Raw genomic sequence first — 138,755 nt, 5'->3', positions numbered from 1 at the left:
CTACAGCCCCTAATGAATCTATCCCTGCATTCTTTAGAGGCAAAATGTGATTTCTCAATGAAAGTGAAACAATATGTTGGGGGCCTTGGTTCAAATTAAACCAGAAAAAACAAACAAACAAATGAAAAACAACATTTTTTTTTAATCAAATAGCCTGGAAGATTTCAGCTTGAATCAGGCAGTGATTTATTTGGTGAGGTTAAGGAAAAAGATACGAAGAAAGGGAAGGACAGCCACATCTGCTATACCTGACAAATTAGTTCAGTTTAGTATGGCTTATACCTGTCACAGCTCGACCAAGTATCTGTGAGAGCTCTTTGGGAACCTTCTGCAATCCCTCTAGAACAAACCTTATTCCCTGTTTATGATTAAAAGCTTTTTCTGCAGTTTTAAAAGACCTAAATTCTGCTTCTCTGATTCTTCACAGAGGAGCTGTGATCGGCGCCTCAAAAGGACTGTTGGCCTTGGCTGGTGCACATGGCAGCAAATACATGGCCCGAAAGTAGAGATTTACTCTAAATCTGCAGGACACCTGGACCCAGCTGAGATTTGCTCACTGCACTTGCGAGAATCCGTGATTTACAGAGATAATCCTCAGACGTTTCAAGCTGGGCTGAAGATAGACACATTTCCAGCCCATGCCATCAACTCCATTCATCTGGAACAGGTGCCAAGCTTATGAAATCCTCCTGCTGCGTGGTAGACTCCACAGCATGCTTCATTAGCGACCAGCCGAGCAGCTCGCCACCTCCAGCTCGCAGGCATTGCAAACAGTCTGGAGATCAGAGACCCAAACCTGGGAAGCAAAGGAGGCGAGGTTTCAAAGGCAGAGGGGGATTTAGGCAGACAATGCCGGACTCTGTAAAACCTGCTCCCAGCCCCTCTCATCCTCACTCGTTTGAGTGAATGCAGCTGTCTGTCTTTTCTAATTCAGGGGTACAATGCTGTGGCTGGAAGTGCTAGACATGGCCATGGCAGTCTTATTAAAAACAACATCTAATAAATTGCCAAATGCCATTTACCCCAGATAACCTCCTTAGCTGAAACTCTCTGTATCTACTGCATGCTGCTTTGATGTGTCCTTCTGCTCTTTCAGCCCAGATGTTGTCATAGATTCGCTGACAATGACTGCAAACCAGCTTTGAAACATGCTCTGGCAAGAAATACTTTCCCATCCTGTCTCAGATAGGGTCTGCTTTTTTCCCCCTCTCACATTTTTCTTACTGAGGCCATTGGGATGAATAAAGACTCATTGTTCATTTAGCCATTTCTCTGCTTGCTGATGCTTTTTTTATTTTTTAAAAGCTAAGTTGAAATTACAGCGGCACCAGTTTGATAGATGGAATAGGTCTCAAATACCACAGTGACGGCCAGCGCTTGGACCACTTTCAGCTGTAAACATGGACAGTGGAAAGGCGCAGGAGCCTTAAGAGCCCCAGAAATACTTTCTCCCTCTCACTTAAGCCCCAGGAAAAAAGTAAAAAAATGCTACTGAGTAAGGAAATCTTCAAATTTTCTCTTGAATACTATGGTAAGACACTCTCTTTCAGAGGAGCTGGCACCTTAATCTAGAAATAGAGGATGCTCATTTATAGGACGAGGGAAAATGGCCTCGAGTTGCGCCAGGGGAGGTTTAGACTGGATATTAGGAAAACTGCTTCACCGAAAGGGCTGTCGGACGTTGGAACGGGCGGCCCAGGGGGTGGGGGAGTCACCATCCCCGGGGGTGTTTAACAGACGGGTGGATGAGGCGCTCAGGGACATGGTTTGGTGGTGGGCTTGGCAGTGCTAGATGATCTTAAAGGTCTTTTCCCACCTAAATGCTTCTGTGGTTCTGTGGCTCCGTGGTATAGACACCGCAGCCCGTGAGCCCCTTAGGGTACCTCTGCTGATGCTCTGGGCTGGAAGCAACCTGCCCGTCTGGTGACGGATGCAAAACGTAATCTCCGCCCTCATTTTGAGAGGGGAGGGTGGGAAATGGAGGTTTCTGAGCACACGTGTTATTCCTCTGACACAGCACACAGCCCGGACAGACGGCTCCCGCACCGACCCCGCGCCGTAATGCGTCAGCTCCCCGGAGAGACCTGCGCAGGGCCCTGCAGGGGGCGCCCTCCCGCCCGCAGCCGCCGCGCGGCAGTACGCATGCGCACAACTCCCTGCCGCAGTTCCCGCGCCCCAGCCTGGCGGGCGCCGCGAGGGGGCGCCCGAGCGGTACGGCGGAGGGAGGGGCCGGCGCCCGGCGCGTGACGCGGTACGGCGGCCGAGCGGGTGGGGCGGCGGCGGGGCGCGATGGAGCGGTGCGGCCGCTGGCTGCGGGCCGGGCTGGCCACCGGGCAGGTGCGCCGCCGGCTGCCCTGGCTGCTGCTCGCCATCGTCCTCCTCGGGTCCGCCCTCAAGGACGGCGACCTGGTGCCCGAGACGCCCATGCGGAACAAGCGCAACCCGCTCAACGTGTGAGGAGAGCCGGGGGCCCGGCGGGGAGGGAGCGGAGCGCTGAAGGGAACGCGGGCCCCGTGGGGCGGGTGGGGGGCCCGTAACGGTCGTAACGGGAGCGGGGGCAGCGCGGCGCTGCTGCGGCCCCGTGTGCTCTCCTGGGGCGGAGGGGGCTGCCCCGAGCGGCCTCGGGGGGCCTTTGGTATGGCAGCGCGGGGGGGGAGAGAGGGCCGGGGGCACCCGCCTGCTCCGGTTGTGGGGCCCGAGGGCGGGTGGGGCGGGCAGGCACCGGAGCTCGGCTGAGGGTGGCTTTGCAGTAGCTCTGTGTGAGGCGGGGGGGAGGGAGAGGCGGGGGGTCCCTGCGCTGGGGAGCAGTTAGGAAGCGCGGCGTGTGCCGGGCTGCGGGGGGCGAAACAACGGGTTCTGTTGGATTTCCTGCTCTTAACGTCTGCCGTGGTCTGCAGGACTGTAAGATTTCAGAACAACTGGGGTTTCTTGCTCGGTTTTTATTGGAAGAGGAAAAGAAGGAATTTTTTTCCTTCTTTAGCTCCGGATAATTCCTCATATTCGAGTAAACTGACAGTTACTGAGCTGATCTAAAAGCAAGCTGAAGAAAAGAAGTCTTTTAGCGTCTTTCATAAAAGAGTTACTGCCATCTTTTTCTAATACTTAGGCGATGATTTAACTGGCTTAGTCATTCCTTAAAACTACATGTGAACATTTTGAAGGGCATGAGGAAGGCGATGTGCACATGTGCTTTACGTGCTACAGATCAGAAAGCAAAGATAAAATTGCCGTTTTCCCCTGTGACTTGGGGAACTTTGTACTTTATTGATACAAATTTGTCACTTTGTGATGTGTGGGAGAGGAGCTGCTTTTAGTGTGATTGAAGAGCAGGATTGTCAGGAACACAGTGAAATTGATCTTACAGTAAAAACATACTACAGTTCAATTCTCCCTTTTTAAATAGAGGAAGGTTATCTGTACTGACAGTTCCTGAAGCATTGGGTTTACCCACAAATTACTTGCCTGCTGGTCTGCCGGCAGCAATTATGTTAGCAGCCTTTTTTACTTTTAACTGTCTCAGTAAAATGAGGATTTTATTTTCAATTACTATTCCATGGTAGCAGCTGTAGTTGCCACACAGATGCCACTTCTACTGTAAAATTAGGAGTAAAGGAGGTGCTCCTCAAAATCCTGGGCAAGGCCCTGACAGTTTTTGTTATGGTCTTAATGAAGATACAGAACTCTATTCCTACTTGTTGTCTTCAATGCTGAGGTCATGACTAAATGATGACTGTGTGTGTCTAGCTATAGCTCAGCCACAGATCAGAATTCTGCTGTCTCTGTTTTTCAAACTGGGATGTGGGTAACGAGGGGGCTGCACAGTTCTGCTCTCCCACCAGCTGATAGGAAGTAAGCTGCATTGGAAGGTGCTAATGGGAGAAAGAAGATCGTAGACTATGGTCTCCTTAACTCATTAATAAATTCACTTGCACGTGCTCCACTTTAAGACTTGAAAAGAAGACTAGTTACACAATACTGTCTCCTGCGAAACAGGGTATCAGCACATCATCAGCTGTTTTTTCAAGATTTTATAGGCATCAAAGCAAAAAATTTCAAGGCAGAGAGCAAATTTAAAGATGGAAGGATTTGTGTATGCCAAAGGAAAGCTCTCATCAACTGGAGGGACAGCAAAGGAACAAACTCATTGTGCTTAATTTATTTTATAAGGTGCTGTTGGAGGAAAAGCTTCATGGGCTGATTAGGGAAGAGAGTCAACCCTTCTGGCTATCTTATTCAATATTAACAGGTTGAGGTTGTGAAGGGCTTTGAAAGCAAAGACAATTGAGGTGGAGGAAGAGAGTCAGAGAAAGGGTTACTATGGTCAGGGTGGCAAGCTAAAAATACATTCTTTGCAGCTGCATTTTGTGTAGGGCAGAGTTGAGCGGGTTTGTAGGGTAAAGGCGATTGCAAAACTGAACTGCAAGTCTGAATGAGGGCTCTAGGTCTGAGGGAACGCTGCCTGGGAAACAGTTGAAGTACCTGGTTGAGGAAGTATTCAGGTTTTGGGCCTGAGAGAAATAGTGGGGAGAGAGTTAAGATTTTAGCTATGCTTTACTTTGAGGGGAGGGCACAAGTGTCTAATTTAGATGGTTCTGAACACTGACCTTGAAAACCTACCTTCTTGAAAAACTACTTACCCCAGCTCCTGTGAAGTTTCACACATGCGTGTTTCTCTTTTGGCTTTTCTCTGGCAGATATTTTGTGAAGGTGGCTTGGGCTTGGACGTTCTGGCTTCTGCTGCCCTTCATCGCAGTCACCACCTACCAGTTTGCCGAGAGCAAGTTCCTCTATGGTCCCACGAAGAGCATTTTGATGGTGCTGCGTCGTCTCAGTGCGCTGCTAGTGGGCACTGCCATCTGGTACGTCTGCACCGGACTCTTCATGTATATCGAGAATCTCACCGGCATGTGCTCTACCTCGGGTAAACTCGGCGAGCCGCGACGGCTGTATGCCACCAAGCAGGAGTGCCACCAGGACAACGGGATCTGGAATGGTTTTGATATCTCAGGGCACTGTTTTCTGCTCTCGTACTGTGCTCTGATGATTGTGGAGGAAGTGGCTGTGCTGGAAGGCTTTTCCATAGACCAGAACTCTAAGCTGCATGTTGTGATCAACGGCCTGTTTGTTTCCTTGTGTTTTCTCACCATGATCTGGGTGTTCATGTTTCTCTGTACTGCCGTGTATTTCCATGACTTCAGTCAAAAGCTTCTCGGTGTGCTGATAGGTCTGTCAGCTTGGTATGGGACATACAGATTTTGGTACTTGAAACCCTTTTCTCCTGGACTACCTCTTCCAAATATACCTTTGAGTTCAAAGAAATACAGTTATAGCAGATAAAATAAGTTTTAAAATTTTTGGATTTTGCTTTCAATACTGGAGTAGTTGAATGTAGGAATGATTACTGGTTTTCCACTGTAAGGAAGAAGGTGATGGGCAGGAGGAAACCAAATCTGTACTAGCTGATGGCTCGCAGGTGGCAATGAGCTTCTTCCTTGGGAGGGAAAAAAAATTGGAATTGGAAGAGGACTGCTCTTGTTTAGGAGCTGCTGACTGGCATTCTCAGCAAAGAAATCAGAAGTTGGATCTGTTTCTCTTACTGATAAATGATGAGCAGGTCCAAGGCTGACAGAGGCCTTTGCTCTTTAAGAGCTTGACTGATCTGAAATTAATTCTCCCTTTTTCTTTTTGATTTATTGATGTCAAAATATCGTGGATGATCCAAACCTCATACTTTTTTTTAATACTCCTATTTGTATTGCCTTATGGGAAAGCTCTAATAACGACAGTGCTGCTAAGTGTTGCAAAAATATCAATACAGTATATAAAGCAGCGAAACCAGAACATCTCATGTTACCAAGTGTTTAATACACTAACTTGCCACAAATGCTTGTTAGCTGTCTGCACCTTCTGCAACAAAAAGAGTAAATCTGAGATCTAATGTCTTAAGCAGACTGTGACTTTAAATTCATGCCTGCCTTTGAAAAGGAAACTCTTGAAAAACAAGCCTTAACTTTCTCCTTAGGTGAAGTAACTGTAATAATATTTTGTCATTTTATTCTTGACAGGAAAAAACAAACTCCTTCCAATTTTGCTAAAAAGTCTAATTGAGAATTGAGGTTTTAATTTTTTAAAAATCTTATGAGTTGCACACTTTGCAACAAGTACTTTGTGGTATGTTTCTTCTAGAAGAACAATGAAATTCTGGTGTTATAAACAAGTTAGCTCAACCTGCTATTTCCTGAATAGTCTGCTTGGTAATGAGTGAAACACATTGTTTATCCTAAGAGCTGCAAAGCAAAAGCAGTGTGCTTGAAGCAATATTTATTCTTGCTTATGCAGCAATATCAATAAGCTACTTAATTTTGATTGCACATAAAGCTGTGGCCACTTTTGATGTGGCTGGAAACCCACTACTGAATAAAACACTATAATTAATAGGCATGAGGTGGGATGGGTTTACTCATCATATCAATCAGACATTTAGCATAGTTTTTATCTTGAAAAGCTTTTTATTATTTCATAAAGGCTTATTCATTATGCAATTGCACAAAATTTGTTTGACGGTTGTAGTGATGAGCAAGACAGCCAAAAAGGTCTGTGGGTGAGGCTGTAGATAGAGTCCGCTAATCTGAGAGTAGGCTTGATCTGCCTGTAGCGTTTGACTCCAGGGTGATTATTTTTCTGAATATAGGGTATGATGCACTGTAGTCTAATCTCAGCACACTTCTTTTTGTCATCTCAAGAGCTCTCTTCCAGCAAGAGAGCAGTAGCATTTGCAATAAATACAGCAGCGTTAATTCCACACTTGTGGTCTGCCTCTGAGGAGAGCTGAATTCACCTGAATTTCCTCTGAATTCAGTGGCAAGTGGGAGCTGTTGTGTGTCCTTAGAAAATACAAATCACCTCGCAGAAAGAAGCTGTTTCAGGAGGTTGTGTATTTTCTGTCAAGCTCCTTTTCTTTTTGCATTAAATTGCCTTTTAAGCTGATTCTGTGGAAAATTTGCACTGATTAACTCATATTGGGTTTAACTAAATTTGTTTAAAAGATGCAAATTCATTTGCAGACATTCTTTTGATGTAGTGTAAGCCTGCTCCCAATAGAGTTAAGCTAGACTGCAAGCCACTTTCACCATGAAAAAGGATTATATACCCAGAAGGTTTTCTGATTAATTTCGTTAGATTTAAATTTCTGGTTTAGGTTATCTTTGTGTAACTTTGCTATATAGACAAAGCCTTGGAATAGGAAATGCTATTTATTTAAACCAACTGACTTGCTGAAACTATCTTCAGTTCCAGAAATGTTTTGTGCAATCACTATATGGATATTTCTGTCCATTTCTAACCAGTGTCATACAAACGTTTTATTATGGAAATAATGTGGGATATGGTTATTCTCAAAACTTGTATTTAAACAATGAAAGAAAAATACTTAAACTTTATCGGTGTTTGTGTCTTTGAGAATCTTTTTCCGATGTCTGTAAAGATACTGCTGTTACTCTTAATTTCCTTGAATGATCCAGCCTCACGGTGTTTTTGTGACTACTAGATGCATGATCAAACTGACGTTGATAATTCTGCAGTTTTTGAATGGGTTAATATAGCACAGGTTCTCAAAAGTACAAGGTATAAAAAGAAACAAAACAACAAAAAGCCATGTCTGACAAAAGCAAGTTTCCTAATGTGTGCCTGTTACACCAGACAGTTGATTTCGTAGACATGGACGGTTGCTTATTATAGCAAAGTGAAAGCCTAATCCATTGAAATATATGGAAAAATTCTTGCAGGCTGTAATACCGCTTCTGAGTTTGGAAATCTCGGCGTACATGTCTTTCTCAGTACCCACAGACCATGTGCCAATTGTTGGCTTAGAAGGTTCCCTTGTGCTCCAGACCTTTATTTGAGCTTTTTAACTCTATTTCAGAGGAAATCTTTGCTTCCCTGCACTTTAACTGGAAACTAAAGGTTGCAAATTTTCTGTTCACGTATTTGCCACCACCTTTATCTGACTTCCTTCCCTCCCCCAAATACACTTTTATCATTAAAATAAAAATGCAGCCTCTCTACGACAGATTTGCAGCCAAAGAGAAACAGTGCTGTGAGTAGCTGGATTTGATGTCCTGTGCCAAAGGCACAAATCAGCTGTCAATAGGTATTACTAATTTGTTTCAAGTTTTTTAATGAAGTGTAACATTTTAAAGATAAATTTTCATATTTTGTAGTAAATTCCAAAAGACAGCAATTGTAATCACAAGAAACACTTGGTCTTTTTCCTTTTTTTTTTTTCTTTCCTGCATTAAAGTATTCCTCTTGTTCCTGCAGATCTGTCTTTCTATGTCCGTAGAATTGCCTAGGGAATTTTTGTCTCCAACTTCTTGCTCGCATATTACTTATTTCAACATGTTTGCTAATTTTTCATTGCCTGTGTTTGTCTAGCCTGTTTTGTGGGCTCTGTATCACAGTACTTTCATGGAAGCCACGTTTGGCCTGACTGATGCGGCTGAGGCAGGTCTTGGTCTTGGTGCCTTAAACATTCTCCTCTGCTGGGGCCAGCAAGGAAGGGAGTCTCAGCTAGAACACAGTGGGAAGATTACTCGATTAGGATTCATTTCACTCTTCACTCAGCTGGGACTCTTTCAAATGTTTGCGTCACTGGAGGCAAGATCAGGCAAACAGGAAAGTTTAGATCTTTCGTAAGAGCCATCTGAACAGTTCAGACTTTAAACATCTGAAACATCTTCCTCAAAGTCTTTATTCAAAGCATACTTGTCCTGTGAATGCTTCACTGGTGCTAAATGGTATTCTTGGTTTGCCAATTTATTTGTGTGTACTGAAACTTAGATTGTGGAGCAGCTGCAAAAAAAGAATCCTGGTTTTCTGTTTTGATGCTTCGCAATTCTTGACAAAGTGAGAAACACCTTGTTATGCCGTATGGTGCACTTTAATGGAAAAACTGTAGGGGCTGCTGTGATATATTAAATGTTTTGGAAAATCAGGCTTCAGTTGTGAACACAAGTCTATATTCGCTTCTCTTAGTGAGATAGTGTCTGTTTTTACCACTGTAGCTTAAAGCAGATCCCTGCAGCTTCTCGGCAATCAGCCTTTTCCAGCTCTTTCCCTTTGATCAGCCCGTGTTTATCTCTGTTCGCTCAGAAACCTGCTTCCTGGGATTATTTCTTTTCATAGCTTCGTCTCGCCTCCTGGAGCGCAGATTAGTAATAAATGCTCTTCACCCCTGCTAGATGCATGCTTTATTTTGTTTTCCCTTCTTTTAAGTATTTTGCCAAAGCTTAAGACAAAAGTAATTAAGACTAGCAAAAAAGGCCGTTGTGACTCAAAATTAACTGTTGTTAAAAGGAGTTGATCTGTCACTGTAGTGGTGTTTACCTGGAAAAAAGCACGTGCTTAATTTATTGAAGCAGAACTATGCCTGATGTGTTTGAACTCCCATGGAAGGGAAGAGAAGGTAACGTGATAGTGCCACTTGGTGCCTTGGTAGAGTTAGCTCTGACTTTTTCTCAGGGAGCACACACTGCGTTTCTGTAGTTTCACCCAGGTGTTTAATAGGAAATTATTAATTTGAATGTGGGAAGGGTACCTTAGTGCTTAGACAAAATATACAATGAGAACATAAGAGTTTACAAGTTGGGACAGCAGAAGTGGAAATGACTATCAAGATTGAGTGCAGTCCCTGAAATTTCAGGCAATTATGTAGTAACATTTAGTCTGAAAGATTTATTTTTTTTTTCTATTTTTTTTTTAAACCACCCTCTGGCTATCACAAATCACAAGCAATGCCATGTGCCTTGTAACAAGCTGAATAACTCCTCTGTAAAGGTTTGGAACTATAATACGGCACAGAAAAAAAAATAAGCAGTAGGTGAAGAGCTTTACCAGTCTTTCAGGAGAGTTGAGTATCAAGGGAAAGAAATATTCAGAAAAATGCCTTTTCTCAATCCTGCTTTTCTTGACAATGTGTCCAGTGGTCGGAGATCTGCAGTTGTACTGTTTATCTCCCCAGTGGTGTAAGGCTGAAGAAAGAAAAGCATGGAACAAAAGTAAATACAAATGATGATTATTTTTCTTCTCATATCTCTGAAGCCTTTTTCCATGTCCGGTCTAGGCTCATTCTGCAGTTTTAGGTTGTGTGTTCTCTCAGTCGTGCAATTTAATGCATTTAATCTGTGGGAAGCGTTGTTGATGTCAGAGCAATAAATAGCCATATCCTTAATGTAAATGTCAGTTCTCTTCTGAAATCTCTTCCCTGAATCCTGCGCTGCCTCTGCTCTGCGGAGCCTTCCCTGTCTCATGGGAACTAGGGAGAAGAGCAGTGCTGAGATGCCGAGAAGTTACACGCAGTGTGACTGTATCAGTGACAGGCTTAACATCATGACTCAGTGCTGGAGAAAATTCAGCTAAATAGGTTGTGGCTCAAAATAGTTGACAGTGAAGGAGAAAGACGGGCAAAATTAATTGAAAATAAAGATGATACTACGCCCTCAAAACCTGTTAGCCTTATATCCAAATGTGTGAATGGTTGCACCCAAACCCAGCACGGTTGTGCTGGTTTGGAATGGCACTCAGGGTCTGCCCTCTGTGTTTTGCAGGTGATGGAAGTGAGCACAGATTTAATATGTACTTGGTAGTGTCATTCCAGACCACAGCTCTTCCCAGTACTGTGCACTGTTGCTCCAGCTTTGCCATAGCCTGACCTGACTGATGGGATTTTTAGAAGAATGGGAGTGATAGAGGTTTGAGGTTTTTAAGACTATATTATTATTATTTTCTGTTAATTGTTATGACTTGGAAGTTAAGAGACAGGAAAAATTATGCCCGGGTGGTTTTTCTTTTATGGGCATTTTTAGGGGGGGTTGGGTTGTTTTTTCTTGCTTGTGGCCAAGAATCCTCCCTACTGCTGTTCTGTAGTGGTTGGCGCCGAGGGCATGGAATGGAAAGAAATTGCTTTTGGTAAGCAAAAGTAGAAGAGTGTTTCAGGAGGCTTGCAGTCGAGTGACATGGCCTTGTGATGTAAAGAGCATGTACAAAACAGTGCTTAACTGTGCAGAATACTTAGTTCTATGTCAAGAAGTGCCTGCACCATTATAAAGCACCCTCAAACCTGGTTACACTCTGTTCTGATTGCAAAGTAGCTTTATTTGGGTAACTCTCCCGGAGCTAAAAAGGATTTAGGTCGCGGGAGAGATGAGGTGCTGGTAGGAAAGGGCTGAGAGAGGAGGCAATGAAAGTAGGGGTTGGACAGTGTTATTTTTAAAGAAAGGCTTCCTAAGTTGTCACTGATCCGTGCTGTTAGTTAAGAGTTTTTTAGCAAGACTAGCTCTCCCTCATTTCTTAGCAGTTCTTTCTCAGAAGGTGGAAATGGGAGGTGCTGTGTCCACGGATGCAGAGCTTCACAACCTGTGGGCTCCTGACAACAGAAACATCTCTGAAAATGGTCACGCGTCCCCGGCTGTCTGCGGCAGGAGGGTGAAATCGGGGGAGTCCAGGCAAGAGGAAAGGGGTAGGATGGTAGAGAAGGGTAAAGAAAAAAGAGCTGAAAGTAGATCATTATGCAGAGGAGAAAGACAAAAAGGAAGAAAAAACTATTGTGCGCTCCCGGGGAGTGGGTGGAGGTTGACACTTTGCTCATCGATGCTCTTCAGCATCAAAGTCTCATGGAAATAGGAATAATCCGCATTGGCAATGGCAGCTGCAGTCTGCAGGTAGAGCCTTGGGCTGCAGCACGCGGGTTACTGCAGTCCGCAGCCTCTGCTTGCCGTCGCTGCAGCTCCAGTGATAGACATCTGTGTTCTGACAAAGCAATTGTTCCTCTAAATTATTTATGGCATATGTGGTATTCTTTCTTTCACTGTGAGGCATTTAAAGCAGACTGTTTTCTCTCTGTTTAATCCTTCAGAGGAAAGCGTGTAAAATGGAGAGTGAAAGACAATGATAGCAAAGATGTCATTTGGGCACATTTGGAAATAATCATGAGGGGTAAAAATAGGAAATTTGTTTGTCATGAATGCACTTTATCTGATAATACAAGTTCCAGTGTTTTTTTGCTACTGTTTAAAACCTTAGATTCAATATTAGAAATGTCTTGGTCTGAAACCTGTCTGATTTATCACTGAGGCCATGCTTTAGGAAATCCTTTAGGGATACAAAATCTGTCCCTGATCACAGAATACTTACGCAGATGTTTTCATTCCCATTCATACCTCTGGGTTTGAACTTTTGCCTGGGTGCAGCCTGCTGAGCATGGGCTGGGGACTTTATTCTGTCCTACCAAGGCAGAAGTAGCTTTTCTACAGACTTGTGGAGTAAGAGCAGCTTTGCTGATAGCGTGAACAGATGTGAAATTACCCTCTTCTCTTCTGCTATTCCACAGATAACTGCAGGTGTGGAATTACAGTAGTTAGCTCTCAGGTTGTACAATGTTTCCTGGTTCTTTGGTTATTTAGTTTTTAATCCCATGCTATCGTTTTTTATGTTATCCCTGGCCCTTTCAAAATACTGTTATCATATTATACCATATTATTTTAATCCCATGTATCTCTCAGGAACCTGAGAGATTTGTTGCTGTCGTTGCCTGCATTGTGGATCCAGTCTGGGTGGTTTTGGTTTTGATCTTGATGATGGCAGTGAATGCCACCAAATGCAACCTGATGTTAAATATTTTCACAAGCTTTAATGTTTTCTGTTTGCTGTTCCCAGGTGGGGAAGTCCTTCATTTACTTTCACAGCAGAAAGGAAGTTTCCCCTTGCTTGAAGGAGCGGCTCTTACACCATCCTCCTTTCCTCCTTAGCCAAGATACTGAAATTGCAGCTGGGTGGTAAGGATGTTTTTTCATGCAGAAACAAAGCAAAACTCGACCATTAATTTCTGAGAGGGCCATAAGATGGTCACTAGGTATTCTTAGGCAGCCCTTGATCTCGATTTCTTTGGCAGCCTGTGACAGACGGGCTCTGTGGTGTGTTCCCTGTCCTCTGGCAAGCCTGGTTTTGAAATCCTTTATTCTGCATGGAGAGGTCTTCTCCATCCCTTCACAAGCAAAGGAGAAGGCTGCCAGCCAGCTGCAAGACTGACACGTGCATTTTCAGTTTTCATAATTGAATCTTTTGAGCAAAACCCGTAGGAGTAAAAAGATTTCAGAAGCTGTAGTTGTACAAATCTGACCATTGGGAGCCTATTAAACAGGAGGCTTGGGAGGAAGGAGGGAGTGACCCCTCCTTGCGTGACGGGGACCCACAGCTCGCACCGTGTCATGAAGCTCCATCTCAGAGGTGCTCGGACAGGCTTGGACTTGACAAGTATCCCCTGATTTTCTCCCCTCTGATGATTACAAATTCAGCATTTCAGCACAGATACAGGCCCTGAGGTGCCTAAAAGCACATTTTCCTCTAAAACCCAGAGGTTTTGAAGACTAAAAATTTGCTTGGGTAAATAAGGACATATAGGGTAAAGCCTAAATAGGAGCCTAACTGGGGTCGGATCAGGTACACAAATACAAAGTATTTGGTGCAAGATACAGCACAAGCCGTTCCCTCTGTTGTCTACAGCAGCCAAGCCAGTGCTTCAGTGATAGCAGTTTGCTACAGAATTGCTCAGCAGCAAATTATAATGTGTCCCAGAGCAGACGTTTAATCCAAATAGTAGGTCTGAGGTGCCTCACCTTCCAGCCTTACCCCTTGGGTGCTGTTGTTAGCCCACACCTTGCTGAGAGCAAAGCGTGAAGTCCTGGAGTGAGAAAACAGATTTTTGCTATCATTTTCATATTTCTGTGTGCAGAAAGCGCCTTGGGCAGCGAACATCCATCCAGTGCCCAGCTTGTGGCAGTGTAGTGCAATGGTCTTCCCTTTTAAATGGAACTAGAGCAGAAAAAGTCTGATTAGGCTCAGATCAGCTAGAACAAAAGCAACTTTTTATGATGACAGCCTGTAATCACCGCAGGGCTGCTTATAGTAACTCGCTAATCTGGGTTGATCAGGGCAGTGACATTCATCTCCTGGTTCGTTTCAGCATAGTCTTGAACATCAATCCAGCCTCTGCCTGTCACAGTAATTGTCTTTTCTCGCTCTCGCAGATTGCTTTTCTCTGGAGCAAAGTCCTGGTATTTTTTCATTACCAAGGCAGGGAAACAAGGCTCAGCGACAGGGAGTAGCACTGTCTTCACTGATTTTTGCTTTTTTTTTTAATTTGGTCCAAAACAAAGGCTTGCTAGTGAATAGTCCTAGCTGAGAACCTGTACAAAACTCATCACTACAGCATCTGTGGCCTCACAGCAGCCCACGAAGCGACGTGGCTGATAGCTCTCACGTGTTGGTCTGAATTGACCCGCGCCTTGTTCCAGCTGCTGGCTCTCTCTGGCTTCTTTATAATAGTTGCATTATAACAGTGTGCTCCAAAACAAACCAAACACCTATTTTCTCCAGTGTTTAGAGTTCTGATTTGCTCCATGATTTTAAATTTATTCTTTGGTTTAAAAAAAAAAAAACAACCAAGGAGAAAAGTAACAAACAGCAGTCTGGCCAAGCAGCTTCCTTCTGCCTCATTCTTGGGCTGAAATCCTGGGAACTGAACGAGCGTTTGCTCTTGTTCTCTCTGGGTTTCCTGGCCTTGTGCTGCCATTAACATTCCTTTCTACAGAAAAGAAAGGAATCAACAGCTTTTGGAGATCACCAGGGAATGTGTGTGTAGGACAACGGACAAAGGTAAAAGGATGAAATCCTGGTAAGGGTTTCACGTCAGTGTGCCTTTATAAATTCTTTTCGGGAGTTTAATATCAGCTAACAGACCAGATGAACTATGGGTCATCATGTACATTCTTAGGTCTTTCAGGTTCAGCAAAAGGGATGACCTCAAAGGACCGTCTTTCTTCCCTCTTCAAAAAGAAGCAAAATAACTATTTTTTCCTAAGTCATTGATACTGTGAAGCAAATATGTAAGTGTATTTGGGAGAGTGTGTGTCTGTAATGCTTCACTCGGCAGCCTCAGCTGCAGGTGCCTGGTCTGCATGGGCAGGTGGTGGATGGGGGTTCTCACACGCCAGTTTTAAGTGTGGCCCTAATCGCTGGGGGGTAACACGCATAACACAGCACCTTTGCAGCTACACAGGTCAGTGTATTCCAGAAGTATGTCAGACCAGCCTACGCAATTGTGACAAGCACAGCATAAATTTGTGCATTGTCTAATCTCTGTGTGCTCACCCCTTGGAATTCCTGCTAAATATTCACAATTCCATGGCTGCCAGGTTGTATCAAGAACCAAAGCTCCTGGGAAATGCTGCTGCTTTCAAATACATAAAGCTAATTTTTGAGTCGGAGGCAAACGCAATTCATATTGCTTGGCATACGTTCCCAAGCCTAGAGATACAGCATGACTCGCTAGGGATTACCGGAGCGCTCCAAAAACCAGCCAGAGGAGATCCCAGCAGGCTGAGCTTTACAGAAATGAGTGCCTTGAAAGAGGAATATCTATTTTTTCCATGCGCGTTTTATACCAATGCAGTACATGAGAAGAAGCACAAACCACCTGCACATCCCGCTGCCCATGGGCATGCTTTGAAATAAGGCTAGAAGGATGTGGAACACATTTAGAAATGTGAAGCTGTTAGTCCTCCCATATGGTTTATTGAGGATCTCAGTTTTCAAAGCATGAGTAGCAGTGAGGCCTGTTATTCTTTCCAACATGCAAAAGGCACAAGAAAGTCATCAATGTGATTCTGTGCAAAGTGTCTCTAAGAAAACACACAGCGAGGAAATGACAGAAAAGAGCCCCCGATAGAAGAGAAAGCCAAGGGGCCTTCAGGAAAGTGCTGAAAAGTTCTGAAAGTGGTCGTACTTTTTCAGAGTCCAGATATGCTCAGTCGGTGAAAGATGCTTTGCAAATCCGTGAAGGAAAACTCAAGAGACAGAGCCAAAAGTCTTAAAACAATAATCTCCTTCATATGCCAAAATTCAGGATGGAAGTCAAAATGATTTATCTCAGGAAAAAAGTGCAGCAGTTAAAGACAGACATTAAATTCTTTAAAAAAAAGCCCACCAAAACCAGACGTAGAAAGTGGATACATTCTAAGAGCAGCTCAATAAAAAATATTCCTTTTAATGAAAATAATTTAAAAAATGGATACTTGAAGAATGCAAATCCACCTTGACTGTGACCAGCTACTGCCCCCTGCTCCCAGGAAAGCCTTCGAGCACGACAACACAACGCCTTCTAGAAGAAGAAAGTCCCCACTACCTGCATGTGTGAAATGTGGCCGGTGAACAATTTGGAAACACAAACGTACAGGACCGAGTATCCGAGTCCCATTAGTTAACTTGGGCATCGGGAAACTTCCCGGGGTTCCCGTCTTTTCCGCTGGAGCCGGCCGGTGCCGGAGGCGACGTCGCTTCCTGGTGGGCACAGCTGAGCCCGTGAACCCCTGAGCCTCTCGCTGGAGTTGAATACTTAAACCTAAAAAAGGCATTTACAAGTTGATGCATTTTTGTTGTTGTTGTTGTTGTCTTATTTCCTTGCAGTATACGTTTCTACTTCTAGACTATGGAATGTTACATTAAACAATATAATTATTCATTACCTTGCTTCAAATTTCATTACAGTTACTGAGGCTTCATCATAATTTCACACAGCACAGAGACACCAAACTAAACACCAAGCAGCCAGCACTAGATGTATTTTTTCTTTAAGTACCAATAAGCAAAATATCCCATTCCCCCCAGAGATCCCATCAGGAAGGAGGCTCCGAAGAAGGAGGGAGGTTTCCGCTTGACCAGCCTGAAGGCATTGGGTACCACTGCGGAGAGGAGTGTGGTATGTATGTCTCCCAAAACTTTCCTGAAGGCGAAGCGTTTTTGTATCCTGTCGAAGAAGGACTGTAGGTTAGGTCTGCTGCCATCTTCCCAGTATTTCTTAGAGAGTCCCAAAAACTTGAGGCGGTGCAGGGTGGCTCCTAACAAGATATCAGCCAAAGTAAAGACGCATCCGCAGAGCCAAAGTTCACACTTCTGCCCTGAAGAGAGAAGTGACAGAGCAGGTAGGGTAAGAAGAAACCCTTGGGTGGGTACCTAAAGGCTTGCTTAAAAGATCCATGAAGGCAGGAGCATTTGCGTTAATCCTGGGGTGTTTTTTTCCCAGCTCTCCGATATCCCAAGAGTTCAGACCCCACCTACCAGGCTACGTGATGGAGGATACGTGGGGCCACAAAGCTGGGAATACAAGATGGTCATTTATAGCCCACGTGAAGATACAAATCAGTGTCTGCAAAATGGCTCTGGTGCCCTTCTCCCAAGAGCAGCAGGAGATGGCATCCTCCTGTACCCAGGAGGGCCCTGGAAAAGGGCTCTTGACCCCCTTGAAGGAAGATGCGGTGCAATGACCCCTTCTGCTGTGCTAGTGCTCGGGGAGAGCAGCAGTGTTTGTCCTTGGCTGTACCAGGAGCTGTTTTAGGAGTGTCATATTAACTTGTTCTATTTTAGGGATGTGAGAAATCCTCAGGAATCAAAAACATTTGCTGGCCTGGCCTGGCTGCTCTCCCTGTGCGCTGTCGGGGCGATCCTGCCTCTGTCCTCTCTCCTGCGCCGGGGACCTTGCTCCAGGACACCAAAACTGGCGGCAGATCCAAGCCAGGTTTTTGGGGGAGGCAGAGCTCGGTGTGAATGCTGGCCATGAGGAGAGGCACCAAAGCATCGATGGCCCCTGATAAGGGGTGACCCTGGAAATAACCTCACCAGAGGGATGTCCAGGAATAAACCAAGCTCTTGTTAGTCTGAAAGAAACCGTCTCGGGCCGGGATAGTGTTTAACACTCCCCTGATGCCCTTTCAATGCTAAGGAGCAGGGCTGGGATGGAGCTAAGGCAGATGAAGGGAGGTGCAGGTAAGGAGGAACAGCAGAAGGGGCACAAAACCTGGCCCCATTCAGCCTGAGCCCCCAGCTTTGCACCAAATCCTTAGTTTTGGGGCTCTTCCACTGTCCTGTGGCTGTTATATCCAGGAGGGAGAGAGCGGCACCTTTATTGCACCCCTGTGCAGGCACTGGTGCTGCTGGGCTGCCTGCAGGGCCAGGCCAGGGGAATTACTGGTAATTAGCAGCCCTCATTTGTAGCTGCTTGGCAGCCTGCCTAATCCTGCTAGAGGCACAGCCCAAGTGGACAGATTGCCTCTGCCTAATTAGTCAATAAATGTTTTCAATGACTAATGAATTGTGGGGGTGCTGCAGCCGGAGCCTCCTGGGTGCTCTGGGGACCCTGCAGATGCTCTGGCTTAGAGGTAAGGGAAGCGGGGCTGAGGTGCCTGCCTCGCTCCTGGGCACCGCTGAGGGTGAAGGAGAAAGCATATGTGAGGATGGTGACTTCAGGAGAGAGCCGTGATCCGGCCCTACCCCTCCTGGCTCTGGGCTTGCACCCACTGCTGAGGTCTGGACCTGGCTGTGGGGTGCCCCAGGGCAGAAGCGTGGGCAAGGGCAACTTGTCCCCTTTGCATCCGCAGCGGTCCCAGCTCAGATCAGCCTGTCCCAGCTGAGCAGGGAGCCTGTGGCAGGGGGTCACCCTGTGCTCCTGCAGCATCTCCCACCCTCCTCCTGCCTGCCCTGCCCTGCCTGCATCGCTGCACGTCGGGACGGCAGCCTGGGCTGTGTGGGAGGAGAGCTGCTGCACTGCGGCTCCTGGGAAGCTGCCAAAGGGCTGGTGCTTCTGCCCGCTGCTGAGATGCTGCCCTGGCAGTGGGCATAGCAGGGGGAGCCTGGGGGCCCGGAGCAGAGGGCAGGAGCAGCACGCAAGGACTGAAGGCAGCGGAGTGCCCGGGTGCTGGCAGCAGCAGCAGCCACCCCTCTGCTCCAGGCACCCGGGATGTCCTCCGAGGGCACCTCATTAGGCTGAATTCTGCTGAGCTATCCCAGCTCCCAGATCAGTTAATGAGCACGTTTGTTGGAGGCAATTAGGGCAACGCAGGGTGCCGCTGTGAATGCATCAGGGCTCTCAGCAAATCCCTGACCTGGTGCCTTGCAGGGCCTGACCTTGGCACCTCTGAGGGCCCTTCGGTGCATGACGCACGGCTCCCCACGGCCAAGGCCAGCCCCGAGGGCAGGGGCAGCTGTGGGGCTGTCCCCTGATTAACTGCATCTAGGCTCTGCTCTGGACCTGGCATCGTGGTGCTGGCAGCCACCAGCCCTCCCAGGGCTGGGGTTTCAAACCCTGCTGGCAGCGGGGACAAGAGGATGATGGCGTCATCCTGGGGTGATGGCAGGACAAGCGATGCCCAGCTGTGCCCATGCATCCCTGTCTGCCAGGGTGCCGGGGTGGCTCTCGGCAGGCACCCAGCAGCATGTATTTGATGTTGGGGATGGCTGGTGTTGCTCTCTCCCACCCACTGGCATTTGACGCAGGTCCTGTAAAGGCTCCCACCCCTCTAGGGCCCCTCAAATTCCCATCGGGTTTCCCTGCCTGCGCTCTGCTGGGATGTGCCACAGCGCCGTGGCCGGGGGGTCTTGGCTGTGGGACACGTCCTCAGCCCTGCGCTTTCGGCAGTCTGTGCTCCTCGTGGTGCAAGAGTCCGGGGCCAGCCTGCTCCTTCCTGAATCAGCCAGGACATCAGTCACTGGTGGCCCCTTGCTGGGGCAGAGGGGACCTGCCACCACGCTGTGACTACTTTGGAGCTCCCACAGAGCAGTGTGAGGACAGGAGTCCTGCTGTGGCAAGGGGTGTGGGGGCTCCCCAGAGCAGGGGTGATTTGCTGGAGGTTAGTAAGACCACGGCTGCAATGACATCAATGCACCCAAAACCAGGAGAGCCCAGCGGCAGCCCTGGCCCCACTAGTGGTTGCCCCGTGGGGGATGTTCATCAGGTGCAAAGCTATTGGGTCGTTCCTGGTGTTGCACCTCAGCCTCATGAGGAAAAACACCCATAAACGCAGCCCAGCGCCTACCTTGGTACTCCAGTTTCCTCTTCTCCAGCTCAGCCTCGATCTGGTCTAGCACCATCCCCAGTTCACCAAGGATCTTCTTCAAGTAGTTCACGTTGTCGTGCTCCAGGATCTTGGCCTGGGTGGAGAGCGGGGTTAGGATGGATGGATGGATGGATGGACACGTGTCTCTGCAACCATGCAGGGACTTGAGGCACCAGATGCCCATGGTAGGTCCATGGGTCATGTCCCCCCACCACCAGAGATGTGTGTGGCTTTGACCCACTTACCATGAGCTTCTTCTGCTTGGACAGGTAGGGCTCTGATAGCTGTGGCTCCTCTTCGTGGTCCAGCTTCATCAGCTCCGTGCTGGCGTTAGCTAAATGTCCTGCGGGGAGACAGAGAGAGGAGCTGGGGGGGCTGTGTTTGGCAGGGGTTGGGATGACCTTGTGCCTGGTAGCAAAGCACCTCATCCTGCATGCAAAATAGTGTTGTGGCACCAAGAAAAGCACCTCAGAGAACAAAAATGGGGCAAATCCATGGATTTGTCCCCACCATGCTGCCATAGAGGCAGGCGGTCAGGGCATCGCATGTCCTCCCGAGGGCACGTGGCTTCTTCAGCCCTCCCATCCACTCACGACAGGGTAGCACTGGCTGTGGGGTACGGCAGATCCCCCTCCCTGGCCATGGCGCGTCCCAGCTCTGTGGGTTTCAGCTCTTCATTTCCTCTGCTGCATTCATATTAGAGCTGCTAGCAGATCTCAGTCTCTTACTGTTTTAAGAACTCCCTGAGCTTCCCCATAACCTGGTTGCTGCAGCTCCAGCCCCAGCAAGTTGATCCTTTGGGATGTCCGAGCCGGCTGCCCATGTGTGGTTGTGCGTGCAGAGCAGCGCGGCAGGGAGTGGCACGGGAGGTGATCCTCCCTCCCGAATGAAGCTGTCCCGCCCTGGCTCAGTGTCCAGGCATGCAATGCGGTAGCTTGCAGCCTGTCGCAAGCACGGAAGAGACACTCACCCTCCTCCCTCCCAGGGCATGGGGAGGATGCAAAGGGCTTTGTGCAAGGGAGCTAACAGAGGGAAAGGAGCAGAGTAAATGGAAGAAGAGAACACGAGATGCAGAGTAACACCTTAGGAACAACATAAATTACCCAAAGCTGGGCTAATCTCTTTCTGCCAGGGACCATCTGTCTCTCCTTCCTTGTTCCCTCCAACGAGGGCCTGGCTCTGCTGACATGCAGGAGGTGCCAGGGCTGGCCGGGGTGGCAGCCAGCAATGGGCTGTATGCTGCCACAAAATGGTGAATCTCCCTGTTTTCCACCACAAGCCCTGAAGCTCCTGCTCGCTAAGGCTCCCTGGGGCTGTAACTTGGAGAGAAGCCTGGATATCACCCTGGTTTTGTTCCCCTTGGGAGAGCCTGGCCCTCGGTTCACCCTCTCCTTGGGACACAACTACATGAATTTGCCTCAGCACCCACCGCAACGGGACAGCCAAGCCATCGTCTGGGCGTAGGGGATGTGCTGGGGAGGAAGGGCACCACCAGCACTGGGGCATTCCATGGACCTGCCCACAGCCCCTCCATTGCAATAGCTTGGGAAAAATGCCACCAGCGAGGAGGTTTGGAGGGGGAGATGTTTTTAAAGACCTCAGCAGTGTGCTGGTGAGGTGATGCAAGGCAGACGGGGTCTGAAGCCACCACAGCAGCACCCTTTAGGGAGGGGATGGGCTCTGCACCCTGCATCTGCCCAAGGTCTAGGGGTGGAGGTGACACTTGGTGACATGGGGAAAGCCACGTGTGCAGGGTGCCAGCAGAGGCAGGGCAGACCATGACATACACCTCAGGAACAACCTATTTCTCTTTGTGGCTGAGTGCATCCCATTTCAGAGGGACCATCTGTCACCCAGAAGGCTGAAGGGACAGTGGGAGGGGAACAGTGTTTGCTATGGGTGCCGTTTGGGTCCGGAGCCTAAAGGAGGGCAGAGACATGGGGCACACTGGTGCCCTTCTAACAAGGTCACTTTTCTGGCGAGGGATTCTCTCCAGGAGCGATCCTTACTGTTGAGTTATATTAAGCATCGTCAATGTTTCATGAGTGCTTGAAGGTCAGGTACAGCATCTTATGCCGATTCATCCACTATCTGCAACTCGATCTGGCTGTAGTCACCCCCTTTTGCCCTTAGAGCTATTGGAGGAAAGGGGGATGTGTGGGAGAGGGAGAAAATTCATGTGCCCTAGAAAGAGCTGGGCGAGAAGCATGCATGGCCCGTGGGAGCCTGGACACCCCCGCGGCTAGGAAGCCTCTGCAGGGTGCCCGCAGCTCCCAAATTAGCTGTGCTTTGCTGTTTCCCAGCTCTGCCCCTGCCTGCATTGGTGGAAAGGGGAGATGAGCAAGAGCAGGGTGGCTGGCTGGGCTGTGGAACCAAACCGAGCCTAAAGGAAGGGCTGGAAGAGACGTCCCACTGGCACCGGCCCTGGGCAGCCTTGCTGGAGAGGCAACTTACTGCGGATCTCAGCAGTCGCGTACTTTGGGATCATGGAGTCGGTGGTGAGCTCGGGGTGCAGGATGCAGCCATGCGTGTAGGCGTCCATGGGGAGCGAGTCCAGCAGCTCCCGGTACTGCAGCACCCGCGAGTGCAGCAGGCTGCCCGGCTCGGGGATCAGCTGGGTGACGTTTTCTGTGAGGGCAAAGGGAAAGCTGTTAGCGGGACCTGGGGGGGCTCAGGCACTCATTAGTGGCTCATTAACCTGCGCTGGACACCAGTGTGCAATCCTGCTTGAGCTACCTCTGAGCAGGGCTGGCTGTGGCAGTGCATTAACTCAAAGCATACCCCACACTCTGCCCTCTCCCCAATGCCTGTCCCAGTCAGGAGCACATCCAGCCTGTGCCCTGAGGTGGGCAAACCCGCAGGACCACAGGGACCTGTGTGCATGCTGTTGCCCAGCCCCGCAGCCCCTGCGTCCCCAGGAGCTCAGCATAGCAAACTCTTCGCCTCTGCAGCCCCTGAATTTGTACACTGTGGTTTCACATCTCTCAGAAGGGGAACAAAATCTTCCTGCTCTGCAGAAAAGAGCTACAACACAGGGATTTGCATTTGGGATCTCCTGAGTTACGCACTTACTACACCAGTGGCAATGAGGCACCTAATTCTCTTGGGCTTCCTTGAAAAACCCATTTGAAATGGGTAATCAGGGAGCTGACGACCAAAGGAGCCCGGCACATCTTCCCTGGGTGCTCAGCTGGTGCCTCAGCTGCAGGACCATCCCTCACCCCGGCCAGCTCTGCTCCTCCTTACCTTGTTGGGTTTTATTCATCATCTGCGGATGGCAGTTTGTATCCTGCTCTTTTTATTACGCTTTCAGCTCAAAATACAATGGCAGATGACACCACAAGGAGCGAAATGTTGCTCGTCTTCCCCAAGAATATCAGGTCCATTTTTTTATGGGATCATAAATGTTTATGGCATTTGCAGACAGCAGTTAATAGGTAGTGAGTAAATTTACCACCAGGACTCGGTACACCCAGTTGCCCACATGCCATCCGCAGTGCAGGGCTCAACGCATGCTGGCGTCTTGGGCTGAGTTAAGGCACATCGGCAGAAGGACTTTGGCAGACGTGGCCAGTGTGGCTCCTTAATTAAAAGCCTGAAATGACAGTTCTGCCCAGCCCTGCTGCCGGTGGCAGGAGGAAGGCTGCGGGCACAGCCTGACGATGCCCTCCCAGCAGAGATGCATAGCTCGCCCTGCCCTGGGCCAGGCAGCGTCGCGCCAGCCAGCATCTACGGCTGGACAGGAGCCAGGGAAATTTTGGCAGCTCCTGTATTGCAAACCTCCTAGCAGCTCTGATTCGGGGCTGTCTCTGCTGGTAGGCTCCGTAAAGTTGTTCTGACCGATGGGCATCAGCATTACTGTCCCCTGAGCAAGGGGAGGTTTTGGTAGCTCCTCCCTGCCCGCGGGCTGCTCACTGCCTGCACTGCCTGAACTCCAGCTCTCCAAGCAGGGATTTTCCATCCGAGAAAAGCAACTCGCTGAATGAAATAATAATAATCGACCTATAGCCCGCGTGGTCCTTCCACAGGGCTCCCAGCCAGCACCCGATGGGCTGGTGCTGAGGCTGGAAACCAGCACATCCAGAGCGACTGCCCTGTCCGGCATCGAGACGAAGAGACCACAATGAAATAGCGGCATGTTGGCCACCGGCCCGTGTCCTTCAGCATGTCCCAGGAAGGTTTTTTGGTGGGACAGTGCTCGCTCTGCTGTTGCATGCCAACATGCAGGCAGACCTGCACGCATGGGCTGCTGTTGCATGTGGCCAGCAAGTGATGGGCTGTGTAAAGGTGGGATGGGGGCTGCAGCCCTTGGAGGAGCCCCTCTCGCCCAGGCTCTGAGAGGCATTACCACCAGCCAACCCATCAGTGTTTTTTTGGCACTGCTGGGCCGTGCCCTAGTGAGAAGCACCCTCAAAGGTGGCTTATTGGCACTATTCACTACTTTTTTGGGGGAAAAAAACCATTGCTCATCACACCACCCTTTACTGATAGCTGAGCCTCAGGGTGTGTGTAAGCAGCTGAAAAAGGCCATGCTCCCAGCCCAGGGGAAAATAAAACTCACTGACTACATCTTCTTATCAAGGCATTTTCAAGCTCCGCATATTTCTGCCAGGTGGGTGATTCCCCCTTGGACCAACGCCGCGGCATCCTGGTAACGCTTTTGCCAGCTGGCGTTGGTGGTGATGGCTCGGGGCAGAGCACACAGCAGGGAGTGATGCTCCGAGCCTTCCTCCCTCTGCCCCAGACCTTCCCTCTCCATTTCTCAGCGAAAAGGTAAAAAATTGCACCTGGCTAGAAAATCTCAACGACAGGAGTTTCCCAGCACATGGGCAGCACTGTGTCCCCCTCCCGCTGAGGACAGACTGTTGTCACATATGCTGGACCACCTGCCCTGGGTGAAGCGGTGCAGGGACCGCAGCCCCATGGATCGACTCTCCCCACTGTCCCTTGGCCCTGGGGCTGCTGCCGGGCAGGAAAGTGGCTGCCATTCCTCAGGAGCCACTGCCAGTGCGGGCTGCTCCTGACTGATCCTGTCCCCGCTGCCCCGCCAGCAAGCGAGCACCATGCCTCTGCCGAGCAGCACCACCGTGGTGGGGCCGGGAGAGGACAGCAGCTGAGCTGGCAAAACATCCTTGCTTCAGGAGCTATTTTGAGATGTTTTTGATGTCTCTGTTGCAAGGAGGATGGATGCTGGGGCGAACGTCGTGATGGCAGAGCCTAAGCTCCCTGCTCAGCTTTGAAGCCTCCCCGGCGGAGCGTCCCAGCCTGACAGCTCGCAGGTTTGGGGAAATGAGGGCGAAGGGACATGAGATGCTGGGGAGAGGCTGCTTGCCACAGCAGCCATGCAGACAGCTACCTTTGAGCACTGTCTCAGCATCCCGGTGCGCTGGGCTCGGCTGGCTACTGACTGCAGCCCTGCTCCGGGGGGAATACAAGCTTCCCTCTCCCAGCTATCCCTTCCTCTGGGTTTGTGTCACATCATCCTCCCATGGTCCCCAACACCACTGGCTTTCTTTGACTTTAAAGAGGCAGTTTTCTCGGGGGCACAGTGGCAGGGGGGACAGCAGGGTCCCCTGCCCATGGCCGGTGGCACAGGGCTCATCGAGGAAGGGGACAGGGGCAGCAGCATGCGGTTCAAACCCACCCTCTCTCAGCGGGGCCACTTATGGGGAGTTACTGGGGTTTTTATGCCATTACCTGAGGCCAAAGGACAAAGGTGGCCAAACCCAGAAGTATTTCCACAGGCCGTGCCCCAGCTGTGGCTCTGGTGAAATGCCACCACGCACCATGGGGACGGGGGGAAATGGTCCGGTTTGGGAGCATGGCCTCCAAGGCAGAAAGAGAGGGGACACAGCTACAACTCCCCAGAGCCCCCACAGCAGCACTTCTGAGGGACATTTTGGGATTTCTGCTGGAAGTCCTTCATTTTCATGGGAAAACGTAGAAGTTTGAGGAGGGCTGGTGGCTTGCTGCTCTTCCAAGGTAAAGCTGAAACTTTAAAGGACAAAGTGGGTGCATTTGGCCAACAGCGTCTGGACTAGACCTGAGTTTCCTCCAAGACACAGCCCACCTTCCCTTACCTCCCGTGAAGTTCTTCTCCATGTAGTCGATGATCTGGTTGTAATCGCTGATGATGTTGTCCTTGTGGATGATGACGGGCACCTCCTCCCCCAGGTTGAGCCGCATGAACCAGGGCTCCTTGTGCTCCATCAGGGGCATGCTGACGTCCCGCTCCTCGCAGGGCAGCCCCTTCTCTGCGATGACCAGCCGCACCTGGGGCAAGAATCCGGGGAGAAAGGGCTCAGCCCCACGCACCGAGCCGGCCCTGAGAGCCCTCGAAGCACCCTGAGAGCCCCACCGCCACCCCATCGCACCTCCCTGACCCTCTCCTACTGCTTAAGCACAGCGATGTGCCAGGACACACCTCGTCCTGCAAGAAGCCAAGCAGCTCTTGGCATGGGGCAGCTGCAAAATCCAGGCAGCCAAGCAAGGATTTGCCTTCCCAAACCCATCCTAACTTTGCAGGATCATGGACCATCCTCCCTCTCGTCACTGGTGGCCCATGGGACAGGCAGAGAGGGTAGAGGGGCTGGTGGGCTGAGAGCCCATCCCTTGGCAGCAGGTGGAGGGAGCTGGCAGCTCCCCAGCTGGGGGGGATCAGTGATGCTGCTGTGGGTCCCAGCATAGCCCAGCACACACCTGAGGAGGAAGAGGAGGAAGCAGAGGCTGCAGCAATGCTACACCTCGCACCCAGTGAGTGCTACCGCCCGGCTGAAGGAGGCCTGGATGCTGACTCAGGTATGCCCTGCTCTCGGGGGTGGGCTCTAGCTTTGCGGGGCATGTTTTCAGTAGGGAAAATGTTCTATTTCGGGGAGGGTTTCAAGCAGCCCCCGCACAGCATCCCTCCTCCTCCACACTGCCACCGACCCGGGGGCATCACCCACCGCCTTTGCACCTCTTGTGGCAAACCCACTGCCTTCCCCTTCCCCTGCCGCTGCCCTCTTCTAGCCCAGGGCCAGTGAGCGGCACCTCTGGGGTGGCACCCACCCGTCCCATGGGTGGGAAAGCCGAGTCCAGCGTTGTGGAGGGGCAGGAGGAGGCAGGAGTGGGTCTGGATGCGGGGCATCGTCCCCATCCCCATTGCACATGGCTGGCCCTCGGGGCTGCGCCTGCTGCTTTGCCCTGGCTTGAGATGGTGTTGAATATGCACTCGGGGATGGCATTTTAGGCTTCTGAGATCTAAAAACCTGACTGTTATGAACTAAGTATGTCAAACAGGCAAAAAAGAAACCCTCAGGGGATATGAGATAGCCACGTTTTACAGAACCACTGAATGAGGGAAAAGCACTTATTTTCCTCCAACTATCAGCAGCTAAAATACAGCTTAACAAATATAAGCATTTCTATGAGCACTTCAGAGTTCCTGGGGAATTAGTAATTAATTATTTACAGGGCTGGCAAATTAATTTTTTCTTTTAAAGTCAAACAAGGAAAAGCTTGGGTCCCTCAACTGCAACTTGCTCTTGGCCTTTTCCTCCCAGCTGATGGATAAACCCTGGCCAGGAGCAGCCGGGGCACCCGTCCCCAAACTCCACGTGCTTCCCTGTTCTGCTGTCAAGAGCCGAGGCCGAAGGCCTGGCGGGAGGCAGCTGCCGGGCATGAGGCAGCGTGGGCAGGAGGGTCGGCTCCGGGGGTAACCCAGCGCCTGCGGGCGGGGGAGCCCCTGCCAGCGCCCCAAGGAGGGGTCCCAGCCAGGGGTGATGAAACATGCCCAGACCGCCCAGCCAGTCCCTCCATGCAACAAGGCATCCTGTGTAAAAACCCAGTGCTGGCAGTAGAAGTCAAAAAATCCCTTTGCAGGCGGGGCCAGGTCCTGGTGGGGGCTCAGGATCCTTCCCACAAACAGCCCAGCACCGTGGAGGGTGGTTCTGAGCAGCTCCTGGGGCAGAACAGGAAAAGCTTCACCCGCAGCCGGCTCCGAGCAAAACTCCTCTGCAGGGGGTTCCCGTGCAGCCCCCGCTGCTCCCCGCCCTGCGATGTCCATCACGCCAGCTTGGGCTCGGCCACCTTCCAAAATACGCTCTTTCCTTGCAAGTGACCTCAAAACCGAAGCTCAAAGCAGTGCCAGCGGATGCGGTGGCTCTAGGTGTGCCCTGCTCCGTCCCCAGCGTCCCCAGCCCAGCAGTGGTGAGGCCAGTTGTAGGAAACCCCGTACAAGAAGCGCCTTAACCGCTGCCTCCCTGCTGCTGGTGGCCAAATGAGCAAGACAAAAAATTGCAGCAAGGCCAGGGAGCCGGGTGTAAGCATCCCTTGCCAGTGCGGATCAGAAGCCCGTTAGTCACCCGCCACCGGTGGCGGCGAAGCCGACCATGTGCAGCCACTCTGCTGCACTGGGCATCCTCCCCTTCCTTTGTGCCTGCAAGTAGGACGAGCCTCTCTGCCCCTGGCCTCCCCGCCGGGCTGCGGGGCTCGAGGGGGCCCTTGCACAGGGGGAACTCTGTGTTCCCCCCACCCCTCTGAATAGCCCATTCCCCATGTAACGTATATGGTGTGGGAATGACAGGGAGTTTGGAGCCGGGAGGAGAAGGTCAGATTTGCTACACAGCTGCTGTGCTGCAAAATGAGCATTTACTATTGCCTGGAAAATGTGATTTCTTGCTGGGACACCCTGGGAATAGGATTTCCAGGGTGCTGCTGCAATGTCGGGGGCATATCGCTGCGTGCCAGGGGCTGCTCCCTGGAAGGACCCCAGCCTGGGGGCTGCCTCCCCCTCTCGCAGCAGCAGGGTGGTCCCGGGGCCCGGCTCTGCCTTTGTCTGCGCTCCTGCCCACGCCGGAGTGGGGCTGTGAGCGAGCACAAAGCCGAGTCAGCTCCGGGTACAAGCTGCAATCCCAAAGCAAAAGCAGGATTTGGCTGAGCACCCCCCCCATCCCCATCCCCTCCCCGGGTAGATGCTGTTAAAATGCAGAACCACAGGTACAAAAGAGCTGCATGGCCACATGCTGTTGCCCTCGCCAGCCCTGGGGATGAGCCCCTTGCTCTCCCTGCCAGTGCATCCATCCTCCCCAGGCAAGGGGATGCCCTGGGGACTGGAGGTGATTCTTCCCCGGGAACCCGGCCGAGCGATTATTTTTTTACCTTTTGTGAGCTGAAGGACTGGGTCCAGTGGTACAAAACCAGTCTATCCTGGCATTTGAGAGCGGGGTCTGTCGGGTCCTGATTTTCCTCCCCCTCCGTGGATTTCCCTGCGTCGTTCTCCAGCGCCGAGATGGGCCACCAGCTGCAGTTGGTGGGAGTAACATTATTGGGAGTCGCCATGACAGACTGCGAGCGAGCGGGGAGAGGGACGAGGGAGCGAGCGGCGCTAGCCCAGCATCACATGGGCTCCTGCCAGCAGCATCACTCCCGGGGCAGCTCCATCTCCCCGGCTGGGGTGGGCAGCGTGGGGCAGTGGGCCGGGGGTCACAGGAGAGGATGGTGGCAGCGGCGTGGGTGAAATCGCAGCCCGTCCCCGCGCGTGGCGGGGCTCCCACGGAAACGTGCCGCGCTTGCAGGCATCGCTTCAATAGGCGAGTCAGCAGCGGAGGCTCCTGCTGCCTGCCTGCCTGCCAGCTCGGCAATCTGGGGCAGCTCCAGCCCCTGCGCCTCCTTAGGAATATTTTGCAGCAGAGATTAAGATTTTTTTGAGAGGTTTAGCTATGGCAGATATGTAATAAATAGCTACATTGACGGATACTGGCTTTAAAATGTCTCGCAGGTGTCTTGCCTGCCTTGCAACCTTCATGGAAGGAAGCAGCAACTGATCTTTAAAGGTATTCAGTGATTTTTGGAGAGCACAGATTAATTACTGCCTAATGGGTGTTACGTGGCCTGTACCAGGGTAGAGCCAGGAGCCCCCGCTGTGTACCAGAGCCCTGCGGTGCCCGGCCAAACCAGACAAGCCCTCCTGCACCAAAGCAGGCACGGCTGGGGGGTCATTTCCAGAATTAGCAACGTGTGCTGCGATTGCAAACCGGCCAGGTTTCCGCTGCTCGGAGCGCATTAGGGCTTCTGGAGCTGCTGCTCTCTGGCACTACAAGCATCACCTTGAGGTTTGCAGGCAAAGGCGCATAGGCAGTTGACACCTTTCTGGGCACGGCGACCTGGACATCTGGGCCTGTGTTTTATGACACTTGGCTTTGGCACGCTCTGGCAGCCTGGAGATAATTGGCACACATGGGACTAAGCTGCCAGTGCCAGGTGGAGGGTAAAACCAGCCCGGTTATAAGGGTGGTAGGGGCAGGTTCTGGAGGGGATGGAGGAGAGGGTCCTGCAGACACAGGGAGCCAGCCTGTGTCTCTGGGCTGCGCGAGGGCTCTGGGTGCAAACGCGGCTCCTCCATGTGTTGCTCCCATCTCCACTCACACTGGAGCTGGTGAGGTTGCCTCGTGTGGAGGGAAACAGGGGAAGGCTTGGGAGACCTGGTTCAAGTGGGGAAACTGAGGCACGCTTCGCCCAAGAGCACTGGGAGACAGCGGGGCCGAACTGGTACCCGGCTGCACAAACATAAAGAAAGGAGCAATTTTCTGAGGATTGGGAGGTGAAAATGAATCCTTTAGTGTCGTGATGTCCTGCTCCCGAGGATGCGCAGGAGGGTGATGGTGGAGGGACGAGGCTGAGAAGCGCTATGCCCTGCCCTGCCTCCTCCCTGCCACCCTCCCCTGAGGCAGCAGCCCCCAAAACCGTCCTCCCTCCCCAGCCCAGGGCTTCCCAAGTGCTGCCGGAGACCCCACGCTGGCCTCCGGGACACCCACAGGGAAAGGCTCTTGCTTGGCCCCTGCTTTGGGGCTGCAAAGTCAGAGGGGTGCCCTGCGCTGCTGCAAACTGGGAGAAAACTGAGCTTTAAGGAGCGGGCCCCATGGTGCCATACCTTCCTGCCCTCTGTGCTGCAGCCTCCCCTCCCGCCTGCTCCGTGCAGGAGAGCCCTCGCTGCCCGGGAAGCATCTTTTGGGGCACCTTTCACGGGAAGGGGATGCCTTTGGGTTTAGGAAAAGAAAGGAGCAGCTTGACCAAGCAGAAGCGGTTCTCTCTTGCCGATTGCTGTCCAGAAAGCCCCATCTAGTGGCATATTTTTGTGATGAATTAATGCTGCGCTGTTGTGTATAAAAAATGACAAGTCACTTCATCCCTCTGGGTCCTGCGGGTACGCGGCACCTCCGGAGGCACTTATTTATTTAGCTGCGTTTTGGCTTGCTAAACTGAGCAAGGCCTGAGGGGCAGGATGGGTGCCAGCCCCCTTCAGGGGTGCCCTGACCTTGTGTGACCTTGAGATCATCCCCAGCTCTTGTCCCCAGCCTCCCTGCCTGCGAAAGTGGACGATGCTGGGCTGCCCCACGGGATGCTGTGTGGCCGGACCCAGTGGCATCAGCAGAGCCCCGGCAGCAGGTGCCATCGGGGCAGGATTGTGGGTGCTGGTGGTTCGGAAATACACAATCCAGGGGTGTCTCGTCTCAGAGCTGATGCAAATGTTACAGAGGGGAGAGCAGGCGGCCGGAGTCAGTCATGGGACTTTGCAGGCACAGACGCACCTTCCCTGTTTTAGAAGGAGGCGGTGGAAATCGGGCTGTAGAATCAGCTCCATTGATTTTTTTAATTTTTTTTTCCAGATTCAGCATCTGCCAATGTAAAGCTTAGCTAGGACTCGGTTTGGCTTCTGTAAGGTGAGAAATAAATTTCACTGATCCAGGGTGCCCTTCTGCATCCTGCTTTGGTTAAACTAGTCCTGAAATTAGACAGGCAAGTAACTTGTAAAGTGCTGGGGGTGGGGGGAGCCACTGAAAAAAAACCCCAGCCTGGATCTGCTGAGATAGGAAGTAGAGAGGTGGGGTCTGCTCCAAGGAAAGTCCTGGGAGCTCTGCAAGCCCACCAGTGCTTTCTCAGAATATTTCAGACTTTTTTTTTGTGCGTGTGTGTAGATTGACTGGGGACACACCCTAGAGCATCCCTGGACAGAAAAAAAAAATCCCCAGGTTTGTTGCGGCAGGTACAGTGACAGGCAGGGAGCAGGGAGGCTGGCAGGGCTGCGCTCAGCACTGCTTGTACCTGGCCACGTCGAGGCCAAGCGCTAGTGCTCATCAATCAAGCCAATTGTGCTGCACAGGCATTCCCAGAGAAGATGCCATTTACTAGTAAAGCTTTGAGGTTTTGGGCAGGCAGCAAGCAGGAGTCACTGAGTTGTTATCAGAGGAGTGAAGTGGGTGAGCTGAACTGGGAAGGCTGTGAAGGAAATGCTACGTTTGGGATTGGGTCCTCTCTTAGAGCTCATCATTTCACTAAAATGAGATGGTATGACCAATGCGAATGTCAGCAGCAATGTTTCAGTATATTTGCTACGAGCCTGATAGTTGCAGTCAAGAATGCAAAACATCTGCCCTTCCTCTGCTGCAGGCAGCACTGGACATGCTTAAAGACTAACAGAAATGGTAATTCAGGCAGAATATCAAAACACTGAGTTTTTGTCTTTTTCCTCCTTTCCTTCCCCCCTCATCACTACTTACCTCTGTCTTGCATGGGACGCTATGGAAATTTCCCTGGGGAAGCCACTGTCACTCTTCCCCCCCCATCCCAACTTGTGGCAATTTGAATTCACTTTTCAGCCCTAAACTTCAGGATGTATCTTGGATTAGTTTAACTTCCATGATCTCCATAGTTCCCCCACTCTCCTCGGACACAGCAGACCCGCTGCACGCTGTCTGGCTCCAGAGCTGAAACTTGTGCTCTTCCAACATTGCTGGTCACTGCGTTTTATGTAACACCAGCTTGAAGGTCTAGACACTTCCAGGGGTTTGCGCACAGCTTATTTCAGAGAAGCAGGACTGTGCTCCGCAGCAGAAGAAACAACTGCTCCGAGGTGACCTTAAGCCAGGCTGCCACACATTTGTCGGGGGGGAAAAGCCTCACTATGCCTCTTCGTAGGGCTCCAGCTGCAGAAGGGAGCGGGGACAACCAAAACCGGTTTCAAATAATGGTATTTGCGCATGTTAAAATGCCATGCCCCAGCTTCGTACGCACTGACTCCAGGTTAACGCTCGCCGAGAGGCAGGGGAATCATTAAAGAGGCTAAAAGGGAGAAATACTGCGTCTAGCAACAATACCTTCCAAAGATTTTAAAGAGGGCACAAAACCAAAACATGAACAGAAACATAAGCAGACACCCTCTGTGGAAGCAAAAATAGCCTTTGAAAAACAGCAGCAGCGAAGATAACTAGTACTAAATATTTATGTTTAAATTAAACAAAGTACACATTATACCAGATTTACTGTAGGGAGAAAGAAGGGAAAGTGAAGAAAACCAAAACTCTGTGTGTGGATCTGGAGGACAGTGCTGGAAGAGGAAGGTGAAGGGAAAGGGACAGTAGAGTACTAATCTGAGAAAATTTAGATACCAGTTAAATTTGAGAGTACGAGCCAATATTGCATGCTAAATTACTGCAAGACACTTAAGAGCAAAATAACAGTTTTAGTTGTACTCTTATGTTAACTTATTTAAACTTTAAATCTGAACTTCCTGGATCCATAATGTAAATTTTAGGGATGATTAGAATAAAATCCCCAGACAGCGATTATCATCTAGAATGTCTGAGGCTTCTCTAGCACAGAACACCAGGCCAAATATCTACGTCTGCTATAATCTATTTTTATACAAATGCTTGTGAATCCTTGGCTTGCTGACTACTAATTTTTAGGCACGTAAGTAAAAATCATGGTATTTTACTCAAACACAGTTGTTTAGCCTGTGCGTACTGCTGACACTGAAAGCAGACTTTTTTAAAAAAACAAAAAAAGTCTTGAGGGGAGATGAGGGAAAGTCAAATTATTCAGTCTTTAACTTGCTGGGTTTTGACAAACATTTATTAATGCAAGTCTCAGCAACAAAATTTTATGCTCTACAAAATGTTATAGCTCTACACCACAAAGCCTGTATGATACACACTTCTTGTTTACCCTATCTCCACGCTGCTTTGTGTATCAAACATACTCAGAAACAATCTGTATAGATGGGTCCACTATCTCCACTTCTGAGACAGCATGGCCCAAAACAACTGTTAGCCTGCTTCATTCCCCCTTAAATTATTCCATCTGTAAAGCACAAGTAACAAAATATATTTTTGCTTCTAAGAGCTTCAATTATCTGCAGAAAAATAGAACTGCTTAAGAGTGAGCTGGTTAGATTATGCAAGGGTCCAAGCACACACCCGCACACTCTGGACCTCCCAACAAATTTGTCTGGAGGAAGCATTAACAATTCGATCCAACTAAAAAGGAGCCAGATGAGTGTTCAAGGAAAGGAGATCCATCCTATCCAAAATACTGAACGTCGTCTCATTCTTCTCTCTTGAGCAGGATGAGGAGGATAGATCTGTAGCTATGGAACAGTTCTCTAATTACTGGGACACATTAAGAATGAACCTTTCAAAAACTGCAAAATTTCAGAACAAAACCTAAAAGGCTTTTTTTTTTGCCAAACCATAGTGAAAACAACATACAGAATCTGAATATCCACAGCACAAACCGAAAAACAAAGGGAGTTCATTTCATCTACAGTGCTTTTGTTAAGGTATTCAGAGACTTTAGTGCATTCTTTTTAGAACTAAGCTTGGAAACTATATTCCATTTTTCGTTTTATTAGAAAACTAAACTGTATGAGGCAAAGGAACATTAGATCAAAGACACAACAGTGAAAACATGGCACTGACAAGGCATTTAACCCAACTATTATCACAAACTCTGACTCAGGATTCTCTATTGCTTTCAGTCAAGTATACATCATTTCTGCCATGTGAGACATTTTCTTGGGAATATATAAGTAGTATTCCATGTATCCTGAAAGATCTTCAATAGTCACGTCATCCACAAAGGCTCGAGCTTGCTCAGAACAAGATCTAGGAGAACCTGATGAGGCTGTCCCACAAGGGGATCTATTCTGAAGAGAGTGGGCATGGACCCCTAGGACTGCCTTTTCGCATTCTGACAGGACGCTCCGTAAGCCAGAGAAAGAGTACACTTCCATGGTTCGCCACTGTTTGCACTGGCATTTCTTGTCCGTACAAGGGCACTGCCTGCCATTGCTAAGCATGGATAAGGACTGGAAATCTGAGGTTTGGCTAGAATGCAAGCTAGTTTCAAAGGATGAAGAGAGAGCAGGGTAATTCTCTCTTGATTTCTCCAAAGGCTCTTCGGCGGTGAAAGCTTCCAACGGTTCAGTTCTGTCATCACTGGCCTCAAAGTGAGAATCGTGCCTGTCCTTCGTACCGTGTTCTGCTGTAACAAAAATGTCTGAGCTGATACTACCCTTTGATGTGTCTGCCTGGGTTTTGTGTTTCAGCTGGTTGTTGGCTTTCATATTGCAATATGTGAACTTGGGAGGATGCAGGACAGGAGACTTGGAGCGTCTGCGACGTGGGACTCTCGCTGATCCTCTGGAAGGCTTTTTCACACACCTGCAGGGTTATAACAGGTGAGCAAGTAGGCAACTCCAGAATCTACACCATAGCTCAATAAGCTCTAAAATGCGGCTAAAAATGTTTTAGAAGATTTTTTTTTTTTTTTTGCTTAGAAAAATGAGGTGACTGGTCACTTACAATCTCTGACAGGAACAGTGGAGGAGTCTGAAGAAACTGGGGATCCCCCAAAGGAAAGACACATACAAACAGCCCTTATTTAAAGGTACTTCCCCCCAAATCTTTTGTGTTAAGCAAATGATACTTTGTCATCCCAAACTGAACTGTAGTGCAGAACCTGGGTATCAGTTGGAGCTGCTGGCAGAACTGCACTGAATATCCAGGTACTTCAATACAGAAATAAAATAACCCAAGAAAGAGGTGAGAGGGGGTTGAAAACTATAAGACTTGAAGAAAAGGACTTCTGAGGAAATCAATGGAAAATAAAGTTTTAGGTATCCTCCCTAAGAGAAGAGGCAATATTGTTTTTAAAGTCTTTGATGAAAGCCCCTTAAAAAACATCATACCAAAAAGTTACGGTAAAGTTTTGTAATAGAAAGGACAGAAAAGATATGTTGAAGCAATTAATTAACAACAACTTTCACTGGCAACGGTATGCAAGTGTTAATTGTCTCAAACTAGAAACACGTGCACAGCGCGGCAAATGGCGTGTTTTACCCATGCCATGCTTCCTTTGAGCTGACAGTCTGTTGCTTGGCTCCATCCATGGCTGCTCTTGTCGGTGTTCTGAGAATTGTCCCGTCACCCACAGACAGAGCTGCAATACATCTGAGTAAAAAGGGAAATGCCACGTTACAGTACTGCCTGAACATACTGCTTCAGAGGTCTGGATTCAGCCTATGCGCTTCAGATGCTTAGCTAAAACATTTAAGTTTGCAGCCTTGACTTTCTTTATAGTCAGTGGTTAGAAACAGGATATGACAGAGATTTATCTAACCGCTGTTACTAGACTGACCTCAGTGAAGCGTCTAAAGATAGGTGAGATGAAATAAAAGGAGGCCAAAAGGCCCAGAGGCTGATGTCATGCCCTATTTGTACCAAAATGACACATTAAAGGAATGTAAACTCAGGTTCCAAATGCTCTCATCAGACAATAGCTGTTACAGGTAGACTCCTACTCATCTAAAATACAAAGTCAGGAACCCATAGCAGCAGGCTGAAGAAGAGTCAGTAAAGCAGTGGAGGAGGTACAACAACAGACAAGGACAGATTACTAAGTTATTTCTCATTAAATTTCCCAGATAAACATGGAATGAAAAAAACGTCTGGCTCTGGAGGTCCAGACAACAAACATAAATGCCTCAGCAGGCAAACCTGTATTTATGATGGCTGTATGTGTGATTTGGAACACGGGCTAGGAAATCGTAAGAAATGAGGCTGAAATTCTAGCTGAAGAGCCCAAGTACTCTGCCCAAAGTTGATCTTAAGGGATTAGTCACAAGACTTGAGCTGTTCAAAACACATGCCTGCAAAACAAGATCTTTTTATGCCTAAGAAGAGATCATCAGGCATCAACCAGTATTCCACAGTCTGTCACTGGTAATAAATACATCAAAAGTGGTATGCTTAATAAGCATGGTTCCTTGTCAGAGAGAGGCTATTTTTTTCCACATTTAACAGAAGACCTCCTGAAGTAGAGGAAACGAGTAGCAAAGCAAAATATATTTTAACACGAAGAGGAAGTCATGAGTTCGCAATTTTGATGGCTATGGAGATGAATTCACAAGGTAACGTGAATTATCAATACAAAGCTTTCTCTTGTGTCTGTGAATTCCCAAAAGACTTCCAAGTGAACTACCTCACAAAGTATTTTATTAATTCCTACTTTTAAGGAAGATGCTTGTACTACGTATTATCAGTATACCTAGTGTGTTACAGAATAAGTTTTTAGTATCAGAATGTCTGCAGATATTTTACTCTGTAAAATCCCCTGAAATCAGTAACTATCAGTGCTCACATTTAGCCTGACGATTCCCAGTGAGATTGGGCTCCTCTGCACACTATGACTGGTGCTGTCCTTCAGAGGCTTTACAAGCAAATGTTCATGCACTATAATAAAGGCTGATAACATGGCTGAAGATGCCAGCATTCACAGGAACGGACAAACAAGTTCTGTATCACACAAGGTGACTTTGGCTACCACAACAGTTAAGAGTGGGTTCACTGCTTTGGGCGAGTCATTTCATGTTTTCATACAGTCATTCTGTAATTCCAGTTGGATATTGTGTCAAAATTAGTCAGTAATAAAGTACTGCTTTACCTATGAGACAGTTATAATGACTGCATTTCATCTGAAGTGATGTGGTTGTCTCCTCTTGGAGAGTAAGGAACCTTTCACCAAATAACATTTGTTTCGAGATTCAAAATAATAGAAAACAAATGCAAATATGTAATAAGAAACTGACAAATTACACGGTCCTTTTTGTTGCTCACTTACCCTGTGGCATCCACTCTCAGCTTTTTGAAAGCTGTTTGCAGACTCTCTTCCTCTTCATCTTTAGCTTTCAAGTCCATTGATGGGCTTTCAGCGCGTAACCAGCTGTGCCATATAGAATAAACTAGAATACAGAAATTAGGATTTGATGTTGAGGTCTGAACACACTGAGTCTCTACAAAACCAAAATGACACGTGTAATGGATGCTTGTTCTTCTGCGGGCAATCTCACTGCCTGCTGACCAGACCTCCCCAGTACTCTTCGCTGTAAACTCCAAACTCTGCGTTTCTCAGAACAGGCACAGCCTGTGTCAAAAATAACAAAGTGCCTTTTTTTCACTGGGTGAACAAACGATATATATTGTCAACTGGTGTAACTTCAACCCGAGTTATGAGCACGACACCGCCAGAAGAGCCAGGGACAGCGGGGCGCTGCCGCCGCTGTGGACGGCCCGTCCCTGCGGTCCGTCCCCTAGTGACAAGTGAACAGCGCACCAGCGAGGGGACGGGAACCGGCGCCAGACCTGAAGCAGGGCCAGGCTACCGTCGCATCCCCCGCGGGCCCGTGCCTACCGGGAGGCTCTGAAGCCCCCGGCAGCGCAACGCTTGATCTCCCAGGGCTGCGGTTGGCTCCGCCAGCTCCCCCGGGGCCTCCCCTCACCGGCTCGACGGAAAGGCCCGCGGAGGCCCCTCTCGCCCGCCCACCCGCCCGGCCCCGGTGCCTCCCCAGAGCCGTCCCCCGCCCACCCACCCGGCCCCAGTCCCTCCCCGCTCCCCAGAGCCGCCCCCCGGCACCCGCACGGCCGTTGAGCGGCTCTCCCGGTGGGGCGGGTGGCCCGGGCCGCCCCGGGGGCGTCACTCACCGCCGCCTCCAGACTCGCGCTCGGGGGGTACGCGAAGCACAACAGGAAGTGAGGTCAGCGCCCCGCGGGGACGCGCATGCGCGGGCGCGCTGCCCGCCGCGCCTCAGTTTCCCCGCCCTGCCGAGCTCGCGTGCGCCAGTGGCGCTGGCGCCGCCCCCACCCGGCCGCCGTCGCTTCCGGCGGAGGGAGGGAAGGAGGGAGGGAGGGCGTCTCATCCGGGCGGCGCGGCCCGGCGGGAGGCGGAGAGGGCCGGGCTGGGCCCTCGGGCGAGCGCGGTGAGTGTGAGCGGTGCGGCGCCCTCCCCTGCGCGGGTCCCTCCTCGCTCCACCGGCGGCTGGTGCCGGAGGGGCCGTCGTGTCCCCCCGGCGGGGCCCTCCCTCGCGGGTCTCCGGAGCCGCCGGCGGTCCCCCTGTGGGGGTAGAGAGCTCTGGGGAAGCCCCGGCGGGGCGCGGGGGTTGTGCTGAGTCACCCCCGCCGCTGGTTGGGCTTCCCCCGCCGAGGGTCGGGACCGAGCGCCGGTGCCAGGGCTCACCCGGAGTTGCGGGACCGGGGTGTCCGCTGGGCCCCGCCTCAGGGTTGGGGGGTGAAGAGCAGGTGCTGCTGGGCCTCGGGGCTCCCCGGGGCTGAGGGCGGGCAAGCACGGGGGGCGTGAAAGCCCGTGAAGCTCCCGGAGGGCGGTTCCGAGCGGCAGCCGACTGTGGGCGGCCAGGGAGCGGCCGCTGCCGCTTGTCCCTGCGCCCGTGTGCTGCCCGCCGGCAGCGCGGCAGGCGGTGTCCCTGCTCGGTGTGGTTCTGGTGCTGCTGGGGGCCTTGGCCCTGAACCTCTTGGGGCTTTTAATGCCTTTATGTGCCCGTCTTTAAAACCAAAAGCACGTGTTTGTGCGTCGCACCGTCATAACTTTATGAGTAGCGGTGGATGTCTTGCAGCGCACCGAACTAGGTTTGCAGTCCCGTACGGCTGGAAACAGCTGAAAATAAAATGGGACAGGATGGATGTGTATTTTCCTAGGAGATAAAGAACATAAATTTCACTGTGTTTTTTCACACAACGTTAAACTTTTTGGTTGTTTTTCACAGTAATTCATTTATGCTTGATAGCGGCGCTAGTTGGCTGGTGCATCTAAAATGGTTATACTTAGTTATCACAGAGTGAGTGGGTTTTTATCTGAATAAATTCTGCATCATTTTGAGGATTTACTGTGTAGTGATGAAAGACAGCATGATAAAATATTTAGATTAAAGACTGGTAGTATGTTTTGAGTAATGTACAGCGGTTTAAAAATGTTTTACTATAATTTTCTTGCTAAGGTTATATAATACGGGGGGGGTATTTTGGTATTTTAAAAAAAAAGTTGTAGACTGAATTTTTAATTGTAAAGAACATTCTGTTTGGGTTAAGGAAAAAAAACGTTCTGAAGTAGGGAACATATGTTTTACCAGAGCAGTAGTAGTTAACTAAGAGAGCATCTAAAATAATAACTTGCTCAGATGAGCATCATGTTGTCAGTCTCTGTGTTAGCTTCCTCCTCTCGTGTTTGTTTGCTGTCTGACTCACTGGACAATGTGTGCCTTGAAGTTGTTATGATACATTATCCTTCTGTGTGTGTCATAATAGCTGTCTGCAATACAGGGCGTGCAGATGAAATCATAGCAGAGTGAGCAGCTGGAACAACAGCAGGGAGAGCTGCCACCTCCAACTGGAATGAGGTTGTGAGGGAACAGAAATTACCACTCTGTATCTGCATAAGTAACTGAGCTGCAGAGGTTCAGATTATTTCTCTCTTCCCTGAGACCTTTTCTTTTCCATGCTACAAAAAAGCTGGTGCTTAGTTGGCAAAAATAAAACTAATGTAGGCATTATTGCTATTATCATTAGGTAGAGTTAGTGCTTCGTATAAGTGTGTTCTTGTTACAGGAGCTGTTATCGTTTGCTGGGTTTGGATAGTGACCTTCGTAATGGATTCTTAGAGCTTCAGGAGAATACAGAATCACAGAATGGTTGAGGTTGGCAGGGATCCCTGGAGGTCCAAACCCCCTGCTCAAGGAGGGCCACCCCAAGGCAGTTGCCCAGGACCATGTCCAGATAGCTTTTGAATATCTCCAAGGAGGAAGACTTCACAGCCTCCCTGGGCAGCCTGTGCCAGTGCTTGGTCACACTTACAGCAAAGAAGTGTTTCCTTATGCTCAGACAGCACCTCCTGCATTTCAGTCTGTGACTGTGGCCTCTGGTCCTGTCACTGGGCACCACTGAGAAGAGCCTGGCTCTGTCCTCTTTGTACCCACCCTTCAGGTATTTATGTACATTGATGAGATCCTTCCTGAGCCTTTTCTTCTGTTGGCTGAACAGTCCCAGCTCTCTCAGCCTTTCCTCATAGGAGAGATGCTCCAGTCCCTTCATCATCTTAGTGGCCCTTCACTGGATTCTCTCCAGCATGTCAGTGTCTCTGTTGTAGTGGGGAGCCCAGCGGTGGACACAGCACTCCAGCTGTGGCCTCACCAGTGCTGAATAGAGGGAAGGGTTGGCTCCCTCGACCTGCAGCCCAGGATACTGTTAGTCCCTTTGCCGCAAGGGCACATTGCTGGCTGATGTTCATCTTGGTGTCTACCAGGACCCCCAGGGCCTTTTCTGCAAAGCTGTACTGGCACATGGGCTTGTTCATCCCCAGGGGCAGGGCTTTGCACTTCCCCTTGTTGAAGTTCATGAGGTTCCTGTTGGCCCCTTTCTCCAGCCTGTTAAGGTACCTTTGGTGTATCAGCCACTCATCCCAGTTTGGTGTCATCAGCAAACTTGTTGAAGGTACACTCTGCCACATCGTCCGGATCATTAATGAAGATGTTAAACAGGACTGGAGACAGATTTGACCCCTGGGGTACACCACTAGTTACTGACCTCCAACTAGACTTCATGCCACTGATCACCACCCTCTGGGCCCAGCCCTTCAGCTACTCTTCAGTCCACCTCACTGACTGATCATCCAGCCTATGCTTCATCACCTTCCCTACGAGGGTCTTGTGGGAGACAGCGTCAAAAGCCTTACTGAAGTCCGGGTAGAAAACATCCACTGCCTTCCTCTTGTCTACCAAAGCAGGCATTTCGTTGTAATTTAAAAAAAAAAGACTGAGAAGATGATCTTGTCACAACCCGCCCAGTGTGGCCAAAGGCTCTTGCAGTAATGGTGCCCACACCAAATGGCCCTGTTTTTCGAGAAGTAGTCAAGTCAAAAGCATTAAATGAAGCAGGCTAATCAGCCAGGTAAACTTCAACAAATACTGAGCTTGAGGTAGCCTGGTGTAGAACTGAGACTTGCTACTGTCAGTGGTTGCTGCTTAGTGAAAGCAAAGCCCGAGCTAAAGAAGCAAACCTTTATCGAGCATTTTTTTAGCAGAACTGTGGCTGGTGTAGGATGTGCACATGATTGATGCTCTTCAGTGCCTTACAGTTCTGCAAATTTAGAAAGATTTGAGATTCCTTTGTAGCTAGATTAAATGATGGCCAGGGTAGAATAAAAAAAAAAATCAGCCGGTTTTTATCAATTCCTTTTTTTATTTAAAACAAGGCCTACTGTTTGCTGTTCATACTCTTATTTGCATTTGTACTTGTTCAAGAGCTGATATCAGAAAATTTTAATGTCTATTTGCAATCAAAATACCATGTTCTGATAGGATTCTGTAACTCTTGCTGGGATCTAGACACGAGAACAAAAAAATTTGTTTAGCTTAAAACTTTTATCTTGTTTTAAGAAAAGTCTGTTGGTTTGTTATTGTTTTTTTTTTTTAAATACATATGTAGCATCAAGTCCCAAAGTTGGAAATAGTTGTTGTAGAAGGTCGACGGTTTCTAATGGTATTGTTCCTTCCCGTCTTTCACCTCTTCTGGAATTATTTTGGTAATACTCTAAGACAAATAGGAGAGTCTGTCTAAACTGTAATGGATGTGCAAGACACCGTTGACACTAAATTTTACTTTAAATTGCTAATTCACCTATGCAGTTGTACAAGAGACTGTTTGTTCCATTCTTGGGTATCATAAAGCTTGTTCTGAATCAACTTCCAAAAATGTTCTACTAGAATGACCTCAGCTTTGTGTGCTCCATGTGCTATTTTGAGTTTATTTTCATTTATTATGATGCTGCTGGGCAACTGATGTTTTTAACAAGGTTCTTACAGTCATGTCTCTTCTCCTTGTAGCAGTACATGGTAACTCTGTCACCTTCTGGCCATCCCAATAATGAAAACGGAAGCTAAGGATGGAGAAGAAGAAAGCCTGCAGACAGCGTTCAAAAAGCTAAGAGTTGACACAGCTGGGTAAGTAACACCACAGGGAGATACAGAGTTAACATATTTCAAACGGACTTGAAGGGAACACCCTTGCTGTTAAATTTGAAGGAATGAGGTAATTGCAAAAGGTTAGGCACTGAAAGCCTTCATTCTAGTTAAACAAACTGAAATAAATTCAGTAGCTGTAGACTGCACTTCTCAAGGAATTGGAATTTGTTTGATCACTGCTAGCTCCCAACAGGCTTGAAACAAACCTAACGATAGTCAGCAGTTGGCAACATGCTTGAAATGAGTTTTGGCATGAATCTGGCTGCCAGAGGTTATGTTCATAGCACTAGAACTCTACTATTGAAGTTAGCATGTTGTCATGGCTCTGAAGGCCTGTCATGAGAATAAACTCCCATCTTTTCCCAGGAGAGAAACGTTCTTTCCATGTCAGTAAAGGAGAGCATTAGATTCAGTGCATGATTCCCACACAAACTATTTTCATTGCTGTCACTTGCAAATTTCCTATTTATAACCAAAATCACTAAATGGGGAAGAATGCTCTTTGTGTTGTCTTGTTTTGTGGGAGATCCAACCCATGGCACTTACCCTTGTTGTCCCAGGTAGCAGAACGCAAGCAGCATGTGTCTTCTGTTGATGATGATCGTTCTTATCTGAAATTAAAAAAAAAAAAGGCTTCTATAGAATGTTTTTTCTGATGACAAATGTGCACCATTACATATTACTTGTATAGTACCGTGTTTCAGTACGCTATTGTCAGTGATGCAATTATGCCGGTAACTGAAATGAAAGTGTAGATAAAGTAGTGTGTGACTTTCAAGGTGGTAAATAGAATTACCATAGAACTTAGATCATGCGTAGATGGGCTTCTAACGTTATCTTTCATTTAAGTAATTAAACTCCTTAGAAATAAATCGTCACGCAAATGCCTCTCATTTCGTCAGTATCTCTAGTCCTGCCCCTAAGTCAGGCATACTTAATTACTTTGGACTTTTTACTATTGGCCTTCAATTTTCTACTTCTGTGTTCATTGTCCTTTAAATGGAAAATAGCAGATGTTTGACTAATAGTTTGGACTCCATTAAATATCAATTAACCCTGTCCTAGATCAGTGTGTGGGGACTTATTTTCACTTTTCAGGGAATCCGCCCTGCTTACAAACTAATTTAGTATAGGATATGGAAAATAATTTCCTTGTGAATTCCAGTGTAATATGTGAAGTCACAACTTGAAAAAATTGTTCTTGGGATTATTACAGTTCCTTGAAAATGGGAGTTTGGGATGAATTTATAGCACCAGAAAAACTCGTAAATCTTCTAAGATCCCTGGCTTGAATAGAAGTTGAAGATCTTCAACAACTCTGTTGCTTGAGTGATTGAACTTGCAATAGTATGAAGAGTTTTAGCTTATGTCGTCCTAGACAGAGGCTTAAGTGTTCTTCAGTTAAACAAAGTCTATTTATGTCCAAAGAACATTTATTTTTAGGAAAGAATGGCTTATTTGTCTCTGGGAAAAGAGATGTGTTTCTTCAGTGATGGTGTTTTTCCCCTCCTCTGGGAAACTGAAATTTGTGTGTGCTTCGTCATTGACATGTGGAGTTCAGATTTGCAGTCTAGTTGCTGAATGGCATCATGTGTGGTGAAAGAGTCCCTTATACAAACTTTTGAGATAGGAATGCATAAACACTATCTTTCTGATTTGGGTCGTCTTTGTGGGCAGGTCTTTTAAGACATACTGTAAATGATTTAGAGCAATCCTTTCTGGCAGAGAAGATTCGTAAGTTTTTCCATATTCACAATGCTAACCAATCTAGGCTGTTAACTTTTCATTCTGTCTTTCACAGATCTACTGCTTCTCTCTCTGTGGGTGAAGGGACAAGTCCAAGAGCACTAGTTAGAACAGTGGCAGATGAAACCAAATCTAAGAATGTGTGTACTTCTAAGGAAACCTGGCATGGGTAAGAGAAGCTTGGGATTGTCGGACTACTTTAGATGATACTGCAGTGAAAGGGAATTTTAAATAGACAAGGTTTCTAATAACTATACCCCTAAACAAGGGGCCCAAGTTTTCTTTACTAAAGGACCATTTAAAATACTCTACACCACCTTTTATGTTCATATGTGACTACTATTCTTATTTACAGATATGTGAAGTGAAAGGAAATGCTGTTCAGCTATAGGTTGCTAAACATTATAGGTGTTTCTTAATATAAATGTGAACTGCTGTTTTTGAATCAGACAATCATGAACGCATCTCTCTCAATCGTTTGACATTGCAGAAGCTGTCACCGTGGCTTGGGAGCTAGAATAAAACAAAGAATTGGTTTCTGGAGTGTCTATACAGAACTTCATGTTCATCTCCTACTGAAACAAAACCACCCTTTGCCCTTGATTCATTAGTTTTGTGCTGTCTTCTTGTGCTTTGTCCTTCTCTTAGGTCATTTTGTCATGTCTCACATTTTCTAACTTTAAAAGCGTGCACTTTTTGTTTAATTTCTCAGGTGTTCCTTTTATATTTTATACAGCTGCTTGACTAGAACAAAGTCAAATTCCAGGACAGCAGAATACCCTGAGCATACACTCTGACCTTAAAGCTCTTGCATGCAATATGCAGTAGAGATTTTGCCCGATGTTATTTGTGATCCAGCAATAAGTCTTTTAGTGAATCTTCACTCCCCTTTGTATCTTTCCCTGGTAGGTCTATGAAGAAGCCTTCAAGAGGAGTTGTGAGAACCCAGCGTCGCAGGCGTTCCAAGTCTCCAATTCTTCATCCTCCAAAGTTTATCCATTGCAGCACAAAATCACATTCCACGTGCAACCAGCTAGTGCGCAAGATTGATGCCCAGGACGACAGCAGTGGGTTTGGGATGCCAATCCAAAAGGAAGCTTGTGCACACGAACGATGCAGTATTGCGACTGACATAGGCCAGAAGGGAGCTGATGTTGAGTCTTTGGGAGCTTCTGTTACACTGTTGGCGTCAGAGAACAGACGAGAGAACTCTCCAGCTGCCGTTTCTCTAGTATCCAAAGCAAGTCTAAAGACTACGGAGCTTTCTGACTTTCAATCTATGTCCAAGCTGAACACAAATAAGCCCTGTGCATGTGCAGATAAAGCCTGTCAATGTAAACGATGGCAAGATATGGAGGTGTACAAATTCTCCGGCTTGCAGAACACCCTCCCATTGGCACCTGATAGAAGAACAGTTTCTGAAGATCACTCCCAGTCTTTGCCATCAAGAACTCCCTCAAGTTCTCCACGCTCTTGCTCTGAGCAAGCCAGGGCCTTTGTGGATGATGTGACTATTGAAGATCTTTCGGGTTACATGGAATATTACTTGTATATTCCAAAGAAAATGTCTCACATGGCAGAAATGATGTACACCTGACAGCAATAAGCACTAAACCCAGAAGGGTGGGTGGTTTAAATCTGCCCTCCGTCACACTCATGTGAGATGCAACCCACTCCCTGCTCACTGTGCTTGCAATAAAAACACTTCTTTGCATCTTAGTTAATGTTCGTTATTTAAGCTGGACAAAGAGTTTAGCTTATGCATTATAATTTAAGCTTGGAACAGATAATGAAGTAAATGCAGTGAGTGTGTTTAGAGCATACCTGCCTGTACTTAAGAGACCTAACACTTGGGAAATTAGAGCTCTTGCTGTGAGAAACCTGGTGTAATTCAACTTCTTTGAAATCCCTTTGACCTCAGGTTGTAACACTTATTCTTGCATTTTTGGACGCTTGTGCCTCTGATTTTATTTCATAAAGGAGTGTGACCATCTCCTATCTTCCCCTTGGTACTGTTACTGATCTAGGCAAATTCAGGAGACGCAGTCATCTTTTCTTGGGTGGAGGCATTGTTATTTCTCTGCGTAAAGAGGCTTTATTTCTGATCAGCTGAACAGGCATCCTCCTACCCTATCTTTGATGTTAATGTAGCCAGATGCTATTAGGTTAATATAACATTTGCTTGCTAGGCTGCCTGATGAGAAAATCGGGTGATCCAAGATTCTTTCAAGAGGTTATTCTGATCTCTGTAATGTTGGTTAGTGGAAAATGTAAAGCAAGTGTAACTTCTTGTTGAATATCCAGCAGGCCTTAGAGACTTGTCTGCAGCAGGAGAAATATGCTGCTTTCTTCAGGGGGATTGCTTCTTCAGTTAACCAAAGGAAAAACGAGATAATGGACTCTGTTCACTGTGTTTTTATGAAAGCCAAAACAACGTTTGCTCGCTTCAGTGGTCTTAATGTACTCTGGTGGTTTTTTGGGTTTTTTTTAGCTTTGTTCAGCCTGCTCCATAACACCAAGTATAACCCTTCAAGTATTAAGATCCATAGACTTGAGTCAACAGTTGTCAGCTGCACAGTAGGGAAATCTTGAGCACTGTGTTTTCTTTCTCCTCCCCTCCAGTCTTTTTACTAAACCATTGTCACTTTAGGTGCCATGTCCAGCTTTGCATTCTTCCTGAAATGTACTTCTTCAGAAACAACCAGCTTGCTATACTTAGTGTGCATCAGCATCATCTGTCTTTTATAAATATGTGTATAGCAAAGGAGCATCCCATCGAATAATACGATTCGTTGAGGGAGAGATGAGTTGTGTTAAGTTTGTCTTTACTGTTTGCGATATCCGAACTTTTCTAATCTGTAAGGTCTGGAGAAGAAACAGAGACAAACATTTCCCTGCGAAATCCCTTTGTGTTACTTCTTGGGGTTTTTCTTGTTATTTCTGTGGCAGTACCTTGTATCTTAGAACTAAGTGGCTATGCAAATTTACCTGTTTTGCCAGTTCTGAAGTGTCATCTACTCCTTGCAGAGTGTACTTGGGTCCCACCTCTCCCTCCCATTTCCCTGCTCTTAAATAGCTGTACTTCTGCATTCTGAATTCAAGGCAATTGTTTGGTGACTATTGTCTGCAATACGGGGCTGCAAAGTGCAGAATGACCTTACTTCTCAAATAATTATTCTTTACTGTTCCCAAATGCTTGCAGGCAGCAGCCAGAGCACCGCTGTGGGGCTGAGAATGCCTTTCAAGACCGCGCTGCTTTTTACCATTTCTTTCATTAGTCACCGCAGACCGGGACCTGCAGGGTTTAGGATTGCAGCGTTGAGTGCTCAGTACTGCGTTAGAGAAAGCGGATTGAAATCCAGGAGGTAATGTAAAAAAAAAAACCCAGTAGAACGACGTGAACTGGTGCAGACTGGGAAGGGTGGCGAACTGTGCTGTGCCACTAGAGGTCAGCCCCAGGCCGGGTGCGGGCTGGCTGGTGCAGCGGGCTCCTCCGTGTCGCGAATGTGACTTTTTTTTTCCTGCCAAAATGAAGAAATAAGACCGGCTCTGGGTGGTGCCTTAGTGCACACGCAGTGTTGATGCTTTCTGAAGTCTGAGTGTGTGGGCATGTTAGACAGTGCTCAACAAAAGCTCTTTAAATGCCAACATCTGCATAAGTTATTAATGTTTAAACAAAGTGTACTATCAGTTCACAACTGTGCTATGTAATTAGGAAGAGTTGCTAAGTAAATAATTACGTGGTCCTGAACTTGGCATCCTCCTAGGGCAGTTACAACATCTTTGGGCTGGTAAGTGCTGGAACACCATGAAACAGAAGACCATGGGTAGCTGCAACTGCTGCCTTAACACTTTCCCTTCTGTTACTACAAGGCATTTTAAGATGCTTTGGTCTACTCAGAAACCACAAAACAAAAACTTTTGGTTTTGCTTTGAGAAAATGTCAATTTCAGCCCCTAATTGTGCAGCAAAAACCTTGGAAGCATGCCTGAGTGGTCTAAAAGCTTAGCTTAAAAAAAAAAAAACCCAAAACAAAAAACCAAAACAACTTGAGCCCATTTCAAAATCTGACTTTTTTTTTTTAAAGAAAGCTTTAGAGGGCTGGTTCTGCCAAGTGGCACTTCTGAGTCGTGTTGGAGTCCCTTACCGAAGTGCCCATTCCTTCCTGTGGCTGAATAAAAGTGAGGCCTTTTTAATTAGCTTTATAGTGGGCAGTTGATCCTTCTCACCTGTGCCTATAGGTATTTTGTAGTTTATTGGTTATATATACATACTTAGCCTTTCTTGCAGTTATATATTGTATGTTGGGTTTTTTCTGTGCCTCTTCTTCTTAGAAACACCGATGGGCAGGTTGTCCCAAGTTGTAAAGCTGTGTTATTTGAGTCTGAAACTCACTGTTGTCTGTGGCAGCTTTGCTCCAGAGCTCAGCGTGGGTCTTAGGAGCTTGTCTCGAAGGGCAGAGCACAGCCTGCCGACAGCATGGTCTTGCCCCACGGCGCTGGCAGCTTCTCAGCAGCTCGTGGTCAGTGAGGGGAAGGTCATCTCTTCACGGTCTTGCTGTGACAATGTCTTCAGGAAATGGGACAGGTGTGGCTGGAAAAGGGAGGGCTTGGACTAGCACATACCTGGTGTTTCATTCCGTGTCCTTTCTCTATTGTCTGTTATTTGATGGCATGGATTGTTAGAAGCAAGGTGGACTGTCACTACTCTCGGTGCGTGTGCGCAGCTGTCCCAAGGAGGGTTTCACCTTTCTTTTTCAAACATAGACTAAATTATGCTGCCAGCTGTTAGAAGGAGATAGTGGTAAGTTTGTTGTTGTTCGGGGGTGGGGGGAAATGACTATTTGTGGATCCTTTTCACTACCCTAAAGCAGCTCTGGAAATTCACTTTAGAAGTAGTGGACAGGGAGGGGAGCTCAGCCGCCCCTAGGTGGGTAGGATGTCCGCGGTGCTCTCGGTGAGGGCTGTGCTTCTGCTCCTTGCTCTCACTGCCCGCTGAAACGCGGCTCGGCTGCTGCCCGGCTCTGCCCCGGGCATCCTCCCGGGGGTCCGGCGGAGCGGGGCACGGCTCGCCCGCTCCCTCCCTCCCTCCTCTCCGGGAGCGGCTGCCGGTGCGCCCGGGCGGGCGGCGTGGAGGGAGCGACGCGCCCCCTTCCCAGGCTCTATTTTAAGCAGAGATTTACTTTCCCAGCCTCTTCTCCGCCTGGATCCCTGCCCGGGGCGGGGGACGGGGGGGGACGTGTCTCTTCCCTCCTTCATAAAAGGGCCCCGAGGCGGAGGCCGGGCTCCGGGGGGTTATTTTTGGGAGCAGCTCCTGGGATCCGATGGCCTTGTTAGGGCAGCGCTGACCTTTCTCCCGGCGGGGGAGGAGAGCGGAGCGGGGCGGCGGCCGGGGCGGGGGAGCGCGGCCGGCTCGGGACCCCCTTCCTCCGCCGCGGGGCTCGGCTGCCCGCGGGGCTCGGCCCCATGCCCGCGGCGGGGACGCGGCGGCGGGGCAGGTAGCGGCGCGGCTCGGCTGCCCCTCCCGGGGGGCCTGGGGGCCGGCCCGCCCCTCTCCCCTCCCTCCAATTCCTCCTGCTCCCCGGGCCGGGCGAGGCGAGGCAGGAGCGGCCGCTCCCGGTGCCCAGCCCCGCTCCTTCGGGGATGCGGCAGCCGCGCCCCGGAGCTCTGCCCCTGGGAGAGCTGCCCGGCTGAGGGGGCACCGGAGGGTACCATGAGCGGCGGCAGGTTTGATTTCGATGATGGAGGCGCCTACTGCGGGGGCTGGGAGGGGGGCAAAGCCCACGGGCACGGCATCTGCACCGGCCCCAAGGGCCAGGGCGAGTACTCGGGCTCCTGGAACTACGGCTTCGAAGTGGTGGGCATATACACGTGGCCCAGCGGCAACACCTACGAAGGCTACTGGTCCCAAGGCAAGAGGCACGGCCTAGGAATCGAGACCAAAGGACGGTGGGTTTACAGAGGCGAGTGGACCCATGGCTTCAAGGGACGGTACGGCGCCAGGCAGAGCATGAGCAGCGGAGCCAAGTATGAAGGTACCTGGAATAACGGCCTGCAGGATGGCTATGGCACAGAGACGTACGCTGACGGAGGTAAGGGGGACTCTGGAGGGGCTGAGAGGGTGATGAACAGCGTGATACCCAGCCCACATTGGCAGAGGCTGCGTGTCGTCCCCGCTGAAGGGGTGACCTGATCCCGTCCCCACTAGTGAGATCCAGACAGGCACCGTGGTCTACAATGAGCTAATGGGGTGCTTCAGTCAAGAAGCAGGGCTTGGGGTGCAACCGCCTTGTAAATGTGTGTGTGTGCCCTGATCCCTGCCGTCAGGTGCAGCATGTGTGGCTTGCTGTCTGCAGACACGAGGGAGAAGCAGCAGGAGCGCGGCCACTGCCATCCCTCCCTCGGGAGCTGCTCTCGAGCGTCCGTATCAATAGTTAACACCAAACAACTTGATTTTGTATAGTCTGTGACTCCCAGTTCCCCAGGGACTGGTTACTGCAGTTCATCGCTGAACCAAACCAGAAGCTCTTCACTGGTGTGTGACCGCAGCGAGCCGTTCGCTCGCTCACTGGGCAGCGAGTTGTGAATGTTTTCACATCGGATATAAGCCGCCCACAGCAGCGTAGCGTGCTTCGCCTATGCATTAAACACTGCTTGCATGCCTCTGATGGGCTGCCTGGACATCTGCTTTGCAGAACCGTTTTGGTTGAGTTCATCTAAGCTGAATATGTAGTCACACGCCTTTCCCTAAAATAAATCCCTTTGATTACTTGGAAGCTCTCAATGCCTGCTCGTACACAAATGCACCGCGTAGTCAGATATTTGTTGTGCTCTGTAAATGCTCAATCTAATTGTGTTCTTGCATTAGTGGCAATTTTGGGGTTAGAAAAATTGCAAGAATCTCTGTGCAAGTAATTCTGTAGCTCTTCAGTATTGTAATGTTCCAGGCTGCCATATTTAGGATAGCTAAATAGAGAGAGTGATTTGAAAGAAATACACTTCAAAATATGGATCAAAATTGCATCTATACTTATCTAGGACAGGCAATGGAGTTAGTTTGTAAAGAAAAATGACAGCAATGGTACGAATCTTCAGAATGAAAAGCATCAGATCTATGGAGATAAGAAAAAATGGACTAATTCAAGACTGCCTGTCAGGGTTATGCTTTTACGCACATATTTCTCAGTGAGTTGCTTAGGTACGTGGCTAACTTTAAGCCTGGGAATATAGTCTTGAAGTTGACTGATTTTGTTTGTACCCTTTGAGGTTGTAGGTACAGACATGAACTGATTCACCCCTCCAGCTCCTTAATGTTTCTTCCCCCGCTGCTCCATGGCCGTCGAACGGTTAAACACTGAGCTGCGCAGGTTGCACTGCGGCATCAAGAGTTCGGGCTAATGCATACGCGTGCACTCATGCATTGCAGAAACCTCATGTGTGGCCGTAGGATGTGTAGGTTACGTGTAAGGTGTGCTCTGATGAGTAAGGAGCAGTGATCAGATAACTGTCAGCGATGGCTGCCATTGGGACTTTCATTATGGAGACTGCAAGGCCTCCTGTGAATTTGCACGGCTGCTTCCTCACTGCTTCCTAAAATGCATCTTCTAAGAGTGCAGGGCTACTGGATTTTGAGTTAATGTTGTAGAGAATTTCGAGAGGCAAAACTTGATGTAGGAGTTTGAATTTGATTAGATCTTGGACTGAAAACTTGGGACAGAAGAACGGGAGTCAATATTTTCTCCTGTAAGGATATATAAGATACCGCTTCCATCAGCCTGGTGCTCCGCGGGGTGTTGTGGCATACCCAGGAATGTGCCGTCTGCATGATCCCTGGTGCCGCCCGCAGCTGGCGGTTTAGCCCTGATCCGGGAAGATGTGCCCTGCTAAAGCCACCCTGGGCAGTGCCAAGCTGAGCCCCCCGAGACCTGGCCAGACCCGGCTCGCAGGGCTGCGATGCGGTGTCCAGCGGCTGCTCTTTGCGTTGGGCTATCACGTCCCGGCTGGTTCAAGCCATTCATTCAACATGTGAGCTTCTCTGATGGTACAGGAACGCGTAGAAAGCCACATCTGAAGCCAAGGTGTGGCTCGCCAGCCAGCATTGCATGTGTAGGACAGGGGTGGAATGATCTTACTGACTTGCAGGACCTGCTCCTGTTTTGTCTTCTCACCTGTACCCAGTAACCATCTGCAAGATCCAGATGTGGCCAGGCTGCTAATTGGACCTCTTAATATTTGATGTTGAGGTTGCCAAGATAAACATCTGGAAAGGCTTTGGAAATCTGCCGTCCCTTGAGTAGGGGACGTGATTCCCGAGCCCCCTGGAAGCCAGCCACGTGAGGAAGAGAGCTCTGAGAACATGAGGCTCTTGCCAGGTTGTTAGAAGCTTTAGGTCACAGCTGGACTGACTTCAGATTTTGGGGGATGTAGCTGATTCTAATGTTTTAAAATAGACTTTAAATTAACTTAATATATAAATATATATCTTTTATATATATGTATGTATATATGCACACTAAAAACTTTAAAATACACTTACAAATCACAGGCAGCCCTGTAAGTATATTTTATCTTGTGGCTGGCTGAGGCTGGTGGCTAAATAAAGCCCAAATCTGCAGTGAAGCTTGTGGAAATCAGGTGTAGACTTTGGTGTCTAATAAGAAGTGGACTCATGGTTTAGCCCAAGCACCATGTGGGTTGTCTGCTTTTTCTCTCTGCTACCAAGTTCCCATTTTTGTGAAAACTATGGGAGACCGATGGCTTAAAGAGCTTGCCTTCTGTAATGTGGATTGAAATCAGTCAAGGGGTTTGGAGCTCCTGGTGTGGCCAGGCAGAGACAGTAACACCACGATGTATTTCCTTGGGTATCCAAGCTGAATGCACGTGTGTGTCTGCTGCGGTCACCAGGAAAGAGCTCGGAGCTCTTTACAGGGGCAGGATGTACTAGCCGAAGCGGACGGTGATTGGGGTTGTGGAAGGCACAGCGTGAAGGAACTCATCATTTTACAACCTAAGCTATGAGTAAAGACTTAGTTATTTGGCTTACAGGTGGAAGTTTTGTCTCTGCTGTAAGGAAGGGCTCATTTTTGGATACTTCTGTGCTTTTGACCCCGTCAAATCTCACTGCAGAAAAAAAAACTCGCTACTAATGCAGAATCGTGCTGTGTACACAGGATCCAGGCCCAAAACTAGGCTTTGCTATACAAGTAACTGTTTACATGTATCTGTATGGGGCGGGGGGGAACTCACCTGCAATCGAAGCAGCCTAAAACCAACTTATTTTAGATGCTGCGGCTGGGTCTCTGGGGCACTAAGAGAAACCAGTGGTGTCAATTAACTGTGTGTGGAAACCATTAGACCATTCAGTCATCATGAGACCGTAAGATGGGGAAAAGAAATGCAGAAGTGTGCTTTAGTGGGAGAGATGAAATGGGGTGATGTGGAGCAGCGCTGGCTCTTTGGGTGCCTGGGGCAGGGAAAGCGTGATGGGAAGGGGCTTGGGCTGGGGCAGAAGGAGCAGCATCCATGGGACTGCGGCCGGGGAAGCAGGAACGGGCTCTGGGTGAGCCGAGATGGTGCTGGCTTGTGTCTGCTGCCTCTGTAGCAAAGCTCCTGTGTGGCTGAATTCGACCCTTGAATTAATGCGGTGAATTTTTTTTTCCCCTCTCTGTTTTTTTTTTTCCCCTGCCTTTTTTTTCCCCAACAGAAAGCATCAGATAATACTGTTGGCACCAAAAAGAAGCACTAGGTTTTTTCTAGCCTGTCTCGCATGTGGTGCTGTGCATTGATTTAATGTCCCTGGCCTTTAACACTGAGTTCTTCTAACACATCTGTCATCACGGTATCTGGGTAACAGCAGAGGATCGTAGGGCAGTGATACGATTTGAGTTGTTTGCATTATTTACCTGATTGTTTATATTATTTACATTCATCACTAATTAGACTAGAGCCTAGAGGCAGGCTGGGAAGGGGAGATGTGACGCTGCTGACAGCAGGCTCTCGCTGCCGGGCTGGGTGTGCACCAGGAGCTGAAGCTTTCGCCTTTGCAGCCGGGTACTGTCCCGTCCTGCTGCCAGAGTGACACAGAGGGTACTACCGCCCGATCGGTGCGTTTGGAGGTGAAGGCTGCAGGGATACCATTTTCATCAATCCCACAATTTAATCTTTCCCATCCTATGAAGATACCCAGGCAGGGCCACCCCCCGGCTTTGGTCGGGGATGGGTGGAGGTGATGAGCCATGTACCTGGGGGTTGCAGAGGAACCAGTGGTTTTTGTCATTATGACAAGAAAAAACGCAGGCAATAAAGGAGTTAGGGTCCTGTCCCCCAGTAATTGCACCCTGATGGGTTTAGGTGGCTCTGCCCTACCGCCCTAGTGAATCAGGGAGGGCTGGGGAGGCAGGGAAGTGGGGCTCTGTCCCGTTTTCATCCTAAATAGAGATTTTTTTTTTTTCACATCCCTTGCTTTTTTTTATTATTATTTTTTACAGAACCGCAGACACGTGTGAGCGCATGGCTGCTTGGCTGGCAGCTTTGTGTCCTGCCTGTCCCACCTTGCCCAGGCTGTTTTGGTATTCAGGGGGGTAGTGGTGGCTCAGAGACATGCAGCCCTGCTGAGCGACTGCCCATGGTGCAGAGAGGGTTTGCGCAGCTCCATTCTCTCTTGAACTGACTGCACTGGTACGTGTTGGTGAGCCAGGGCTCAGCTCCGCTCAAACCTTGCGTGCCCCGATGCACGGCCGCCGGCGCCTCCAGCTGCTCTCAGCAGCCTCTGGCTCCGCTCCAGGGGTGGTTTATGGCTCAGCCCTGGCACGAAGCCTCAGCCGGGTGCTGAATTGCAACACGACAGGGACACGGCAGTGCCCACTCGTCCCCCACGTTGGTTGGGCAGCCACGGGCAGCGCAGTGTGTCGGTGCCCTCCATTAAGCCAGATATAGTTGGCAGGTTTGGTCACACCACGCGCCGGAGGGACAACATTGCTTGTCCCGTATGGGCTGAAATCAGGCAGCCAAGGCCAGCCTGAAGTGCCAGCGTTGAACCTCGTGTTGAGGGTAGGCTCGTGTGACCCCGAGAAGCGGAACCCCAATCTCTGCTCCCTGAAGACCCGCTGTGCTGCATGGCTTTTCCTGTTCAGGTGGCCCCGGTGCTGCTCAGGGGACAGAGGGGTCTGGGGACTTCCTGGAGGGCAGGGGCTGCTCCGACCTGGCCCCTGAGGAGCAGCTGAGCCCCCCTAAACCTGCGACCCTTTTCCAGAGTTCCTCTTCCAGGGGGTTAACACGGCGGCACTATCAGCTGCAGCCTGCTATGTGCAAGGTTGTCCTGTCCTGGGAGGAGGTCTCCAATGTCACCCCGATCGTGTGTCAGCCCTGCTCGCTGGCTGGGTGGGCAGGGATGGAGCACCGACTTCACCGGCTCTGGGTGGGGAGGGATGTGGGGGCACTATGGGCATCTCTGTAACTTCATTTTTTTGCTAGGAAGACCCATCACCATTTTACGGAGAGGGATTTGGGAGCATGGTGAGGAACACGCCCAGATGCCTGGGCATCTCCAGCAATGGTCCTTGGCTGCCAGCTCATGCCCAGACTCCTAACCCATGCTGCCCACCTTATTTTTCCTAACGTAGATTCAAGCTGTGGCAGACTGCTCCCTGTGCCTGGCCACAGCCCGCAGATGCTCTGCACTACCTGAATCCTTACTTTTTTTAGTAGGGGAGACCAAATGTTTGCAGGGAGCCTGAAATCCCGTGGGCAGGGGCTGGCGGGGGGCGGCTCACCCTGGGGCAGCAGCTGCTGCCCGCTCTGGCACTTCTTGTCTTTCCTGGCCCCCAGCACTGTAAGTTAACACCCCACAGGCGGGTCCAAAGAGGATTTCAACGAAACCTGAAGCTCGGGAGTAGAGATTATGCTGCAGAAGTGGCCTGGGAGACCGTAAAATATGCACTCCCACAATCACCAAAGAAGGAACTGGATTTACTCCCTGGGGAGCAGGGTCATGCCTGGTCTCAGTAACAGCGTCTGAGTGGGGAGGTGAATGCCTTGAAGATAGGTCACCCCTTCTGTCTCAGCCAGGTCCCAAGGAGCCTCCCCGGGACCCTGGGAGTGCTCACTCCACCAAAATGTGGTGCCTCCTGGTAAGTCACTGCTTAATGAAAACCAAGTTTAGGATGTGAAAATGCCCCCAGCAGAGCTGGCTCTTCACTTGCATGAAGCAACACCCTGGGGAGTAAAGAAGTGAGGTGGCCTTTCCAAGGGCATTTGTGCTCCCCCAGCACCCTCTGCCTGCACCCTGGGAAGGAGGGCTGCCAGCGGCCTCTGCCCTGCAGGGTGCTGGTTTGGGATGAGGTAGCCTGTTCCAGGTCCTGTAACACCGGCAGCAGAGCTGAATGCTGCTTTTGGTTTGGGTGGTTTGCTGTTTTCTGAGGCAACTGTATCTACAGAGTGAGGAGAGCCAGGCTGGGGAGATGGCTCATCCCATCCCGCAGGACTCAGCGGTGATGTGCTGACCCTCGCAGCCCGCTGTGCTGACATGTGAGTGTGGGTACTGTAGGCAAAGGCTGCCCCACCAGCCCTCCTGCCCTTCCTAGGAGCTCTTCGTGCAGGAGGCTTTGATGCTGCTACTTTAAGTCTCTTGACATCTTGGTGAGAAAAATCAGAGTGGTGGTCTCCAGTTCGCTCTTCTGGAGTATGCAAAGGTACAGACCTGGAAGGGGCCTGGAGAGGAGCAATGTGCTTTTCCCAGTCCTTCAAGGTGTCACTGCCAAAGTCCTTCTGGCTCTTAGCAGGGTCTTGTACCCAGGGTGCAGCCCTGGCCATGGTGAGCACGATCCTCTCTGTGTCTCCCCATCATATGACGCTGCACGCCTTCTTGAGCTGCAGGTCTGGCGGAGCATGGTAGGGGGATGTTTTTTGGGGCAGAGCTGGAGGAACCCTGCACAGAGCTGCTCCATTCCTCTCCTCCCTTTTTCACCCATCTCTTGCTTCATGCAGTGTGGCACAAGCCTTGGTCTTGGGACCGTGGGGAAGCTGCATTTCAGGGCCAAGCAGATGCACCTGCAGGTACAGGGGCAGCCTGTGCATGGCCAGGTGCCTGACTCAGGGGTCTAGAGTTGGTCCTGGCAGCCTGTGAATGACAAACTGCAGAACAGGCTGAAAGGGACTGTCACCGAGCCAAGGAGAGCTGTGCCACCACAGCTCATGTGTCCACTGGGGCTGCTGCCACCCTCTTGGCACAGCCCGAACTCCAGCCCCGCAGGGCTGCCTCCCACTCCCTGCTCCAGATACAAATCCAAACCCCATCTGTTAAGTGGCTTTGGGTTTGCACCAGTGTCCCCTGGTGCCCCATCCCCTTTACAGTGAGCTGTCACCTGCCAGCAGTGGCTCTCGGGCTTGTGTCCTCTGCCCTCCGCTCCTTGAGGCAGACGCTTTTGCACGCGGGTGAGCGCCAATGAAGTTGGGGCTCCTCTCTTCAAGGGAAGGTGGGTATGTCTGCTCTAGGGCAGCGCTACCCTGCAGCCTGCCTTCCTTTGCTGGCTCACCCAGGAGCGAGCTGCCTTTTCACTCCGTCCCTCTTCTCTCCGGCAGGCACGTACCAGGGCCAGTTCACCAATGGCATGCGGCACGGCTACGGGGTGCGGCAGAGCGTGCCCTACGGCATGGCTTCCGTGGTCCGCTCCCCACTGCGCACCTCCCTCTCCTCCCTGCGGAGCGAGCACAGCAACGGCACCCTGCCCCAGCAGGACTCCCCCGCCGCCAACCCCGAGAACCTGCCCCTCTCGCCCACCATCACCCGCGGGGGTTTCGCCCTCAGCCTCTACGCGGAGGCGGAGGCTGGCAAGCCTAAGAAGGGGGGGCTCTTCCGCAGGGGCTCCTTGCTGGGGAAGCTGAAGAAGTCCGAGTCCAAGTCATCCCTGGCCAGCCAGAAGAGCCGCGTCAGCTTCCTCAAGAGCGAGAGCGGGATCAGCTCGGCTGCCAGTGACGCCACCTCCACTGTCAGCCTGGGCGAGGGTGCCGAGGGTGAGGAGTACCCCCCCTTTGAGTCTGACATCGATGCCACCACCACAGAGACCTACATGGGTGAGTGGAAGAATGACAAGCGCGCCGGCTTCGGCGTCAGCGAGCGCTCCAGCGGGCTGAAGTACGAGGGCGAGTGGCTGGACAACCTGCGACACGGCTATGGCTGCACCACACTGCCTGATGGCAAGAAGGAGGAGGGCAAGTACCGCCACAATGTCCTCATCAAGGGCATGAAGAAGCGTGTGATACCCCTCAAGAGCGCTAAGATCCGGCAGAAGGTGGACAGGAGCGTGGAGGGGGCTCAGAGGGCCGCGGCTATCGCTCGACAGAAATCGGAGATCGCAGCGTCCAGGTAGGTGCTTGGGGCTCCAATACACAGGTCCCCGTGGTGGTGGTGGTCCCCATCCCATGTGTCCCTCTGGAGCAGTGCTGCGTGCCTCCTTGCTGTGCACTGTCAGTGGGGTCAAACATGGCTGCTCACAATTTCTATTTAATTCTTTTTACTAAATGCTGGCAGAGTGGGGCTGAGGGGCATTCAGGACATGTCTTCCCTCTCATCTTCTCTCCCGCCCCCCCCGCAGCCCTGGGCCAGGGGGGAGCTGCCAGACAGCAGGGACTGGCACTGGCTCCAGCACTCAGCGGGACGGTGAGCAGGAGCTGGTGGGATGGGGAGCACCCTGGTGCTGGGCCGGGCCACTGGAGCTGCTGGGTGTTGTTAACGGGGCAGGTGAGAAATAGTGGGGTTTGGCTATGGTAAATCAAACAGGCTCAGCAGCAGCAGGCGGGATGTGTCCCAGAGCAATTGGGTCTGCAGCAGAGTGTGGGTCAGCCCCAGAGCCCCCAGTGTGGCTCTGTGGGGAGTTTATGGGATGCATTAGGGTTGTTACTTAATTTTAGCAGCTCGGTGTAATGGGCTCTCTGGGACAAGCACTGCTGTGCTGGGATGCTGCAAACCAGGAGAGAGGACCTGTGGCAGGTACCAAACAGAGGAGGGGGCTGCCTCTGGGAGCCCCACCTCCCCGCCAGGACCCAGCTGCCCTCGGCCAGGTTTTGAGTGAGTGTTTCTGCCACAAGCGAGGTGGCGGTCAGAGCCAGGGTGGACGGCTGAGCCCACACTGGATGGCTGAGCCTGATCCCGCGGCACACAGCCTGACCCTGCAGCCCGCGATGCTTTAGGATGCCAGGAAAGAAGGAAGTGGGGAGGGCTCAGCCAGGTTTGCCCCCTTTTGTGCCCCCAGACCCCCGGGGCAGGAAGGGGGCCGTGGCAGCCAGCAGCGAGGGAGCAGCAGTATGAGGGAGGGTTGTGCGAGGGGCTGCTGCGAGCACGTGGCAGCGTGTCGTTGCACTGCGAGCACGTGGCAGAGTGTCGTTGCACTGGTGTCCCTTGCACCGACAGACATGCACGCACCACCGGGCACAACGTTGCCTCTACACCGCCTGGTACATTGGGACCAGACAGGCAGGCTCTGCTCAGAAATAGCTGTCTTAGACATTAGTGGGAAAGAAAAGTGCTAATTGCTCCAGCATCCCTCCTGGGATGGAGGAGGGAGGAGATAAGAGCAGCTCCAGGGTCTGCCCTGGAAGGGCAGGGGAAAATCTCCTCCTGCTCGTGTCCCTGCCTGTGTCTGAGCGGTGCAGGCAGCATGCTCGTTCTCCCACAGTGCTCCTGCCAGTCTTGGAGCCGGCCTGGCAGAGACCAGACATCATCAGGCAGGGGCAGAGCCTTCACCCCTCTCCTCTTCCTCAGGGAAACATGGTTGTGAAAGACCTCGAGGTTTCACCTTGCCTCTCCATCAAAACCTCGCCCCGTGCAGGCTTTGCTCAGCTGCTGGGCAGTGGCTGGGACTCCAGGGCCATCCTGCCTTGCTCCTTTTTCGTGCTGTTTAATTATCAGTTACTTCATTACCAAGCAGAGATGGGAAATAATGGTGGCGGGGAGGGCGCCTGTTCCCAAACCCCATCCCTCCCCTCTGAGAAACGCTGGCTCTGCTCTCCCGGCGGCCGTTTCTGTTCCAAAGTTTTGTGGGGAGTGTGATTGTTTTTTTAGCAAAACCCAGTTGCCTCAGAGACCAGCAGAGAGAAGCTGTCGGGACTGCAAGTGAAACGCTGTGCAGGGCCAGCTAGGATAAAAATAACAGGCTGGGGCAGCATGGGGCTTGCCGGAGCCTCCCGGCAGGGCAGGCTCAGCCCGACACCGGCTTCACCGTGCCCGGGAAAAGCGTGCCGCCGTGGTGCTACGCACCCGTAAACAAGGAGGCTGGAGCTGCAAAAGCTGCTCCCCAGGAGCTCGGCTGGTTTACACAAGCCTCTTTTTATTATACACTATTTACACTTTGGATCAAAAGCGGCTCTGCAGTGTTTTCCATCAGGGGCTGGAATGTGCCCGCTGCCCTGGCAGGGGACTGCATCCCTCCCCAGTGCGGCTGGGGAATAATTTCCTATTAAGGAAAGCTCAGAGCTGGAGGAAATAAGACGTTAAAGCCGTTTTCCTCCAGCGAGTCCTCCCCTCACAGACCCTGTGATAGTGCAGCTGCTGTGGTAGGGGAAGAGAGCACCGATTTCCCCGGCAGTGCGATGGCCCTGGTCCTGTCCCTGCGGCTGAGCTGGACCCACTACAAGAGTGGCTCCTCCGTCCTGTAAACTATAACTCACTATTTCCATCAGCGTTTATTCCTGGCATATGTTGCTCTGGGCAGAGCCACTCTCTCTACCTGCTACCTTTTGAAAATTACTTGTGCTCTCCTTCCGCCTCCTTTCAGCTCAGCTTTGAGGTCGAGAGTAAATATAGATAATTTTGCCTCGAGAGGGTCCTTAGGTTAAACTCCAGTTCTGCCACCTACTTTCTCTTTGGCCTTGAACCTTGCCTCAGTTTCCACACGCAGGACAGAGGGTAATTGCAGGCAGATTGTGAAAATCAATAATTGTGGTTTATAAAAGGGCTGTGCTATCATTAGCATTGCCCTAACTCATAACTGCGAAGTGGAGTTTTCTAGATGGAGCATTTATATTTCTCCTTGGATGGCAGTGTGTGCCTTACCCAAAGAAATATCTTTGAGGCTACACAAATCCTTTTTTGGGGGAAGATGTGACATATCTGTATGTAAGATTATTGCTAGGAACTGATTAGCAGGACACAGCAGCCGGGCTGTGCAAATGCCCAACTACCTCCATGTACCCGCGTTGTTGTATATGGATGTTTGAGTTTCATTTGCTCCTGGCACTCAGGGGAGCCCCTTGCAGAGCTAAACTACCGTAACATCCAGCCTGCTGCTGTCTGGGGGTGAAATGTCAGGAGAAGACCAGATTTCATTCTTTTGCACCATAAAAGGCTCTTTAGGGATAGAAATCCTAAGGAAAACAAGCCCAAGCACTGGAAGCTGCCTCGGCCAGTTGCGCCACAGGGGTCCCAGGCACGTACCCGAGCTCTGGAGGTGCACGGGCAGGAGGTTGCTGGCAGCGCTGATGGGTGCCCTGCCTGTGATCTGCCCTGCGGAGACGGGCGGGAGAGCAGTGACAGTCAGGGACGATGGTCAGCCGTGGTCAGCAAATCTTCCTCATCCTACACTCTGCTTGCGAGGGCGTCTGAGGGACGGGGCTCCTGCCCTGCCTGCCTGTTCGGTTTGGGTGTTCTGGCCAGTGCCGCGGGCAGTGCCAGCTATTGCCTGCCCCGCCGCCTGTCCTGCCCAGCGGTGCTGCCCTGGCCTCCACGGCTCCCTCCCGAATCCTCCTGGGTTGGCAATCCAGCTGCTTTCCCCATTGTGCAAGAGGCTGAGGACAGAGCTGGCATCGCCTTGCCGCTGGCTGAGGGAACAGTGGTTTTCTTCATTCTTTTTTTCACTATTTTAGTGAAAATCATTTGGCACGGAGTCATACTGTCCTGAATACCCCATCCCAGCTCAGCCAGCTGTCCCCTTGCCCCAGGCAAAGCCCCTTGGTGCTGCTCAGACATCAGGCACAAACCCCGGGCATGTCTATCAGAAGCGCTGGGTATCAGCTAATGGGCTGGAGCTAACAGAAGTTGAAGTAAGAAGGAATCCTTGCCCAGACTGCTGTCACTCGGGAGAAAAGTCATCCTGAAGCACAGCATCTGCGGCAGTCAGTGGAGAAGGCTTTACTCCTGCGTGGGGGTAACCACAGATGGACATGGGGGTTAACACACGCTGTCTGATGCTCATTAGCCGTGCCTCATACTGCTGGTGCCCTGGGACTTGCCTTGCTGTGATCCCGAGTGATTCCTGACAGAGCTGGAATGTGGCTGTTCCCGCGGTGCCAGGTGAAGGCACCCACCATGTCCCTCCAGCCTCCCTCTTTCCCACTCTCCGTCCCAGCTGGGGGCTCCTTCGAAAAAAATGTTGGGGTGGGTGGGAAAGGTGGTGAGGTCCTGCGATCACAGCCGGGACATCACCTCCCTGGTGCTTAAGTAGAGAAGCTGGCTGGAGGGCAGCCAGCAGGTCTGTCCTCTGCCAGCCCCCGCGAGCAGGGGACAGCCGCCACCACGCCATGAGCAAGTCAGTTAAAAGCCATCCCGAGGTGTGTAATGGCTGCCCTGGAGTTTTCTGGGCACGTGGGTTGGTGCCGAACACGGTGCTCTGCACCCCTGGGTGCTTGGGGAGCAGCAGCACCCAGGGGTGCTGCCCGTGCAGTATGTGCTTGCCTGTCCCACTGAAAGCAGGGAGGAGTGTGGAAGTGGTCAGCTTTCATGTCTTCAAAATAGATTAAAATAAAATAAAAAGCAAGAGGAAGGGCAGGACCAGCTGCAGGAGGAACCTTTGATTTTTTTTTTAAAGCTGTGCGCTCAGTACCTGGGCAGCTCGTACAGGGGATTTCCTTCTCACTGGCACTTTTGGGGGACAAAATGAGTGTAAATACTGCAAATCCCACCTCCATCCCACTGCAACAGTGTCTGCCGTGGTCTGTCTCTGCACAGGGTTGCGCTTCCCAGTGACTTGGACCAAAATCAATGGAGGGACTTGGCTGTCTGTCCTGCAAGGCACGGGTCTGGCTACACTCTGAGATCGTTTGACAGGCGTATGTCCTGTTAGCAAAACCTCAGATATATCTGCCAGATGTCATGGGATCAATAGGAAAGCAAGGCGCAAGGGGCCATAATGGCTGCTGTGCTTCACCTCTTTGTCTTCAGATGCTGGTCCTGAAGCCCCTGTGCAGCTGGGGTGTTTTATGCCTGGAGAGTACAACTAAAAATTAATACATTTTGAATTTATTTTTGGTTTTAATGTAGTATCTGTAGAGGTCCTGCAATACTGCTGCTTGGATAGATATTTGTAAGAATTTATAAACTGCATTCTGAAATATTAGGCATTAATTCCTGTTAATGTAGGACTTATTCATCACGGTGAGCCTGGGCTGTGTTAAAGCGTCGCAGAGCTGCGGTGAACACTTGGTGTCAGAAATCACGTCGGTGGGGCTTCTGTGGCAGCGACATGTGGGCATCATTCATAGTGTGAGCTGTTGCCTGGTTTTGAAGCTTAAGTTGTTTTCCTGTCTGTACCCATGTCTTTGGGGCACGTCTTAGCTCTCCCTTCAAATAACAAGAGTGCTTGACGGCTCCCATATCGCTTTCTGATCCTCCCCTGCCCGACCGCATTCCCGGCAGCGCAGCCGCTGTCTCCCTGTGCTCAGCATTTCCAGCCTGCGTGGCCAGGCGGCAGCGAGCGTCTCCTCGGGGAACGCGGGTGTGTGGTGCAAATGACATCCAGAAATCACTGGAGTCAGCAGAGCCTTCTGACTAAATAAGGGCAGGCAGAGCAGGGCTTTATCAGCACTGCCCGAGCACGACAGCTGAGAGCCGAGGCCCGCGGCAGCCCACGCTGCTGGAGCTCAGCCGCGTGCTTACGCCGATAAGGTGCTTTATTTGGCACGACTCTGCCCCAGCAAGCCACCCTGCCCTCCCTCCCTAGCGCTCTCAGGGGTTTATGCCACCAGCGGGAAGGTGGGTAACCAAAGCGACGTCTTCCTAACGTACCTCTTTGGTGAGGCACGGCATGCGTCCAGGGTAGAGCTGGGCTGGCCCGATGGCTGCAGTGGCCTTGGCCGTCCTGGGGCTGATGGCATAGCTTGGCTTCCCCGAGGTGACGGAGTTCAGACCTGGGATTTTCAGGTCTGTCATACCAGACTCAGGGTTTGCTCTGAAAGAGTTTTAGGATTTTTTTTTAATTTTTTTTTTTTAATATATCTTTTGCTTTCTGCTTTTCTTGGGCTTTTAGCCAGAGGCACAGGTGTTACACGCATCAGGAGTCCGGTGCATTTCCAGATCTTTAGGTCTGAGGCTAGAGGGCAGGATGCTCACGGCCACCCCACAAGAGTGGGCAGCAGTGGTTCAAGGTAGCCCCTGCCAGGTGGGCTCCTTGCTCGGCAGAGTGGCTGATCCTCTTCTGCTGTCCCAGCTTCACAATCTCTTTGTTCCAGGACTGCACACACCGTGTCATGGATGGGTGTGTAACGAGGAGGCAGCAGCAGGCAGGAGATGGGCAGAGCCTTGGGTGGGATACAGGCTGCAATTCACCACTGAGCGGGAGCTGCCGGGGAGAGGCACGGCAGTCAGGAGCAGCACTTCTGCAGCTGTACGATCAGACACAGAAGATGCTGCAGCCTGACCTCTCAGGAGGCTTAAAAGATAGGTGGGTGCAGGTGAAGGGGGGGTAGGACTGCCCTGGCTTCGTTCAAATCCCCCCCAGGGTAAAGGAGGGTGCCACGTCCCCGGCAGGGCTCATGCTGAGCAAGGTGCTGCCACACCTGGAGGCGGTCCTTGACGACCAGGTATTCTGGCTGCCCCATGGCCCTCATAGTGGGAATGACATGACCATCCCACCGCTTCCACAGGCAGGAACGAGCCAGTGCACACGCGGGCAGGGAGAAAGGGGGGCAGCTGCACGGCTCCTACCATAGCTGGGTGCCAGGACACAGTGGCGATAGGACGCTCCTTGGTCCTGCTCTCCCAACAAAGACATTTCTCACAGAGCTCGGTGTGTTTATAAAGAGGATAATCTTGTTTCATTCACTCTTGGTTAACAGAAACCCAGTCGCTGGCATCTATCTCCGCACCAGCTGAAGCCCGGGGCTGGGACTCTCCCACTTTCTGTGCAGCACTAGTGCCAGCAGCGTTCTCGCTCCTTCCCATGAAACCAGGCAAATAAAGACCTTTTCCCCTTGCAGCTCCTGAGCAGGCGTGACCTCCTCCACATGGCTTATCAGCACAAACTGAGGTCAGTGTCCAGGATAACCATCCATGGGGACGGTGAGGGGGACCCTGCCTGGCCCATGCCACCGCGGCCAGGACCACTTCAGCTTGGGTTTCCCTCAAAGCTCTTAGAGCGACAATGCCACAGGCTGTCTTATGTCATGGTGTTGCGTTGTCACCGCATGTGGTTTGGTTAGGAGGAGTACTTCCACCCAAGCCTCTTGCATCCTGGACTGGGAGCTCAGGGACATTGTGTCAGTTGCCTCTTGGAGACGGGGACACCCATCTCCTGTCGCAGAGCCAGGGCTTGATCTCTGCAGCCTTGTGATCTGGGCTGAACAGGGCTGGTTTGGCCTTGGTTGGGCTGATTTTTTTGGTCTCCAGCTCTGTGGAAGTATTGCCTGTTTCAAACTGCTGCCTGACCCTCATATCACCTCCCTCGTCCCACCCCAAAAAACCTTTGGGCTCACCCCTGCTTCTAGCTCACTCTTGCCGTGCTGGGCAGGGAGCAGGCTGCAGGGTTCAGGTGAGCCTCTCTCCATTCCTGGTCCCACGCAGCCACGGGGACAGTGAGCACCGGGGCTTGGGTCCGGCACCAGGATCAGACGCCTGGCCCAGCTGCGGGACCTTCACAATGTGTCCCCCCCATGTGCGGAGCTCTGTGGGCTGGAGGGGTTTGGTGCCATGGAACGAGTGATGGCATGATGCCTTCACCCCTTTCTTTCAGCCCTTTCCCGGAACGGCCTCATCCCCAGCCCAGCCTGGCTGCGGCTCCGGCACTGACACATTTTTGGCCCACCGTGCTTGTTACGCTGAAATGCGTTTTGACTCCAGAGGACAGTGCGCATGGCTTTATCTGTTTTCCACCCGCCTCGCATGAATTTCCTTAGGCGCTTTCATGCCCTATTAGGGTAAGAGGGAGCGTGCACTTTCAGTAGCTCCAAGGAGAAAGCATCTGTTGGGCAGCAAACTGCTTTCTCCAGGGCTTCCTGGGTCTTTGGGGTTGAAGCAAGCGGGGCTGTGGCTCGCAGGGATCCCCTGAAGAGGAGCAGAGTTGGGATGGCAGGATGTCAGCCCCAGAGATGGGTATGGCCAGGCAGGGAAAGTGGAATTAATGGGCTGTTCATTCTGACCTTGTGGGAAATCCTTATCTCAACAGCTTACAAACACAGAAAGCGAAAAATGAAGTGTGACTTTAATCTGCAAAAACCACTGTGGAAAAAGGTAGCTTCTTGTTCAATTGATCTGCTGCCGTGCGGAGCAGGAAGGTTTTGACTCCCATCCAAATGCTTGAAATCATCTGGCAGGGAGCCGGGCTTTAAAATCATCTGATTCAATCAGGCTTTGCTCAGAGGTTATTGTCGTTTCAGTGGAATGTGAAATAGGCTTATCTTGAAAAAGAAAAAATATTTAAGTAAAATGTCCAATTTAAATATAAAGCCTGAGATACAGAAACCCTCCCTCCTTCTGGAGGAGGTGCGGTTTTTTGGCTTATCCTGGTGCTGAGCCAGAGCCTGTTGGCTTTCTGAGTCCAAGTTTTTGTTGTTTTGCTCCTGCAAGGCCTGCTGAGCCTTCAGCGAGCGCTGGGAGGGACCTGGCATCCCATCCGCCTGGGTGCCCTCAGCAGCCTTCGGTGCAGGCGTGGGGGGCGCGGGTGCCGTGGCCCGCCGGTGGGCTGGCAGCTCCCTGCTCCCTTTCTTGTTTCTCCTGGACCTCAAATCTCTGAATGTCAACTCAAGAGACCTAGAGGGTTGGGAGAAAAATGCTTCTGCCTTAAATTTTCATGAATAATTGGGCTTCTGACCAAATGCAGTATTTTAAGAAAGCTGCCTGCTTTCATTTCCTCACAAAAAAATATTCCTGCTTTTCTTTTTTAGACTGGGGAAAAAAAAAAGACAAAACAGATACTACAGTTCCTCACTCTTTTGGTTTGGGTTGCTGAAATCTGAAAAACAGTTGAGTTAGAAGTTGCTAAAACTTTTCATTGAAAAAACCAACAATCTTATAGAGAAAACACACTTTCTGATGCATTTTAGCGCTGGCGGAGCTGGCAATTGGGTAAAACACACTCGGCTTGTGGATGCTGCCCGTTTGGCAGAGCCTGGGGCTGGGCAGGAGCTCCTGGGTCAGGCTGGGCTCCCTCGAAACAAATGACTGCTGCAGCCCTGGTGTTTTCTTGGAAGTGGGAATTTATTCCCCTGGGCAGGGCAGGGAGCAGCCCCTGCCTGCTCAGTGAAGGTACAGGGAGGGATGCAGGAGCACACAGGGGACGAAAGGCTGGAAGACCCTAGTTGCATATGTGCTGTAAAGATGTTTTGATGCACTTATCAGTGCGGTAACCCGGCTGCTTTGGTCTTGCAGTGGTAGCTAATTAAATAAGGGTCCCCAGAGCATTTGGTAATGGTGTAGTGGAAGCTGGAATAAATCAGTGGCATTTGTGCATAGTCCCAAGGCTGTTCTGCTCTGGGAGACTCGCTCCTCTGGGCTCCGCTTGATCCGCACCCAGGGCAGCACGGAGGAGATCGGACCTGAAAACTAGGGGCAGGAGGAGGGAGTCCAGTGGGCAGCTGCAGATCTCCTCTTTTTTTCCCCAAAGATATCTCTGTGGATGCTCTCAGGAGCTGCTCCCAGCCTGGCTGTGCTGGCAGGATGGGCTCCAGCAGGGCAAAGAGCTGCCTCTCCTGCCCGTCTGGGGCCAGTGCAGTGGCCCTGGGGCCATGCTGCCATACCGGTGGCCGGCAGCCCTTTGAGCTGGCAGGCCCCGGCTTGCACCGCTCCATTTAGAGCCAGCCCGGGCAGCTGCCGGCTGGCATCCAAGGGCTGCAGGGGAAACAGAGAGCAGCTGCGGTCTGTGCCGGCCCCGCCAGCTCGTCACAGCCCACGGGCTGCTGTGCGGGCTGGCATGGCTGAACCCTGCCGGCTAGCTGCCCACCCAGCTCCACTTGGCTTGCGGGGCAATCAGGGCGGTGGAGATTAATTGAGTAAATCTTCTGTACGCAGGGCCGGGGTGTGTAGGTTGTCGTCTTATTGAAGACAGCTGCAGATCTGTCTGCTGTAAGATTAATATCACTTTAACTGTTCTGAGGGGAAGTATCCCTTGGTGAAAGGTGCAAGTGGCTCTGAGCTATTTAGAGCTGAGGATAACATTTCGGTATTTTAAAAATTCACCAAGTAATCATAAAGGCTAATGCTTGCTGAGCTTGTTAGGTGGCAGGGAGCTCTGTCAGGCCAGTGCTCCTGAAGCACTGCACAGAAGAGGATGCTTTTCTCCTGGCTGAATGGCCTGTTCATGCCCTTTCTGTGGAAGGAAGGAGAAAAGGTCCAATTTATCCAGCTAAGTAGCCTGGGCCACTTCTGTGTAAGTGCTGGTACCATGAGTGGTACCATCTTATCAGCTGGCTGCATGGGAAGGGAGGCTGGAGGGACGAGCTGCTCTGCAAGGGCAGGATGACTTCTCTTTTTGGATTTCTTTTGCAGTGGTATGGAGGTGTTTCCTTTAGGAGGCAGGTCGTGTTGATTTGTGCTTAATTCACTATTTAGATTACACTTTGCAAGTGCAGAGTCCATAACATAAACTAGCAAAGACTCATGCACCCCAGGGATGTCAGAGTCTAAATTGAGTGGGTACGTGCACACGAGTGATGGAGCAAAACGAGCAAAAGGAGGGTAAAAGGCACAGCTGGGTCTCAGGACAGGGTGCCCGTGGGGTGGGACGCACAGACGGGTTTGAATGTGGGCAGGGAAAGTGGAACAGGCGATGAACTGAAAAGGGATATTCAGTCCCATGGGATGGTTACAGCACATGAGGGTAGCAGAGCTTTGCTGGTATCTGCATGCACATGGAGGCAGAGGGAGAGGCACAAAGGAGACGTGTTGGGACTGAGCAGGAATAAAAGGATGCTCCAACTATAGAGGTGACACAAGTCCAAAGACAGTGTGGAAAATGGAGAAGCCAGAAAGTGTCTGTCCTATATAATTCTATAGAATTATAGAATGGTTTGGGTCAGAAGGAACCTTTAAAGGTCTAGTCCAACCCCCAACACAGGTCTGTGTTGGTCCGGTCTGTGTGTCCTTGCCCTTCGTGATGTGAATGCAGAAGGGACCATGTTGCCATGAGCAAAAGCACTTCTGCAGCTTTCCCTGTATCCCTTTTGAGTGCTGCAAACATTCCTGCCAAGACAAATGGTTATCTTAAGTTTCTTCAGGAGGACAAAATGATTCCTGCTGGATACTGGAGCAGGAATTTGGCTGGGGGTGGAAAAGCCAGTTTCCAGGAGAGGGGAGTTTAGCAGAGCTGGCTGATGAATTTTATCTGCTTAATGACCTTATCTGCTTAATGACCTTTTTTGAGTATGGCAAGAAAAAGGTGTTCAGTTGGTCCTTCCTCCAGGGTTTGCAGAATCAATGGGATGAGGGAGACCCTCAAGAAGGAAGGACAGTGCTGGGCAGGTCTGTCTTTCCCTTAATAAGCAAATGTGCAATAGCTTGGGCAGAGAGCTGATCTCTTCCCATATTTCTAGCTGCAAGGTCATCATTGCACCTGCAGGCGCCCCATCCCCATCTGGTATTTGCAGTATTCTCTGCTAATTCCAGTCTCATTTACAGTCTAATCCAATATGGATGTGCAAAACCACATAAACTGTCCAAAGAGATGGGCGTGCTGGCTTGCCTTTGGGTCTCACCTGTTAGCACGGTGCTCCGCTGCAGCTCGTGTATCCACAGGGGATTTTAGTAGCAGGCAGGGGAATGATTCGGGCAGTGTTTCTGGGAGGCAGCCAGGAAGGGCAGGAGTGGTGCTCTATCCTGCACTAGTAGAAAAACAATTAGAGCATTAGAGCCGTGCCAGAGGAGCAAGTAAAACAGCAGATGCATTTAACCCTCCCTCTCCCACCTCTCCAGCCGGGGTATGAAGCCTCCCTGCCCGAGGTAGCCCCAGAGCAGCCGCCGCAACCCAGCCAGTGCTGCCAGGAGGCAGCGGGGCTGGGACAGGGGCTGCAGGCATTGCCCCCATACCTCCCATCAGCTCGGTGTGGGGCTGCTCTTCTCCTTGCAAAGAATTCACCGGAGCTATTTTTAACAGCACTGCCCAGGGAGATGGCTCAGGGTGAAACTGGGAAGCGCTCATCCCAGGTGGTACTGCCTTGCTTGGGACGGGGAGCACCGGCATTGGTTTGTAAAGGCCCCTCTTTGTGTTCATTGCCCCTGGTTGGATGTGTTTACTGTTTGTGGCTCATTTTCCAGCACTGCCTTGAAAAGCAGCTTTTGAATTTTGCTGCTAGGTCCTATAAAATCTGTGGGCCTCTGTTTCAGTTTCACCTCGACTTCCTCCACCTCCAGACTTTCTCCTCTGATGGTTTTTGCATGGGCTGCTTTCTGCAGCGGCACTGGGAGCTGACAGCACAACCAGCAGTAAAGAAAAAAGTGTGGCCCTGATTCAAGTGCTGCCTGAAAAGTATCAAATTTATATGCATTTAGTAAAAGGCCGGTATTTTACTTATTGCAAAAGCTGATTCTGTTTTTTGAGCAGATCTTAACCTTGGAAGAAATTTTTCCTCTTATATGTTTCATGTCTAAGATTCAAAGATCACCTTGCTGCCTCCCTCAAACCTGCCTGAGCTTTTTTTTTTTTTGACCACTGCACCCAGCAGACCCTGGGCCATGGGCTGCGAGAGGCTTTCATGCTGCGGGTTGTGTGCGCTGGGCTCTCCCAGGGCGGCTGGTATTTGTCTCCTGCTTTGCAGCTGGGGCCAAGTTTTTCTCTGCGTTGAGCTCCCAGGCACTGCCAGCCCTGCAGGTAAATAATACATTTAGAAATACTCTAGGCAAGTTAGATGTTATTGTTACGGCTGGGCCCTTTCCTCCATGCGGTGCTTTGTTACGGTGTTCCTAAACCCTCAGCGCAGCTTTCTGGAGGGCTGCGAGCAGCAGTGCCTTCCCTTCGTGCCCCTGGGATGCGTGGCACAGCCAGGGAAGATGCACTTAAAACACCATGCTGTGTCCCTGTAAGCCAGATGTTCATCACCTGCCTGCTGCTGTAATAAATGATCTCAGTGACAGTGGGACCCAGCACAGGGTGTCAGCATCCCTGCCGGGGGCCAGTGTGCTGGCCGGGGGAGAGCAGCGTTCTGCCTTGTGCCATGGCCTACCCGGCATGCCGGCAGGGCCAACACGTGGTGTGCTGGAGCTGCCAAATTTGAAGCTGCAGCTGCACTGATCTCAGTCCCCCCAAATCAAGTGCTTCTGGGTCACTTTGCAAGCAGGGGTACAGGAGCAGAGGTCATGCATGTCCTGCAGAGTGAGGGAGCCGGGCAAAGCTGCCGTGCAGCTCCCATCCCCGGGGCAGCATGCCGCTTGGCTTGCTGTTACAGCTCTGCGCGTGGAGCTCGGGAGCTGCCCCATGGCCTCCCTGACCTCATGCCCATCTGTGCCCAGGAGGGCTCGTTGCAGAGCCCCACTAGCCTTTGGGCCGTCGTGGCTCACAGCAATGGCCAGCCAGCTCAGCTCCCCAGCACCCGCAGCACCCTCACCACAGCCCCTGCAACCCAGGTTGGGGTCTTCCTGGCACCTCCACCTCTTTGCCCATGGGAATTGCAGTACTTAAGACCCACATAGCAGCCAGATAGCGTCCAGCAGCTTCTCTGGAGGAAAGGAAATATCTGTCCAGAGATGAGTGTAACTGGGAGCTGCCTTGTCACCTCTGACACCCCCAGGCTGTTCCCTTGCATTGTCCCCAGCTGCTGGGGAAAAGCTGAGCATGTGGGAGCTGCCTGAACCCATTTGATAACACATCGTCATGAGTCTGACTATGTTCCTACTAGCAGAGGGAGCAGACCCCATATCCAGTCCACTTCCAGACTACTTTTTTGGAAGTCACCTTTAGGAAAGCATCCACCCACTTGCCAGGAGCAGCCTGCTGCTCCCCCAGCTGGGGCCAGCTGGCTGGTTGTCTGGCTGGGAAGTGGCCGGGATAGCCTCTGCCTGGCTCAGCAAGCAGCTGAAAGGGAGGATTTTATCTCTGTATGGTGAATCCCATCCTCCGAGAGCAGCAGGACAAAGCCAGGGGTTGGAGCACGTCCTGTCGGGCTGAAGAGCTGGATCCTCGCTTTGCAAGCTTCTTCCCGGGGCCGGCGCCGGACAGGCTGTGTGCCCCACGCGCAGCGCGCCCAGCCCGCGCTGATCCCCCAGGAGAGCACGGAAACATCCCCCTTGGCCCCTGCCAGATTATAGTGGAATTAATCACGCTGATTATATGCTACCAAAAAAGGAGGTGCTTTCTCTGTTCAGAGCTGCCTCAGACCTCCTGCTTGTGAGCAGCGGCTTAAAATCATGTCTTGTCTCTGGGTTTTTCAGGAGCTGTAATAATTTTGGATAAAAAGACCAAGAATGACAGCAATCCCAGGCAGCTCAGCCTGCAGAGAAAGTGGGGAGATAACATGTGAGCGTGGGCAGGGAGGTGAATCATGGCTCCAGAGGAGCGGGACGTCATCCCTGGGAAAGACAGGCTGAGCCACAGCAGCTCCACACCCTCTCCTCTATCGCAGGGCCCTGAACAGCGTTTTCGGCTCCCTGTCAAGTCACGCTGTTGCCTGTATCAGTTGGGATTAATGCCCTATGTTTAGTTCTTTCCCCACAGCTCTCAGAATGGGGGGTGTGTGTGTAAGTGTGTGTGTGTGTGTGTATATATATATAATCTTCTACCTTCTAAGGGTCTCAGAACAGCATTTCTATCACCTTTTCATTGCACCTGTCGAGTATTCAGACTAAAGCTAGTCTTGTGTGCATACTGCATCTCAGTTTAATGAGAAAGAATTAATCCTGATTTCATGACTGACAGTCCAAAAATTCCTCTGAGGCATTTTCACTGCAGGGATGAGAACTGCATCTTTCCTCATTTTTTGTCCTGAAATATGACCAGATACCAACCTGAGTCTGCAAAGGTCTCATCAGTCACCATAAGACCACATTAAAGGTTGTAATTCGTAGTGAATTGGTGTTCGAGGGCTCCTAACTGCTTATCTAACTGTCCACACAAAAATACGTGGTTTTGCATGTGCAGCCAGTGTATGCTCCATTATGTGCAGCAAAGGAGATATGGGAAGCTTTGGCAAACATGATAGTGAGAGTATGGGGAGAGCAACTCTCCATAAGCCCCGGGTGGAACAAAGAGGCTGAATATATGGTGCTTCACCCGCCCTTATTTTTAAGGTGCGATTTTGCTGTTTGAAGTCAGCTCCTTCCCAGACTGCGAGCAGCTGGGCTGTAAAGCCAGCCCTGCTTTTAGAGTAAAGATCACAGGGCCCTGAGCGCGAGGCATGCGAGGAATACGACAGCCGGACAGCGAAGTAACTCTGATAGCCCTATAGCCCTACGGAGCAAGGAAGAGATGTGCTGAGAAGGAGTGGAGAGGACTTGGGGAGCCAAGCTATGAGGGAGGCAATAGCTCTGCCTTTCCTAGCACTGGTGAGAGCAGCCCCCCGTGCTGAGGCGAGTAAAGGAGCCCCTTGGACGAGCTGTGCTGTTTGCTGGAGAGGTACGGGAGAAACATTGGGGGTAAAATGTGTCTGGCATGCTGGGCAGGAGCACGCTGCTCAGGGCTGGTGACAGCACAGCGGTGTTCAGCCATCATGTTATTGTCCCTTTGTGCTCCAAAGATGCCTGTGGTGATGCTTTAGGCATACCCCTGAGCTAGGTTTTCAGTGCAGCATGGCGGCAAGCCCATTTTGCAGCACTTGCTGCCTTGCTGCAACACACGAACACGCTCATGTTTGCAAATACACCTGCCCTGTTTCCTTGTGTGGCTAAGTTCAACCTCCACACCTTAGCTGTAAGCACCTGTGCTTTGTTACTTGTTGAAAATCTGGTCTTTTCTCCTTGAGTGTGGGGTTTTTGGGTCGAGTGGGCAGGCTCTGAGTACTGTGTTATGCCAGACAGACTGATTTGATTTTGTTCCTGGACAGGGTCTACTGCTTGAGCTGGGCTGATCTTGCTCAGACGGTGCTCACTGTTGTCTCTTCTTCTCTCCACAGGACGGCTCACGCCAAAGCCAAGGCCGAAGGGTCTGAGCAGGCAGCTCAGGCAGCTAACAACGAATCAGGCATAGCCAGGATGATGGCCAGGGAGCTGTCCCCAGACTTCTACCAGCCAGGTAGGACCAGAGGCATCTTGTAAGAGGGATTTTGCAATTTTCTTGGGGAATCTGTTCAAACACTTCACCCGCTTTATAACTCCGCAAGTTGCCCTTCTCTCTATCCTAAATCCTCTTTTGCACAAGTTCAATCAGGCCCCTGCCCTGGATGATTTTCTGTCCTCCTTACACCAGGGTTTTACCTGCTGGAATACATTACTATAGCCTGGAAGAAAAGCCCACAGTCCCTCAACTTCCCCTTGCATTTCTCCATACACTGAAGCCCCCCCAGCACCAGGCAGGGCAGACAGCGGGCTTGGGTCTATTGGCAGCGCTCCTGTAGATATATCCTTTGTGACTTTTTCTTGGAACAGCTTTGCACATTGACTCACAAGCCCATATCCTGTGAGGCCCCACACCGCACCAGGGTGTGATCAGACTCAGCTAATTAGGGGCTGTAATATCCTATAGGAAAGTTGTTAATGCAAAATACTACTTCCCTGATTCCCTATTTATTTGTTAGCATCACTGCTGATTATTTGGCTGGGAAAACACTTGGGAGGTTCCTTCTGTGAGACCAAGCACTGGGGGTTAGTAGATAGGAAGTGTAATATTAGAAGCAGCATTGTGAATGCCATTACCTTTCCCTAGACTGAGTTAGCTAGAGATATGTTCTTCCTGGAAAGCTTTCCTTTCCAGAGAAGGAAGGTAATAATGGAGCAGAAAACAAGGATCCAAGTGCCTACATTTTCATCCTGTCTTTCTTATTATCCGGCTCTGTTACCTGGAACAAGTGCCCTGTGGCTGCTGAGGCAGGATCACAAGGGACCATCACAGTGGCAAAACTGGGGGTAGAAGCCAAAGGTTGACCCCTGCTCAGCAAAACCTCCCGCCTCCTCCTGCTCTGATTTCAGTGCCTCTGGGTCTGCAGTACTACACCCCAGCACAGCGCATGCAGTGGGAAAGGGGAACGGCTCACAGCCGGTGCTTGGCCGGGGAGAGTCATGCTGAGAGATTTGCCTAAATTCCCTGCACTCCCACCTTGCCCTGCACCTACTAGCTGGGGAGACGTCATGCTGAAGGGCTGCCCGCTGCTCCCCACTGCCCAGCAAGGCCCATTGGAGCTGGCTTTGAGTGGGGAAACACCACAGCACCCAGGCATGGGCCTGAGCCAGCATGTGGCACTTCATTTAACAATAGCTGAACGTCGCTTGATCCTGACATAAGCCCCCCAGCTGCCACTCACAGCTCCACATTCACCCTTTGCACACTGGGATATTAATAGCACAGAAGCAAAGGAAACTGGAATTCCTGATGGGAGGTTTTGACATCTAGCTAGATTATTTTTTCCACCCATGGCAACTGAATGAGACAATTGCAATGGTCTCTGCAAAATGCCTGAAGCAGCCTGGCCTCTGCTCCTGGCCCCTTGGATGCTGAATCGTCTCGCTGCTTTTATGTAGGGCTTTGCTTGGGTCCTGGACTCTCTCAATGGCCTTGTAAGCTGCTGATGCACATTTTTCTTCTATGATTCTTTTAAATCTCTAAATTCCCTAAGTGCACAACAAGGGGAAATGTCTCTTCTTGCACAGCTGCGCTGTCCAGAACCAAACAAACAAAAGTCCACCCTTGGATTTTGCTAGGAGTCGGAGCTGCTGCTCACACAGCCAGGAGAACCTGGCAGTATTCATCAGCCTCATTTCTCCCTGCTATCCCTGAGTTTGGCCCAGGGCAATCTTGCTCAGCAAGCCTCACCTCTCTAACAAGTATTTAGCCCTAGGTTTCATTTAGGATATCAACCCTAATAGCTTAGAGGAAAGGGATGTAAGCCAAAGCCCTTGCTGAAATGTCATGCTGGGAGGTAAAGGTGGGGAGGTGAGGAGGGTCGGGGCTGCGCAGTGGCCTCCAGGCAGTTGGGTTTTTCTGGTGTGAATTATTCAGGAGAAGAAAGCAGCAGGAGAGAGCAAGGAGCCTGGAGCTGCAGGCAGCCTATTTTGAGGAGTCTGAACAACTGTTGAAATGGCTTCCAAATAATCCACTTGCAGCCAGAAATAAATGGCCCTGAATGGGTCACCTGCTGATTGACAGGAGCGTGCAGGCAGGACAGAGCAGCTAAAATCAGTGCGCTCTTTCTCCCCACTGCCCTCTCCAAGCAGAGGCATTGCCTGCATGGGCAGGAGGTAGCAATGTGCAAATCACACTGCTGATTTATTAGAGGGAAAGGAGAACCGATCCCGATTTCCTGCCCAGGCTCAAGTCTGCATCAGTCCTTGGCGTGGAGGAGATGAGGGGAGAAACTGTGAGGTAGCTGGGGATGGTGCGGTTCCAGGGTCTGTGCTGTTCAGGAGCACAGAGCAAGTCCTGTACGTCTGCACCCCTCAGCGACGCTTGGATTCAGAAGAATGCAGCCAAGGCCACTTTCAAAAGCAGGTGCTTTGCTTTCAAGCAAGCTGCTTTGCGACCTCGTGCTGCCCATAAGGAGCATGCTCTTTTTGTTCTCACTTGCTCTGAGCATCACAGTGACACGCAGGCCCCCTGTCCCAGCATGCAGAGCACTGTGCAGGTTTGTTATTGTGAAAGATATTCCCAGTTGTTCAGTGGTGGATTTTACTCAGCCAGCCACCCAGCATGATGGATATCTTTGGTGTCAGGCTCTGGCTGACTTCCCCAGACCCTAGCTGGGCTTCAGTTTGCTTTGCAGACATGGCCTAAGGTTACCAAAAAGTAAAGATTTAATAGGTGAATAAGAATTGATAGGTGAATAATTGAAGTGAGGGCAACATTGCTGAGAGCTGACAAGTCAGCGTGGGAGATAAGGCCAGAATGAAAGCTGATGCCCTGAATCACCTTGTGTGATGGTGCCAGGGGATTTTGTTGCTGTTGCGGGTTTCAGTGCAGAAAGGAGAGCTGTGCAACTGCCAGTCCTGCTCCGTGCATGAGAAACACGTTTTTCCCATCGAGAGGGATGACAGGTAGATCATTTGAGGATACCAGCCTTTCCTGAGGAGACAGGGCAACCCCCGTATCACTTATGAAGTCGCCATGCTATTAGACACCAAAGCAGCTACATGGAAGAGTTTCCCAGCCATTAAAAAAAAAACTTGGATGGGAGCTGGATCCTCTTCAGCCCTGGGGTAACCCATCTGTGTGACCGCAAAAAGCTGAGCTGCAGATTTTCACTGTTTCTTTACCCTCTTCTGGAGCTCCCTGCCTGCTCCTTCGGCTCTTCCCAGCCGGACAGCACACGGTGGGGCTCAGAGCCTCTGGCTGCTCCTGGAGGAAATCCCTCCTGGAAGCAGGCTCTGGTTTGGGAGCACCTCCTCTCCCAGCCTCCAGCCTGGACTCTCTCGCAGTCGTCCCCAAACCCATTGGGGCTGGGGCACAGCTCCCAAAGGCATGATGGTGGCATGGAGCTGGAGCGGCCTGCTGTCCCTCCGGCTCCCGGGGCAGCTCCTCACACCAACCCCTCTCTCCGCAGGCCCCGAGTACCAGAAGCGGAAGCTGCTGCAGGAGATCATGGAGAATGCGGAGCACACCGTCAACATGGAGGAGGAGGCACCGCGGCCCGAGGGTGCCCCGCCACCCCCCACGCCCCCTGAGAGCCCCCAGCTCCATGAGCAGGACGAGGCTCACCGCCGCGCCAGCCCGGCCCCCAGCCCCGCCGCCACCCCCCCCGAGGCCAAGCGGGCCAAGGCAGCCCCCCACCAGGACGGCACCCTCCGTCCGGGCAGCTGGGCCGAGGCGGGCAGCCGGGCGGGCGGCGGGAGCCCCGCACCTCCCGAGGGCGAGGGCCGGCCAGCCTCGCGGGGCTGGGGGCGTCCCGCCGAGCAGATGGAGATCGGGCCGCTGCAGAGGATGGCGCGTGAGCCCGACGTCGAGCTCTTCAAGGGCTACCACAGCTACGCCGTCCGGACATCCTCGGTCTCCCCCGCCGCGGACTATGAGGAGGAGCCGCTCCCCGAGCTCGAGCTGCCCTCCCCTGAGCCCCGAGGGAACCCCCAGCGCCGGGGGGGCACCCCCGCCCCACCGCAGGAGCGGGAGGAGAAGCCGGTGGCCAGGGCGGAGGCCAAGCCGGAGCCGCCCCGGCCCAAGGAGCCGAAGCAGCACCCCAGCCCCGAGCGCAGGGCTGCGGGCCGGGCTGAGCCCACCACCGACAGGAAGACTGAGGCCAGGGCGCCGGGGCGGACGGAGCCCAAGGCGGGGGCCAAGCGGGGCCCAGCCCCAGCAGCGGCAGTGGCAGCGGTGCAGGAGGCAGAGGAGTGCGAAGAGGTGATGTGAGGGCGGCCCGGGAGGCACCCCTGGGAGCCATCTTTGCCTTTTTTTTGTTGTTCATTTTTCCACAGGAGGTCAGAAAGGGCCCAGAGGGATGCAGAGCCCATGGCCTCGGGGCTGCAGTGGGCCCCGAGTGGCGCCCAGAGGCTCTTCTCGGGATCCCAAAGCCTGCTGAAGGAGGGTCTTGGTTTCCCCTCTCCTGCTGCCTTCCCAGCCCGCCCTGCCCCGGCTGCTGGGCCTGGCGTTCATAACCCCGTTACTTTAACTTCCTCTCTATGCTCTTCGCCATGCCCGTATTTCAAAATTTGAGGAAAACAGGCATCTTCTGATTCATTTTCTACACTTTTCTCCCCTTCTTTTCCCACCCCTTCACCAGCCAACATGCATCTGGAAAGTTGGGGGCAAAATGTAGGACAGGGAAGAAAAAGCTGAGTGGGGTTTCTTTTTTACTTGTTAACCCTTTTGCGGTAGGGGCACCTCCTGAGCTGAACTGTGCTATTGAATCACCAGCTGATTTTCCAGGTTTCAAATCCAGTCACTGAAATTCACTTTTGCTGTTAGCAAATACAGCTGTAAACCCAGACATTTTATTAGCCCCCTGCTTCTCATCTTGCAGCCCTTTGGATGTGAACGGTTCCAGTGCGACTTTAGAAAAGCACAGCTTGGAAATATTTTGGTCTGAAATTAGAGCAATCTCATATGGATGCGTTTGTTTGTGTTAAAAATGGCAACTTTACAAATGTGGGCGATGTGGGTGGAGAAAGGGTTTGGGAGGAGCAGCTTGACATGGGCTTGGCAGTTGGTGTGCCTGTGGTTGGGGTCTCCTTTAATCTGCTTTAGCCTCAGAAAAAGGCTGATTTAGTCTCCTTACAAGGAGTTTTCAGGGGAGAAATAGGAATAGGGATTGATAGATATTCAACTAGTTTGAAATTCAGGCTGGTTGTTAAGTGCCAGGTTTATGTGCATTGGGAGGGGATGATTCTGGTGTTTTTGAATAGCAGAATTAAGCTGAATCTGTCTTCTCACCTGGAATTGTGGTGTATAATACTCTGTTTTGGGTTTTTCCTTCAGGGACCTAACACAATCGTGATCTGTATGGTCATCTTATTGAACATTGGTCTGGCCATCCTATTTGTACATTTTTTGACATGATGTGCCCCTCGGACAAGGTAAGACAAGCCATGAGATTATATCCTCATTTTGTAGGCTTCACTGTGGACATTTTAGGGTTGACTGGCTTTGCTGCCAACACAAATCATTCACTGATGGATGCCCTGGTGCTGAAAATGCATCGATAGATGCAGTTGCCTTGCACGGAGCATTGAAATTCTCAGTAACCCCTTGTCTGTTCAAAGAGTGATTTGTGGAGTAATTTCAGTCGATAGTTCTCTAGTCTTTTCAAAAAATCATTTCCTCATGAACTGTGTTGATTGGATGCAATCCCACAGTATAGTTTTGCCTTCCCAGTTGGATGGACATGAATCATGGACATTTCCAGTGCAAGAATGTGCGATGTTAAATTTGAAATTTGTTTTCTGCAAATAAGCTGCAAGAAACACTTTCAGTTTGCTGTTCTGTGGTCACTGCTGCCAGTTACCTTGTGTGTTGCAATATTTCTTGGCGCTCAGCCCAGCAAGAGGCAGGAACACAAAGAAAATGTGAAACTCTGAAGTTTGCAGCTCTAATTGCACCAGTGCTAGTTTGGCTGCTGTTGTTAGGTAGTTGTGTTACCAAAGGTAAATATGACCTGAGATGTGTATCTGACTAAGGTTAAACTGGAGTTCACTCAGGTCTTCCACTTGAATTGGGATGAGGGTTTGCTTTTGGATTTGGTGGCAATAAAATCTTGTGAGGTTACTTGTGCCTGTGGGGTTCCTGCATACAGGAATGCATCATGGGTTTGCACAAGATTTCTCTTGCCTTGGGCTCAAATACTGCAAAAAAACCCATCAAGGCTGAACCTGACCCTTGGGCCTCACGTGAACATAATGTGAGAGGCACCTCCCAAGCCTCCATGAGGGTATCGGGATACCTTCCCAGGGCCTCCTGGGGGATAAAACTGCTCCACCGGGCACTGCTTTCTGTGCTGCTATTAGTCCCCACTCAGCCTGCACAGGTGAAAGCCTTGCAGACAGCCGCAATTACATGTTGGTCATGTGTTTTGCTCCCCCTTGACTCTCCCGTTCATCTGTGTCTGGGACAGGCGTTGCTGCTGATGGAGACCACGGACCTTGGCGGGGATTAAATCTCAGCCACCTGGAAACACCTAAGAGGAGGACTTGAGATCCCAAGGTTGCACTGCAAACATCAACCTTAAACGAAAGTGCCTGAAGATCAGTTCAGTCTCCCTGCTCCCAGGCTGTGGCTGGCCTCTACAATCTACCGAGGAAAAGCCAGGGTTTCTGCAATTCAGCCTCCTTCTCTTCTTTGTATAAAATAGCAGTTGCCTTAAATTGTTCTCACCAAAGCCATCAACTGTCCTGTCATGCCAGGGATGAGGGATTTATCTGTAGCTGTAGGAAAACGAGTGAGAAGGTCTCATGTGTGCACACTGATGTGTTTTATAACTCCCTTGGTTGACTCAGAGATTTCCCAAAGAATATCATCCATGGTGTGGAGATGAAGCAATACACAGCAACCAAAATGACTCATGGGAACTGCACCATGGCTAGGTGGACAGCATTGTCCTCCATGCTCAGAAGTCATCCAAAGGGACGAACACAAATTCTTTCCTTTCCCTGTTGCCTGGAGTCATTTTCCATGTATGGAGGACTGAGAGGGGAGCAAGTTGAAATTGGGCTTGTTGAAGCGTAACCAGAGTCCTGCCCATGCCTGCCAATGCGCCACGGACAGGGGCCGCGGGGTGGGGTGCGAGGGGCTGTCTGATCCAAGGCTGTTTGTGTGTGCGGGGGGTGCTGCAGGTGGAAATGGTGCCCATTTCGGGACCAGGCACAGTCCGAGCACTCTCCTGCCACTAGCAATGCTCTGCACAGAAGTGTCTTGCAGTGGGAGACTTCCTGCTGTAACGGGAAAGGAAATAGGTGTGCTGAACTTGTCCCTTTACCCCCTTTTTCTGTGAAAATGGTGTGAGTTACAACGAAAAGGAGGTACTGACTGAAAAATACCTCCGTACGCCTGCAGGTTCCTCCCCTTGGTGCTCCGGGCTGCAGGGGGACTCCTGTGCTCTTTCATTGCAACAGACTGAACAGACTTTCCAGCCAGAGAATGCAGGGTGGCTGTTGTGGGAGAGGTTACATTATTCCCGGAAGGAAAAAGGTGCAGAGACCTGAGTGACACCAGTGTATTTGGGTGTTAGGGTCAAAAATACGCAGCAGCCAGGCTTTCAGCAGTGGTAGAGTACAGAGGGGCAATTCAAGTTCTTCTTGTGTGCGAGGCTTAGAGGCCTGGGCAATTTGCACCGATTCTTCCCAAAGCTGTGACAGAGAGTGACCTCTGGAAGGAGATGTTTCCACCATGATCTGCTCTGATCCTTAGCAGTGCGAGCTTAGAAAGTCAGCACAGATGAAGTTACAGTTTAGTGTGAGGCTGAGTGCTTGGACATGTTTCTTCCTTCTTTTAAGAGCAATATGTATTTTCTATCCCTTTTTAAGATAATCGGAAATGTTATTTATAGTCGGTTGTGCACCTCTGTGTATCCTGAAGTCCCGCAGCACAGGACTGGGTGGAAAAACCTGAGGGACTGGAAAGAGTGGGGAAATGATGGTTAAGGAAAAAAACAGATGCCCAGTCTGTTCCAACGGTCAATCTGAAAGGATTTCGGAGACGGGGTGGCAGACAGGCAGGGGTTTGCACTGACTGGAGACACAGGGCAAAACCTGCATAATTTATCTGCTCTAATTATGGCATAAGAGAGTGAGAATAATTCAGTACTTTTCTTTGTGAACCAAGTTTATTTTTTAACCTTATTCAGCTCAGGAACGTTGCCACAGTAGCAAATACGTGGTGTTAACTGTGGGAGAAGTGAATGTGATCCCTTTCTAAAAGCCATGTGGCTGTACCAGTCCTGAGAAAGCTGTGCAGCATCATCTACACTTCCACAGAGCATAGTTTAGTAGCAATTTGCTTCGTTTCTTTTCTTCTTTTCTTAAGTATAAATGTATTGTGAACCCCAGGCTCTGCTGCCTTCGACATTTTATCTCCGTTTCCTGGCATTCACTTGCCAGCTCTGCAGTTTCAATATGCCAACTGCTTTTATTAACCACCAAGACAATTTCCGTTGAGAGACCTGAGGGGCTTTTATTTATCACTAAGCACAAAAATGGATCTTTTTCAACAGTGCTAAGGTAATTCCCCCCCCCCCCCCAATTTTTTATGCATGTGATATGCACTTGCTAATGTCCTTTCCTCCTAGTAACCTTCTGAGCAAAGTAGGTAGATTTGCTTTTATGTGATGTATAAATATATCCATATTGCACTGAGATATGGATATATATACATATATATATAGCCCCTTAGGGATTTCGTTTTCTTAGATGCAAAATAACAGATTTACCTCAAACTGCATGCTTTCAAAACTGACTAGGATATTGTGTTATACTTTTCAGGTCTTACAAAGATGCAGATACCTTTCACTCTTCACACAAAAATACCTTCATCACAGATTTTGCAAGCTGTTTACTACAATCTGTGTACTACTGTCTGGAGTTTTCTGTCGGTTGTTCTGCTGGATTACGTGCAATAATAAACAGTTATCTGCTCACTGTATCCATGTGGACCTTTGCGGGGGAATCTCCAGGTTTCTTTCTGGATTAACGCACTCATTCCAGTCTTACAGGAGAGCTCATCAACGTGTAATGCAGGATTTGCATGGTGGCATCTGAATGGGTTTTGGCTTTTCCCTAATACCTATTTAAAAATCTGTGGGTTTGTTGATGGGGGGGTTCTTTGCAAAGATAATTGTTTTCATTTACTGCTTCTTGACAGTTTGGTGCTAGATGTTTGAGGACACCTCCAGCTCTCCGAGCAAGCTCTGTGTGCCACTGTCATGCTAGCCTCTGCCAGAGGTTGCATGGGACCAGGAGGAAAGGTGGCTCGCTGGCCCAGAGCCTGCCTGGGCAATGCTGACAGGTTCCTTCGCTGCCTCCCGACCCCAGGGCTGCTGCCAAGTTTCTTCCAAGCTGTGTGTCCCTGCCTGCTTCTCCGCCACCACGGTCCTCCTGGGTTTGGAGAGGAGTGATTCTCCTCCACCTGTGGCCGTCCTCTCGCTCAGCCTCTTGAAACGGCTGAAGTGAGAGGAAAACCAGGTGCGAGGGACGGAGAAATGGCAGCCGGGGGAAGAGTGATTTACAGGGGCGGATGGGAGAGCAGAGCCAGGGGCAGCGCAGACCGGGGGCCCGAGGAATCCAGAGTAGCCGAAACCTTCAATCCCTTTTCTATTTCTGTAGTGTCTCACATGAGCAAAGCCGGGCTGTGCAGAGGGGCTGGCGGGATGCAGGCTCAGCCTCTGTGGGCAGCAGGGGCTCCCCTGGCTTCCGCAGGACACAAGGGTCTTGCAGCAGAAGATTTCATGTTCTGGTGGAGACTTAAGGAGCTGAGTTCGGTGAAATGATGGCTTTACTCTCGTCTGGGCTTGTTTTGCTTCTGGTATGGGAGCAACCAGCAGTGTCTCATTCATCCAGGGAGGAGGCTAGGGGCAGCCGTGTAACCAGAGCCCTTTACACCTCATAAATCTCAGGCTGATGAATGGAGCAGATCTTTGGCCCATGTGTGGCAGAGGCAGCAGGGAGGGAGGAGGGTCTGCTGCTAAAGCAATGACGTATTGTTTCAAAAATATTAATAAAGGCAAAATGAAAAGCCTGCCCCTTCCCCAGGGTAGGGGGAACAGTGCTGGGTCTCTGCTTTGGGAGCTGCTGGTTTCAGGGGTAATGTTCCGCACAAGTCTCCTGGCTGAGTGTCCCCAGCTGCGGGCAGGGAGGTGTCCGATACTTGAGAAGCGGGATAAAGGCACTGGCCTGATCCTGTGACTGAAGAGCAGCAGCCTTAGCCTCCATCCGTGGGAGGGAAGGTGCAACCTGAGCCCCGGTGTCCTTTGAGAGTGACCTGCCCAGGCAGCCCGGGGACAGCCGTGCTGCCCTCCACTGTCCTTGCGGGGTGTCGAGGCTCTCAGGAGCAACCCCCTCCCTTGGCCTTCATCTTCGCACGGGAGAAAGGGCCAGAGCTGGAGCCATGGTGGCCCCGGCAGCAAGTGGGTGCTGGGAAGCACAGAGGGGTTACTGTGCTCCTTTCTGGCCCCGGAGCTGGGAACGGGGCTGGCTCCATGCCACCATCCTTTGCTCTGGGACCCTTCCTGGAAGAAGCCAAAGTGAGTCCCAGGATCATTAATGCATCAGGGAATAGCCACTTTTAGTGACTCCAGCAAAATGTTTTCCCACGCCTGGCCACAGCTTAGCCCCCAGCCCCGGCTCTGAAAGCGCTGGCTTTCCCCTCCCACCCAGCCAAGCCAAGGGCGCACCATGCCCAGCTCGGGACCTGCAGCAAGGGGCACCACGGTGGCCACCCACTCCTGTCCTCTTCTGTCAGAAACGTTGGCACTGCATGGCTGGAAAAAGTTGCTTTTTATTTCCTCTGAGCATCCACCCACACTGTGCCCACGAGGACAGGCAGGATCAGCCAGCACAGGAGGACAATATGCCCTTGCTGACTGTCTCAAAATTATATTAGCACCGGGACCACCCCAGGACCTTCTCCTTGAGAGGGGAAAGCTTTTAAAGGCTCCCTGGCTAGTGGTTTCAGGCATTCCCTTTGGAGGAGTAGCGAGCAGCCATCGGTGCACTTGCAGCATCCCCTGTCTCTATAGAAACAGCGCACTCAGAGCATAATTCACGAGGTGGTTATTAAAGAAAATTCAGCAATTATAAAACACAGATTGTCCTTAATACTTCTGCCCATCACTCACGGCACAGGGGACCTGTGGCGTTGCAGCCACGTTCCCTCCCTCAGGCAGTAGCTGGGAAAGTGCCCCTGATTTGGGACCCAGGCGATGCCAGCAATGCCCTCCCATCAGGGTCTGCATCTGGCAGGGCAGAAATGGTCAGGGCTGGTTAACTGCTAAACTGAAGGTATTCTGGTAAATCAGAGTCAGTCCTGCGGGACTGGCAAGCTTTGATCCGTTGTGTGTCGTAGCGCGCTCCCCAAACTGGATGCCTTGGTTTGAAGAGTGCTGAGGAGCAACCTCTGAGCGAGCAGAGAGGAGGCAGGTCCCAGGGCAGCGCTGGCCAAAGAGCCCTCCAGAGGCCTTAGGAAACACAGATTACAAAATAAACAAATAACTGCTGGGTGATTACATTAATATTGCTGTAGGGCTATCCCCCAGGCTTTATTAGCAGCTCCTTAATTGGGGCCTGCTTGAACTAATTAGTTCGAAGAAGCAGCCAGGGGCCAGACCAGCTTGAAAAGGGGCTGTGTCTAATTCATTCCCTAACGGGTGGTCTGCCCTCTCTTGTGGCTCTGAAAAATTTAAGCAGTTGCTCAGCATCCTCTTCAGTGACCCAAGTATTACTAATTTAAAGGTACCACAATTTTAATTTTAGTAATGTGCTTTCTGCAGGATTGTACCACAGGGTGAAAGCCAAGCTCTAATAGCCTGCTCGGGTTGCAGGGAGGTGCCGGGTGCCCTCGTGGCCTTTTCCTCCATTTTTTTTAGGGAACTGCTGGTGGTGTGTGGGTTACTCTCTAACGTGGCCCTGGGACAGCGTGGCTCTCAGGGCACTGACCAGAATCACAGGGGAGAGGCTCTCCCAAAGAGCCATCAGCACGGATGTGCTCTCTTCCAGCACAGGCTGGCATGGATGCCCAGTTTCCCCCCTGAAAGTACCTTTTCCACCACCCAAATCTAGAGACAAGGTAAGAAGACAACCTGACTAGGGCTTAAACTGAAGATTTTGGTAAGTTATTTAAACTTCTGTGTTTTGCACGCGTAAATAACCCTTGCTGGGGAGCCATCCGTGCACTGCATAGAGGTGATTACTGTGTGACCTCTATCACCAATGCATTGGGACCAGCCAGATTGAGGTAAACATGCTGGATGTGGTGTCTCCTAAACAGAAAGTCTCTGACGAATGCCGTGAGCTTCAGCCAACCTGTGGTTCTCCAGGCCCATAAATCTCACTCACCCCTCTCCCACCAGCCCTTCCCCAAACCACTGCCTCCTCCGTCCCCCTCTCTGCCCTGCTCACGAATTCATCCCCCTCCCCTGGGCGCTGTGGCAGTGTCAGGTCCCCTCTCTCCTGCCAGGAGACTGTTTGCTTGTAATCAAAGAAAGCAGATGGCATTTTACCAGGTTAACAAGCACTGGAAGGGCAGGGTTTAGAAATAATGAGCTTTGATTAAGAAACTAACAGGTTAGATCAAATTGAGGAGCAGCTTCAATGGGGTAAATTATTCAGGAGTAATGGATTCTCTATTTGGTGGGATATTTATAAACTTGCAGCCTACACTCATGCTGTTGAGACCAAATAAATGCTGAGGGTAAAATACAGCTTCAGACTTTATGACGGGGCTGGGGTGTTGCAGGGCCCAAGGTAATCTTAGGCTCAAGCTTGAAGGGGACTCTCTGATTTCTTATAAGGAATGAAGGTTTTCATTCAGACCCTGGATATCCAGAGGAAGTTGTGGTCATGAGTTATTTCTTTTAATTCCTTTCTGCTGGTGATTTATTTCCTGACAGCATGCAGCTGCCTGTCCTTTCAACCAGCATCTCCTTAGCAAGCTGAGTGCTGACCTTCCACCTCCACTTCCACCTAAAACTCTCTCAAGTCCTCCTAACATGTCAGAATACGTGCCGGGAGAAGGAGCAGGAACTCATTCCTCATCTACAGAGTTTAATGCTCTGGTGCATTTGATGGAGATCTCGTGGTGCCGGTGGGATTTATCTGCCAATTAGTTCTCAGGAAAAAACAAAGGGTCATGCAGTACTTGGCAGATAAGGGCAGAAAGGGGAGAAGAGAACTGGGTTTTAATTGAATCCCAACTATGTTGAACAAAAATTTCAGAATCATCAATTAGCTGTTGGCCTGGGGCTGAAATTTAATTAAGAGAAAAGTGCCTTTAGGATGCCTCTGTCTGGGGGGAAAAAAGCATAAAGAGGAACAGTGAAGACTGGAAATGTGATGGGGATGGAAAAGATCCTGCTGGAGATGCTTCAGAGTTGAGCTGCTACTTGAGTTTGCAGAGATCAAGGCTGTCTGTCAAACCGCACATCCCGTGCCTGAGAAAAGCCCTAGGTCAGGATGCAGGTGGGTTTCCAAGCTTGGACAGTAAATCCTCTTCCCGCGTGGCATCAGGGCAAAGCTGGCTTTCCTGCTGCTCTCTGCACCCACAGCCACAGGTGAAGGGCGGGGGAACATAGGACAACCTGTCCCTGAGCAGATGCTCCCTGTGCCCCAGGGAGACACCACCCTCCATAGCCCCCAGCCCTGCAGCACCAAGGGTGGCTGGGCTCTGCTTTGCTGTCACGATCTAGTTACTGTACCAAAGCAAACAGCACGGGGGTGCAGAGTCCCAGTCCCGGCTCTTCCTCCTCTCCCACCCCACTGTGCTTGCAGGGTGTTACCAATTTACTGCACTGCTAAGAAAGGTTAATTTGCTCCTCTCTTCCTTCCTTGCCATCCCCCATCCCCTTATAGCTGTACAGCTGTATGGCTGGAGAGCAGGGAGGGAAAGAGGATGGGATGGGATGGGATGGGATGGGATGGGATGGGATGGGATGGGATGCTGCTGGCTGTGTGTCTCTGGCTGTCGGGGCTGGCTATGGCCTGTGTGCACCCAAAGGTGCCTGTGAGCTCAGGGCCCTGTGCCCCAGGGAGCTGGAAGCCACAGTTGGCTGTGAAGATGAAGAAAATTAATTCCTGTGCTGGCTAGACAGGGCATGGAGTGGCTTAGGGGGAAGAAGCTGTTATGTTTTGAGGAGATAAATCTGATGCATTGGAAGAAGGACTCATTATCACAAGAGCCCAGCTTAGCTCTGGGCTATGCAATAAGTTGTTCCTGTTACTCTCAACCCAGCTCACGTAAGAGCTGACACATCCAAAGGTAAGAGCTGACGCATCCAAACCCCAGCCCTTGATTTCACCACGTCCAGGGGACCAGCAGCCGCCCCGGGGCTCCCCTTCCTCCTCCTCCGCCTTACCTGTGTGTTACTTCAAAGCACCCTGGTCCTTACTGCTCTGGTTTGTCTGCAGATACTTTTATCAATGGCTTGTTCTGCGCTGCTAAGGAAAAAGTTGTTCCAAGGGGGCCGGGGGGGGGCGGGGCAGGAATCTGTACTAGAAAAAAAGATTGTTGCAAGCAAATTGTTTCATTTCCTGGTTTCTTTTGCTAAGTGAAACAATTTTCTCACATCGTAGCAAAACCACTTCCATTTTCTTCAAGAAGCAAATCCCAAATGTCTGTGCAGAACTTCCTTAATAACAATAAAGAGGAACTCTGTTCCTAAATTCCCAATATACACAAAAAAGCGCAAAACTGTAATGAATCCTTAAATTCCGAACACACACACACACACACACACACACACACACACACACACACACACACACACTGTTTCAAATAATTGCAAAAACCAACGTTCTCTTTCCTCACCTTTCAGTTATTTTGGGGGAAAGATAGGTAGTTTTATAACTCACAATATAATAATCATTCATGCAAAGCCACCCTACACCAAAATGAGATCAATCCTGGACAGTTCCCGACACATTGGTGGGAGGTGAGGTCCTGTTCTGACTCGCCCAGAAAAGTGATTTCCCATAGACACAGAATGGTCACTTAACATCTTATGGTCTTAAAAATATCACACCGATCTTTTCCAAAGTGGATGCAAAATTCTAAGATCATTTAACACTATAGTTTGGTGGAAAACGGTGTTGAAGAGTGAGGCTGAATTAGCTGTTCAAAGAATTTTTTACAGTCACTGCAGGGTTACTTGTGTCTGACACTTGTTTTATTTGGCAAGAGCCTTAGCGTTTGCCTCATGCGTAATCTTACATTTTACTCCTAGTCCAGATAGTCTCTTGCAAGTCTGGGGCAAGCGTCCTTGGGCTGGTTTCTTGGATGCCTCAGGTTATGAATATCCACTTTGCTCGTGAGATCATAGCAGCAATGAGTACTGTTAATGTCTTTTAGTCAGTGTGGTACTTATCACAAAATGCTTGGTGGACTTTCACAAATTATTTTCAGGAAATAAGATAATTGCTTCACCTGCCATTGAAATGCAACTGTAGGTGGGACAGAGAGTAACACTGCTTGACAGTATGCAGCTGCACTACACCGGGGCTTACAGGACAAGGCTATAGTATCCAGCTGAAGCAACTAGAGGAATTTGAACAGAAAAGGTAAAATTATCTAAAAGAAGCTTAGACCACCATGATGGAAGTATTAGTATTACCTTAGGGAACACTTATTACTAGTTTGTTCATTCTCCTTTAACAAATCCAACTGGTCTGGACCTTGGGTATATGTGCTACCAGCACAGCAATATTTCCAGAAGCATGGGGTGAGGTTCATGACACCCAACTTCGATTATTCCTAACATAGGAGTCTCCACCTGAGAGAGTCCTTTTACAGTCAATGGACAGAAATAGTCACACCTCAGGAGACATTCATCTTCTCCTGAGGTATGTGTCTTCCTCAGAGGACTATTCTGAGATGACAGGAGCCCCTTCCTGGAAGTGCCTAATTGTCCCCATTAACTATAAAAGGACCCTAGAGGAGCACCTCACATGGGATATCTGTGTTATAGGCATGTAAATTTGGGTAGGTGAATCTCAACCTATAAGAAAACTAGTCCAGCAGAAAGAAGGGTTTGGTTGTTTGGGTTTTTTTCCTTGAATGCCCTTCTCTTCCAGGATTTCCTTTCAATGCTCTGGCCCAACTCAACAAACAGTTGCACTTGCACATAACACAGGATAGCTTTGCACTGCTATATTTAACTACAGATTCTTTAAAGATGCTAAACATCGACCTGTGCCTAACACTTCACCAAACAAGAATAAATTAGCGTTAAGGAAAAGCAAATTAATTTGCCTCTAAGAATCTGTTTTGTTCAATGCCCTGGAGAGGTATTAAATTAAGTTTGCTGCAATGCCAAAGCAATTTCTGTTGGCGCTTTCCCAACACAGTGCATACAGCCGCATAGCTCCCACTGCCTGCATTGTTTCAGGGTCCCAGGATTTATTTGGCAGACTTGTTCTTCTTTGCAGGCACAGGGAGACTGTTCAGATCTTCCTGTTCAGTGACGTTGTGATTGGAGCTGTCATGAGAATAGTCCTTCATAACGCTGTAGTACACCGGGGCGGTGTATGGCGTGGGGTTCTCGGCACTCTTCTCTTCGCACTTGCATAACTTCCTAAAGGCAGCCCTGAACTTCTGTGACATGAGGTTGTAGATGATGGGGTTGATGGCACTGTTCAGGTAGATGCACATGCGGCAGAAAAGAAGGAACCAGATGTTCAGGTACGGAGGGTCCATGAAGGAGTTCACCACCACCAGTGTGCGATAAGGCATCCACAGAAGGGCGAAGAGGACCACCACGACAGCCAGCATTTTGGTCACCTTGCCAGTGGGGATATGCAAAAAGAGAAATAGTCAGATAATGCTAAGTCTTCAGCAGAGCTTTCCCCCCTGGAGAAACAGCGCAGACAGCTAGTTCAGTCTACATATTGCTTATATCTCTCTTTAAGGGTTTAAAATAGGCACACAAGCCATGGGGCTGTCTATTCTTCTCTGAATCCATTTTGTTCATGAAACATTCTTGCATAAATAACCCCCTTAAATGGTAGGTTTTCACCTACCATTGAAGAGCCTTTAAAACTCTATAGGACAAGCATCCACCAGCCTGGAAATGGGCTGGGGTAATAATGGGAGAAAGCAAATTTGAAAATTGTACATAACAATAAATCAATGGGGAAACTAACTTGTGCAAAAGTGGGGACCTAAGTTTTGGGGATGCTGTGAGGTATATCTCAACTCCCTGTCTAGGATCTCCAGGTTTCCTATGCCAGCTCTATTGTTCCAAGGAATAGGCTCCTGGTACAGAGCAGCACCGGGAGCAGAGGAGACTGCCTGGAGTCTTACACAAATTCCTATTTGTGCTGATATGGGAGTTACTTAGCTGATTGGTATGGGTTATTTTAATTTGCAGCACACTAGGGCAGTACTACATTAACATATTAGGAACAAGAAGATATTGAGAATTCAGAAGTGAGCAGTAATTGTCCTCAGCTTGTTTAAGAAAATGGGGTTTTGTCCTGAAACTCCAGTGATCCTAATAATTTCAACAGCTATTTCTGGTAGGTGACAATCATCCTCCAACAAATACTTACAGAATACATGGGTCCCCAAGGAGGAAAGTATGGGTAAACACTGATGCCACATGCATATTAAGGCAGTGGCGTTTCAAAAGTCAGAAAGGGAGTTGTGCAATGGCTCCAGTTCTCGATATGGAAATGAGCACTTAGGTCACATTCACAGTCTCTCAGCTTTTCTTGGAGTGCTTTTTTTACTTAGTCACAAGCAACTATGCTTTCCTGTAATGCTTTGAGTAAAAATTGAGGGTGGTTGGTAGTGGCAACAAAACTTTCCTTACAAGAAAAGGACTATTGTCAAGCTGAGGCCAAAATAGAAGTGTTTTGCTGTGTGTGGTTTAATGGGAATGTGAGGACATTTCCCAGAATAAGATCTTGCAGTGATATTCTGAGTGCTGAGGCTGTTGCTAAGACTGCAGCATGTTTGCTGCTGCGGTTTGTTACCTTTTGGGAAAGATATGAGAGCTTGTACAAGATGTGTCAGTAAAATGTAGCTTCAGAGCTTTTCAATGCCTTTTACAAGGGCTGGCTGGCTCCAGAAGAGTGAGAGCCATCTCACAATCTTTTGGTTTCAAGCCACCCTATCTGGTGTGCAACTGCTAGAGTGATAATCTGGTTTATAGACATACTCCTGAAAGGATAGGCTGGGAGTGGACAGCAGCTGCTTGGTGCACAGTTGACCATGGTCAAAATTTCTACGTACCAGCGTGGTTGTAGCCACTGCCTCCCACTGAGGCTGGCAGGGCAACCCAGGATCGACCACCCCTTGCCAAGGGAAGGAGCATCCTGACAGCAGTGGTGCTTTTGCCATATTTTTGATGCATCTGAGGTTTATTTACTGAGAACCTGAATGAAGTTGATCTGAACAATACTGTGCTAATAGCTGAACCCTACAGCAAAATGCAACCAACTCCTCAGCTTAAGTGATCCTAAGCACAATTTCAGTCAGTTTAATGCTCCCCTACTAAGCAGTTTATTCTTCCCAGAAGATGAGGGCAGGCTCTGTGCTTTTCCATCCCATGCAGAGACTGAACACATCTCGGTCCTGCCTGGAAGGGTCCATGTTAAAGGGCTGTCTTGGGATAAGGCTGGTGGGAGTCTTTCCATCAACTTCAGCAGTCCTAGGCAGCAGGATTGCTGCAAAATACGTCCTGGGAAAGTTAAATACCGCACCTCTGCAGGTCCTCACTGAGACACAGACACTCCTCACTCAACACAGAGGTTGCCTCAGTCCCTGAGATGCTCATGTGCTGTCTCCTGAGACTGAAACGTCTTTGGCTTTTCAACTGTTGTAACTTGCTGCCTTGTTTTACTGTTCAGGAACCCACAATGTTTGTGAAGAGTGATCTGAACTCTGCACCCGAGTGACAACACCAGTGGGAGCGTATGTCAATAAGACTGAAAAGTAAGCTCATTCCGGTCCTTTCTGAGACCAAAAGAAGTGTAGTCTGGAAAAGAACCAGTGATTCATCTGTTTTTTAGCCATAACTGCCCCTGCTTTTTGGCTGGTTGTTATGGAAATGCCAGCAGTGCCAGCGAGCACTCATCCAGCTCCCGCCCGAGCAAGCTCCCAACACCTCCCTCCAGACCGCAGAAGACCACAAAGTGCTGTCATCCAAAGAGCACTTCCTGCTACACGTCCTACAGCCCTGTGAAAAAGCTGTCTTTGTCCTGGGAGAGGAAACCAGCTGGAAACAGCACCATGAGGATTTATTACCTCCATCTCACTAAATGCCTTCAGTGCTCCCTGAGGACGCTTCTTCCAGACCACAAGCTGGGATGGGCAGCCCTGCCCTGAGCTTGCTGTAAGATTGAAATTTGCCTTTTAAAGCCAACTGTCCGTATGGACTGTGTTCTCTTTAGCAAAGTTGTGTTGACACAGGATGTCTCCTCTGGATAAAACCTATCTATCCCAAACTCACTCTCATATCTCCATTGTGGAGAAAGAAATCTCCAGTGTCGTCTGCGTGCGTGGCTGAAACCTGTCTCCTTGCCTTTCCTCACTCTACCTTGCTGAGGCGAGTGACTATAGCACGCTTGAGGCGCTCTGAACTTAGTTCTAGTGCCCATGGGAAAAATTAATCTAATCAGCACTGAGTAGAGTTTGGGACATTTATCCCTAACTGGAGTAGTCCTGAGTTATGGTCCCAAAAAAACAGCTGCACCCAAAAAAGCCAGAGCTTTGCTGTAGCCTCAAAGCATCCCTCAGGGAAGCACCAGCTCAGGGACAACAATTTTTCCGACAAGTGTTTTGCAACAACTCTGTTGTACATAGTGTGTGCACACAACAGCTGTAAAGGAACTATGGATAGAAGCAAGACAAGGGTTTGTAGGCAGAAGGGGATGTTTTACTTAGAACAGTTGATATTTAGCTGAAAACCACTTTTGAGCACATAGGCCAGTGTTGTTGCAGATAGCCGAGGATATCTGCTGTACAGACACCTGACTACATCCTGGGTCCCTATGGCAAAGCTAAGGGACAGCTCATCTTCTACCTCCATGGGCCAAGCCCGGTGTAACTCCCAGAGCAAACCCACTGTGAGCATCCTTCTTGCTCCATACAAGGTGATTGGCATCTTGCATCCCCTTCCAACCCATCCCCTCTCGCAGTGCTATGTCCAGCCTCTGCTCCTGTCCTGGAGGCCACAAATGCTTCTCCCCAGCCAGCGTCACCCCTCCTTGTCCGGGCACCATCGCCCTGAGCTGCAGCACCCTTTTTTGGGAGTCCCGCTCCCTCTAGTGGGGCCTCTCCAGCAAGTGAAACACGTGCTTGGAGGTGGCCGGTGCTTGTACCTGCGGGCCTTTCTCCTGTGGGCGATAAACGCAGCAGAACCCATGCCTTGCCTTGTCCTGCTCTGGACTTACTGTTTTAGAGGAACCAGTGAAGGAACAGCAGCATCTTCATACTCTGAAAAAGAAGCAGGGCAGCGCTGGGGCTGTGTAGAAGCACACAGGGAGAATTTTATTTCCAAACTCTGCATCTCCTCAGCGAAACACCCCCAGCCATCCAGGCTCTTAAGAGTCAAGGGAGAGAAATGGGCACCTCTGGGGTAGCTCCTTTTGGACATCTCCCAGGGGACTCTGGGCATGGTGCCTGGAAAAGCCGGTTCCCCTATACAGAGAGGCCAGAGGAGGAGTGCTGATACGGCTGCCCGTACCCTGGTCAGATGGACCACCCGAGCTACGCACACCCAATGCCCACCCTCCTGCCCCTCTCTGTTCTCCTGGCCGACAGATCCTCCGGGAGCCAAACCGCCCTCACACCGCTGGTCTGTGATGGGAATCTGGCAGATGCTTGTGCACCATCACTCCAACAAACTCAAAGGTGTTTGTGGGGTTGGGGTCCCGCTTCGCCACGTCACTGGGATGCAATCTGGAGGACCCTGTGAAGCTCTCGCTGCACACGTGAAGCCCGTCAGACAGCAACACTATTGCTGTTTTGGACCAAACCTGCAAGCATGACTTCTAATGGTGTCTTTAGCGGTTTAGTCTACATGGCAATTGCATTTTAAAGCAGCTGCACCTTCACTTCAGTTTTCCCCACTGGTAGCATGTGCATCATTTTCACAGCCTCCTCATCACCCTTTCAGATTGGTGACCACGAGCATTTGTTATTAGAGCAGTTTCCGATGCTGTGTCCTCACTTCTGAACGACAAGACCCTTTACCAAGGGCCCCCATGGAAATTCCTGGTGACATTTTCAAGGGCTGTCAACAATTCTCAGGAGAGCGTGAGAGGTCGATGGCATTACCTGTCAGGCTGCCCTTTCCTTTCCACCATGGCCACGGGTGATTAATGAGCGAGGAAACCTGCTTTTGAGCTCCTCAGTCAGCATCAGCTATTGCAAAGCAGTATCCGGTGGTCCGAGTTGAGATCCATCTGTTTTTCTTCTTTCTGCAATTTTCCTCTGGCTTTGAGGGCAGTGATGCCATGGCTATCAGAAAATCAGAGAGGAAACCTTTCTTCTGGTGAAGATGACACAGGACACCGATGTCCAGGCTGCTCCCTTTTAGGGCTCATACCTGCCCATTGCACGGGGGCTTTTTGCCATTGATTTCCTTGGAGGTGAACCTCACCTGGAGACCACTCAGGTCCCTTCTGCACCTATCTTCCACCTTTGCTAAAGCCAAGCTGGTGAGGTGTCCCATGGAGGTGGGTGCTGGGGGTGCTGGGGGCGGGCATAGCCCCTCTGGACACTGCCCTGCCCCTTCACATGGGCACATGCACCTCTGTCTCCATCACCCACATCTCCCACAGTGAGGCCCCACTGGCCATGGGAACACTCTCCTCCGCACTCGCTTTTAAGCCCCTTCTCCTATCCAGCATCTCCATCTGCCAGCTCTGCTGGCATGAATAGATTCAGCTACCTTCTTTCTCACATTAAAATCCCTTTCTTAATGATCTGCCCATTCCCCAGCACTCAGCCCTCTCTTCCTCTCTGCTCTACCTCCACTGCCCCTCTGGGGTCCTGCCCACTGCAGCATCTCCCTGAAAATATAATTTCTGTGGCCCTGGCTGCCCCTGCTCAGGGAGACAAATTCCAGGCACAATCCAGTGCTGACCCCTTGGGGTCTCTGGAGTCTTTCCTCCCTGGGTGGTTGGGTTGTTGGTTTTTCCCTCATAACTAGATGCAGAATCATGACTCACTGCAGCTTCTGCTCCTCAATCCATTGCACCGCCAACAAAAACCTCCTGCTGGATTTCAGACAATGCTCAGGCAGATGCTCTAACAGGACCTGGATTTGTTATGCTTCAAGCACTCTTGTTCACGCTGCCCAAACTCTTGTCAAAATAGCTGTGTGGTTTTGCTTGGCTTTGCTGCACAGATAACTTATTTCTGCACCGAGCATCCAGCAGATCAACCCATCAGCAATGAATCAAATGGTTAAAGCTGAACACCCAGATCCTGGGTTTGCGCCCTCTGATTTTACAGACAGTCATATAAATTTCCCTATGATTATATACAAAATGAAGCGATCGTGTCCTATGTCATACCCAACTTGTGAAAGACATTTATGGAAAAACCTGGACTGCAGCCACCTCTGGGCTGCACCACTGCATCCGTTTGGCAGCCACCAACCCATGTGTCAGCCACCTAGCCCACATGCCACTGGTGGCACAGCTGGGGTTTCTTCCTCCATCAATCCCAACACAGCTTGCTTTGAAGAGCTGCTCGTATGAAATCAGAAGGAAGCATTCAACAAACCATAGCTGGAAGCCCTGGAAAACTGCTTTACAGTTTAAAAACTCAGTGCCATCTTTATTCCTAATGATGCCAGCTCTGCAATGTCAGGCCAGCCGGGGGAAGTCTTTCCATGCTAAGATATTTTGGAAGATAATGATGATCTCGAGAAAACTCCCAGTGGAACAAGAAAAGAGTGCATAAGATGTTTCCAGGAGCTGGAGTGCCGTCATCCAGTCCCATCAGGACTAATGACCTCAGCCACCCGTCCTGATGATGCTGGAGCACGCTGTGTGCAGCACGGCCACTCCACGGCATGGCACAGCACCACGGGGAGAGCGGCACGGCCCCTGCAGTGGCTGCTCTGAAAGGAGACGTTCATCGACCCGCACCTTTAGGTACTGCCTTGTAGTATCCAGAGACCTTGCTGCCGAACACCCTTCCCAAGGCTCCCACAGCAGTCAGAGACCCTGGGAGAGCGGGCAAGTACTTTTGCAGAAGTCAGGACTTGCTTTAAACCTTTCTGTGCTGGAGCAAAATGGAGAAACTGAACTGGAAAGACTTAGAAATTTGTGAAGAAATACATGTTCTCTGGGCTATTTGCTTCCCCTCTGCGACCGAATCGTCTCTCCTGGGGAATGGAGGTTCCTGTGCAAGTCAGGCAATGACGTACTGAGTTGGAAAAACAAGGACCTTAAGACAGGCTGAAGTATTTCAGGCTGTCTGGAAATCAGGTCCTGCTCACCCAAAATCACAACAGAGCTGGTGATTTAGGGACTTAAGCCAGACTCCCAGATTCAGCCCTTTCCTTTAAAATAGCCCATGCCTCTGCCTATGAAAAGTTTGAAACCGGAATGGGATGGTCTCCTGCAAACAGCCAGCTAGCAGACAGGTGTCCCATGTCCAGATGCTGACCGGTCCAGGGAGATGGAACAAGAGACAGTAATTGTCCATGTGGACAGAGAAAGAGGAGGAATGAGGGTAGGAGGTGGGAGGAGGAGATGAGGAGCGAGCAGGCAGCTGAATGACAGAGGAGTCACCAAGAGGCACACACCGCTGTGACACCGAGATGCCTTCCCCAGTTGCAGGGGCCGGGGGCTGCAGCCAGGGCTGGGCTCACAGGGCAGGGGTTCACACCAGCTCTCCCCTCCCTTTGCTCCTCTAAACCTGAGGTCACCTGCCCAGGACCCTGCCTGGAAGGCAAGTCCCACTGGCATAATGTGACCCAGCACTCCCCTCCTCAGGGAGGCAATCAGTAATCAATTATCCAGCAAACACCCCTGCACTCCTGCCTCTCGCAAGCTATGCTGGAGCCCTGTCCCATTCCACTGAGCTCAGTCAAAGCAGGGGGAGCCCATCTGTGCTGCCAGACACCAGCTGGGCTTGGGGTGACCCTCCGTGCAGCAAACCAACCCACCCAGCTCCCTCTACAAAGGGAAGCAAAATATTGGGGCACCCCCTACCCTGCCAGAATGCCCCTCAAAGCACTGAGCCCCTGACAGCACTGCCTGCAGCCCAGCGTGCCCCAGCCTGGCGGGGAGCCCCTACCTGCTTGCGGGAGCTCAGGGCCCCCTTGTTGCCCCGGCAGGAGAGCTTGAGGGAGCCGCCCTGGTGCGTGGAGCCCAGGCAGGAGTGCTGCGGGGTGGCGGGCAGGGGGCTCATGAAGAGGATGCGGGCAATGAGGCCGTAGAGGACAGTTGCCAGCCCCAGTGGGATGATGTAGAAGACAGCAAAATCCAAGAAGTAAATGGGCATGTAAAGATTTCTGGAGACCCGGTAGCCACAGCTGACCTGTGCCCCATCCGAGAAAGTGACCTGCGTCGTGTCGACCAGGAAGAACCACATAAGGCAATAGAGGGAGGTGAAGAGCCACAGCGAGGAGATGATGCGCTTGGCGCGGGACACGGTGCACAGGAGCTGCGCTTTGATGGCGTGGCAGATCGCGATGTAGCGCTCCACCGTGAAGGCGGTGATGGACCAGGCGGAGATGTTGATGCCCAGGTACTGCAAGTAGGTGATGCAGAGGCAGCCGGCGTAGCCGTACACCCAAGAAGCCACCACTTCCGAGATGTTGGGCAGCCCGGCCGCCAGCAGCACGATGAGGTCGGCCACCGCCAGGCTCACCAGGTAGCAGTTGGTGGGGGTCACCATGTGCTTGGTGCGCAGCACCACCAGCACCACCATCACGTTGCCCGCGATGCCCACCCCGCAGATGAGCAGCACCAGCAGGATGGTGACCACCTGCAGCTCCAGGGGCTGCCGGGGCATCCTGCCCAGGGTCTGGTTGCCGCTGCCGCCCAGCGCGGCTCCCGGGGTGGCCGAGCCGTTCTCCATCGGCCCCCAAAGCCTTCCCCGGCGGAGCTCCGCGCACCCTGCGGCGGGGAGCGCGGGAAGGGGGAGCCGGCAGCCGCGCCGCGGAGCCCCGCTGCCCCCCGCGCCCCCTCCCCGCCCTTCGGCCCGCCCCGGCTCCTCCCTCCCCTTTTTTTCCGCGATTCACCCCAAGTTTCGCAGCCGCCCGGCTCCTTGCCCCCACCCCCCCTGCAAACTTCCCCGCCGAGCCTCCGCCGGGGGGGCGGGGAGCGGCCGGGACCGCCCCAGTCCCCGGGACCCCCGGGGCCTCCGGGACGCCCCAGCCGCGGGAGCCACCCGGGACCGCCTGGGACCCCCAGCTCCCGGGATCAACCAGGACCTCCCCGGGCCGTCCGCGACCCCCCGGGGCTACCCCAGCCCCGGGACTCCCCATCCGCCTCCCGCCCGCATCCCCGGCCTGCGCCCGCCGGGTCCTAGCGCACCGCTGAGCCGAGGAGGAGGAGGAGCAGGAGGAAGGAGCCCAGGCAGGGGATGGGGGTGGCAGGTTGGAGACCCCGGGGGGCAGAGGAGCCGGGGCTGAGAGCACCCCAGCAGCGAGTGGGTCCGCTCCGGGACCCGGGACTGTGGGTGCCTTCTGTCCCCAGCCCAGCCACAGGCTGCACTGTGCCCCCCGGGCAAGGAGAGCTGGGGATGGGGTCCTTCCTTCCTCATCCTCAGGAGGATGGGACCAGGACGATGCCACGGAGAACCATGGCCTTTCCTGTTTCCCTTGGGCTGGGGCAGAGGAGCCCCTGTCCTGGGGCTCTTTAAGCACCAGGTAGCGACCGCCTCACGTCATCTTTTTCCACAGCCTCTCGTGTCCCAAACAAGCACATTGGTATCACTCCCCTGGGGAAGCGTTTACCCAGTCCTGGACTGGGACATCCCGTGGCTCCCTGATGGTCAGGCTGGGAGATCTGGTATCTCCCTGATGGTCAGCAGTGGCCAGAATTTGCTGCCAGCTCCATGCTTGCTCCTGACATATCCACGGTCTGTCAGAAAATGCATTTTCAAATTGAAAGAGCAATTGTGTTTGCAGAGATAAAGTGCTAAGGGTCCCCTAACCTGTGGAGTGGAGGAAAAGACAAGGGGAAAGCTCGCTTTTTTATTAGATTTGATTTCAATTAGAGGCAGAGACAGCCCATTAATCCCAGGCACTGAGGTGCGTATCCAAAATGCGAAGGATCGTCCTGATGTCAGGTGATTCAAGTCCAGGGTTGCACAGGCAAATTTCGAAGCCTGGGCTGTACAAACCTGGGTGGATAAAATGCCTTTTGCCTCAGCCCAGGGAGCAGCAGTCTGTCCCCAGGTTCTGGCTTGCTGTGGCAAATAATATTGTCCCTTTTTCTCTGGGAAACCTTATGCTTCCATTTGGCTCCACAGAGGACAATCCCTGTAGTTTTTCACTCCCTCCTGTGACATTTTATTCACTTTTGGATCAGTTATAAAGGACAAATATTCTCTTCTCTTTCCATTTGCTTTCCTTAGGGCTCCATGGACAGCCTGCACCAGGGCTGCTCGTGCCCCAGCCAGCCTCGCACCTCTGCCCCATGGCCCTGGGACTGGGGAGGCACATCAGGTCCCATCCCTGCCCCTGGAGACCTCCCCAGGCTGTGCTTCACTCTAACTTCCCCTCTTTTTTTAAATAGATGCACTTTAAAATCCCCCTAGAAATTACACCTGTAGGTTGTATTCACCTACTGAGTTGGCAGTCGCCTCTTTGGGAGCCAGGCAATGCCCCCTTTAGTCATCCCGACAGCCCAAATTCCCCTGTTTCCCTCTCTGCATCACCCTGCAGCCTCTCACCAGGACCTGCCACCTGAGCCCTCGCACTCACAGCCGTTCCAGCACACGTTACAGAAATAGCCATCACTTACCTCTGCACAAGGACCAGTCTGACGGCATCCATCACACACCATTTTGCAAGGCTCAGGGAGATGTCAGGAAAAAGGCACTGCTACAATTATCCATAATAATCAGCATCGCTGTCCTCTGGCAAGAACACAGCCTAGTTATTATGGGTGCAGCATCCTGGTTGCTTTATCCTGTGTCATTAGCAGAGCTGTAATACATTATCCATCTCTGAAGTTGACCCCCGGTCCCACTGTTGCTCCCATCCGCCTTGGCCCTTCTCCAAGCTGAATAAATACCCTATTCCTGCATATTGCTCACTGTGGCTGGCACACAGTTATTTCAACAGACAGGAATCTCTCAGCACCAGCAGCTCCCTGTGCTGCACTGGCCATGGTGGATACTGATGAGAAACACCCAGGTCTGTGGATCGTGGTGGTCAGAAACCATCCTCCGCTACTGCATGGCACTTGGAGTTAGTTGTGAAGCAGCACATAACAGGAGATAAATGAGTAATGATAAGAGTTATCTTACTGCGTGTGTTTGTGGGAAGGAGGGGGAGTGTGAGCATCTGTATTTGCTCACATAATTCAAGGGTTTGCATACTCCGCTGCTCTGGAGTGACTCTAACACGGACAGGCTTCCAGCAGTTTGTCAGGCTGCTGCTGTATCGTAGCGATGCTGGGGGTCCTTCCGATGCGGACTGGCAGAGAGCTGAGGCCTCAGAAATACCATCGTTAGTGCCTGCTTTTCACGAGTTCATGGAAAACAGTATTTCTTTCAAATCAGGGGAAAACACAGGCGGGAGAGCTGCCAGCGTGGTGGCACTGTACGTGGGAGGGCAGAAGGCACAAACCCTGCGTAAATGTCCTGAGGGGGAACTTGGGGTTCATCTGCTTCCTCAAACACATTCCAGGAATTGGCTTCGTGGGATCAGGAAGCAAAAATAAAACAAACTCCCACAGAGACCAGACAAAGTTTTTGTTTTGGTTCAAACCTAGAACATTGTGTAGGTTCGTTGCAGATAATTATTTCCCTCGATGCTTTGCTTTGTGTCACTGACAATTCAGTAGTTATTAGCACAGTGATAACAACGGCATTAAATCACCCAGCTGAAGCAGCTCCTCCTGCCTGAGTCCCTGAACTAACCCGGGTGTCCATCGCAAGGCTGGGGCTGAGGGGGGCTGCCTGTGCCCAACGCACACGCCTGGGTGAGACTTCCTACGCGTTGTCAAAATGGTCAGGTTTGCTGTGACAACTGGTTAACATTTCCCACTACAGATTCCTTCAGTAGCTATAATGTTCAGGATGTGACCGAGGCGTGTATTTAAGATGAGGCCAATCAGCTTGACGCTTATATAAAATATTTTCTTCCAGCTTGACTTAAATCCAAATATTTTGATGACCAAAGACATTGATTCTTTTAACTAACATTTCATATTAGGTTCTTTTAACGTACTTCCTTCTCTGCTGGCATCGCCTCGAGCTGCCGTCCTCTGTGAATACCTGCTATACCCCACTGCCTGAAGTGTCAGGAAGGAGAGGTCTTAATTTTCCTGCGGGTTCCCAAGTGGGAATGGCCGTGTTGCTGGGCACTGGCTGTGGCAGGGCTGTTTCTGGGAAGGGGTGGCTGTGCAGCCCCGTGGCTGGGTTAGCAGCACTGTACCTGGGCTGGGTGCTCGGGAAGTTCAGCGCCAGCTTCAGTATCTCCCCGTGCTCCTCGTGCAGCTCATCCCTCTCACTCAGCCTTGCTGGGCAGCTCATTTAGTCCTATGGACAGAAAAGACCTCTGAGGCTTCACTTATTTAAAAAACAAAGCTGGGAGAAGGCGATCGTTTTACCCAAATCTGTGATAAACACCTCTCTGTTCTCTGGTGCTTCATAACCTACAAATATTAAACCCATAAAGCTTCTGCTGTTAGAGCTGGGGCACAGAGGCTGCACCCGCACGGTGCCGGTGAATGTGGAGAAGCTGAATCACAGAAGCCACAGTGGTTTTGGGGGGCTCGATTAGAGGATTTTGGGCCTGGGGGAGCTGCCAGATTTTGAATTGTGAGTGATCATGGGGAAGTGATTCCCTCCTCTGCACCCCTGCAGCTCAGCGAGGCGCGGGCAGGAAGGAAGCCTGAGGGCTGACAAGTGCTATTAGAGATGGGGTATGAGTCAGTCTGTTAAAAGCAGAGTTATTGCTCGCTCAGAAAGACAAAGGGTGGAGAAATTCTGTCAGAATTGCCTTCGCCTCTTCCAGAGTCACAGCCTAGAAGCAAATTGCTTTGGGGCTTTATGGGTTAATGCCCTCAGAGATCAAACCCAAGCAAAAAGGCAACTGTCAAGGAATTAAAAAGATGCAAAATCGACCTGGGTATGTGCTACACGCCCATAAAAATGAACTAGCTGATGGTTTTCTAATGATTCTTGCGAGCGGGGAACCATCCCTGGAGGGATGCAGCTCCTGGAGAGCCCCACAGGCACCAACTCACGGACCTGGGCTGCATCACATCTGTGTGGAAGGGAACAGCATGTGGTCACTCTGGAAAACCTTACGGATGAAGAGAAGGCTGAGGGAATGAAAAGTGATGAAGAGGAAGGCAGTGATACAGATTTCTGTGGGTGAAAACCAATTCAGGCTTGAAGACAACAAAGAATATCTTCAGGTTCTTAGACCCAGGAATGGGGCAGGCAGCATCTCCTGTGGGGGCAGCGGGTGCCTGACGGATGGATGGGAAAACCTGCCTGGTGATGCCAGGCTTAAGGAGCTCCTTCCATTTATTGTAGCACCAAGCTCGGGGCAATGCTGTCGTGGGGAAATGACGTTTCCCCAGCCCCAAATGAGGGCAGGGATGTTTTGTTATTTCCAGGCCCAGTGAGCACAGGCAGCTCTGCGGGTCATCTCAGGACCCTCTCTTCCCCGCCTGGCCGGCACGGAGTTGCCTCTTGGCTTTTGGGTAGTTCTCTCTCTGGTTTGTATAATCTCTTCTAAAGATATTTTGAAAAATCTATGATAAACCATCGTGGAAATGCCTTTTGGGGCACAGAGGAACTTGGTGATTTTTCTTCAGCTAATACGTATGATTTGAGCTTTTAAAGAAAGCAAAGCGAGGCCACTTTCACAAGCTGGAGGGGGGGGGAAATCCCTTCTCCCCTCCCCTGCTTCCCTGCTGTGTTCAGAGCCTGAGTCCTCAAGGAAAAAGCCGCTCACCGTGCAGAGATTAGCAAACAGATGAAAACAGGTATTGCAAATGAGGAGCTTGGCCAGGGCCAGCCCTTCCCGAGCCTTTCACCCATGGCAGGTACCCGAAATGGCTTACGCTGGGTATTTGCAGTGGTTTGGCTCCGTGGCAAAGCTCCCTGCAGAGCCGCAGCTGGGGCATGAGTGCATGGGGATGGGAAAGTTTCAGTTCTGCTTCACACACCCCCGCATCTCCGGTGTAAAAACCTGTATTTCTGAAGCAGGGAGCTGCTGCAGAGTAAATTGTCCCACTGGTGGCATGGGCGATGGGGAGTAGACTTCAAGAGGTGTCCTTCTGCCAACAGTGCTAGGCTGAAGAATAAAAAAGCAAGAATTTGTTAATAAAATAATAGGTGATATTTGATGATCTTTCCCCAGAAATATCACCACAGAGTCATTGCAAAAATAGAGTCATCCCTTAGAGCCTGAAGGAAGGAGGTAACCTGTTACCCCTCAGAGCAGTGACCGCGTCACCTTCTCTTGGCCAGCATCGCGCAGTTGGCTTTTCATCAAAATCCTGCACAGACGGACCAATGGAGCAGTTGTTTGCTGATGCAGGAGAGTGTGAGGAGGTTAGCTTTGGGTGACAGGGGTAAATTTTTAATAACAAAGGAGGAATTAGGCTGCTCTTCTTTGGAGCTGTAAGTAAGTGTGATGGATGTTGCCTCCGTCTCGTACAGCCAGGAGCATCCCAAATTAAGTCATTGTTTCAGAGTATACCTTATTTGTGAACATTTTAATAGGTACATCCTTCAGACTCTGTCCCAAATAGCTCCTGGAAGAGCTGAGCTCTTCGATATGCAGCCTGAATAGTAAAAAATACCACTCCGCAGTAATATGCATTGGGCTGATTTGATAAGTGCAATGAACCAAACTGCTGGGGATTTATGCAGCTCTGCAGAGAACAATGGCATGGGAGAGGATGCTTTGCGCAGCTCTCGGGGCGCCACTTTCCCCCCACTCTTAAACCCCCATTGCTGCAGGTGTTTGGCTTCAGCAAAGCCAAGTGAGCACAGGGCACAGTGTGTCTTTACAAAGCCTGTGAAAACAAATATTGCCGTCCTGTGTGCCAAGGGGTTCCCTGCCCTGCCCCACGTCACAAGCCTGCAGGCGATTCAGCCGTGGGAGAAGGATCCCAAAGTGCCCCTTTCCCTCCCGCCCAGCCCAGCACCCGTGGCATCACCTGCACACCCCGTGGCCCCTCCAGGGCTTGAGGCATCGCCCACAGCATCAAGTCGGGGTTCACAACTCCTGCTGCTGCCAGTAAGCTCTGCTGCCTGCTCCAGTGTGCCCAATCCACCAAGAATTCTACCTGGAGGAGCAAAAAGCCAGAGGAGCAGGTGGAGACATTCGCTTTCAGGGCAGCACAACAAAGGCGAAGACATGAGAGTCTCGTTTTTTCCTGGATCTTCCACTCAGCACGGAAACTGATGGCTGTAAGAGGAAACGGTGGTTTGGGGAACCAAAGCTGAGCCTTTGCCAAAACCAGCAAGGCTTAAAGCCGGGCTGAGTGTGAAAAATTGCATATCTTCTGATGTGCCTTTTGGGCACCGGCTGCATCACATCCGTCCTGAATCACTCACCCCAGTGCTCATCCCGAGGACAACACGCAGGGTGGGATACGCCTGAGGTAGGGACAGAAATACGCAGTTCCCAAAAACAGTAATCAAGGTGGATGAGGTGCTAGAGGGGCGTCCTGGGGGGATAATAGCAGCGATAATGCTGAGGTGAGACAAAAGCACTGCATGCAATATTATGAAAGAAGAAAACGCTGGCAGAATAATTAGGCTGTAATTACAGGTTATTTCAGATTCTGTGACATCTAAATGTCAACCCTGTAATGCTGTAACAACAAGTACTTGGTACAGCACCACGCTGCACGCCTGATAAGGGCAGCCCCGGGAGAGGCAAAGCAGCCTTTTAGTTCTGCTCCCGCTCCCCTTCCCCCCGGTGCGCAGAGCCATGACCACGACAGGCACCAGGAGACACGAGGCCGCCCTCACTTGGCATCCAGGTCCGGGGGGTCACTCTGTGACCGCGGTGGGTCACACTGAGCAGCATGCCCTTCGCCATTCCCAGCAGAAGTGCCCGGGCAGTGACAGTACATCCACCATGGGGGTGGCAAAATGCTCCGCGTCCTTAGACAGCGCTGATGCAAATATCCACGAACCCACTTGAACTGGTGTCTGTAAAGTTCTCCGTCACTGAACTCCATCACTGACCTCCATCACTGCACCCTGCCTAACCCTCTAGGGCATGGAAGAGCAGAAAAATGTCTGGTTGAAGCTCGCCTCTCTGGCCCTGCTGTTGCAGATGCCCCCCCCAAACAAGTGTCTCTAATCGGTCTGCCTTCACGCCTCGGTGCTGCACGGATCATGCCTTAGCCCACTAATTCTGCCAATATGGTTAGTCCCAAAGCACAGCGGGTGAAATTACAGCAGCTCTTGCTGCTAGGCAGCTTCCTCCACCCAATTAGTGGGTTCAAAGAGTTTCAGCTGATTGTGGTGTTTGATCATTTTTCAATTTTTCCTGCAGGCACTGCTCATCGCAGTGTCCAGCCAAAGGAAAAAGCTCTCCCCGCTCTGAGATGAAATAGTTTTAATGCCAGAAAAATCTCCTTCCTCCCGCCAGCCCCATTGGGAACACCGTGCTCACTTCCCACAGAGCCCAGGACCTCGCACAACATCAGCTGCTCCTGAGAGAGCAAAACCCATGCTGGTTTTAGGTACCTTTTTTTTAGGAAAGGGCTAGATGGGACCAAAGTTCCACCCACTCCACACACCCACCTAACAGGTTGTGAACCTGGCGTTGCCGAATGCCCTGGTAGTGCAGAGCATGAAGCATCGGGCATGTGAGGCAATTTTTTCTCTCCCCTGGTAAAAGGAAAAGGTGACTCAGCCCACCCAGCCAAGCCCTCATCTACAACCAGCTCCTTCCTGTAATTCGCAGAGTTCCCACTTTATTGTCTGAACAGCCACGGCATATTTCCAACTAATGCAAGAGGAAGCTTGCAGCCTTTGAACCTGGCCATTTCAGTTTCTTAAGCTACTTCAAAGGAAAATTTCCTATCCAAGCCATGGTCATACCGCTGTGGTGGTTTTTCAAATGTCTTGGGAAATAAATTCACAGAATTGGCTTCTCTCCCTTCTCAGATATGAGAGCATATCCCCAGCTATTTCCAGGTAGGATGAGAAATTACAGAAGGTTCGACTGGCACAACATATAAATAAGAAATATGTGGAAACGTGGTACTTTTTTCCACCTTATATTTGCATGTTGAAAACATGTATTCTGGTAATTTCTTTTCCTCAGTTGCTCATCTGCAAAGAAACCCAGAACTGCTCCCGCCCCAGTCCTTGGGAAGGGCTGCGAAGTGATGGAGGCAAACCTCTGGCTGACTCGATTTCCTCAGCATCGCCTCAATGTGCCACGACATCTCATGTCACCCACAAACCACTGGACTTGCTGGCTGAAATCTCACCTCTTGGGGTTCCTCTGAGTTCCTGAAGAGCGAGCTGGTGGTCAAAAGGTCAAAAAGCAACTGCCAGGAGATGTGATGCGAACCGGGCGCTGGCACCACAGCTGGTTCTTGTTCTTTGGAGCAAATTCTCTCAGAGACCAACATTTTTTTCCAAGGAGGAACCAAAATGTGTCAAAATGAGTTGGAGATGTGAGACAGCTGCAGAGAGCAGGGGAGCGATTTGCAATTCATAGGGAGAGTTTCCCTAGTCCTGGCTCTTTCGAATGCAGGTTGTGTCAGGGTTTCACTCTGAACTCAATGCCTCACATTTTGCAAGAGAAAATTTCCAAATTAGTTGTAACAGGCCTTCAGCCTGCAAGAAAAGGAGTGGAAATGAGGAAGAAGCAACACTGGTTATCCCAGAAGGCTGCTAAAAGCCAGGATGTCGATACAGAAGCCAATCCTCCAGGCACCTTTCTCAGTCCCCTGATTTCCAGGACTCTGTGCACATCACTGATTTCCAAGTTTGGTGCATGTAATTGTTGCTTCATTGCAATTACAGTGCAAATACTATAGATAATATAAATGCAATAAAAATGGAATTTGCTTAAAAATCAGGAAATGCTTCTGGAAAGAGGTTTTTGTTTGCTTGGTTGTCTTCTCTGGTAGATGCAGATTTGTGGCTACAGATGAGATCTTTCCTAGAGAACTGTCTTAGCTGAATAGTTTACCCTTGCTCCTCAGTATATTAAGGCCATTCATCCTTCCCTGCCAGCCAGCCATAAGTAGGAACTTAGCATATATTTTATGTACGAAAAATCCACAAAAATACACCACAAAACCCCAAGGGAATCAGGGGCTTCAGGGTGGATCCCGTCCCATGTGTGAGGGTCTTTCTGTCCCCTGGGCTTATTGCACTGGTGGAGGAAAGTGTAATCCATGGGCCTTTCTCTCTTGTAATTAACACTTTTCTCTAGGTAATAAAGAAATCTCAAGCCTCAGCAAGTGCAAGGAGGAAAAGAGGCAAACAGCCCTGCCTGATCCACTCCTATGTGCCCTGCCAAACACACGGCTCCGCAGGCAGCACGTGGTGGTAACGCCTGGGAAAAATGGCTCAGGGTGACCTGGTGGGGAAATGACTCCCGACAGGGTCACCGCTGTGCCAAGGCTAAAACAAAGGACTTTCCCCCCAGCAAGGAGCCCCATTCCGATGGGAGCTCCAGGGAGAGGTGCCAGCTGCAGTTGCAAGTCCTGTCTATTGCCCAGCCCTTCAGAATCCTCTCCAATTCCCATGGCCGTGGTGGGTTACTCCAGCATCCAGCTCTGTAACAGCAAGCAGCAGGGAAGGGCAACTGCAGATACAGCGGGCTGCTCCGGCTCCCCCAAAATCAATGCAACATTTCCACTGGTAGCTGCTGAAGCAGATTTGAGTTAAAATTACAAGCCACTGACAGCAAAGGTGTGGGCTGGCATTGGCACTGATGAGCAACAGCAAGGAAGTTTGGTACCCATCACCAAATGCTCCCCAGCCCCCCCGAGCACCCCAGCCCTGCCTCTGCCTCATTGCACGCAAATGTCTGACCCTGAACTTTCAACTTCACGAATTTCCAAACCTAGAAGCTAGATGTGATGAAATACTTCCGTACAGAAAGCAGTTAGAGACAGTAAATAAGCCACTGTGCTAGTGTAGGAGCAGCATTGCCCGGCAAGGATTTCCCCGTGGAGGGGGTGGACAGGCAGGACCTGCCCCACAGGCTCCAGACCCAGCGCGGGGGCTCGCGGGTGGAAGCGACACAGGGCAAAGCCTCGCTCCCCGCTTCCTTCTGCCTGCGAGACGGGAAGGTGGTGCTGAGCAAAAACCAAGGCAACGAGAGTCGCGATGAGCATCAGTGAGGGTGGGAGTATGGAGAGGCTCTGAAGGATGTAAATCCCTTAGCAAATAACAAGGCTTGTAAATTAGTCCTACTTAATAAAAATATGGGAATAAATTAACTTTGCCTGCTCGTTACATCTGTTCAGTGTTTCTCTGTTGCACCATTAAGCAAACTTTGGCAAGGCAGCTTACCCCTCAAGCACATAATATGACTCTATAATGGGTAACATTTTCTATTTTGTCAAGCCTTTATCTTGCTGAGAAACAACACCTTGCAGGAGAGCAAAGCAATTTCCAGCAGCTCTGCCTTCCGCCAGCCCCCCCACCCAGGGAAAGCATCGCAGCCCAATTCGGCACCGGGGATGACGTGGCTGATGTGCTGCACAAGCTGTTTCTGCCCAAGCAGGGACCTTCGGAGCATCTTCTTCTCCTCAGGGCGTCCCTTCCCATTTCTGTTCCTGGAGTCCTGCTGACTCCCAGGGAGGTGAAAAAGCAAGTTGCTGCAGGGATTAAGCTCCTTCCAGCCACGCTGGCAGGTCCCCTGTGCTCACCCCACACAGGCTGCCCCAAGTCTCAGCTCTGTCACACACTTCTTTAGGTTTAACTCCATACCTGTGGTTTCCCCATGATTCTACTTGCTAGTCCCTCAGGCTAGAAAACACCCAGAGCTCTTCTTCCCTGAGTGTCCCACTCAAGTGTAATGTTTGCCACAGCTCCCCGGGTTTAGTTTCTCATATTAAAATCTGGGCTTTGGGTTAAGTGGCATAATGGCAAAGAGCCAGCTTTCAACATCCCCTTTCTCCTCAAAACAGATTCATCACTTAGCTACGTATGATACACGTCTATATTTGATGACATCAACTCAAGCAACAGTACTCTTAACACCTTTTCATGGGCATTGATTCAGTGATATTCAAGTATATTAGCCTTGAGCATACACGTTTTAACATCAGTACCATAATGGGTATCAAAGTGACTTTTTCCTTCCTACAATTAAAAAAACCTTTCTGACACTAATAAGATGACACTTCACAGCAGAGTGTAACACTTCACAACGTTTATTACCCTCCTTTCTAAGTAACAAACCTCAGCATCCCCAGGACAAAAGCCAGTTTTTCGGCTACCGCCTGACCCTCACCTCCTCACCAATGCTTCGCAGGGTGCTCACCTTCCAAACCCAGATTCTTCCCTTGCTGATTTCTACATGGCTATTAAAGCTAAGTGCCCTGCGTGAGGGTCACGAGGCTGAGGAGACGGATGGCACGTGGGGCACGATCCATTGCCTCCTAGGGCAGATGTCCAAATGAGGGCAGGAGAATTTACCCCTAGATGCAGGCAGGCAATAGCGGCTCTGCTGCCCATGGTTCCCTGTCACCAATCCCACTGAAACTGGTGTGATACCCACCAAAGAATTTGATAAAAATCTCACCATTAGTCTCTTCTGCAAAATGGAAATGGGAGCACATCTCTGGTTCATGAAGGGTTTATGAAGGCTATGACACTGGGGGCAGAGGCAGAGCGGCAGTACCTCACACTGATTATCATCCTTTCAAGCAGATGTAATTACGCTAATCAAGGTTTGTCTGATGCTGGATTTTACAATCTTGAAGTGTGAAGTTCCCAGGATTAGTCTTTAGTGGTTAAAATTTAGTGGGAGCTGAAGTAGACTCTAGAGAAGATGGGAAGAACCACTCTGGGGTCAGTTTTTCCTAATAAATATGACTTCTGAGGCTGAAAAGGGGTGTTTCAGGAGCTGGCTGGGAGCTGGGCAGCGCCTGTCCGAAGGATGCAATGGGACACTCAGGGAGGTATTTAGCCCTCTTAGTCCGTCTCTGTGTTCTCATTCGCTCCAAACCCCCATCTGAACCTGGAAGACCCATCTCTATAGCAAAGCCAGTCCCATGCTGGTACTCAGCACTTCACCATTTCAGCCTCCTCTCCCCATGCCCCAATCTCCTCTGAAGACCTCCCTCGGAAGGCAAGGAAAGGAACTGGACGTTGCTCAGGGGGGTTCCCCAAATGCTGCTGGCCATAAACAGAATTATTTCTTAAAGATTAATACACACGTCTTGCCAAAAAGATGAGTCTTGACAAGGAAAAACTTTTTTTAAAGGTGTGGTTGTTGGAAGGCAACATGCTGCTGGGGTGGTTTGCTGGCTGAAGGGGCTCCTCTGTTCTCCTCCCAGCTATTTTAAGCCCTGGCTCCAGATAATTTTGGCTACTTAATGGGCATGTGGAAATCTCTTAGCTTTCCCCAAACAGAACAACACTGAGCATTTTCTACAGAAACCTCATGACAAAGCTCCCTAGTTGCTGTAGAGGCAGAAAGGTTCTTGGATTAGTCATCAGAACGGCAGGAAATTAAGAATCCTGGGGAGAAGACTGCACTGGGGTTTTGTTAGATAGATGCTTAAAAAAAAAAACAGACCTATTTTGTTTCGAGAACCTCAGAAGCTGAGAGAATTTGGTGCATCTGGCTGCAGCTGCCACTTCACTTCTGTAATTTAATCTCATTGAGGTGCATTATGTCAAATAATTACCTTAATGAAGACTCTAATGGGAGAAGGGAGGAAAATAATAGAGATACTTTGAAGAAACGAAGCTGCGAAGTTGCTTTGTTTTTAACCTGGTGCTGATTTAGCTCCCTCTCCTCTGGCTCTTGCCCTTACAGAGGTGTCAAATCTGCCTCTCTTTCAAAAATAACATGTTTCAGATGCTGTGCCAGAGATGGATTTTTGCATCTTGGCTACAATACCATGGTTTCTGAGTTTGAAACAACACAACAGGTAAAACCAGCTCTCGGTTCAGGCACATCCAGCCCTCCAAGTCCTGCTACTTCCCTGTTCCCTGCAGAGCACTAACTCAAATGTCAAGTTTCTGTCTGCCACTTTTGAAGTCCTCCAGGATGCTGGCCTAAATTAGAGTCAGAGAATCATTTAGGTTGGAAAAGACCTTTAAGATCATCAAGTCCAACCGTAAACCTAACACTGCCAAGTCCAACATTAAAGCACGTCCCTGGGCGCCTCATCCACACGTCTTTTAAATGCCTCCAGGGATGGTGACTCAACCACCTGCCTGAGCAGCCTGTTCCAATGCTTGACAACCCTTTCAGTGAAATCTTTCCTAATATCCAGCCTGAACCTCCCCTGGTGCAACTTGAGGCCATTTCCTCTCGTCCTATCACTTGTTACTTGGGAAAAGAGACTGACACCCAAATTGACCTTTATTGGCTGGTCTCATCCTCTTCTGAGGTCCTTCAGCTATTTTATTTATATTTTAATTTGAAGAGCCCTTGTGAAGTGTGTGATTTCCACCATCGCCCATGCCCAGGATGTGCATCTCATGGTCATATTGGTCCTGAATTTATTTCAGTGGGCTGAAATGACACTTTCTTACATGAATGAACTATCTTCTAAAGGCTAATATTTATCCAGCCTATCCAGGTTTCTGTGCATGAAACCCAAAAGAAAAACTCCCTGAAAATTAAATTAATCAACTCAAATGAGTTTCCTTTCTTGCTGCCTAAAGGGATAACTTGACAAAGAAAGGAAGCATGTACTTCTAGCATGGATGTGGTGGGGGAGGTAGATGAGCTCTTCCCCCACCCTGACGCCCACATATTTCCCAGTTAGCCTTGCCTAATGCTGCAGATATCCTCTAAGTCATATGAGCTATCATCTCCCACCACTCCTGGAACAGCTGACTCCAGACCTTCTAGATTAAAAAAAAAAAAAAAAAGGAAGTAAATTTAGCCCATTTTTCTCAAAGTAATGCAAAATGTGACATTTCACCTTTTTTTTTTTTTTTCCCCCCCAAATATTTTTCCCCAGACTCCAAACCCTTTTCTGATCTGGAACATTAAATGCGTGATCCTATTGCAGAAGCCTGTGCCCAGCCACTGCCACACATCTCAGGCATCCCCTGCATTTCAAAAAAGTACCCTTAGCTTCTGATGCAGTTTTTTTCCTCCTTGTGCTTCCTGGACAGCTTCTTGTAGAGGTAAAGTGCTCTCTTCTCCTCCCAGCTCTCGAAGAAGGAACCTGCGATTTTTCTGCACAGGCGACGTGCATAGGTTTCCAGGAATATGGTGGCGTAGAGGATGCAGAAGAGCAGCCCCACGACGAGCAGCACAGAGGGGTTCGGAGGCGTCGGGGTGCTGATCCTGCAGTGGGCAGAGCTGAAGATCAGGTAATGGTTGTAGCTTCTTTCAAAGTCCTGAAGTGGTAATTCTTCATAAGGAAGCCATAAAAGTTTCAAAAGAAAGGGCAGGATCCCTATTTTAGCCTGAAATAAAGAGAATTAAAAGTTAAATGAGGTATGAACAAACCAAAATCAACCGGTTACTAGAAAACCATCAGCCTGGAGGCTGTGTAATCACTGTTACAGCTTGTTTGGGTGCGTTAAGAGAAGGACATCGAAGTGCATTTGCACTTTAGGCTGAGCAAGAATAACAGCATGATGTGTAGGCGCTGAGTACTTGGCATGATGAGGCCCAGTCCTATCTGTCATCTTTATCTGCCGTTACAGAGATCATAACAGGTGTTTGCTGTGTGAGATTTACAATGAAAGACATAATACAGAGAGCAGTATTAGTGATTACATGTTTGAATATCAGAGGTTTTTTCTAAGCCCTGATTACTTTACTGTAAATTCATCATAAGCAGGTATCTGCGCTAAGGAACCCTGGGGCTGGGGAGGGAGGCAGGCTGCATAGCAGAAGAGGAAAGCTAAAAAACTAGAACTAGTCCAGATAAAGGATATTAAAATAGATAGAAACTGGGGAGGCTTGTGAAAAGGATTGCACAGGGTGACAACAAAGCCAGTGAGCAGGGCTTTCTCCTTAAAGAACAGCCAGTGCAGTAAGATGAGGAGACGTCCTCACAGCAGAGACATATATTCATCTGCTTCCCCCTTCCTTTTGTGCTTGCACTCACTCTGTGGTGGGGGGACGGTGCCACTGGGATGCCTCTTCCTCCACCCTGCCTAGGGAAGGGACCTGGAGATATGGGGACATCTGACTGCCTCGTCCTAGCAGCGTCTGTGCAGCACAAGACACTATTTATTCCTCTCCTCGCTTGCAAGGGGCTATAATTTGGAGCGGGTATATGCTGCTATTTGATGCACTGGAAGGAGCAACTGAGGTTGTGCCTCTACCTCCTCCTCCCCAAACCTGTTATGTTGCTTGTCCAGCTGGCTGCTGGGGAGGGAAGTAAGGGACGTGTAAATAAGTCTACAAAGACTGCAATCCCCACCGCCGCCTCCTATGATGTGATACACAACAGGGTCCCCATGCAGGGAGGGACAGGGGACCCCAGCACTTACACTGTATTTGATGTTGAGAGTGACGGGCACGACGGAGAACTGAGCCGCCTTTCTCACCGCAGTGTCTGCCACGCTGAACGCAAAGTGGTCCATTGCCACCACCACCAGCATCAGCATCAGGGCCACGGTGAGGAGCATGGCTTGCACAAGGCACAGCATCACTTCTTCCCAGGACAACTTCAAGCCTGTTGGTCGAATGAGGTTTTTGGATGAGGTCACCAGCAGATGAGCTGCTTTTCTGTCCACAACTAAACGCTTCAGCTTCTTGGTGATGTAAAAATTGTCAAAGCGGAGGTTGGTGAGATAATTTTTCAAATACCAGGTGGACTCAAAACAGAGATAGAGCATGGAGAAGCCAGCAACCAGTTTGTTGCCTACTCGTACAGAGTCTTTGACCAGCACCTCAACAGCCAAAAAGTCCCTCCCAATTTTTTCACCAGCAAGGTGCATTTGCTGGTAAATCAAGGAGCTGTTCTTAAGCAGTGAGAACTGAAAATGTCCATTCATAGGCCTATAAATATTAATGGAATTAACGTTTTCTTGGATTGCATCCCCAAACTCCCAGGAAGCTGTCTCTAGCAGAGCAGTTGAGTTCAAAAGACTCTCAGAGGAATTCTTGCAGATGCATTTAATAACCTGCAGTATGGTTTTAATGTTGCTTATGATGTTGGGTGTTATGTTAACCACTACAATCATGATGCAGGTCGACAAGAGAAGCTTCCGGCCTTGTTTGGTACCTAATGTAGGCATGATCATACTGAAGACGCAACGGGCAGGATGCACCAAGAAAAGGGTCAGGAGAAGGAGCAGACTGAAGGAGACAGCCGTTGCAACGGAGAGATGCCAGGAGTACTCAAGGGAAGCAAACATCCAGTTGTAAAAGAGGCCTCCTATCACCACCGTAAGGCAGGAACACTGCAGAAACAAGGTCCACAGCTCTCTGCTGTTTGCCGGGACAGGCTTGGAGTAAACCGACCATAGGTCTGCCGTGGTCCGGCACACTTTTGGGAACAGAAAGTCTTCACAGTAGGCACGGGCTCTGATCCTGTACAAAGAACAAGTACATGGGTGTTAGCAGAGGAAGTATGGAAACGCGCTAATTAGGGGGCTTTCTCGAGATGATCACTCATGGGTCTTTATAGTGTCCTTCTCTGAGTGCCTCCGATCTCACTCTTCTCTACCTCTCCGCTAACCTGAGTAGCTGGGACTGAGATCTTCCCTGGAAGCACACAGGACAGGGAAGTTCAAGGTATTTCTTGAAAGATTAAATACCAAGTATAATGTGACTGCTCCTCCTCCTCTAATGCAAGCACAGGGAAGCACTGTATTATTCTATAAAAACCGTAATAAAGTCATTCAGGGGGGTCAACTCCTTAGCAGTGACTAAGAGCGACTTTAGCGGTTATTTAGAGGATGCTGGAGGGAGAAAGAGGAGACTCCTGGCTGCTGTGGAAATCATTAGACCAGCTCTGTAATTACAAGGTGTTCAATGGATAAGAGGCAGTTGAGTGGGAGTTTCCACTCTCCCTGCCTCTTAAGAGGAGACCAAACAAAAATCTGAAGGTTTAAGGGTGACAAATACAGAACTGATCAGAGAAAACAGTTTCACACTGAAGCTCCAGTGCCAGAGGAAATCTCCGAGGATAAGAATTTGGCCACTGCAGACAGGATGAAATGTCCCATAAAGCTATTTAAATGTCTAATGAAAACAAATGTTTCGGAAGGAATATAATTTCTCAGGCCTCACATCTGGAGTGACTCCCCAGAGACCAGAAAACCTGGTGGGGAGAAGGAGATTAAACTCAGTCAGGCGATCCCTGTCTCCCCCCGCCCACCAGCAGCCTCAGTTATCCTTTGAGGAAGAATTTTGACTAGCAAAGGAGGTTTTTCAGTGGAAAAGGGCCATTCAACAGCTCTCAAGACAGAGGGAAGGAGAGGGATTAAAGCAGACACTACATACCCAGCAGCAGAGAGGTGCCCCAGTCTTGCTTGAAAACTCTCCATGCTCCAATGCCTTATTGCTCCGAGAGAGGATCCTGGATGCAGGTGCTGGGAGATGGAGGATAGGAAACCAAGGCAGCTGGCAGCAGAGAGCCAGGACTCAAAAGAAAAAAAAGATGTTTTAAGGCAATTCAGATCAGCAGTGCTTGCAATTCCTGAAGTGAGTGGGCAAACTTGATGTGTGAAGCCTGGGGAATAACCCCACTACAGGACAGAGCCAGGATGCACAACACTGCTTGGGCTGTACATCTCTTCTGGTCTCACTGTTGTTGCAGAGAAGGCTTATTTTCATGACACATAGCTGAAAAAAATGAGTCAATGACATATGGACTGACGAAGATGGAACAAGCATCACATGGAACATGGGGTGTCACCATCCCTTATGGGGAAATCAGCTGTCTCATCCCAGCTGATTTCTCCTCCCACTGCCCCCAGCGAGCAGCAAGGTTGGGATTTCTCTCAGAGAGAAGGGGAGCTTTTCCTCTTTCAGACATCAGCCATGGCACAAAGGGCATGGTAGGATCCTGCAAACCATGTGCTGATAATTGTTCATCCGTTCTGGCAGGCTGCTGCTCCCTGCTGAAACCATGATCTTATGTGCAGAGTTCACAAAATGCTTAAAGGCTCATCTCATAGTCCTAGCAGAGGAAGATGAAGCTTCAAACTTGAACTTTTCCCAATTCCCTATAGCCAGCAAACCCACTGCAGAGAAGACCCTGCTACAGGCAGGATTCCCAAACTGCTGGGAAGCTCCCAGACGTACAGGCCAGGGCACACAGTTTCCATGGGACCAACTTGCCTGACCCCCCAGGACGTGCAGGGCACACAGCTCCAGCCACCAAACCTGCTCGCCAGGAGACGAGGACCAGCCCGTGGTGTTTGCTCCTCAGTTATGTTTCCAGAGAAGAGGATTCCCTCTCCTCTGGTCAGCTGGCAAACAAGAAACATGTACACCACTGCCTTCCCCCTTGCACGGAGCTCGTGGGTTACAGCAGCCTTCCCTGGCACCCGCCAAACTGACCCCTTTGCCAGACACTCTCACACTAAGCCACCGCTTGTGGGCAAAGGCGACCCAGCTCACCCAGCCGCTGCTGAGCCCGTTCCTTACAGCGACCCGCTGTCCCGTGCCGAGCCCAGCCCAGTCCAGCCCTCCCGCCGGGTGGGAACCGCCGGGCCCCCGGGATGTTCTCATGCTCCCCTGCGCGGGAGAGAGCAAAGGGCTGGAGGTCAGCCCTGTCCCGGCCAGCCCTAGGGACAGAGCACGCGGGGGTCTGCTCTCCAGCGAGCAATGGGAGGGCAGCACCTTCCCCAGGGGCCATGGCCGGACCCCATGGCAGCAGCAGTCGTTGGAGGACGAGCAATGATGAGCACAAGCAGGCAAAGCAAACCTCTGCCCGCTTCCTCAGCCCTTCCTGCAGGTACCAGACAAGGTCCTTTCTGCCCTTGCCACTCCACTCGACAACTCTGCTTTATAGTTAGAGGTTTTCTTTTTCCTGTGTGGCTGGCTGGTAGAGCAAAGCTTTCCTCCTGGTCCTCTGGAGCAGAGACGCCGAATGAGAAACTCTGGCTCCAGCTGGGAAGAGGCACCAGCCAGGCGGGTGTGAAAGAAAGTGCTATTTGTTTGGAGCATCCATAGCAATTGCTTGCACAGGCCATGAATTAGGTCTGGAATTCCATTTGCAGACTATAAAGGACCACCTCAAAAGGTCCATAGCTGTATCCTGCAAAGCTCATCAGGTTCTCCTTCTAGGATTAAACTTCTTTCTCACTGTATTTCAGAGCTAACTGATATTAGCATCAGCCCCTGGGACCCCATCCAGGCTAAGCAGGTAGCTTTCTGGGGCAGCAAATAAAAAGTTAGCAATAGACTACAAAGAACAAAAAAAACTTCAAGTCCACACCATTGTAATGAGGTTTCTTTGAGTCTGCTACATCATCCAGCAAAGGGGAGTCTGTGGGAAAAGTGTGTTTGAGCAGTAACTCCAGGCAGCAGCAAGAAGTGTTTGTATGCAGAGTCAAACCTGGATTTGTCCTCTGGCTCAACTCAGAATTGATCTCTGCAGGCTGAACTACAGGAGGGGCTAAATCTATGGTATCTTCTATTTTATACCCCGAACTGATAACCTGTAAACGAGCTAGAACCATCAAGGCCTAACGCTCCCCAGGACACAATGAACAAACTTGCTTTGCCAAAAAAAAATCAATTAACAGTGTGTGTGTTCATACAGACACAGGAAGAACCATGGGCAAAGGCTGGGGAGCAGGACACGGAGGGACCACGCGTCTCAGCAAAGCAACTGTGACATCTTGCGGCCACATTCTGCTAAAGTACCTCAAGGGCTGTGCTCATTTCAGCTCAAACCTAAAGAATTCTGTGGGTGGGAGACTTTTAAGGCAAACTGAGGAAGTGAAGGAGAAATGGGAGGCTGGCGAGCCGGTGATGGGGATATGTATGCTGTGTCCCCTCGGGATGCTCCCAGGTGCCTTTTCCCACCCTGTGTCACTGGGGATCTTGTGGCCCAGCTCCCAGGTGGTACAAAGGGGCTTTGCTTTCTTGACAAGCTCCTGTCTCTATAGAGCTTGAGCTTTAAAATGTTCTAACATCCCCGATTTAGACTTTTTAGCACAACAGTAAGAGACAAAGAAGAGACCCACATCCCTGGAATGAGCTTGCCGTAACTACAGGAAAACAACAGAGGGTTTCATTTGTATTGTAGCCAGAAAGCATAGCCTGGCTTTGCTCTGATTAGGGACAGGGACTGAGCTTGTACCCACCAGGACACAGATTTTAAATCCCCGCTGCTTTGCAGACCGCGGTGCTCACAGAGTGGCTCTCAGGGCAGTCCGAACAAGAGCCTCTTGCAAGTTCAACCTGCAGTGACAGGGTAACCCCACGGTGGTGACAATGGTGGGAGGGGGTGTAATGTAAAGGAGCAGCTGTATCACAGGTAGAGCGAGGGGTACGTGAACTATACAGCTTAAGAAAATGGCTGGGTAAAGACGATGAACAGAGGGCTAATAGGATGATTTAAGGCTGAAGATACTCCTCCATGGCAATATCATCAGCACCTGTTGATCATGTTATTCTGGCAATTGAAGAAATTGAGGGTGTGGGAAATATTAGCCCACCAGTGGTGATTCTTTGCTTGTGAAATCACATGCAAATGAACAACTTACGGAGATACAGAGCCAGGTCATGTCTTCTTAGCTTTCTACTATAGAAATATAGAAAAATCCCAGCAATATCCTTTCAGTGACTGATGAGGGACAAATGTGATAATGGGACCATGGCTATCTAACCTGCAATAGCTGAATTTCCCCTATCATGCCAGGGTTCCATTTGTTTCAGGAGCCTTTCCCTTTATCTCCTGAACTTCCAGCATCGCTGCCGGGTGCAGATCAGCTGAGCACAGCCCCAGAATCACTCACCGCTGTAAAGACCCGTATAGCAGCTCTTCTGTGTGACCAGTTTGTAAAGCGACTTGAATGCTTCTGGGATAAAAGCTACTACAAAATCCTTTCCTACTGTAAATAAACCAGAATGATTTTCCTCCAAGCGTCTCAGAAGAACGTGTGGATATTGGTCCGAGATGGGATGGGGAACATCAAAGGAGTAAAGCAAAGATGTTCTGGATGTTGAATTTTAATGCATGAGTGGCATTTCCTGTTAATTAAAATTCAGAAGCAGGCTGCTAATGTGAATGGCTTTTGTGATGGTTGTTGGATTTTTACATTCCTAGAGAAACGGTGCAGAGGCGGTCAAAGTTCCTTTAACATAACACAGTCAGAGTTATAGAAGGTTAGCACAGCACTTGAAATGCTCTTCCCTGGGAATTTTCATATCTCTACTCACATCACAGACCCTTCAAGAATAATGGGGTTGACTTACCGTTAAAAGCTGCTTTTTGCCAATTTTAGTACTAGCAGCAGCAAAAGGAATTAGAAATTATTCACGCAGGCCAGTTCACCCTTGAACCCCAGAAATACTAAATCTTAAAATCTCCGCTTAAAAAAAAGTTTAAAAATCAAGCATGCCAGATTAGTCCAGCTCTCACAGATGCCTGGATATGAAAAGGCAGAATTAGGTAATGCTGTCGTCCACACGCCTTAAACCAGATCCTCTGGGGAGCCCTGGGAAATGCAGAGGCTGCTGATAAAGCTGGCAGAAGCCAGATCTCTGACTAAAGTAGAGGTTTAGGATCCAGGTGCTCCTCGCACCTTTCACAGGTCTGCCAAGGCCCCATTGTGTGACCTTGGGTAAGTCACTGCTCCCCTCTCTGCCTCAGTTTCCCATGTCAGCACAGAGACAATAAACCTTCCCTGGTTGTGGTTGTGAAATACCTTCTGATCTTCATCAGACAATGCCACAGACAAGCCAAGACATTGGGAGTGATTTTTGGAAACTTCTACACAAACTCTGTGGTCCCAGTTTTGCCTTCATGCCCACGTAAAACCATCCTCCTGGATTCAACTAGGATGCACCAAGCCAGAGCTGAGACCATAAGTAAACCTGCGACCTCTACACCTGCAATGGAGCTGGACTGGGTGTTACCCTTTGGGCCTCGAAATTAGATGATCCAAAGGTCCTCGCTGCCTGTCCTCCAGGCTGCAGGGAGAGAGGCGGCTCTGTTCCAGTGACCGACGCTGATCCCCTGCAGCAGCAGCAGCTCTAGCCGCAGCAGGGCTGCGGGACAGCAGGGCTCCTTCCTGCGGCTCCCGGCCATGCAGGGCACAGCCTGTTCCCTGGCCCCGGGACAGCCATGCCGTGCTGTTCACGGGACAGCTAGCTGAGAAAGGGAACTGCAGGAAGCAATTTTCCTTTCCCCATTCAACCCAGCTTCGCTAAGGCATGATGAGGAGCATCCATGCAGAACGATGGTGCCCAAACCCAGCGTGCAGCCGGCAGGGAGCTGCCCCAGGGAAGCGGGACAGTGATACGGGGTCCTCAGCAAAGGCAGCTGCCGGGGCTGCACCTCTTTAGCAGAACAGTCCCAAGATGCTGGGCTAGGAACCTTCCCAGTCTCGTAGCTTCTCTGCTTAGGGCTCCGTTTTGCTCAGACTGGGAGGGAGACCTCACTGCCCTCCTGCTCCTCCGGAGGAACCACTGTCCAAATCAGGGGGTGAAGCTAGGGGAGGGGGAGGCTCGGGCTTCGCTTTTCTCCTCTCAATCTACAGAGCAAACAGGACGATGTGACGTGCTAACAAATGTGCTTTATTGTACATTTTCCACAATCATTAAGGACTTTGTTGAACTTAAGGATTTTCTTGAACATTAAAAATTTTCTTGAACATTGAGGATTTTTTTTTAACTTGACTGATCAAAGTTCCACATTCAATTGCTTCTGGTGGTTTTTGTTCAACCTCCCCAAGTCCCTACCTACCACGCAACCCTAGGGTAACCCCCAGCAGCAGCTGTGGCTGGTGAGCATCGCCCTGCCAGCTCTCCCTCCTGGCCCCGGGGTTTATCAGCAGCACAGGAGCAGGGGGGATGAGCTGGATGCCTACCCCGGGCCCATCCACCTTGCCAGCTCTACCAGTTTACATCATCAGAGAAATCTGTCCCAGCACAGGGATCCAGTCGCTCACCTTCCCTAATCCAAGAATCAGATCTTTTATCATTCAATCCATCTATTTCAATGACTGATCCTTTAAATTAAATATTTTAGATTCTTACAGAAAATTTTAAAAATGTGATAAAATGGTGATTAAAATCACAGTCAATTTGCAATGCTTTCATTGAAAGTACCCAAGTAATCTGATTTTAAAAGCTGTTAAGAACCAAAGCCTATTTTTCAGAAATGTCAATAATATTCCAATGCAACTTGTCCACTGACCTGTGACTCAGCGGGTCGCTCATGAGCGAGTCAATCTCACAAACCTAAGATTGGCCATATTCACCAACGGTGAAACACCACCGATGTCCAAAGTTACGTCAGAAATTAATTTGGTACCAAACCCCCACCTGTGTACTCAGTGCAAAGAACCAGGCAGCAATTACTGTCCCACGTTTTCAAAACATTGAACATGTTTGGAAACAAACTGTTGCCTTCCTGTTTCCAAAGCATGGAGTAATGCACCAAGTCCTACTGACACACCTCCTGAATCATCCCTTCACACACAAACCTGAAGAAATAGTCTTCATCCTCCATGAGAGAATTACTCATGAGATGGTAATGAGACCCCATCCTTCACATCCTGCTAGAAGCACCCGGCCACGCCGCCTTCCCTCTGCCAGATTCTGATACACTCACTCACATTGGGTTGCACATAAATAACCCAGTTGCCTCCACCCTATTCCCAGGGCTACTCTCCAAAACGAGGTAGGGTATCAGAAGCTAGAGTAGCAAAGCTCACTAGCTTTCATGGGGGGAGAGGCATGTACCCAAAGGTGCTCGATGCTTAAAGGGTTGTCCAGTTAACAACCACCTACAGCAGACGGACTCTGGGAGAGTCTGACTGGTACCTGTGGAAAGTAGAGAAAGATCTTCAGAGAAAATAACAAACGGATGTTGTAACACTGACCAGTACTTCTAAAAATAAAATTAAACCAGAGGGTCCCATACAGTGTGAGCAGCCACATGGCTTTCCTCCTGTGCACACTCTGACGATTCCAGTGCCCAAGTCCTAAGTGAGTGAGTCCTTCCCCAGGGGTGGCTTTGTTCATATTTTATTTAGTGCACTTAAAGTGACATTTTCTACAGCTGTCAAGAGTGAGGTGGCATTTTCTGCATGGATGTTGGCCCATGCAGGGAAGGTCCCCAGCTGGAAGATGCTCTTGGCCCATGTGTTCATAGCCAAGCTAAGAAGCAGAACTCCCATAAGATTCATGAGCAACCCAGTTCTTGCCTACAAAAGAAATACAAAGACAACTATTGAGTTTAGACTGGACATCTACAGCATGTGAAGCATGAAGCTATTTCAATATAAACATTATAAAAATGGAAGGCTTAATTGCCGTTAATATTAGCAACATCTTAAGCGGTCTTTCTTAAGCCACAAAGGCCATTCTGCAGATGCTTACCAAGCTTTGATCCATCAAAAACATTAACATCTGTTTAGCCTCAGGAATGTGAGCAGGAACTGGGACTGAGCCTAATTTTACTCGTAAGCTTTATTTCTGTGCGCTGGGGGACTTTTCCTGCACCCAGAAACCTACGAAAGTTGAGCTGCTGATGCTGGCAGGAACAGCAGCAGGGTCTGGGAGATGCTGAGCACATTCAAGACCAGCTTTGCCACCATTTGGAGCCACAGTGGCTCCAAATTGCACAGGGCCAGACCTTGTACAGGCTCCTACTGTATACCTGTGCCTTCAAACACTGCTGAGAACAGTATTTGACTCTGGTCTTTTTACTTTAGTACATATTGAACTGTTAACACTCCTGAAAATTCCTTTTTTAAACACTCCACTCACACTGATTGTTTTCAGTATTTTCTGTATCTGAAAGAACTTACCATATCCTTGACCATCAAGTGTCCAGAAGAAAATGCAATTGAGTTAGGAGGTGTTGAGACTGGGAGCATGAACGCGTAGGAGCATCCTATAGTTCCTGGTATCATTAAATAGAGGGGATTTACTTTCAGACGAATGGCCTTGAAAAGCAGAAGGGAACAGAAATTGTACCTTGGGGATTTGGAGTGATAGACAGATATATCAAAGAAAGCAAATAGCTAGTGCACTGTGCAGAACCCTGTCCCACACTCTGTGATAAATAATCAGGTATCTCGCCAACAACCTCTGAAGGATTATTATCCTTCAGTGTCCACGTTACGCTACAGGCACTTGCTTCATTGCTCCCAAGGATTTCAAAGCACCTGAAGCCCAGGAGCAGGAGAACTGTACGGTGCCTGTCCCAGCACAGACCCAACACAAACCTGCCCATCCAAGAGCAGGGGAGCAGAGGAGCAGCTGGTCTTGCCATGGGACTACCTTACCAGCTCTGCCAAGACAGGCAGAAAGATGATAATAGTGGCTGTGTTGCTGGCAAACTCCGTGAATAAGGCGATGACAATCGTGATGAGGATGACAGCCACAGGCGGTGGTACACCCTCCAAGGGATGCAGACGGCCTCCTATCCAGACAGACAAACCAGACTCCTGCAGAAGGGGAGAGCAAACAAGCTGGAGAGCAGAGTTCCTACATCCTTGCATGTGAACTGATCCTTTCCTAGAACAACCTTCACCCACCCACACAAGCGCCTATATGTGCAGTGTCCTCAGGGTATTTAACAGCAAGCAGTTTGAAAGGAGTTGCAAGATCTCTTAACCTCCTTAGTTATCTGCTGCACACTGCTGTCTCTAGGAGCTGAGGAACATGTCCTTCAAGTGTTGTGACCCCGCAGACGCAAATTTTCCAGAGCCAAATGAGAACCCCAAGTGACACCCTGATAAAATCCAACTCTGTTGGGCAGAATGACTGCAACATGGCATCTGCAGTGGGCCTCACCTCACAGCCCTTTGCCATGGCAAAGCCTCCTCCAAGCAGCAAGATGATGTTCCAGGGCACTGTCTCTTGCGCCTTCCTCCAAGTCAGCAAGGGCTGCGTCTCAGTGTTCGGTGCTAGATGAAGAGAAAACCCGTGTGTCAAACACCCACCCAAAGAGGAGCATGTCAGTCATCACTTGACAGAATGATATCATGAGCCTGACATCAGTGCTAGAGCTCACTAACTATGAGTTGCTGATGGTTAAAATACACATACGGAGTCTCTTAAGCTAGACAATTAAAAGATCCTTTAACTTAATATCAGATCTTTAAAAAAAAAGGAAAAGAAAAGACATTCTAGCACTTAAAGTTTTCTTTGAGGCTTTCTTGAGGGAGCATTTAATGTCAGGTTAATTTTCTCTCTGTAACAGACATAAACATTGTCCTCAACAGATGGGAGTCTCTGGAAGGAGGAAATTTTCTACCATTTGAACTATGAAGATGTTATTAACTTTCCACTTGCCGTTCAACAGCCGGTGGGTTTTATAGCAAAGAGTTCATCTCCCCTAAAGGCCATCTCTTACATGATGAAGTGAGCTCTGTCATATGGAAGGATGCACTAATGGGACTGTAATTTTCTGTTGAACAAGGGCACATATTTTATCCAGAGGAGGCCTGATTAAACATCTTCCTGCGTATGGACAACACAACAAATGTGCATGACTCACAGCAGCCAGTATTTTGCTCCCATAGGCCCCATGCAGTCCTGCACCATCCACGAAGGACCTTCATAGGCTGCATTTCCACATTAAGACCATCTCTTATTCCAAGTGGCTTAGTAATTAAAATTTGTATCTATCTCATTGCTACTCAACAGGACAGACCCAAGATCTCAGAAGACTTCTGGTACCTGCTGGAGAGTTTGGACTTTAGGAGTTTAAATTCTAAATCATTCTGGGAACTGAGGAAGGGCCCCTGTTTTTGAGTACAGACAACTCGCCCAGTTCCGCCCTCTCAGAAGTTCATGCTCCCCACTGAGGGACAGGAGCTGTTTCGGAGTCAGCAACCAAACCTCTGTTTCGCAATCAGGTCTGCTATGGTAAATCAACACTGATTCCAGTTTGCTTCAACCCACCATGGCGTCATCTCTGACAGCTACATGAGCAACTGAGTCATTCCTGCAATTGGCAGCAGGGCAGTGACTGCTAAACCTCTTCTGGCACTTCAGAAAAAAAGCCTCTGTATGATCAAATTGCAGCTTCAAACCAAGCTGCTCCAGAATGCCAGCGCAGCTCCCGGGGGCTGGTGCAGGTCCAAGGTGGGATAGCCTTGGCTCTTGCTCCATGCCTGCCCTGCCAGAGCACAGGCAAGGGCAGAGTCCTTGCCCGGAGGGGTCTCCTACTCACCTTTCAAGTCAAACCACCACCTGAAGGAAGGTTTTTGCGAAGGGAAGAAGAACAGGATAATCACAATGGTGATTCCTGTAACCGCGTCCGAGATAAACCTGTCCAAAAGCAGCAGAAACACTGGTAAGAAGAAAAAGCCTGTAGAATTACAAAGTTTATGAGAACAGGGATTTACCAAAGAAGATTACAAGTTTCTCCCAGGTTTGAACAATGTTCGTTGTTCACAGTTCTTTTCTTTTTAATTCCCTGTTGAGCTACATTTCTAAGATGGGCTTTGAATCCCCTAGAAAAACTGCCCTGCAAATGTAAAAACCAAGATCTAATCCCCACCACACTGATGCTCTGGCTGTTCTGATTGCAGAGCCGTGGTCAGTCCATGAGGGGTTGTGAGGACAAGTTTCCCCAGCTTGTTGCAGGGAGGAAGAGAGGCAGAGCCCAGACCACCTTATTTATATAAGCTTTTTGCAAAATGCTCAGGTTCTAAGGTGAAAGGCAGGCTCCATCCAATAAAGAGCTTAAGCATGTTTTTGATTGTAAGGAGCTATTAACTGGTGAGGGAAAAGTCCATAACTACTTTGTTGTATTAAGGAATCATTTTTTAAGCTAGGGCTTTATTAAAAAAAAACCTATGAAGGTCTCTTTTGTTAAGAAATAACAACACGCTCTCTGAGCTTTAGCATTCCCCAACAACTGTATCTGTTCGTCTTCCCAAGGTATAGATGTCACAGGGAAGACTAATTTGCCAAACAGACAGGATAGCACACGCAGTCAGCTCCTGCCGTCTTTCTTCAGTGTCCAGACCTCCAGTGAAATCAGTGGATTGCATAAAGAATTCAGTATTTCACTGTAAATGTACCTATAAACAGTGTTCCCAACATTAAAACCCTAGGGATGGCCTCAGATATGCCAGCTTCCCACTGGGCTTCATGTACCTCCTCCGGCAGACAGAAACAATAAAGCTGGCTCTGCTACTTGAAGCTCAGTTTAATTTATTCCAGGAAACCTGAGTAATAGTGTTAAGCAATGCAATCAGAAACCAAGGAATCTGAATGACTTGGAAATGCTATTGAAAAACGTGACAGTGAAATGAAAATAAAATCTTACCCTGGTGCAAACAAGCTTGCCCAACCTGGAATGAATTTGGGATCCCTGGAGAACAGCATGATCGCAAACATACAGAAGAAGAAGAAAATTGCCTGTTCTGCAAACCTAAAATGAAAAGAAATGCAGTTAAAATGTTGATGTGCTAAAGGGGTGGATCCAGGCTAGGACAAGTATTGAGCTCAGGCTGCAGCAGCTTGGGTGAGGAGTTAGGCTGGTTTTCTAAAAATAACTACAGTGAAACATCGGAATAGACTGTAAATCCATTTGCAAATATTGGTATTTGCCAGCAATTATCTCTTATTGGAAGACATTAAGGAGAGGTAAGACGGGCATCAGGAATGCCCAGACGTCACAACAGGCGGACGCAAGGCTGACCCTCTGGGTGTGGCAGAGGGGAAGGGCCAAGCAGCTTCTCATGGTCTTTCCTCTCACCGCTGCCCTCTGGGATGTCCCTAAGGCACGGTCAGCTGGGGATGGTTTCACTCCAGTTCAAGAAATGTAAAAGGGTGGCTGAGATTCAAATCGTATATGAGACAGCAGGAACAAACTTCAAGGTCAAAACCTAAACAGTATCCCCTAGTACCCCCACAACAAACAGCAGAGGAAATGGCAATATCATTCGCTAAGTATCAGGCTTGACTCCAGCGGAGTCAAGATATAACCAGGACAATGCCTCAAAACACTGTTTAAAATCTTTCTGAGCACAAGGAAGGGCATTTAAACCATGGGGGAGAGTCCACTTGCATTGATTTTAAGTTATGGGATTGCTAATCAAATTGGTAGAGCACGTCTTAATGGACTTTCTCACTCTTAGACCTCAAAGTGGGACTTTGATTCTTTCAGAGACATTTTGCAGGCTGCTCGATAATGTACTGAATGGAACAAATAAACCAATTTCTTTCATTTACCGCACAGGCACAGACAATTGTCTTTGAAGAACCACTCCATTTTCCACACAACAGCAATAATTACAATGTCGATAGCATGACACAAACATCACTGAATCTTCACAGCATTGCCATGAGTATGACAATATTATTTTACAGATGGAGAAACACGGACCATTTAAGGTTAAGACCTACAGTTTCAAAAACCTTCACTAGCCCCGGTTGCTCAGAATATCAGTGGCTGGTTGGACATACCTAGGGTTTGATTCCTGGAGGTACTTAACTTTTCCTGCTTCCCCCTTTTTTGGCATTTCTCATAAGTCTAAAATTCATGTTTCTTTCTGTTGGTTGCTTTCTCCAAAATATAATCCCCATCATTGCATTTTGCACCAAGCTTTTTCCAGAAGACAAGACTTTTGAGAAACTACAATAAGAAGCTCAAAGAGTCTTGTTCTTTCTTCACCTAACACAGTTGAAGGAGTTATTCAGAAAAAATGTCTTTCATGACATGGATCTGACTTCTTCCCATATACTTTCTTTGAGCAGCTATTAAGCTTTCTGAAAGTCTATCCACAATCCATATGATTCATATCTATCATGCAATTCATCAGCTTTCTCAGCAAATGCTTCCTGCTTTGCACAACAGATATGCACAAACCTTCAAAATTCAGCCTGTGTTGGTTAGTACGTAACGCACACAGGATTGTTTTTGTCCCTGGAGCAGAAAAATTACTAACAGTAATTAAACAACCTAGCATGAATTCACTCTATAATACGAACTTTGTTCTCGACAAGATTTGAGTACAAGCTGCTATTTGCAATTATTCCTGTTAGTGAAGGTGGAGAGGCTGGAGCATGCAAAAAGCAAACTTCAGCAGGTTACAAACACTCTGAGTGGAAACATCTATTTAATTTTCTTTAAAAAGCTCCATTTCCCCCAGTTCTCTACTCTTAAGACAGGACATTTCCAACCCACTTGATTTCTTTTTCATTTCAGTCCCAACTTTATGACTCACTTTGTTGGACCCAGTTTCTGATAGTCCTCCTTTATCACTTCTCTGGCTCGGGCTTCTGCATCCGCTCTTATATTTGACTTTTTTGTTCTCCATCCCCTGCCAAGAAACACAATTATATCTTTACATACCTCTAACACAACTGACACATAGGAAATGCTGCATTTACTACTGCAGCATATGCACACATGATGCACTCCTTCAGTGCCTGTTCTGCAAGTTTCAAAGAGCTGCACATCTCTGGTGGCTCAGTTCGCATTATCTTCAGATCATGAAGACGGATGATGAAGGTCTCTTGTGCAGATACAGGCCATAAGGCCCTATTGTATATATCCTTTCTCTCTGCATTCATACAAAGGAGACCCTGCAGAGGTTAGGAAGTTTCCTCTCATTTATATTCTGAACTGCTTCCTCCAGCATGGGCTGTGATTGCCCAAAGAAAGTCCCAACATGGCAGGATTTCCTCATCTCTAGCAGATACCTACTTGGGCAGAATAACTAGGAAGAGGGTGACACGGAAAATGAATCTGTCCCTTCACTTCTCAAGTCACTTGCAATTTCCTGGGTGATCCCAGGATGCTGCTGAGGATCAACAAAAATGTGAGGAATTTCAAACTGGCCAGGAATGTTAATGTGCTCCTGGCTAAGCCTCTTAGCCCGGCCACGCTGACTGCACACAGTTTCATCCTTTGTAGTATGTGCATACAAATGATATATTCATATCTCGCACCTCATCTCCCATCACATCCCATGCCGCTGAGCCCAGTTTCTAACCCTGCCTGTGACCTTGATTAAACCTAAAAACCCCAACTTTCTGCATCAGGTGCATCCATCCAGCCCTGCAGTGCCTGTGCTTCCTTAACTCATTCACTGCTGCAGAGGGATACCGCAGCTGGATCTTCTATGTGGACGAATGGTTGATCATTCAGAAGTACCTGAACCTCAAATAGCTATACCTGGCCCTTCAATTTCTTATTTTTGGGGGTGTTATTAATGGCACCTTCGCCTCAGCTCAGTCAGCCCATACCTAAGGCTTTTAATGTCTGTTGGATTCAAGCAAAGCCAACCTGCTACCGCAGCGATGCCCATCTGCCTGTACTGTGCTGCAGACACCAAGGACTTGCCCTCATAGAAAGTCCAGCCATTAGCCCTGAGTCGTTACAGTCAAAGCGGCCCAACAGACTCCTGCAGACGCTCGGCTGTACTTGTCCAGCTTTGCAATGTCTCTTCTGAGGCACCTCGCCACTGGGGAATACTGGTATCTGCACTGGCCCAGCTATCCCAATAAAGCTGGGCTTCGTGCTGGCAGACATGAGCCAAACAAAACAAAAAGCATCACGTTCTCTGAAAGCAAAAGCAATTTTGCATTTCGCCAGGGGCTTTGGCCAGCACAGCTACCTCTTCCCTCACCTGATCGACTGGGGCTGTGCCGGCAGGACCAGGACGCTGGGGCCGTACCCCAACGCTCACCGCAGGACGCCGGAATTCAGGCTCCGCGTCACGCAAGCACTGGGCAGGTGATGCAGAGCGGCACAGGTCTAAGCGGCTGCGAGCCGGCAGAGCATCCCACAGCAGCACGCAGAGCCTCCCGTGAAGCCCCACGAGCAATTTAAGGAGCGGCGTTTGGCATTTTCTGAATTGAAACTTTCCCATTGATTTTTTCTTGTCTCTGAGACAATGTAAATATTTGGACACCTGTTCTCTTCCCCCCTCCCCGCCGTTTGCATTTGAAACTCAAAATAACAATTAAAGACTTTTCTAAATATTCGAAATTCTGTATGGTCCCTGGAGGGAGCAAGACTGTGAGTTTGTTACTATCGCATATGAGAGTGTGCAGGGGGAAAAAGGGCTCCAAAAGAACCAGCATGGCAATGCTGCAATCGTTTTAAGTAGTGTACACTAGGGGTTGCATGTATCCAGCAAAGATTTTCCGGAAAAACATGTTATTCCCAGTTACAGATTAACACGTTGTTGTAAAATTAAGCCCTGTTGTGAAGTAATCTCTTCCAAACCCAAGCTTCTGCCCCAGGAACAAATCCTGGCTCTTTTATGTTCTAGGACATTTTTGCTACTAATTCCAAGGGAACCAAGATTTCATGCTGGTCTTCAAAGTTTGATCCTGCTTTCCCTTCTGTCAATGAAAATGTGCCACTGACCTCCACAGGTCCAGGTCAGGCAGTAAAACAACCTTTAAAAATTGTATGTTTAACTGAATGAATATATAATACATACTCTGTACACATACGTATTTCAGTTAGATAAAGTATGTGTAACTACGAGATACCTTAAAAACCTTCCTGTTGCATATCAGCTTCTTAAAAATAGATGACTTGTTATAGCATGAGCATCCTGAAGCAAGTCATGAAACCCCCCACCATCCAGGAGATGATCCTGGGTGATATCATAGATTTAGTATGAGAATCGTGATGACCATGTATTTCACAATGCTGGTATAACCAGACTACGTGCATGTATAGTGAATATAAACGTACCTCAGGTTAATTCCTCCATACAGGATGGAGATCCATAGCCATCCCAGGAGAAGAAAAATCAGCATTAAAGGAAATGCAAACATAAACCAAGAACCAAAGTTCACCACATCACATTCTGGAAAATAACTAAGCAAATGGGAAAAATCAAGTTAATGCAAGAAGGGAAAACAACCCTTCAATTTAATGGTAAACAAACACCTGAAATCAGCAGCAAAATATCCCACAAACTTGCCAGTGCGCATTTAAAAACTGTTCCTCTGTGTGCATTAGCATTTTTCTGGGCAATAGGAGATTTGGGGAGCGTTGTGCTGGGACAACCCCCCAGGCCACCCTGCCACCCACAGCCTGCCCAGCCCAGCTGTGCAAGCCCGCAAGGGAAGATCCGAAAATCTCTCTCCAGATGGGCTGATACTTTCATACAACGATACTCCTAAACACCCAGGATTAAACCCTGCTACAATAACTGTGGGGGAGTCTGAACATGAACCTTACAGGGATGCTGGACATGCCCAGGGGAGACTGAACATACTACTTGTAGAGACCAGCAAAGTTAAGATAAACCTGTGGGCACTTAGGATGGCACAAATCTCTGTTCCTATGCACACAGGAGGCATCTTGTATGACTACGAAAACAGGCCAGAAGTAGCAGGTTCCTTATTTTTCTTTCTACCATACGGTGGCAGATATAATTGCCCGCAAAACATTACACAGCCTGTTTCATCAAAACAGTTACCAGATTAATTGTAAATGTGTAGTCAAGTCCCATTACATTCAATGGGATTGAGAGCATCAGTGAGGTGAAGCACATATGCACCATTTTGGCTGACAGCCTGGCTGGGTACGCTGGAAACCTGCTTATTACAGCTAAGGCTGATGCAACCACTCTCTGCTTTCATCTGCTCACAAAGTTTCCCAAAATGTTCTGGAAGGGCATAAATTTTCCAAACAAGTTCTCGGCACAGAAAGGAATTTCCTACAGGGATGGAGAACACATGTCTGTTTTCCAGGATTTACAGGGCTCTCCAGGATAGCCTCCCATACCTCTTCAGCTGTCCCAGAAGGATGAGGTTTGGTGCAGTTCCCGTCAGCGTTGCCGTACCTCCGATGCTGGCTGCATATGGGATTGAGATGAGGAAACCTTTCCATATATTTGTTTTGTATTCCTCCTCCTTCTTTAAGTCTGAGAGAGCATCGCTGGCAACCTCCTTCTCCTCAGTCAGATCTTTGCTTTAAAACAGTCCAAAAGAGAATCCGGTGAAAGCCCTGGTTTAAATACAGCGCAACCACTTCAGAGCCTTGACAGAAGGAAAATTCCCAGTTTTTAGAAATCCATGCTAACACTGTCCTCAAGGACACCTATGCAGCTCAGTGCAGCAGAGGGGTCTGCTCAATGAACTGCCACATGGGACCAGCAGCCTTGCAGAAGGCAGAGCACCCTCAGCACCCATCCGTAGGAGCTGAGGGTGCATATGCCTTGCCCAGCCCCTCAGCAACTTGTAACATTTAGCATAAAGTCCACAGGACTGCTAAAAGGAAAAAAAAAAATTGATAGCACCGAGAGGAAAGAAACATCTGTTCCTGAAAAGATGCTTCCTTCCCATCGTTGTTATCAAAGCAGGACCATCACCAGTGTGTAAATCCTGGTGGGTTTTACATCACTGGTTTCACATATCTGATGTTCCTGAGCAAACCAAGGCACAATTCCCAACAGGAGACACCTCTGGCTACCATTTCAGAGTGGCTGGAAAATCCCTGCAATGATTTGGACATGTGGAGGGATGCTGGACACACAGAGGAGGGTTTCTATCATCAGGCTGCTAGTGATTGGGATGTTTGGTATAATCAAAACATTTCAATGATTGAATTTCAAATTCCTAAAACTTGGTCTAGCTCAGGGGGTAATTCTCTCTCTCAACTCTCTAATACAAACTTTATAGTTAACTTACTCCTCAGTACTTGCCAGAAACTGCATCTCAGTTGGTACAGTGTAAAGTTTATTCTGCTGTAAAGATGCTGAAAAAGAAAGATTAGGACTTTAAAACAGTTCAAAGCATCTAGAAAATTCTCCTTGAACCAAACAGAGGAATGGAGGAAACAACTGCCATTTACAGCGGAGGGGCTGTGCAAACCAAGGGTGAGCTCATGCCATGGGGACGGGGTCGGGAGCCCCCGGTGGGAATGAACGAGCCCGTCTCCTCCTGCCACCGCTCCAGTCCCACCGCAGCACCCAGCTTCTCCTCCAACACCCAGAGGCGCTTGGTCCTTTTACTGCTGCCACTGGTTGGGCTCTGGGATCCTCCAACATGACCAGGAGTTTCAGGTTGTCCCTTATCAAGTCATGGGTTGGGTTTTTTTGGAGGGTAACCATAGCTCATTCTCATGAAGAAAAACTGTTGGGCCTGCTGTATCTGTAAGGCACATTCCCCAAGGTACAGCAGGAGCACACCCTGCTGTGGAGCTCCGTTCCCAGCGGATGAGAATTTTAGCCCCTGCAGACACCTAGCACAAAGTCACCATAAAGCTGTAATTCACTCTTTAAAGACAAGAGTGGGGCACAGTTGGGGATCAGGCTTCGTACCAAGTCCCCTGAAATCCAACCCACCAGCAAGGACCATTCCCAAGCCCATCATGACAGACCCTGCAGGCTGAGAGACCAGTCCCCAACACAAGTTTAGGGCCACCCCAGGGGACTCTGTTGCACACCCAGTTCCCAGGGACCCTCCTGCATATTTCACACGGGCTCTGCCTCACTGTCCTCCTTATCACCAACCACAGGGAACACAAGCAGGACTCAGGAGCACTTGGGGAAAGGGTGTATTTTGACCAGAACAACCAATGCTCTCTTTGGCAGTTAAATGGGAGGTGCACACCACTCTACCACACACATACATATGGGAGAATTCAGAAATCAAAAGACAGAAATGCAATACAATCGCTCTTTTTTACCAGATCTCACACTAAGTCTTGTGGCATTTGTCGTTCTGGTTCATGGCTTGACACCCGGAGGTTGGGAGTAGAGGTGTGCCATTAAACCCCCTTTTCCATAGTCCTCCCGAGGAGTGGAGCACTTCGGAGTTTTATCCACCTTCAGCCCAGGTGGCCCTTCCCCACCACCACTGGCTCTGCTGCCTTTCCTTGGCCTCTTTGTACGTTTTTGGGTCCTGAGGGCTGTGTCCCTGCACCTGCCCGGGCTCTGCAGACCCCTGCGTGCGGAGCCCACTTCCTGCCACTGCCACCCCATCAGTCCCCAAATTTCCTTGCACCCCTCCTCAGTCTGAACCATGATCCTCTTCTACCTGTATGCGCACTGGAGACCGAAAGCAGTGCATGGAGAGGGGCCAGCAGTCAAAGTCTCTGGACTCACTCATGTGTGCGCTGAAGACATGGAGCTCGTTCCAGCTCAGTGAACCAAGGAGTTTCGCAAAGTCATGTTTTACACATCACTAATTTACTGAATTGGAGTTAATTGGCTTGGACGCGCACATGCTGAGCTTTCATCCCAGTGATGACGGGATGGAGGTATGTAATTAGAAGGACGAACATTAACCCATGGCTGACTGTTGATGCCCCAACACATTTAGCCCGAGGCCTCTTACCACTGCCGTCCCACTCAGGCCTAGCGCTGGCTCTGCAAAGAGACATATTTCATTCCACCTCTTAACATTTTTCAAATTTTTTCCCTGCTAAGCCCAAACACCCATCCCATCCTGCCAGGACCATCTGTGAGTTACCTCTCAAGGAAGGACTGCAAAAGGCAACTGTGCAACGGAAAGCCAGAGTTGCTGCAAAGCAAACTTTTCCTGTGAAGCTTGTAAAAAGGAGTTGAAAGTTGTTACAGGTCCGTAAGTCAGAAGAGGCCAAAGACCACCAAGGTAGGACCTGGCTGTACACACCTCTCACGGAACAATACGAGAAGGATTCAGTGGCCATTTCACCCAAATACCTCGTATACCTTAGAGGCAGAAAGGCTTGTCCTAGAAAAGTTTGGCTTTAATGACATTTTAATTGTTTCTAAAAAGTTGAAAAGGCCTGAGAAGGAATATTTCCACACACCGAAGGGTGCCGGCAGCAGTGCTGGGGCCATACCCTGCCAGCATGGGCTGCGGTTAGGCAGCCGAACCAGGCAGCAGTGTCCAAAAATACACATTTCCCACCTGCCCCTTTAGAGACATCGTTTCCAGGTCTGCAACCCAACGGAACACCTCAAACACTGGCTGCAGTTTACCTTGAATTTGCAGAAGATATTCTCTTATGCAGGAAAAAAAGGATGGAAATATTTTCTTGTGGTTTTTACCTGGAGATACTGAAACTGCTCAGAGAAATGAAATATTGCCAACGATGGGTTAGTGGGCAGAGAGCAGGAGAGATGGTCAGGCTCACTAGCACAGCAGTCTCCACTTTGTCACACGCCTATCACGCAGTTTGGGTTTAGGGCTGGAGATGTCAACACAGAATTGTAGGGAATCTGTAACCCAGCTCCAAAAGGAAAATTCTGGAAGTTGAAAAAAGCCTGTTGGTGTTTAGTTTATAACCCTGCTTTGATCAACCAGAACCAGCTGGGACTGCAGCCACCAAAGCTCACCTAACTGCATTCTTGCATCAGCAGCCAATAGCATCAAAATGAACGAAACGCTACACCAAATTTTAGCTATCAACGACACAAGCATGCACACATTTGCTGATCTATAACATGCTGCCCACATGGTTGAGCACGGACATAAGTGATTGCAACCTTGAGGTTCTCTCATCAGCAAAAAAGCATGACCAACTGATCAGAGACATCGCTTTAATTCTGACACTGCGTGTGTAAGCAAAGCCCTTCACAAAGCTGGTTTCATACGCTTGTTGAGATTCCTTCAGAAAATCAAATGCCTTTACATGATATGTATTCTTTAATATATTTTTAAATTTTTTTTACTTTGTTTTAGCCAGCCAAGTATTTTTTAGCCTGCTGGGCCCTACTACAGTGTTATTAAAGCATGTCCAAGCAGATTTGCAAACTGACCTTATCACATGCCATTGTACAATTTGCTTCCACATACAGTCCCCTTCGCAAATAAATCTGCCTGTCTTTTTTTGGCACGCAGATTACAATTCACTTAGATTATAAAAATGAAGTAGACTATGGAATGAGTATACCTCTTTCTCAAATACACGTTCCTCGCATTCAGTCAGGTTTCATCCGGTCTGTGAAAAAAGTAATTGCAACAACCTCAATGGAGATGTGCAACGAGCCTTGACAGACACCCGATGACACCCGACAGACAGGAACGCCCTGCAGAAAGCTCACCTTCACGTCTCCGCTCCTAGGTGCAACATCAGATTCATCGCTTTTGACTGACTTCAGGTTTAGGGCTTCCTTCAAGGAACACATGCTTTTCCTCATCCATTCAGAAAGATTACAGAAAAGGATGAGTCTACTTTGGCACGCTAAA

General features: G+C 49.9%; 8 protein-coding genes across 12 annotated transcripts in view; 3 read left to right on the top strand and 5 right to left on the bottom strand.

Moving 5' to 3' along the window:
• The first annotated feature begins 2,289 nt into the window (after positions 1-2,289).
• Positions 2,290-8,217, top strand: FITM2 (fat storage inducing transmembrane protein 2). Its single transcript, XM_059827179.1, has 2 exons — positions 2,290-2,453; positions 4,695-8,217. Exons 1-2 carry the CDS (start codon positions 2,290-2,292, stop codon positions 5,335-5,337), a joined length of 807 nt encoding a protein of 268 aa, XP_059683162.1. The 3' UTR covers positions 5,338-8,217.
• An 8,448-nt stretch (positions 8,218-16,665) lies between these two features.
• Positions 16,666-29,258, bottom strand: GDAP1L1 (ganglioside induced differentiation associated protein 1 like 1). 4 transcript variants are annotated; one of them, XM_059827278.1, is made up of 6 exons: positions 29,079-29,258; positions 26,021-26,240; positions 22,395-22,568; positions 20,186-20,283; positions 19,920-20,034; positions 16,666-17,009 (listed from the first exon to the last, which is right to left on the bottom strand). In XM_059827278.1, exons 1-6 carry the CDS (start codon positions 29,256-29,258, stop codon positions 16,666-16,668), a joined length of 1,131 nt encoding a protein of 376 aa, XP_059683261.1. The 4 variants fall into 4 exon arrangements, with proteins under 4 accessions (XP_059683261.1, XP_059683262.1, XP_059683263.1 ...); XM_059827279.1 differs by having other exon boundaries at positions 26,021-26,213; XM_059827280.1 differs by lacking the exon at positions 22,395-22,568 and having other exon boundaries at positions 26,021-26,213.
• A 4,591-nt stretch (positions 29,259-33,849) lies between these two features.
• On the bottom strand, positions 33,850-38,765 carry LOC104251826 (oxidative stress-responsive serine-rich protein 1). The gene is made up of 4 exons (XM_059827258.1): positions 38,738-38,765; positions 37,878-37,998; positions 36,098-36,208; positions 33,850-35,419 (listed from the first exon to the last, which is right to left on the bottom strand). The coding sequence occupies exons 2-4, from the start codon at positions 37,952-37,954 to the stop codon at positions 34,735-34,737; spliced, it is 873 nt and encodes a 290-aa protein (XP_059683241.1). The 5' UTR covers positions 37,955-37,998; positions 38,738-38,765; the 3' UTR covers positions 33,850-34,734.
• Positions 38,766-38,983: 218 nt separating this feature from the next.
• Positions 38,984-46,527, top strand: OSER1 (oxidative stress responsive serine rich 1). The gene is made up of 4 exons (XM_059827264.1): positions 38,984-39,012; positions 42,925-43,041; positions 44,864-44,977; positions 45,718-46,527. Exons 2-4 carry the CDS (start codon positions 42,965-42,967, stop codon positions 46,403-46,405), a joined length of 879 nt encoding a protein of 292 aa, XP_059683247.1. The 5' UTR covers positions 38,984-39,012; positions 42,925-42,964; the 3' UTR covers positions 46,406-46,527.
• Positions 46,528-50,440: 3,913 nt separating this feature from the next.
• Positions 50,441-84,136, top strand: JPH2 (junctophilin 2). Its single transcript, XM_059827202.1, has 6 exons — positions 50,441-50,899; positions 58,386-59,169; positions 75,042-75,160; positions 78,618-79,408; positions 80,483-80,580; positions 81,615-84,136. The coding sequence occupies exons 1-5, from the start codon at positions 50,521-50,523 to the stop codon at positions 80,561-80,563; spliced, it is 2,154 nt and encodes a 717-aa protein (XP_059683185.1). The 5' UTR covers positions 50,441-50,520; the 3' UTR covers positions 80,564-80,580; positions 81,615-84,136.
• A 7,461-nt stretch (positions 84,137-91,597) lies between these two features.
• Positions 91,598-100,246, bottom strand: LOC132318763 (thyrotropin-releasing hormone receptor-like). Its single transcript, XM_059827336.1, has 2 exons — positions 99,461-100,246; positions 91,598-91,978 (listed from the first exon to the last, which is right to left on the bottom strand). Exons 1-2 carry the CDS (start codon positions 100,244-100,246, stop codon positions 91,598-91,600), a joined length of 1,167 nt encoding a protein of 388 aa, XP_059683319.1.
• Positions 100,247-114,616: 14,370 nt separating this feature from the next.
• Positions 114,617-118,000, bottom strand: OCSTAMP (osteoclast stimulatory transmembrane protein). The gene is made up of 3 exons (XM_059827375.1): positions 117,957-118,000; positions 115,997-117,041; positions 114,617-114,958 (listed from the first exon to the last, which is right to left on the bottom strand). The coding sequence occupies exons 1-3, from the start codon at positions 117,998-118,000 to the stop codon at positions 114,617-114,619; spliced, it is 1,431 nt and encodes a 476-aa protein (XP_059683358.1).
• A 6,657-nt stretch (positions 118,001-124,657) lies between these two features.
• Positions 124,658-138,755, bottom strand: part of SLC13A3 (solute carrier family 13 member 3) — a 16,379-nt gene continuing 2,281 nt past the window's right edge. Inside the window, exons 3-13 of one of the 2 annotated variants that reach the window (XM_059827153.1) lie at positions 137,080-137,128; positions 135,267-135,353; positions 134,362-134,547; positions 133,321-133,446; positions 130,832-130,927; positions 128,929-129,033; positions 127,825-127,922; positions 126,441-126,553; positions 125,930-126,091; positions 125,450-125,587; positions 124,658-124,843 (exon numbers count right to left, since the gene is read on the bottom strand). In XM_059827153.1, coding sequence (XP_059683136.1) covers positions 124,658-124,843; positions 125,450-125,587; positions 125,930-126,091; positions 126,441-126,553; positions 127,825-127,922; positions 128,929-129,033; positions 130,832-130,927; positions 133,321-133,446; positions 134,362-134,547; positions 135,267-135,353; positions 137,080-137,128 — 1,346 coding nt within the window. The remainder of the gene's footprint in view (positions 124,844-125,449; positions 125,588-125,929; positions 126,092-126,440; positions 126,554-127,824; positions 127,923-128,928; positions 129,034-130,831; positions 130,928-133,320; positions 133,447-134,361; positions 134,548-135,266; positions 135,354-137,079; positions 137,129-138,755) is intronic. The other variant, XM_009813834.2, reaches the window with a different exon arrangement.

This window comes from Gavia stellata, chromosome 20 (genome assembly GCF_030936135.1).
Source record: "Gavia stellata isolate bGavSte3 chromosome 20, bGavSte3.hap2, whole genome shotgun sequence".
Lineage (NCBI taxonomy): Eukaryota > Metazoa > Chordata > Aves > Gaviiformes > Gaviidae > Gavia > Gavia stellata.
This window is presented reverse-complemented; position numbering and strand designations above follow the sequence as displayed.

Bases quoted from the DNA above. Each gene is read 5' to 3' on its own strand.
- FITM2 (XM_059827179.1), top strand. From the start codon at position 2,290: ATGGAGCGGTGCGGCCGCTGGCTGCGGGCCGGGCTGGCCACCGGGCAG. The intron at 2,454-4,694 runs GTGAGGAGAGCC...TTTCTCTGGCAG, and splicing joins AAGCGCAACCCGCTCAACGT to ATATTTTGTGAAGGTGGCTT.
- GDAP1L1 (XM_059827278.1), bottom strand. From the start codon at position 29,258: ATGGCGACTCCCAATAATGTTACTCCCACCAACTGCAGCTGGTGGCCC. The intron at 26,241-29,078 runs GTAAAAAAATAA...CGTGGGGCTGAG, and splicing joins AGTCCTTCAGCTCACAAAAG to CCCTTTCTCCCCGGATTCTT. The intron at 20,284-22,394 runs GTAAGTTGCCTC...GTCTCCCCGCAG, and splicing joins CGCGACTGCTGAGATCCGCA to GACATTTAGCTAACGCCAGC.
- LOC104251826 (XM_059827258.1), bottom strand. From the start codon at position 37,954: ATGGACTTGAAAGCTAAAGATGAAGAGGAAGAGAGTCTGCAAACAGCT. The intron at 36,209-37,877 runs GTAAGTGAGCAA...CTTTTTACTCAG, and splicing joins CTGAGAGTGGATGCCACAGG to ATGTATTGCAGCTCTGTCTG. The intron at 35,420-36,097 runs GTAAAACACGCC...ATAACCCTGCAG, and splicing joins TCAAAGGAAGCATGGCATGG to GTGTGTGAAAAAGCCTTCCA.
- OSER1 (XM_059827264.1), top strand. From the start codon at position 42,965: ATGAAAACGGAAGCTAAGGATGGAGAAGAAGAAAGCCTGCAGACAGCG. The intron at 43,042-44,863 runs GTAAGTAACACC...TGTCTTTCACAG, and splicing joins CTAAGAGTTGACACAGCTGG to ATCTACTGCTTCTCTCTCTG. The intron at 44,978-45,717 runs GTAAGAGAAGCT...TTTCCCTGGTAG, and splicing joins TCTAAGGAAACCTGGCATGG to GTCTATGAAGAAGCCTTCAA.
- JPH2 (XM_059827202.1), top strand. From the start codon at position 50,521: ATGAGCGGCGGCAGGTTTGATTTCGATGATGGAGGCGCCTACTGCGGG. The intron at 50,900-58,385 runs GTAAGGGGGACT...TCTCTCCGGCAG, and splicing joins AGAGACGTACGCTGACGGAG to GCACGTACCAGGGCCAGTTC. The intron at 79,409-80,482 runs GTGATGTGAGGG...TTTTTCCTTCAG, and splicing joins AGGCAGAGGAGTGCGAAGAG to GGACCTAACACAATCGTGAT.
- LOC132318763 (XM_059827336.1), bottom strand. From the start codon at position 100,246: ATGGAGAACGGCTCGGCCACCCCGGGAGCCGCGCTGGGCGGCAGCGGC. The intron at 91,979-99,460 runs GTAGGGGCTCCC...CCCACTGGCAAG, and splicing joins CCCTGAGCTCCCGCAAGCAG to GTGACCAAAATGCTGGCTGT.
- OCSTAMP (XM_059827375.1), bottom strand. From the start codon at position 118,000: ATGGAGAGTTTTCAAGCAAGACTGGGGCACCTCTCTGCTGCTGG. The intron at 117,042-117,956 runs GTATGTAGTGTC...TTCTTTGTACAG, and splicing joins GGGCACCTCTCTGCTGCTGG to GATCAGAGCCCGTGCCTACT. The intron at 114,959-115,996 runs GTAAGTGCTGGG...TCTTTATTTCAG, and splicing joins CTCTCAACATCAAATACAGT to GCTAAAATAGGGATCCTGCC.